Source organism: Zosterops lateralis (assembly GCF_965231275.1).
Source record: "Zosterops lateralis genome assembly, chromosome: 3".
Classification (NCBI taxonomy): Eukaryota; Metazoa; Chordata; class Aves; order Passeriformes; family Zosteropidae; genus Zosterops; species Zosterops lateralis.
In genome coordinates this window covers 65014298-65127079 of record NC_139764.1, presented here as the reverse complement: position 1 = coordinate 65127079, position 112782 = coordinate 65014298, and the positions used below count along the sequence as shown (strand labels likewise).

General features: G+C 39.2%; 8 protein-coding genes across 12 annotated transcripts; 4 read left to right on the top strand and 4 right to left on the bottom strand.

Annotated features, from left to right (window-relative positions):
- Window positions 1-2343: 2343 nt before the first annotated feature.
- On the top strand, window positions 2344-5095 carry LOC310907676 (calcium homeostasis modulator protein 6-like; the record flags this gene model as incomplete). The annotated part of the gene is made up of 2 exons (XM_083858098.1): window positions 2344-2877; window positions 4679-5095. 2 exons carry the CDS (start codon window positions 2344-2346, stop codon window positions 5093-5095), a joined length of 951 nt encoding a protein of 316 aa, XP_083714224.1.
- Window positions 5096-15321: 10226 nt separating this feature from the next.
- TRAPPC3L (trafficking protein particle complex subunit 3L) lies at window positions 15322-32194 on the bottom strand. The gene is made up of 5 exons (XM_083857367.1): window positions 31658-32194; window positions 29727-29824; window positions 26902-27001; window positions 16779-16964; window positions 15322-15729 (listed from the first exon to the last, which is right to left on the bottom strand). Exons 1-5 carry the CDS (start codon window positions 31697-31699, stop codon window positions 15610-15612), a joined length of 546 nt encoding a protein of 181 aa, XP_083713493.1. The 5' UTR covers window positions 31700-32194; the 3' UTR covers window positions 15322-15609.
- On the top strand, window positions 17628-40569 carry LOC310907277 (calcium homeostasis modulator protein 5-like). 3 transcript variants are annotated; one of them, XM_083857366.1, is made up of 3 exons: window positions 17628-18270; window positions 38412-38516; window positions 39322-40569. In XM_083857366.1, the coding sequence occupies exons 1-3, from the start codon at window positions 17731-17733 to the stop codon at window positions 39724-39726; spliced, it is 1050 nt and encodes a 349-aa protein (XP_083713492.1). In that variant the 5' UTR covers window positions 17628-17730; the 3' UTR covers window positions 39727-40569. The 3 variants fall into 3 exon arrangements, with proteins under 3 accessions (XP_083713492.1, XP_083713491.1, XP_083713490.1); XM_083857365.1 differs by lacking the exons at window positions 38412-38516; window positions 39322-40569 and adding an exon at window positions 20370-24754 and having other exon boundaries at window positions 17628-17876; window positions 18150-18270; XM_083857364.1 differs by lacking the exons at window positions 38412-38516; window positions 39322-40569 and adding an exon at window positions 20370-24754.
- A 2868-nt stretch (window positions 40570-43437) lies between these two features.
- On the top strand, window positions 43438-54161 carry RWDD1 (RWD domain containing 1). Its single transcript, XM_083856891.1, has 7 exons — window positions 43438-43554; window positions 45198-45263; window positions 46485-46615; window positions 47625-47768; window positions 48751-48883; window positions 49938-50000; window positions 51736-54161. Exons 1-7 carry the CDS (start codon window positions 43482-43484, stop codon window positions 51846-51848), a joined length of 723 nt encoding a protein of 240 aa, XP_083713017.1. The 5' UTR covers window positions 43438-43481; the 3' UTR covers window positions 51849-54161.
- Window positions 54162-55364: 1203 nt separating this feature from the next.
- On the bottom strand, window positions 55365-63395 carry ZUP1 (zinc finger containing ubiquitin peptidase 1; the record flags this gene model as incomplete). 3 transcript variants are annotated; one of them, XM_083856002.1, is made up of 8 exons in its annotated part: window positions 61684-61800; window positions 60652-60761; window positions 59732-59900; window positions 58916-59104; window positions 58435-58603; window positions 57634-57785; window positions 57073-57293; window positions 55365-56067 (listed from the first exon to the last, which is right to left on the bottom strand). In XM_083856002.1, the coding sequence occupies exons 1-8, from the start codon at window positions 61763-61765 to the stop codon at window positions 56020-56022; spliced, it is 1140 nt and encodes a 379-aa protein (XP_083712128.1). In that variant the 5' UTR covers window positions 61766-61800. The 3 variants fall into 3 exon arrangements, with proteins under 3 accessions (XP_083712128.1, XP_083712127.1, XP_083712129.1); XM_083856001.1 differs by lacking the exon at window positions 55365-56067 and adding an exon at window positions 63262-63395 and having other exon boundaries at window positions 57061-57293; XM_083856003.1 differs by lacking the exon at window positions 55365-56067 and adding an exon at window positions 63262-63395 and having other exon boundaries at window positions 57117-57293; window positions 58472-58603.
- Window positions 63268-82132, top strand: KPNA5 (karyopherin subunit alpha 5). The gene is made up of 14 exons (XM_083856000.1): window positions 63268-63735; window positions 65847-65980; window positions 68102-68203; window positions 68287-68386; window positions 69171-69265; window positions 70087-70218; window positions 70487-70575; window positions 71740-71839; window positions 72559-72722; window positions 73792-73870; window positions 74826-74951; window positions 75773-75900; window positions 77454-77632; window positions 79246-82132. The coding sequence occupies exons 1-14, from the start codon at window positions 63390-63392 to the stop codon at window positions 79431-79433; spliced, it is 1962 nt and encodes a 653-aa protein (XP_083712126.1). The 5' UTR covers window positions 63268-63389; the 3' UTR covers window positions 79434-82132.
- FAM162B (family with sequence similarity 162 member B) lies at window positions 79442-87544 on the bottom strand. The gene is made up of 4 exons (XM_083856004.1): window positions 87361-87544; window positions 86855-86966; window positions 83619-83727; window positions 79442-83426 (listed from the first exon to the last, which is right to left on the bottom strand). The coding sequence occupies exons 1-4, from the start codon at window positions 87470-87472 to the stop codon at window positions 83328-83330; spliced, it is 432 nt and encodes a 143-aa protein (XP_083712130.1). The 5' UTR covers window positions 87473-87544; the 3' UTR covers window positions 79442-83327.
- Window positions 87545-88030: 486 nt separating this feature from the next.
- On the bottom strand, window positions 88031-104250 carry GPRC6A (G protein-coupled receptor class C group 6 member A). Its single transcript, XM_083858024.1, has 6 exons — window positions 103785-104250; window positions 101839-102142; window positions 99175-100002; window positions 96618-96830; window positions 95071-95194; window positions 88031-93734 (listed from the first exon to the last, which is right to left on the bottom strand). Exons 1-6 carry the CDS (start codon window positions 103976-103978, stop codon window positions 92614-92616), a joined length of 2784 nt encoding a protein of 927 aa, XP_083714150.1. The 5' UTR covers window positions 103979-104250; the 3' UTR covers window positions 88031-92613.
- Between the last annotated feature and the right edge of the window lie 8532 nt (window positions 104251-112782).

The following is a 112782-nucleotide window of genomic DNA, read 5'->3' as shown; positions in this document are numbered from 1 at the left end:
TTCAGTCTGCTTTCAGTCATCTCATACTCCTTTGGGATGATTAGCATCTCTATTAGGTCATTCACCACCTCAACTTTTATAAGCACAACTCAAGATCTCCTGCAACTGGCCGAGTGCATTTTTTTATTTTTTTTTTTAACTCCGATATCCATTTACAATCACCTAAAAAAGCAAACAGCCCACCAAGAGCAAGACTTCCCTGACTGCAGACTTATTTGATCACACAGATCACTGCTTGCTTTCTTTCCCCCACGGGTGGGTGCTACTGCAAATGTGCAACATCTGCCCTGCCCGCGGCGGGTCCCCTGCAAGTGCCCTTCTCCAGGCAGTGACATCACAGTGCTCTCTCGGCTGGGTGTGAGCAGGCGAGGCATTGGTAGACTCTGAGCTTGCTGAGCTTTTTGCTCAAGTACTGAAGGGCATTTTATTATAATGCATATCTAGTTAAAATATTGATTCATGGATAATAAAAAATAAAATCCAGAAGTTATTTCAAGGAAATATAAAACCAATCTCAAATACATATGTCAAATGAATATAACACAAATATAAACCCAAAAGTATTCTTTTGTAGGAAACTGTGATTCAGTTTCATCTTCAATGCGCTGGAAATCTGGTATATGTCCGATTTCCTCTCATGTGAAAAATGATCACTGAATCCTAGAAAACAGTTGATGTGGCAACATGGGTAAAGAAAGTATCCAAAGGTATCCATCAGATGAGGAATGCTATATTAGAGTTTCCCCAGCCAGGGAAAGAGAGGGCTGTGGTGAAGGTGTACAAGACCATGAGTTGATGGAGATGCCAAGGGTCCACTCATTTTTCTCTTTCTCTTCCAGATCTTGGGGACATCAAATGGGATAGTGTCACATTCAAATAAATGTTAAGCACACTTGCTGAATAATATTTTGGATGTCAGTAAGTCTGCATGGGTTAAAACAAAAGGTATTAAATAAAAACTCAATCCCTGAAATCATAACTGGGTGTGAAGGCATTGCCAAACTTCCTTTCCCTGTCCCTGTTCTTCCCACTCAGCTATTGGCTGTAGCTGAGATGTGGTCAGACTAACTGTGGAAATGCACAAGATGTGGAGTAAGACAGACTTAATTAGCATGGCTAGTTTGATAACCAGGATGCCATGGCAGGAACAAACAGATACAGAAGATAGGATTAAACTGGTTTATGGGAAGAGGAGAGATTCAATCAACCCCCTGCAAGAAAGATGTTGTAAATTGCATAAGTTGTTTGTATGATTTTTTAACCTAATTACTGTAGTGGAAATTGTTACCCTTCTTTAAATGGTATATAAGCTTTTGGAAAACCTGAGTAAAATCAAATTTTGATCACTGAATCAGTGTTCCTGTCTTTCTATGAATCGATAACTAACCTTCAGTTTGACTAATTCTTCGTAGTTTTACGTCCTTTTTTGTTTGCTCTGTCATTGTATTATACTGCTGCATAATAACAAGGGCTCCTCCAGGCCAAGGCAAGCACTTCATTTAGCAGCACGTTTTCCTCTGCAGCAGCAGCAGCTCAGCTCTGAGCACAGAACATCTGCAGCCACCTGAACCAGCACTGCCTGCTCTGGAGCATCTGTGCCACCCTCTCAGCTGCCCAAAGAGCTGAAAGGGGAACTGTGGCTTTTCAAATCCCTCACTTCCATAACACTTTTTTTTTGTTTGTTTTTTATTGGCGCTTATCAGGCCTTGCCCAGCAAGACCCAAAGCCTCAGAGCTTTAAAGATTAAATAAACAACAAGGTCCAGCATTTCTTCCCCTTGGCAAAGACAAATAAATGCATGACTCAATGGACTTTAAAGCAAGAAAAAAAAAAGTAAAATTTAAATAATTTCCAACATAACCATTATAAAAAATTAGATTGATTATCTTGAAAAATTGACATGATTATAGTTGAATTTTCTCTCAGAACAAGTCATATTGTATAGACAAAAACCAAGGAAGGATAAAAACCTGTATATGGTTCTGGATGGTTTTCCCACATTTTATTCACACTTTGAATCTGGTGCCTCACTGAAGAGATGATGAGGTTTAAGCCATTGCTGATTACAATGCACGTGTGGACAAACACAAATTACTTTTATAGAGACAAATTTTATCATTGTTCTGCTGTTGATAACTGGAGTGGTTTTCTGATGTGGTCTCTGGTTGACTGTGCAGTGACTATTATTTCCTCTGTAAAGGTTTGTTTCTATGCCTCAATGCATCACCACCATCAACAGAAACTGCAAGCTCTCTAAGCTGTGGGAGCTGCAGGACACTTGTCTCCCTTCTTTCCTTTTCTGACGGAGATTTGGCTCTTCTCAAAGTAAGGGGAGGCAGAAAAATGGAAGTGTTACAAAAGGTAGTGGATTTCTGCATGCGTCACCAGATCATTCTGGGTTACAGCACTGTGTCCCTGATGACGGCTGTCAGCGAACAGATCTTCTCTTCTGCAGCATTCCAGTGTCCCTGCAATTCTAACAACATGCTGTATGGTGCTTCCTTCCTCGTAGCACCTGCCTTCGTCCTCTTTCTGCTGAGTTTCATGGTGAATCCCAGGACATGGCGTCTGTTGACAGGCATGTGCTCTCCAGATAAGCATTGTGAACACAAATCCAGAGGAATCTGTGCCCACATCTGTCAGCTGGGGGTGTCAATGATAGCCAAAGCTTCGGTGGCCCCACTCACCTGGATAGCGGTGGCCCTGCTTGGAGCCAACTACTACGAGTGTGCAGCCAGTGGGAGCAGCCTGATGGAGTACTACTACTGTAAAGGTAATGGAAGCGACTGCCAAAACCAGCTGCTCAAAGTGCCCTGTGATGAGGAATTATCAGCAAATTTTACAACTGAACGACTCAGCCTTCATGCACAGTCCCAGGTAAAGCCTCACTGCTCCTCTCCTCACACTATGAGCTTCATCCCTCTTTGCTCTACACCATATATAGTGGTGCCTGCTGGGGACTGTAAACAGTCCTTCTCTCTTCTGCTATATAATGTCATGTGCCAAAAGCGCACAGCTAGCAAAAATACATTGTCAAAAAAGTAATAACAGAAAAACAATAGATGTATTTTTGTGATACTTTCTGGGTCTGCATGTTTACATGGTAATGGTTTAGCACTGTCATTTACAAAACCTCATGAGCCGGAAACCAGTCTAAAGAACGTGACTTTCCACAGCAAATTTTCTTCTCAAGTAATGTAGAGGTGGTTATCCTTCTCCACTTTTATGTCTCTGAATACCACAAACTTCTGTAAATAGGCATTAGCTGAGGGGAAGCTGAGATCACTAACAGAGGTGAAGCTGATGTCTCCTTGCAACACAGTTGTTGCAAGGAGACATCTGGAAAGAGAAACAAATCTCAGTGGTTGAACCTCTTAATAATTTCACACTTGCATTCTACAAGAATACTTAAATATCTGTCTTGTTAAAGATGGTTCTTTTTAAGGCAAACTGCATGATCAATACAGTAACCCTTCTAGATAGTTCTTTGTTTGGTTCTTTGGCAGCCCTCCAGTTTTGTTTCTACATTTGTGGGGATTTTGTCTTAATTCCAGTAGGAAAATCAAGTTTTCCAGCTTTTTCTCAGGAAAATACTAAGAGTTGGTTAAGGGTGTTAAATTTATAACAGTTTATAATTACTTAGGTCTTTTGTAGCTTTGAGGTCAGTATAAATTTGTGTAAAAACAAAATTGTGTTTTTATTTGGTAAATACTTAGCATGCTGCTTCTACAAGGAAAACGATGAAAAGGGGTAAACTCTATACCATCAATTTTACATATGGTAAGAAAGGAGCAAAACCAAGGAAGATTGACTGTTACTGACATTGCAGTTGAATCTAAGAGATATCCAGTCAAACAAAAAGAGGAAAAGTGTGAGTGCATTTTTATTGCTGACTCCTATTTTTAATATCTAAACTACTTTTAACAAAACTAAAAAACAAAAAGAACACAAAGCATTTCTCCGAGACCACTCAATACATTTTCATTTGAAAAAAACCCATCCTGGTGTTGCAGGATCTCTGCCTGAAGCTTCCAGCTGACTACCCCTGGGTAGAGGAGGGACCAGCATCTACTGGAACACTTGGTTTTGATGGGACCTCTGAGACTTGTATAAGGATGATAAAATCTGCTGGAAAACCAAATTAAATTCCCATAGTCTATAGCCAAATCTGTGTCCTGCCTACAAAACATCCAGGACACAGTCTTTCCTCTCTGTTGTGCAAAACCCAGCTGCTTTTGCAGGCTCAGACATCAGGGAGAGTAGCTATACTCCAGGAGAACATAGGAGTTCCAGCAGGAGCTCTGTTTTGCAGCACAAAGCACACAGAGTGATTCTGCAGCCTCTGTACCGTAAATGTGACCACAACTGCAGAAACTGATCCTCAGTATCTTGCCTAAGAAATTAGGAAAGCTGGATCTAACTGAGTAAATAACTTCTGCCCATCTTCTCTTGTTTTGGTATTGATCCTCAATCTGACAAGATCAGCTGAGGGGTGCAGAAGCTCTGTGTGTCTGCCTGAATTGCATGCATGGGATCCCCTCTTTTGGCAGCAAGCAGACAGTCACATGCACTCCAGGGTGTCTTTGCTTATAGTTTTAATATTTCTTCAACCTTATGTTCTATGCTCCCACATATGGCCATGCAAAAACACCATTAACCTATATATCCTTTTTCCAAGCTGTTAGGATGGCTCGTGATAGCCAGCATCATGGCTGTGGCACTGTTTTCAACATGTGTCAATCGCTGTCGCGCCCCAGTCAGCTACCTACATCTCAGATTCTGTGAAATTTACTCAAAAATAGAAGAGGAACTCTTTCAGACCAAAGCCAAAGAGCATGCAACCAAGCTGGCAGAAAGAAATACAAGTCTCTTTTTTGATAACAAAGACCCAGGACAATTTCATATTCCCAGCCACGAAGACTGGAAGGAGATTTCAACCATATACACATATAATTCACAGGACCAGTATTACAGCATGTTACACAAGTACGTGAGCACCAACAGAGGCAACAGCACAAAATTTGAGGACGAAAGTCAGCCTCTCACTGTCTTAGCATCTCCGGATGAAGCCCCGGCAAGCGTTTCAGCATTGTAATGAAAAAAATACTGCACAATGCTGGCAATCTTTTACCCTACTGCTATAAGAAGAATCTTATTCTCTGCTTTTACAGAAATCCATGCAAAGTGAAAGCTGTTAGTTGTTACCCTCAGTAAATTTGCTTTTAAATACGTTTTAATCCTTTTGCTTAAGTACATTTAGATGGAAATTTTCTTCTGTTTTTGGCCAATAAGAAGAATCATATGTAAAATAATGAGCATCCACAAAGATGCCTACCTGTATTATGTCAAATTATTACCGAAACCTTAAAAGGACTTGGCACGTGAAGTGACAATACCAAACTTTATCTAAGAGACAAAAGAGGAAATACAAGGCTTGATCAGAAATTCAGCTTAGTTTATTAGCTCTATCTTTACAATGAAGCTTTCAGTGATGCTTAGAGCAAGCTATAGATTAAAAATTTTTGTTTGTCTTGAGGGGTTAGGCTCATGCATAACATGGTTGTGTAGGTGAAGCTTCTATAGTAACTAATATTAAAAGCACATTCAAACATTTAAGGACATTAAAAATCTGCAAACCATAGTAACAAGCAGTAATATTCTTATCAAAGAACATCTTATTATAAGAAATAAAGGTACAAGTTTTGAATGAAGGATTATAAAGTTCACTTTTCTTCTGAACATCTGTTGTTTAAGACAGCATTTGAAATATATGAGTCAGATTGTTTGGCATGGTCTGTTTGTTCACTCCTCCCAGAAATTCTCTCTTTCAGCACAATAAACTCAGAAATTATTGAGACTGATGGACAGGAATCCCAAAAAGGGAATGTGTTTTTACAGGGATAAAAATATAACACATCAAGGTAAAACAAGATCGAACTCTGCCTGTAGAAAAGAATTGTTAAAAAATATTCATCACAGTCACTGACTTGCTCACTGCTCGTTTCCTTCTGAGAAACTTGATGATTATATATAGAGAACCAGGGCAGGCTGCTGCTGACCTCTTAGAGAGCATCTCTGTAGAGAAGGGCCTGGGTGTCTCGGTGGATGGAAGCTGACTATGAGGCAGCAGAGCTCTTGTAGCCAGGAGGGCCAGTGGTGTGCTCTGGTGCACTGGGAAGAGTGTGGCCAGCAGGTCAAGGGAGGTGATCCTCCCCCTCTCCTCAGCCCTGCTGAGGTCACATCTGAAGTGCTGTGTCCAGTTCTGGGCTCCTCAGGACAAGAAAGACAAGGAGCTACTGGAGAGGGCCCAGCAGAAGGGCCACAGAGGTGATTCGGGTCTGGAGCAGCCCTCTTATGAGGAGACACTGCAGGAGCTGGGCTTGTTTAGTCCAGAGCAGAGAGGACTGAGAGAGGATCTCCTGAATAGCTCTCAAAGGTGGGTGGCAAGAGGAGGGGGCCAGACTCTTTCCAGTGGTGCCCAGCAAGAGGAGGAGGAGGAATTGCCACAATCTAAAGCACAAGAAGTTTCACTCCAACATGAGAAGAACTTCTTTTCCTTGAGGGTGGCGGAGCACTGGCTCAGGCTGCCCAGAACAGTGGTGGAGTCTCCCTCTCTGGAGACAATCCAGACCCACCTGAATGTGTTCCTGTGTCACCTGCTCCAGGTGACCCTGCCTTGTCTGGAGGGTTGGACAAGATGACATTCAGAGCTCCCTTCCAACCCTAGCAGTTCTGTAATTCTGTAATAAGACAAGGACAGTGTAGCTTATTCACTTTCAGGATAATAGTATTAATATTAGTAATGGTAATAGTAATTAATAGTAATAGTAATAGTAATAGTAATAGTAATAGTAATAATAGTAATAGTAATAAAAAAATATTTGGTTAGTCTTGCTGGAAAAAGTAAAAATGGCCATTGCCAGTAGACAACCTTTATTGTGGTCAGCCGCATGTCCACCTCAACCACCTGGCCATAACCACCAAAAAAAGGTAATAATAATAATAATAATAATAATAATAATAATAATAATGGCAGTCTTATAAGTACATACTTTGTTATTGGCCTTTTGTGAATATTAAAATGAATACTCTTTGTATAATGTTGAAAAAATCTTTACTAATATAGTTTCTTTTGCTTCTGCTATTAATGAAACTTAGAAATAAGTAGTGTGATGAATATATATATTCCTTAGGCTATAGCATGATATTAAAGACTGCTTTTGTTCATATAACATCTAAACCAGAGGATGAAGAAAATTCCCCCACATTCCTGAATTATCCAGATGAAGATGGCCTGACCAGAGCTCCAAGACAGGAATTTATTGAACCTATGCTATTTGATGGAATGGAGCAACTCACAGATGGATCTGCAAGATAAAATGGTTGTGGGGGAGTTGAAACTGAACAGAGAAATTCAAACTCAAGAGGAATTGTTTGAATCATCCATGTGAATATAGCAATATGCAACAAGCTGGTACTTTTAAGGAGCAAGCCTCTTCATTAGCAGGTTTGCTTTCTGACTGCACACCAGGCATCTGGCCATTAACTATTTTTGCTTGTCTGTCTGCTAATTGCCTCTTTTTAAATTTTTATTAAAACTTATAAATTTTACTATGAAAGTGAACCTTGTTTTTCACAATTGGCTGGCTTGTCCTGGATATACACCTTGCCTCCAAGATCCTGGGGGGATCCACAGTGGGGGGGGCGCACCCTACCAATTTTGGGGGCCTTGCTTTGCTTCTCCTGACATGGGTCAGGGGGGTTTGTAGGTCAAATACCCAGAGGAGAAGAAAGGAGACAGTAAAGTAAAAAGAAAAAAGGGAAGAAAAGACTCCCTAAGAAACCACTATTTAGCTCCATAAAAATCTTGTGTACTAAGACCCAGGAAAAGAAAAGATGGATTGTGAATATTTTTTCTGGGGAACAGATACAGGGTGGGGGAGTTTGCGAGGATGTGAGATGCCGCTAGCTGGGTATCTCCAGACTGGCAAAGTGAATGCAATAGTCTCCCAAGCTGCGTTTCCGTTCTTTCATGAGTGAAATGGTCATTAAAGTGATGACGAAAAAGATAAAAGGAGTGAGAGAGACCCTCCCCTGGATGGTTGGGACAGGGTTCCAGGAAGGGTTGGACCTCTTTTTGAAGGAAGGGAGCTGCAGGTTTTCCAGTACAATCCACTGCGAAATGGGATAAAAAGGAGGGAAAGAGGCCCCTAATATTTTGCCAGATTGAGGAAAAAAAAACACTAAAAAGCTCAGATGTGTAAGGCTCAAGAGCACCTGGGCTTTAAAAAGCTGCCAGGTTGAGAGTTAGAAACACTACAGGCTTAAAAGTGTGATGATCCAAGAACCTCTGGTATTGGCCAAATACCTATGGGTAAATATTAACAAATAATTTGAAAAATAAAAGGTACCATTTTTTTTTTGTTGTTTGGTTTGGTTGTGAGCAGGGAGAAAGTGAGAAAGGCATAATGAAGAAATAAATTGAGTAAGTGTCCTGGGTTGTAGTGTAGGATGTATACAAGTATTTATTCTATCACCATCTTCATGAACTGTTGAAACCAGGTGGGTCCGTGTTTTCCCAGGCCCCCTTCCTTTGGGCTATCTTCTGCTCATGGCCCATCAACGCCTGGCCCATGACTCACAGGTGACTCCCTCCAGGAGTTATCTCTGTTTAATGGGCCTTCAAGGACCCACTTCACGACTCATCATCCCATTGTGAGATGCTCCACCCAGAGGGAGGAGCCAAACATTCTCATTTGGATATAATCTGGGATTTGGGACAGTAGAAGCAGCCCTTACCCACTGGATTCCCAGAGGACCAGAGCTACCAGACCTTTCTACAGGATCACTGCTTCAGGAAGACCACCTCATCTGGACTGCTTCCACCATCCTGCTCAGGTTGTATTCTGACTCTGTCAGTGGTCTTTTGTATTATTGCATTTGTTTTATTTTATTTTTACCTTTTTTCCTTTCTTCTTATTAAATTGTATTTCTGACTTGGAGCCTCTCACTCGTTTTGCTTTCAAGCCATGATGGTAAGGGGGAATGAATGAATGCATATGTGATATAGATTCTTGATTTTAAATTTTTTATTTTCTGGAAGGAAGTGTATTGTATTGTATTGTATTGTATTGTATTGTATTGTATTGTGGAGAGAAATGGTTTTCTGTGCCTTGGGCGTGGGAAAGGAGGAAGGTGGTGTTCTGGTTGTTAGAGAAAGTGGGAAACAGAAGTCAGGGATAAATAGATAAAATCCTGAGAAATGGGGCAGAAAACTAGTAAGTTGGGTTCAGGGAAAAAACGGAATAAAAGGGTGCCAGCAGAGATACCCCGAGACACCTCTTTGGGAGTTATGTTAGCTAACTGGGATATTGATCTTTGTACAATGTTATAAATGCAACGGCAAAAATCGGATTAATAAAGAAACAATTTATTAGAAAAACAATCCCAATCACCGATAAAGACAGAAACCGCAAATAGGACGGGCAGCGCAGTGCTGGGTGGACAGGGGTCCGCACCCTGAGGTACAGATTTTCCCAAATCCACACAGAGCGGATCGCAGCCCGGGGTTTATAGGGTTTTTCGTGTCCTGAGGCAAAACAGGTGTGGGGAATAGTCCAGCAAATAGTCCAAATACATCTTTGAATGGGTTTCCCGGATTTGTTGAACTTTACAAATTGTATTCTGGGAAGGTTCCTTTCACATGCGGATCAGGCTCACCGGTCCATGATTACACTGATGTGTAGTCTCAGCGAGGAATTCCTCTTCGTTCGGGGAGGAATTTCTCTCTCTGGGTACGATGTCAATTCTTATCTTGGTCGGCCAGTTTCCTTGTCCATCCTGATGGCTCCTGGGGGCACCAGAAGATCAGAAAATGTCAATAGCACCTCCTGACTGGAATCAAAATAATGAGGCCTGGTGAAGAATAATCATATAAGAGATTATTGTAATTTGGTAATCAAAGGAATAAAAGAGGCAGCACCCCGAGGGCAAAATGTCAAAAAGGCCTTCAAAGAACAACAAGGAAAAGAAGAGACTCCAACAGAATGGCTAAAAAGACTTAGGGGAAATATGAAACAATATTCTGGAATAGACCCTGGGACAACAGCCGGAAAGGCTTTATTAGGAGTTAATTTTGTTACTCATGCCTGGCCAGATATTGGAAAAAGCTGGAAAAAATTAAAGACTGGCATGATAGACCACTAAATTATTTATTTAAGGAGGCTCAAAAGGTCTATGTCCAAAGAGATGAAGAAAAAGCCAAGGTGAAAGCAAAAATTATGGTAAGCCACTATGCAAGAAGGAAACTTCCGAAAAAATCTGAAGCTCCCAGGTACCACTCCTAGATATTCAGGTCTTAGAGACAGGGAAAGGAAGAAAAACAGAGCCCTGGTACAAACGAAATCTCAGGAGCACCCTAAAAATGTCTGTTTCTTTTGTGAGAAGGAGGGACATTATGAGCGTGAGTGCCCTCACCTAAAAAAGGACCTGAAAATCTTCCAAGAGATAGACCCAGAAAAAGAATAGGGAAGTCATAAGCTCTATTTTCTAGGGGACAAATATCATCTGGAGCTTGTGATAACCTTAAAAATGGGTCCCTAGGAAGAGGAATTAGAATTTGTGGTCGACACAGGGGCAGAAAGAACCTGCCTATTAAATACTCCAAAAGGCTGTAGTGTAAGTAAAGACACTGTAAAGGTAATAGGAGTAAAAGGAGAAGGTTTTACAGTTCCTGTCATTAAAGATATAGTAATTGAAGGAGAAACCAGAATTTGGATGGGGAACATCTTATTGATTCCTGGGGTAGGTAGCAACTTATTAGGGAGGGACTTACAGGTAAAGCTGGGGATAGGGGTTATACAAGAAGAAGGGAAAATGACAACTAAAGTTTTAAAACTTGGCCAAGAGGATGAAAATAAAACTAACAAAGAAGTTTGGGCTGGGGAAGGAAATAAGGGAGGACTGGACATTGACCCCGTAAGAGTCACAATTGAAAGAGAAGTGTGTCCTATATGTGTATGTCAGTACCCTATATCCTTGGAGGGACGAGAAGGCCTGAAGCCAGTACTAGAAGGACTAATAAAGGATGGGACATTAGAACCTTGTATGTCTCCTCATAACACCCCTATTCTGCCAGTAAAAAAAGCCTGATGGGAATTATGGATTAGTACAAGAGCCTTACAGGAGGTTAACAAGAGAACTCAGACCCACTATCCAGTGGTACCTGATACTTACACTCTTCTAAGTAAAGTCCCACCCCAGCATCAATGGTTTAGTGTAGTGGGTCTAAAAGATGCTTTTTGGGATTGCCCATTAACCGAGGAAAGCTGAAATACCTTTGTCTTTGAATGAGAAGGTCCTAATAGGACTGCTGGGAGAAAGCAGCAACTAAGATGGACAAAACTACCACAGGGGTTTACTGAATCTCCAAACCTATTTGGACAGGCTTTAGAAACTATATTACAAGCTTTCTTCACTCCTCCTGGAATACAAATTCCCCACTATGTTGATGATCTTTTATTATCAGGGGAAGTTGAAATTGAAGTTAGGGAGGGTACTGTAAAACTTTCGAATTTTCTCAGGAAAAAGGATTAAGAGTATCAAAAGGGAAACTGCATTTTATAGAATCAGAAATAAAATATCTTGGACACTTAATAAGCAAGGGTAGCTGAAAGCTAAACCCAGAGAGGATTGCAGGAATTTTATCTCTCCTCCCTCCCTCTTCAAAAAAACAGATAGAAAGCTACTCAGATTATTGGGGTATTATAGACTGTGGATTGAAGAATATACACAGGCAGTAAAATTTTTGTATGGAAAATTGACAAACAGAGATAATATGAAGTGGACTGAGGAAGATGTTAGTAAATTAGAAGAACTGAAGTTAAAATTTGCCTCAGTACCAGCTTTAAGATAACCCTCATTAGGAAAACCTTTTCAGTAGTATGTGAATGTGGAAAAGTGGAGTAGCTCATTGTAGTGGTTTCACGTTTGCCAAATTTAGTGTCTGCTCTTTTTTACCTTTGGGAGATAGGATTTTGGAGAAAAAGGCAGAAGAGGCCCCAACTTAAGGTAAACAGATTTTATTAACACACACTATGAAGAAAATAAGAAAAGAATTAAAACCACTAATGAAATTTCTAAACCAGCCGTTTCTCCCACCACAAACCATTCATTTTATACAAACAATGTAAAGAGGCAAAACTCAGAGCTCCAGTTCAGTACCACTTATGAAACAGTCTTTCATTCAGTCCTTGAGAGAGAGAGAAGTCTCTCCTGTTGTTTGGTAACTCTCCACAAGAGAAAGAGTCTGCTTGTGGCTTCTAACTCACACAAAAGCAGCCCACCCAGGAAACTTCTGCCATTGTGGAACCTCCCATATCCACATAGTCTTTCCTGTGGCCACATATATTGGGGTGTCACCTTTTAAAAATGAGCAACTTCAAAGGCAAAGGATTCTTCAATTCAGGGAACAGATATGCCTTCTCACTTCTTCACTGGCTGAGGGCTTCTTCTTATCTCTCTCTGTTCAACCTTTCGTGGGGTCACAAAAATCACAGCTGCTAATTCAATATTCACTGAGTCCATCACAGATACTTTTGCTCAAATCCACAAGTCATCTCCTCAATTTGTATTGTCCACAGTTTAAAGAAATATTCTAGCATATTCATACGACAGTCTGTTATCATAACTCATAGGAGATTTTCAGCCTAGAACTAAGGCAACTTGTCATCTCTTCCACCTAAGAGGTCACTCTACTGACTTTGAGATCTTTGGAAGTAATCTTATTGTGTGTACACTTCATGCAGTCCAAAATGTGTTAAACCAGAAAGCTGGAAAATGGTTAACAGATTCTAGGATGTTAAAATATGAAGCAATCCCAACAGACAGTGATGACTTGACACTAGAAGTAAACAAAAGTTTAAATCCAGCTCAAGTTTTATATGGAGAACCAAAAAGTAACCTATAATTTTTTAAAAATTAACCAATATCAAACTAAAGTTTGGGAAGATCTCGAAGAGCAAGCCCTCTCAGAGGGGGAAACTATATATATGAATGGTTCTTCCAGGTGTTTACAAGGAAAAAGAATGTCAGGGTATGCTTTGGTTGATGGGAAAAATATGCAAACCATTGAAAAAGGAAAATTACCTTCAAACTGGTTGGCTCAAACTTGTGAATTATATGCTCTAAAAAGAGCACTGGAATATTTAGCACACAAGAAAGAAGCTATATATACTGACTCAAAGTATGCCTTTGGGGTAGTACACACCTTTGGAAAAATTTGGGAAGAAAGGGGGTTACTCAATTCAAAAGGAAAGGGATTAAGACATGAGGGTCTTATTTTGGAGGTTTTAGAGGCATTAAAATTGCCTGAGGAGATAGCTCTAGTACATATCAAAGGATATCAAAAGGGAACGAGCTCGGAAATAGGGGGAAATAATTTGGCAGATCAAGAAGCTAAAGATGCAGCAGAGAACAGGATCTAAAGGGTTATGTTAATTTTAACCTCAAATAAGGAAGAATTGGAAACTCCAAAGTTCAGTGAAGCAGAAGAAAAAAGAATTAATTAAGATAGGGGGAAAGCCAGATGAATCAGGGGGATGGAAACTTCCTGATGGGAGACAGTTACTTAATAGGGCACTCACTAGGAAAATGTTAGAAAACAGGTTTTCTAAAAACTCACTGGGGTACCCAAGCTTTGCTTGATCATTTTTCAAGGAACTATGGGTGTATTGGGATTTTTGGGTTGGCAAAACAAGTAACTGAAAGATGTATAATTTGCCAAAAGGTAAATAAAAAGGTAATGAGAAAAACAACATTAGGAGATCAGGAGTTAGCTCTTCAACCATTTCAAAGTATCCACGTGAACTTTATTGAACTTCCCCAAGTACAGAGGTGGAAATTTTAATTAGTAATAACTAATAATAATAATAACCACCCCTCAGTCCCATATGGCGGGATGCTCCCAGGGGCCTGGGAAGCAGGGAGGGAAACATCTCCTCCCAGCCCTGGCTGGGGAGTGAGCAGCTACCCGGGGCAAGTTTAAAACTCGGTAGATGTTAATAATGGTGCTTTTCCCCTCCCCTCCCCTGCTGCAGCTGGTACCAGGGCTGGCCATGGCCTGGCCCACAAGCCCAAAAGGCAGCAGCACCTGGCCCGGGCACAGCTCGACGATATCTCCTGCCAGTCGGAAGAGAGAGAGCCCGGCTTCCAAAAATCTTCATGATTTAAGCCGTGTTACCCAGAGGTGTATACCTGTAATTAATTGGCTAATCTCGTTGTCAGTTTCAAAGAAGATCACTAATTGTTTTTTACCATCCGTGCTAAACCAACACACCACTTCTTACTGATGGCAGGTCAACACCGGTTGGGCTGACCCCAAGGCTGGGAAACAAAGAGTTTAGTTTTTGTTCCCTACAGAACACTTAAAGCCCCATTATGCAATGCCACCACTCTACCACACTATTAACACAAAAGGAGAGAGACAATCACGAGGACCCTACAGCTCTGGTGAGAATGAAGTCAAGGTAAGGGATGCCCCCACTTTGAATCATGAAGATGTAAACAGATTGAGGGGGAAAAAAAGGAGAAGAAGGTACAAAACACAGAGATAAAATCAGAGTTAACTCAGGCCTACAGTGAAATTAGTTGTTGGTATTTCAGTTGAAAACAAGCATTTTGGTGAGAAGAGGCTAAGATGGCTTTGTGGATAGGCTGCTCTGCTGGGACCTGGGGTTTTGTCCAACACTTTTCCACACATCTTGCATTGCACCAAACAACTCTGAAACTTTCCTATCACTTGAGTTTCTCTGAGGCTGCCCCTTCTCTATCTCCCATTTATGTTGTGGTAACAAGTCTACTGCCAAGAGGAAGATGTTCAACAGCTGGTGGTGAAGGCCAGGTAAGAGCAGAAAACACAAGCATCAAACCAGTTGTGTGGCAATCTCAGAAGTTTAATTCAAATTTCCTTAGGCAGGTACACATCCACAGTGGCTACACATTAAATACATCATGCTTTGTTCAGTTTGGTCACAAGCTCAGGGCTCTTGGAGGGAAGGCTGGCATGCAAAGGCCCACAGCTCAGAGAGACACAAGCACTGCTGCAGTTGTCAGGGTGCTGCAGCCTGGGGTGTGCACAGGACTGAACAGGAGAGCCAGCAGAACTGCATGTGGGGCTGGCAGAGCTGGAAAGAACACCACCAGCTCCTGCCATCAGTGAACACCCATCCCTCTCTGGTCTCAAGGACAGCAGGATGTCCAGTGCGGAGGACAATGAATGGCAAAGCATTACACGTCAAACCTGGTCATCACCTTTGCCTGAAAACAGTTGGTATACAGATGAATATTTAGCATACACCGAATACTGAGATTAAACTTCCATTAAGTTCAAGATCCTGGCTATGTGAGAAGGAAGGGCAGATCATTTGCATCTTTTTTACTCATATCCGTGTCACAACAATGAACATTGCTCTCCTCTTTGCTGCCCAGATCTCTTCACCTTTCAACCAGGTAACTGGTGCAGCTGACTCACCAAAGCCATTTTTACCCTGTCTTCTTCCAAAACAAAAGGCACAAAATATCACTCAGCAAGGGTTTCTGCCAATATTTCTTTTATTTGTTCCTTCTGTGCTTTCTGTCTTCAGGCTTCCTTAAAAATGTAATGCCTATTTCTGTCACAGCATCACCCTTCAGCCTGTCCTGGAGGAAGGAAACTTCTGCTGCTAAGTGAACCTAGAAAGAATCAGGTCTGATCAGTTCAGCACAGAAATGCCCAGTTTTCCACCCTCCTCCGTTATAACAGAGCTTTTTCTCTCTCTTACCACAAGAGGACCCCCTTTCTCAGGTTTCATAGGAAAGAGATATCTAGGTTCTTTTAAATTTGCTTTCCCAACTAAGCTAATACAAAGAAAGTGTGTAGAGACTGGAATTTGGATGGCACGTTACCCTTCTTCCCAGTGCTTTGCTCTCTTCTACGACCCTAAGTTGCATACTTGAGGATTTTGTAATCACAGAATTTCCTAGTCATGTACTGAGACTTATAATACTTTCATTAATTAGTCTTGTATCAGATACTATAATTCTGAGACTGATGGATATACATAATACTGCTGGATTGAGGTTTTTGTCTCTTGAAATATCAGATATATGCCGAATTGGATATTGACAGAAACATAAAGCCGCCCAAACATAGTCTTCCTGAAGAAGTTCTACAAGTCAGGAATTTTCAAATTATGCTCTTTCTTTCCCTTTTCGCAAAAATCTTAAATTTTAGAACAAAATTTGGATTGGCATCTGGCTTCTGATGCTTTTGTTTTAACATTATACTCATCCACACTTTGCTCTCTCTTTCAGCAGGAGCCACGGTAACCTGAGAAGATTATTTCACTTGACACATTTGCACAGAATCAGGGATGACTCTTAACGGCTACAGCAGGGAAGTGTGATTGGCTCCAGGAGCAGTGGAGGAACCCAACTTGCCCCTCTGTCCTTCCACTTTAAGGGTCTCCTGGCTTCCTGATCCCACCTGGCTTTTGCAGCCAAGTCAGCCACTGAACAGACTGAACAGCCAGGCAAGGGACAGTGTGGAGGTGAGCTAATCCATGTGCTGCTCCACCTCAGGATCCAGGTTCAGCCTTGTCCTCTTTCATCTAGTTATAGACATTTACCCCGAGAGGGGAAACAATACTGTACTTGCTACTCTTGTCTGAACAAGGGATTTTGTTTTCCCGGGCTTCTGTGAATTAACAGAGAAGGGAGAAAACCGGTGTGCAATTCCTTACCATTTCCAAGGCACCTCGAATCACCCCACAAAGGAGGTTACAATAGCAAAGAGATGCTCGTTCCGCTGGCAGCTCCTCCACAAAGTCCACTAGTGGGTTTTTGTCCAGGATTAAGGAGAACTCATTCCCTGTGGCACTACTGCAGCACATACTGGGGGTGATCCCAAGGTACATCTTGAAAGCAACCTGCAAAAGAATGAAACTCTGCTGCTTAAATGTGCTGTGTGAAAGCCAGAGGTGAAACTTCAGAAAGCAGCATCCCCTAGACCATTTTTAGCCCAGGAAAAAAGCAGTGACAGACAGACAGGCTAGAAAGCAAGGTACACTTGTCCCTTCTGTGATCAGCTTGAGCCAGAAATGCAAATCTAGAGCTATGTGCTGCTCCAGGAAAACACAGCAGAGAGCTGTTCTTTGATGTTGCTACATTTACAACCTCACACAAAGTGGCTTTACTGTTATCACTTGTCTGCTTTCAGTCTGCTTTCAGTCATCTCACACTCCTTTGGGATGATTAGCATCTCTATTAGGTCATTCGCCACCTCACCAGTAACTCTTATAAGCACAACTCAAGATCTCCTGCAACTCGTCGAGTACGTTTTTGTTTGTTTGTTTGTTTTACTCCGATCTCCATCTGCAGTTCCTTAAAAAACCAAACAGCCCACCAAGAGCAAGACTTCCCAGACTGCAGACTTATTTGATCACACAGATCACTGCTTGCTTTCTTTCCCCCACGGGTGGGTGCTACCGCAAATGTGCAACATCTGCCCTGCCCGCGGCGGGTCCCCTGCAAGTGCCCTTCTCCAGGCAGTGACATCACAGTGCTCTCTCGGCTGGGCGTGGGCAGGCGGGAGAGCCGCGGGCTGCTCCTCCTCTGGAGAGCTCTGCCCTGCCGCACTCCGCTACCAACGGGGAAAAGCTGCCTTGGCTTTCACCTCCTTCGTGAGTATCAGACATGGATGCTTTCCAAACGATCCTGAAGTTCTTTATGAACCGGAAAACCGCTATAGGTTACAGTTTCATGGCGCTGCTGACAATGGGAGGTGAACGCGCGTTTTCTCTTGTTGCTTTCAGATGCCCGTGCAGCAATGAAAACTTCAGGTATGGTTTGGTATTTCTCTTCTCGCCAGCTCTTGTTTTGCTAGTTATTGGATACTTCTTGAACAGCAAGACCTGGAAACTCTTTACAGGCTGCTGGGTGAATCCTAGGAAAATATTCCCCAGAGGGAACGTCTGCCGTTTCTTTTACGTCTTTGGACAAATCACTTTAAATGCTCTGGTAGCCCCAGTGATGTGGCTTTCCGTGGCTTTGCTCAACGGGACTTTTTACGAATGTGCCATGAGTGGCTTGAAAAATCCTGCCTATATAAACAGAGTTTGCCACAGCAAATCGGAGAAGTGCTTTGAAGAGCTCCACAAGATAGCCTGTGACAAGAGCTCCCTGCCCTTTGCTGAGAGTGATGAACTGAAAAGAACACTTCAAGCACAGTCCCAGGTAAAAAAAATTATCAACAAAGAGCATTATCCAGGTTGTACTGCAGCTGTGATTTATCTGTGGAAGATGCTGATGTCAGATCTTATGTTAAAACCGTTGGCTTCATGTGAACCATGTTTTGGCAGCCTTGCAGAATACAATCAATCCATCTTTTGGTTCAGTCTGAGCTGTTCCGTATTTGTTAGGGGGTCCCCACTGGTGGTGGGTCAATAAGATCAGAAAACATAAAGCTTTCTTCCTGGATGGAGATTGCTCTAAAAAAAAAGCAAACCCTGCTGGGTTGTTTAGGAGGCTGAACTAACAGATGTCGCCCCATTGAAGGGGTGTATCCTATTAAAAAAATCATGCCACACTCTGCTGTTTGAAATCATGGTGATAACTGTAGGGAAATTTTAGGTCACTAACATCAGAAAAATACCAGAAAATAAAATAAGATTTGTGAGATATCTTTTCACTGCATACGTGATGTGTTTCTATTTGTGTTCCTCATTTTCATGATGCTAAATGTGCACATGTTTTTGTCCTGCTTGGAGGAAGTGAGAAACAATAAAGCAAGCAGATCATGCAAAGCTGATATCTTACTACATTTTACAATATTTGTGCAGTACAATTTTGCTCTCTGCATTGTAATGCAAATAATCTCAGAGGCAAAAATCAAAACAATTAAAGAAAACTCCAGACAATTTAAAAAAAAAAAAAAAAGGCTGCAGAAAAGAGGAAAACACTCTGTTGAGCCAGCAAGTTTTTGTCAGGAACTTTATCCATCTGGAACAATTTCCTTTCCAAGAGCTGGTTTTATTTTCAAGTCCTCATGCAAATAGGACAAAGACTGCACTGCAGACAAAGGAATTTATTTGATCATTTTAGAAGGCAACAGCACATAGTGCTTAAGACTTTAAGTTGTATATATAGGAAATAGTGAAAGACAGGGATTCAGTTTTAGCATGAGAATATATGCTAAATATATGCATTTTCCAAGCTGCGAGAAAGTGAAAAATTGCTAAAAAGTGTGATTTCTCAAATACCCATAAAAATCGTTAGTCAGTACGAACTGATTGGGAAAATAAAGGAAAGCTCCAACTATTCTTCCATACGAGTTCCTAAGAATAGTTGTTTGTCAAGCTTCTCTGTTTCACAGACTTCCCTGAGGAAGTCTATTATTCCATCAGCATTAGTCCTATATTATTCCATCAGCATTAGTCCTATATTCCATCAGCTAAATAAAGACTTTTACTGGTGGTTATTTTTTTTAACATCAGTGCAAGAGTTCAATGAGAAAGGATGCAGCTGCCCTTATCATCATCATTAAAGCACAGGAAATCAGTTCCAGTTCATACAAGCCTCTGCACCCTAAAATATTTTTCCCACACTGGAACTTTTTCCACTATTTGAAAACAAGTATTACTTTTTTTTTTTTTTTTTTTTCTTCACATTGCAGTGTAGTAGAGGAGTAAAACTATTGTCTAGGCCAGTGGCACAAGGCAGGAAAAAATTGTGCTTGCACTGCTGCTCTCTTTAGAGGAGAACATCCCACAATAAAAATTTCAAGCACATTTGTCTACTCTCTCCCCTTGTTGAAGAAGTAATTCTGGAAGTAGCTCTTTCTTTCAAAATGTTCTTGACAGAATTTTCTCAAAATCTGAAGCTGCTACAGAGGAAAAAAGTTGAGTGATTCTGGTCAATTAATGTAGTTGTGTTGGAGGTTTTTTCCTAATAAAAAGAAAACAGAACACAAAGCATCTAACAGTGGTCACAGTTTAAAAGGTTGGTTGATCTGGGACAAAAGTTACTTGCCCTTTGTGGTTCTGTAGTTCTTCATGATTCAAAATTAGTCCTTCTTGTTGGGTAGTTTTCTGTAATGCTTTCAGGAGTTAGAAAACACTTTACCCTTTGTGCCAAGAGACCCCAAAAGGAGCACTTTTTTTGTTGAGAAGTCTCTATGCTGATGGACTTACTCTTCAGTCCCCATGTGGATGTCCCATTTACATCAATGCCAGAACCAAATGCAAAGTGTGGCCACTTTGTCAGACATTTGTGACTCAAGTTGCATTTTCACTTGGGTCTTTTTAACCTGAAACTGATTTCTTTTGCCTTCCCAGATTTTAGGCTGGTGTGTGATAGTTACCACAGCTCTCCTCTCCCTTCTAACCACTTGCTGTGCCAGCTGCCAGTCCAAAGTCAGCCACCTCCAGCTGATGTTCTGGAGAGTGTACGAGGGGACGGAGAAGGAGCAACTGGAGCAGATTTTCCAGCTGTATGCCACCAAGCTGAGCGAGAGAAACCTGAAGTGCTTTTTTGAAAACAAGGAACCAGAACCCATTTCCCTGCCAGCTTTCCAGGCATGGGAAGATGCTTCCCAGCTCTACTCTTTCAGCAGCAGCAAACAGCATTATAGCACGATTCACAGGCTAGTTGAAGAAGGCCAGAAAGGAATCAGTGAGGAAAGAGAGACAATGCTGGACCTGTCGGACAGAAGGGAAATACCATAGACCAAGTATATTTTCAGTATATTTTTTACATCTTGTTAATATGACATACTTCTAGCTGGTTTCATCTCTGTATTTTTTCACAATGGCCTCTTTCTTCTTCATCATGTTTCCTCTCAGTTAGATACTTGCTACAAAAGGATGGAATGAAATTATTTTTCTACATGAGTGAAAAAGTTGCAGTACCTCATGGCACCCAGGGTTCATGTCACTGGTTCAGCATCCAAAGAAATGAATAATGTCTTCTACAAGAGGTTTTTAACAATATGCTATGTAAAATGTACTATAGTGTGCTTCTCTTATGTAAATCAAGAGACTATCAACAAGTAAAGTAATTTAAAGTGTATGAATATAATAACAAGATATGTGTGGCTTTCTGACAGCCCATAGAAAATAAAAGGTTTTTGTCCAGATCATTCCCAGGCCAATTGCAGGTACAGCTTTGTTTTGAGGCACCAGTGATCCCTTGAGGCTTCTCTGGTTTTGGATACTTTGCCTCTGTAGAACATCTCCCTATTATCTTCTCCCAAGCTACACTTGCTCTTTGTATGGATATAAAGTTCTGATTTTGAGTGAGTTTCAGGCACTGTGTGCAGCCTGTAGTGCTATGTAATATTGTTGTTTCTGGGCCTGCAGCCAATGTACAACAGAGGGCCTGGAAGGAAATTCCACTTTTTAAGCCAAGAAAATATTTTTGCAGAAGACTGTCTTTCATTTTTTTGGAAATCGTAGTGTCTGGAGCAAGAGGAACCAGCAGATGAGGCAACTCACCTCAGTGCCTCTGACAAATGCATTTCACCCCAGAGCCCTGTGCTTTACCTCACCCACTTGGAATTCATCACATGGCTCTCAGGGTGTTCAGAGTATTCGCAAATGCTGTATAGAAGGAGAACAAAGTTACTTTCCTTGGGGTAGCTGGGCAGGCTTTTGTGCAGCATTTTATTGCCAGTCTCTTCGAGTCTGTCAAGAACCATTGTGCTTGAATCATGCCTGCCTCAACAAACCAGGATATTCTGCCCAGCTGTTCTCATACTCACTGGGCTTCTTCAGCAGGTAAAAGCATCTATATACAGACTGTTATGCTTTATGAAATAAAACACAAGAGCTAATTCAACTCTCTGTTTAAATTTTTCTCCTTATGTTTTCAAGAACTTGTGACCTTTGAGACAATGTTTTAAAGTTCTTTTATTCCAGATGATCCACCTAGCAGCACACTTACAACATGTTATATGCTTAAATGAACCTGCTGCAGCTGAAGGGACTGATGCAACACTGCCAAAATGAAAGTCACAACAGCAGATGTCTGACTCTGTGCCTGGCACATACACCAACTATTTTCTCCTCAGGATCCTCTCCTGGTATAGCATCTACCTACTTCCAGGCTATATGACCCTTCTTATTTGTCTGGTTTTATCTGTCCTTATGAGAACTGCCCTAGCATCTTCTGTCCAGCCCCATTTCACCTCCTCCCTGCATACAAGGGGAGACAACAAACCCCCTAACAGGACAGCCCCACTGTCTGGGCCAAACTTCCCTCTCCAAAACTGCCTCCCCACCTCCTTCCTCAGAAAGTCAAAGCGAGTAGGGATGCAGTGGGGAAGACAGCAAGTAGGTTAATGAGTTGATCAAAGAACTATGGGCAACAAGTGAGTTGATGTAAAGATAAGGCCTCCAGTGTGATATTATAGCTGGGACACAGAGACAAAAGCATAACTGTTGGAGGGAAGGGTAAGAGGACAGAGTGAGCCCACTTAGAGCTTCTGGTATCCTCTTTTCCCTTAGAGGAGAGCTTAAGGCTCTGTGCCTGAGTTGCCTGGGCCATCTGAAATGGCAGCACTTCCCAGCCCTATCTTCTCCTTTATTATGGAGGTGCAAGTCCAAGGGAAATTTCCCTCTCCTCTCCCTTGCCTGCTTAATGTTTGCAGGTAACTCATGTTGAGAGTGTCTCCACCCCCAAGAGCAGCTGCTGAACACTTCGTGCTGCAATGTGTGCCTGGTAGGAGCCCATCTCTCACTGTTCCTTGTTCCAAGGGCTGTGTGACTCTTTTGTTTTACCAGAATGCCTGTGACATAATGCAATTTCCATGTGGATTCTAGAATACTTTTATAAAAACAGACTGAAATAACAGCCAGTTTGACCCTAAGTTTTCAACTGGAATGTAGGTTTGCCAAATTTAACTTAGTCCTTCAAGGGGCTATTGCAAAAGCTGCTTTCTATCAACATTGTCCCTGATTTCAGCAGCTAACATGGCAGCTCAGAAAGCAACAGAGTGTTGTCAACACTGTCCAAATAAACTGGAGAGAGAGAAAAACACCAAACAAATAATGCCAAACAGTAAAATCAACATTTTCTGCTGGAAATTTTAGATTTTGCATTATTTCTGATACCCATAAAAACATGACTATACAAGAAAACAGGACACTTCTGTTTAATTCTTTGTGCTCTGTCCCTCAGCTTAGTCATTAAAATTCTCTTAGCTCTTCTTCCACTACACATCTGGTACTACACCAAACTTGAAGTCTTTGTTATAAAAATAAAGACTTTTAACCATGCTAAGCCTTCATATGCTCTCAATTTAGTTTCAGCTGTACCTTTCATTGTGGTATGATGAATATGTTCAAATTCTATTGTTAAAAATTCCTGTGTAAAAGGAACTTGTACAGAAACTACGCAAAAGAAGTAGCTGGTTTGCAGTGGAGCACCAAATTAAGGTCAAATTGCAAAGCTATAAAGTGAAAATTGTGAAAATGTCTTGGCAGGAACAATAATTTAGGTGCATAGATAAGCAATTCAATGAATATAAATGATTTTTTCTTAAAACCAGCTATAACTGGACAGCAACTACTTTAAAACTACCATTTACAGCTCCACAGAGGATAGAACAAAGACCTTTTCCGTGTTTGTAGCTCCCAAAAGACTAGAAAGTAAAATGAGTGAGGTGGTTTAAAACTTGCATCCCATAAACTTGTCTTGTTTTTATTTATGAAATGGAAGAAAAAAGAATATCTGTTTACATATGTACATAGGCATCCCTCTAAAATGATGCCCATATAAAGAAAAATCTCACTTTTGAAAATGTTATTTGCAACTCTATAATATTATATAATGCTTAATGAGAAAATGAGGTTTATGCAGTCTGAATTAAAAATGTATCACTGCCCTTTTTTCAAAGTATCAACCAGCATTCCATCCCTCTCAAGCACCAAGAATAAAAATCATTAACATTTTGACAGTGTTCAAACACAGTCTAGAATTATTGAAATATTTAGGAAGCCACTAACTTATCAGTCCCTCTACATACTACTGGGGACTTTTCACTACCAAACTTTTTATGCATAAATCATGATGCCAAGTAAGTATAGACTGTAAAAAAAAAATTAAACCCATGATTTCAGACAGCGTAATAGCAAGATTAATGAAGGACCAGAATTAATCTGCTTAAAAGGGGAACGGCAGCCAAAATAATAATTCTGCTAGCATACTTTTCATTCTTAGTATTTTTCCAGTCAGTGTTTGGAAAGAGGAAGATATAGTAAAGGTCTTGCCATCTGTTGCCAATTTCAAACTTCTCTTCTGAAGATTTCTTTACTCTCCACAGTGCAGGACTTCAATGTTCTGTTTACTGTCTACCACAGTAGACTGTATTACTTAGCACAGAAACCTACTTATGCATTTCCCTCTCCCTGCTGAGATGTGAAAACCAACATTTACCAGCTTCATAAATTCTGCCAGCTTCTATCAGACCTTCAAACTGGCCATAAGTCAATATACAGGGACCTGGTGTGGCAGCACCTTCCATGACAAGGAAAAGGATTTCTCTTGCCCTACAGCTCTGAAAAGGGGGGTGCCATGGTTGGATTACCCTATCCTTTGTTATCCCCTCCAGGGAGTTCTCTCAAAGAGCTCCAGAGATGTTAATTTCCTGCACTCACGGGGTACTGGGTGTCCACAACAAAGCCCATCTCTGCAGCCACTGCTTTTCAGGAACAGATCTATCCTTAGGCACAGCGCTGCTTAATCCAGCAGTGGAGCCAGTTTGCTGTGGACCAGAGGGTGTGGTCAGGCTGCTTCCACCTCTGGCATACACAAACACCTCCTGGTGCTAGAGAAGGTAGTTTAAATGTTAGATCTAAAACCAGAAGCAGTTTTTTTGCAACTCATTTGATCAGATCAATTGCATCAAGGTCCTTTGAGGAGAAATTGAATTAAAATTTTGATTCTGCAGGATTATAGAGAAAAATCATCAACCTAATTTCAAATGTAATTCTCGGTTATACTCAGATCGAAATTCTGAATCCCATCTAGACACTTCTTCTTCAGCTGGGCTTTGTTCTTACTATCATTCCTCAATTGGTTACAATTTTTTTTACCCCAATTTTCCAGAAAGCATGCTTTTACATGTCCTGTTTCATCTCTTTTTTAATTCAATCCCAACTGTAGCCATGCCAAGTCACAGACTCATGTGACCACCGTGGGAACACCATGGGAGCTCAGTGCAGAAGGGCTCCCTTTGGCTCCTCATCAAAACCTGTTGGCCCTTTTCCAGGCCACTATAAGGTAGCAGGAAAACCTAGGCTTTGCAATCTGAACTAGTGGTGGAAGTTCTAAGCTCCCAGTCACTGCCTTAGGTACACCTTTCCTCTGGTATTTATTTCTTAATCTGGGAAGCTGGCTTATTTTATGGGGGTTTTTTTTGGTTTTGTTTTTTCTTTTTTTTCTTTTGCTTTATCTCTTTCCATTTCCACAGGGAACACCCACAGCCTGATTTTACAGACTTCTTTGTTTTCCAAAGAACTGCAGGATAAGAGCTATGTTAACAGGAGGTTTCACTCTAACTACTTTAATTGCTTAACTTTAATTACTTTAACTTTGAACTGGTTTTACATCATCAAACAGATCTATACCTCTGAAGACTTAATGAAGTTAAGTATTTAATCACTTTCTCCTGGCTGGGAACACTCCTGCTGTAGAGTTAAGGAGGTCATGTAAGCAACTTCATGATCCTGAACTAAAGACTTTTAATACAGTATATGCAGTTACTTACTGGGTCACTTTACACGTGTTTTGTTGGTGTGTGTCTCAGACAAATGTACTTGAAGATTATTTAAAAATTGTTTTGCCAAAGAAATGTGAAAACGCTGTCCATATCACATTTTGCCTCAGAAATGTTATACTCCTACTACAGAACTCTGTTTGGTTTGCTAAAAATAGTCTTTCAAAAGGACAGTGTGTGCTTTAATGTTTGTTACAATCTTTCCAAGTAATTTTTTAGTTCTCTTTGGAAGTACAAGCTGAAGAGAAATAGTGTCTTTTTCCATTGTTAATTTCTCACTGTACTTTGCTGTACTTAATGGTACAACTGTAATAATGCATTTATAAAGAAGGGAACTATGAGGAACAAGACCCAGAAAACCAGATATCTGACATATATGTGAAAATAAAGTACCAATACCACCTGAAGAAGAATGTAAAAGCGAACAAAAAAGTGATTTTGCACCCTGGTATCATTTTTTAAAACGAGGCAGAGTATTTTAAAACAATGATTGAAATGCTGCTTGTCCCATCAGTTTCATTCAGCTGCCAATGGATTGTCTACCACAGCTCAACTGCTCACCAGGAGGAATTTTGTTATGCATCATTATTACCTACATTTCTCTTTGAAATTCCCTGGAATTCTAACTTGCCAATTGGGGCAGAAGTACACCTTTAGAAACCTGTGTCTTTCTTGTCTGACAGAAGCGTAAACAGCTACTCAATAAAAAGGAAATTTCCATAAATAGGTGAAAGTACCTGTGCTGATTTTATCTTTTTGATTTCATTATTAGATTTGTGGGTAGTCAGGAAAATGTTCCTCTCATTTTCCTTTCTTATAGTTTTTCTTTGCTACCACAGAGATTTTTCTTTCTGGAGAAAATCCTGCAGCTTATTCTTAATATTATCATTTAAAAGTAAAAAGATATCTAAGATAATTATGGTGATGATGAGAAGAGTCAAATGGCAGAAGTAAAAATATTAAAGTTTAACATCTGTCTGAGATGGTTAAGACTTATGCTCCTCAAAGAAGGAAAAAAGGAAGGGAATATATGATTCTAAGCTGAGACCACTGAATCTGATGATGCTTTAGAAAATGCAAATCTTATTTACCTGTGCAATCATGTCTGCAGTTTCAGAGTAACTGCGGCACTTTTTCACAGCTGAACGAGCCAAAAAGTCATCAATCAGCCTTATGCCAATGCTGTATCCCCTAAGGAGGAAACAAGGAAAGGCAGCATTAAAAATGAGGAACTTCTTTCTCTCTGCCATCTCCCTAATGCATCCCTAATGGACTTCCTCAGCAAAACAGCTGCATGATGCTAACTGAGTGGCCTTAATGACAACACATTTTGCTGGTTTATATTCTTCTTTCTACCACATTTTGCAGCACAAAAAAAAAAAATGCAGGGACTTCTGTTCTTGTAGTCATTTAAGGAATCATACTTCTTTAAGCATGATGCCCCTGGCAAAGATATGAATTTTGTACACAGATCGTCTGTACATTGTCTATACATATAGACACCAAATCCTGGGTACTCTTATTGCAGCATTCAGGTGCCGGGGGAATCCATAGGAAATGCACTCACACCTGATCTCTTTCACTTTCTCCCCTTACTTCTTCACCTCATTTTTCACTCTTCCTTTGGAATTACCTGTTTGTCTTTTTTTTCTAACTTGTTATCTCCCTTCCTCTAAGTAGTTGACAAAAAGAAATCCAGAAGTTGTTAACACATGTTACCGATAGGTAAGGCTTGATAAAGGGAAGGCATTGTAACATGGCTCTGGCCTGTTACTTGGGCTAAATAGAAGGGAACCATGGGGGAGTGACTCAGCTGGAATAGGGGTAGGAGAGACACGAGGGACATGAAAGATGTGAGAGAGAGGAGAGACAAGAGAGATGTGACAGACGTGCTGCATGACTGCCATGTGTCCACATCATGTCCACATCGTGGTGTGTGTCGGTTGGTTGACTTGGGCTTGTTGTGCCTTAAAACCATGTAAACTGAAAACTGGCTAACTGTGTAAAAGATCAGGTTTTTGGCAATAAGGAGCACTTCTTTACACCTGCCTGGGGTCCCACTCATTACCACAACAAATGCACAGTTTTGGTACACCACCGCCTCCATTTTGTATTTAAAATATTATTAAAAAAAAAAAAACCTAATAAAAAAGGGATGGAAGATAATGGAATTTTTATAAAACAAATATTTATTCCTAGCTCTGGCACATTAACAAAGGTCAATAACATCTTAGTGTGCAAAACAGCTGTGACTCCAAACATTTTCTGAGTAATGGAAAGAGATCGACACAGATGTTATATAAGACTGGATACTCAGCTCAGAGATGTTTTTAGGAAATTTTTCGTTCCCAGTTATGTGGATGTTGGCAGTATCTGCTTGTTTGTTGGAGGCCCTACACCCTCAGTGAAGCAGCCTGAACTCAGTGGAGTTTCTTATGGGTTTGTTTACAACATCTTTGGCTAGAAGACAAACTGTGAGCTGATGACAAGAACAGAAAGTGGGTTTGGCAGCATGAAGATTAAAATTGCAGTATGTCATGTGTCTAGAAACAATTAAATATTTATCTATTGCCTCAGTATCAATATCAATAACATTGGCAAATGTGTCATCAGCATTTAGCAAAGTATGTAGTAGTGACATATGAGACTACTTAGATACTACTTAGATTTCAACTTTAATGCCTTAGATTTGCAAAGTCAAATTAATAGCAGACTGGTATGTGGCTACTTGGCAACTGTACAGTGTAAAACACCCTTCTCACTACAGACTATATATGTACATAGAGAAGAGAGATAAGTACACCTGTCACAGGTCTGCTGAGATGTGTGGTTTCTTTGTGAAGCTGGGCTGTTTCAAAATCACAGAAGTAAAGAGTACATTGTTTTAATGAAACCTGTCATTATTATATCAAGTCTTCCTCAAAACAAAAAGATTTTATAGAAACAACTGCAATAATGAAAACATGAGGACCACAATCTGTATCCACATCTTCCAAAACTGCTCTCTAGTAATTTCTCCTACGGCATCATTGAAGACGCCTGTGCATTTTTTAAATGTATGATTTTCACCAGAGCTGAATAAGAGATGAATATAAAAAAGTATCTGAAGGACGTTATGCCTTATAAATTTGTATAATTTATATTTGAATTTATAATTGAATAAATTACTTTTCTTTCTCCCTAACAATTTTTTTATTTTTATTTTTATTTTACTTTCATGGGTAGTTATTGGACTACAGCTAGTTTGCAAACTTTCAGGTTAACAGTAAAGTGGTCAGGGTATTCTGTCCACTGTGATTGTTGTAAATACATTTTGGATGTCCACATGTCCAGAAATACAAGCCCTACTGTTCTGCCAAAGGCCTTACTATATGTTCTTGTTAACCACCTAAAAAGTTGGTTCTTGGTGATTTTCCATTATATCATTATTTTTATGATAGTAATGCCTAGGAAGCTTAGTCAGAATGACAGGGTTTGTAAACATTGGATCTTCATTTTCCAAGGAGGTTATCCATGTAAAAATCCACCTTCATTGACCTTTTGTGCTATCTCACTCATTGCTGTATGGTCTTTTAAAGGTGAGAGGCTCATTTGCCCCTAACCCAGTGAAGGATATAGGATATGAATTTAGAAGGTTATATTACTGATTAGCATACCTAAAGGATAAGCAAGGAACAAGTGTAAGTGATGAAAACAATCCTTACACTCTTCCTCAGAGAATTAAAAAGCTAATTGCTGATCTGAATTCACAAATTAGTGTTGTTTCTGTTGACAGAATATCGAACCTTTTCCCCGTCTCCTCTGTAACCACAGACAGAATGCTGGAACTTGTGAATTAACAAAAACAGCTGAAAGGTAATATACGTGTAAACAAATAGCACTATTGATAAAACCAAACATTTAAAGCAGTACTTACATTCTATCTAAACAGGCATTGACATCTTCATCTTTTTCATAGTCCTTGCACAGCTGGGCTACCAAAGCCCCATACGTGAGTACAAAAAGTTCTCTGCTCTGTCAGAAAATATGAAAATCGAAAATGAAGCGAAGTAAAACCCAACTTTTCCATGTTTCTTAGCTACTGCTCATTAAAAGCAAGCAAAAATAACATTTAAATTAATAAAGAAACTTTTGTCCATGGATGCATAATCACTGAAATCCACATTTCAAGCATGACAGAATCTATACTGATCCTCACCTGAGTTCATAAGGGATTTTGCTTCTCAGAACTACCATTTCTTGGTATATTCAGAGTTACTATCATCAGTAATTCTTGCATCTTGAGTGGTATGTATGCTGGATTGACAAATGCTGTCAAGTGTGATCCAAGAATAATAAAAAACAATGGCAGGAAAAGAGGTAATGAGCTATTAAACATTTTGCAGTAGGCACAACAGTGCACAAAGGTAGGGTTGATCTGATTCAAAGCATTTGCTGCTTTTTTCAAAAAAGTAAAATGTAGGTAAAAATTTAGCTCAGAATAATGAAAAAATACTACAATTCAGCATAAGTGTAAAGAATAACAAGATAAAGGGCATGGTGAGGATTGTGGCCCCTTGCCCAAGCAACATGGAGAGCAACTGAAGATGCCAAAGGCAGTATCTCTGCACTCATCTTGTCACAAGCACTACCATGGGGTCTTCAGCTGTGCAAAAATTCGGAGGAGTTTCTTTTTCTCCCTGCCCTGTCAGATCACACCCATGCACTGCAGAACTCTCTCTATTTAGCAGGAGTAGCAGCTGGCCTTTAAGTGAGAGATTAGCTTGACCCTTACTAAACTTCTTGGACAGGAATCAATTTAAGGAAGTGCTACAGCCCTGTGTCATGTGGTCAGACCAGAGCTTCTTTTTGTCTCTAGCCTGTGGAAAAATAATAGTGAATACCAATAAAAACAATAGAACAAATCACAGTAGCAAAGTAAGCACTGCTTGGTGGAAAGATTTCTTCTTGCTTCCTTTGCATCAGAAGTTTGGAGTTTAATCAGTGTTGCTGCTTTTAACAAGACACTGTTCAAAATCTTAAGCAGAACAACTTTCCAAACTAATTTTAGTGATAACTCCTGTTTAAAATAATATTGTACTCTTGGCCAAATTCTCAGTAACAAGTTTTCAATGGACTTAATGGATGTCATACAGGTCCTGTATTATTTTGTTATTCCTGTTCAGCAAAAAGTCTCTGTTGCAACAAGAAAATTACCTCAGAGAAACTTAAGCATAATATATCAATGTAATCAAATTTATTAGACACACTTGCAATCCATTGGAATACTTTTTGACCATAAACTTAGGTACATTAACTGTAATTATATTACACTCATCCATTTCTTTTTCAGCTGAGACCTCTGTCCTCTTTTTGGAAATTGATACAACGTTGCCTTAAAGCCTTCTGGAATTTTTCCACTGCCCAGTTCCTGTCAAAAATCACCATTCAGCATACAGAAAGCCCTAAGGCCCTAAGAAAAGTTCGTGTGGAATTAAACCATCCAAGCATAGAACAGAAATCTTCTCTCTGTGTTTCACTTAATGACTACCTAACCACGGATGTACATAAACTTACCTGGCATTTATATCTTAGACCATAAACACTTGAAGCACTTAGACTTCTGCTTCTGAACAGATTGCATTCTCAGAAACTTTGTGCCCCTCTTTCCCAAGCACATACAGAATCTCAGCATAGGAATTGTAGCCATAAATGCTGCCAGCAGCTCTGCTCTTGTACCACCAATCTTATCCATATCCTCTCAATACTTTCAAATTGTTCAGAAATAGGAGTGTATAAAATGCATCAATAAAATAATAGGTCATTCTTATTCCATAATTTTAATAACACATTACGAAAATGTCTTACTATTTTGTGGTTCTCCTGCTTTCTTCCTGGTGACCGAGACATGTTGCTTGTGTAACTCCTGATGTATTTGATTGTCAGTTTATTTATTTTCTTCTTCAAGCAGCATAGTTTCTCTCAATCTTCTTTCTCTTTTCTCCTCTCTGCTCTTCTGTCTTTTGCATGAGATGTGTTTGCTGCAGTCTGTAATGCTGCTGATGCTCCTCCTATTCTCTGCGTGCACTGAGCCCTTTGGGAGGAATTTGACTGGCAGTAGATCTGCCACTGACCACAACATAAATAATCACTCTGTCCATAGGATGGGTTCGTAATCAAATATACAGCTAACAGACATGGGTAGTCAAACAGGACAGGTCTTACATTTTTAGGGACAGTAAATGTTTGTTGTTTGTATTAGACTTTGGTGTTTGGAGAGCTAACAAAAACTTCTGCTCTGAAGAATAAAAACACAATGCAAGATACTGCTGTACAAGGGAAATAAAAATTGATTGTTTTCAATCTAAATAAGCTATAGTCTTCTGCCAGCTCTGACTGCTGTAGTCTGGTGAGTTAATGTCTGCCTAAGCTGGGGAAGTGTGGCTTTTAAGGCACTGCTACCACCATGTTTGTGTAAAGCTGCCAGGGCAGATTGAGAGAACTCATCTTCTCAGAGGAATAAATTCTGTACAGCTGCCAGTCTGCAAATGGCACTTTCACTGACAATGTTCCTAGGGGATATTCTATCATTCTTAACCTGTTATAGCCCCTATTTCTTAATATCCTTGCAATGAACATCCAGGCTTAGTTCTTCTGTTTTCCCTTGTGATAAATTTTGCCTACATGGTAGCTTTGATTTGCAATGAACTTCAACTATGGTCACTGGTGAATTTAGAAATTAATCAGGTTACAGGACTTACCTGCACATACATTCCAACTAAGTCTCCTCAGGAAAAGAAGTAAAATGGCCTCCTCTGAATGCCATGCTGTTATTAAATTTCGAATAACAGATCCAGTGCTAGAAAATGACAGATATTTACTCCTACAGATACACAGAAAGCATTCAGATGTGATTAATTTGGGATAAGAAAGATTAGGTAATTTAAAAATGGTAGTTTAAAGTTATGACACAGTTCAACAAGGAAAAAAAGACAGATAAAAGGATTTTCAGTTTTTTCTGTGTAAAGCTCAGTTATCCTAACTGCTTTTATTTTACACAGAATGAACTTATATTGACAATTTTACAATGTAATAGCCTCTTCCTTTTTTTCTTTTTTTTTTTTCAGGTCCTCTTCTCACCCTGTAAAACCCTATTCCAATTTACAAGAAAAGCTATTGTAGGTACTTCTCCTATCTAAATGTAAACAAATTTTAAAAGCCAGGCATTACAATTCTCTAGATAGTTACTTGCATTTCTAAATTGAGTCTGAGATAGGTTTGTTTCTCTGATTGTCTCCAAATGGCGACAAGCACCAAATAGGCCTCACATTACAAGAGCAATCCCATATTCCACAAAAAAGTGTTCTGCAAGACATTATTAAAAAAAAAAAAAAAAAAAAAAAAAAACAAAAAAAACACACCACCAAACCCAGAACCTGTGAAAGATTATAATTAGCATAATTTAACTTCAGTGAACCCACCACAAAGCACTTAAGACTACTCATAAGTGAGCGCAATCTTATTTTTCCGGTTCAGAATATATATGGATTAATTACTTCAGCCTGCATTATTAATACCATGATCATGAGGGAAGCCTGTGCACCAGACAGTGCAATGCATGGAAAGGATATATCAACATCCTTTGAAAAATACATACATGCCCATGTTTACACAAGTAAAATCACACATATATTGCTATGTATTGAGCAGACTGTACTACATGTCGAAAGGTTTGCACATTATTGAGAAAAAGAAACTGAAATGGTGTGTCCAAATAAACTGGGGATTCAGTGGCTCCAGTGAGGGAAACAAATCCCTAGGGGATGGTCTTGTAGACCTGTGAAAAGAGTAGAGATAGGCACAAATCTGGCACCTGTTTTAATCCTGAACATATACTTCTTAGAAGTAATCCAAGGCAATTGGAATAGTGAGAAAGTTAGAATCACCCTCCACCTCCCTTTCTGTCCTGTTTTTCAGGAGAGAAACTTAGCCTTCAGCCTCAAGGTCAGTCTTCACAGTGCTTAAGGTCAGTCTTCACAGTGCTTGAGCATTAGACTACACCAGTTCTCTTCATTCCCATCAAACTAAAAACAAAAAACCAAAAATTACAAAATATATCCTGAAGCTCAAAAGCATAAATAAAAGCATGCAACAGAACCCTCTCTCTTGCAATGGACTGGCTATTATGGGAAAGCTGATACCCATTGAGGTAAGTACATGATCTGTGCAACACAGAGGTAAATAATAAATTAGATATTGTCTAATTAGAAAGCCTAAAAAAAAAAAAAGAAAAAGAGAAAAAATTCTTTGACCAAAACAAGAATGCATTAATCACAAAAGGCAGGTGTCCAAATTAGTAAAATACAGGGTCAAGCTTTTGTTTGCTCTCCATTTTCCAGATGGATAGACCTTGTATTAAATTTTCTCTAACAGAAAATAGAATTCTTTCAAATCACAAGAAGATAGGTGTTGAGGGTTTGAAGCTATGTGAAAAAAAGAACTTGAACACAGGTTTCTCATTTCACACATGAGTGCTTCTAGTAAAAGTCCAGTGTGGCTGCTGCTCTGACCGTGTTCCCAAATAAAGCAATGTTATTGCTGTCACTTTGGTGTAGTGCCCTGCCTGGGAAGCATTCTCTGTTTGACCTGCTGAAACTTCCTTGGTTAGTTTATGTTTCTCAAGAGAGTGTTTTGAAATTTAAGTCCCTCCTTTCTGCTCTCTGCAGGAACCTAAAATCTCAAAAATTTGCTTATAAAGCACAGCTGAATTCTGAAGTGAAATATGTTTTTTAAAAAGTCATTAACAGATTTCTATTCTTCCCTTAACATAAAGCCTATTACTTTTTTCATCAATGCTTGTCCTGGTTATGGGGACAGGAACTTCTCCTAGGGCCAAAGAGACCATAGAAATGACTTGGTATCCTGCATCCAGACTGTGACCTGGCAGATCACAGGACATGGGCAGTGCTCCCTCTACTCCCACAGGAAATCCATCGTGCAGGTACTTCCATACCATGCTTTCTAACGTGTACAGGTGGGCTTGACATCCATGCAAAATAAAACTCAAAATGCAGCTAGAGGAGCCACAGAACACTGGTCTTTTGACTGCTAACTCAGTGATGCAAATGTGTGCAGGACCAGAGAGACCAGGATTCAGTCTCCTCCTCCAAACTTCAGATGGAAAATAAAAGATCACTTCCATTTTCCTCCCTACCTTTCCCTGGCCATTAGATTACAAAATCCTGTGGGGTTTTTTTTTGGGTTTGTTTTTTTTTTTTTTTTTTTTTTTTTTTTATCCAATAAATATCAAAATACTCTCTGTGGTGAAACTAAGTGCAACTGGTAGAACTATGGCAGGAAAGCTGGAGAACACAGCTTCTTTGCAGCTAGTCACATCTCATCACTAATAATAACTGAGCCTTTGGAAGAAAGATGAGTGAGTGAGTTTTTACTAGATCAGGTGGAGAAGAGAGCTGAAACCAACCTCTCTATTCTGCCATGGTTGTTTTATTTCAATAATAAGGAGAATAAAAACTGTTTGCTGTGTATGGGAAGGTGAAATTTATATTCCAATAATCATGTTTTAAAAGAAATGACAAATGATTCTCACTCCTTAAAAAAAAAAAAAAAAATCTCTCCTTCTCATAAGTGACGTTACTGGCAGTGAGTTCAGGCTGACAGAGCCCTGCAGTATGAAAATCAAAACCATGACTAAGGTTTGTTCATGGATCCTATTTGCCTCAGATGTCAGTATTAAGCACCTTTTTGCCTCACAGGCCAGCCAGCTGTCACCTCAGGTAGTGGTATTTTGGATTGCATCCAGTCCTAACTCTTCCTGGGAATTGGATAAAGAGTCTAAATGTCTACCTCAGGACCCTGGATTCCTCTGTAAAGGCAAGTACTTAAAGGTTTGATGTGCCACCCAAGCTCTTAATTGGATCCAACCCTGTAATTTGCTCCATAATAGGATGACCCAGCAGGATCATTTACAGCAGAGCATGAAAGCAAATGCCAAAGAATGAAAATGCAGAAGTACAAAGTTGTTGTATTGATTGTATAAATTGCCTCATTCAACAGCCTTAGGCTGGCTATTAATATTTCAGTGTTAGATACCACTTCAGTTTCACATCTAATGTGTTTTTTGAGTAAACAAGTGATGCTTGGGAGGGCCTTCCTCCCTTATAAACAAAATAAGACACAGGCTCCAAAAGAAATCTCAGAAGGAATCAATCAGAGATTTTAAAATGAACTGAGGAATAACAGAGACTCTTATAAAATAATTTTGTAACAGCCTGATAGGTTTATTTCACTGATATTATATTTTCAAATATAATGTCATTAGTACCAAACAAAAAAGTTACTGAAAATCCTGTGATACTGAAGGAAAATGAAGGTTTAAAATGGCAATGTTTAGACAGCTCTGGGATTTCATTGTGCTATTACTCTGTCCAAACAACTAAGAACTTAAAAAGTTCCAGAAAAGCTGTGAACAAGTGCTGCTGGATGTTTCTGTGCTGCTTCTAATTTTGTGTGCCAGCGTCACATTGTTTGAGAGGCAGGTGGTGACTGAGGATGAGACCAGCAGGTGTGCACCCTACCAGTGCACTGGAGGAACAGGGTCCTGCCTGTGAACAGGCAAGGCATGTATAACATGCCATCCCTGTGTAAATAGCTGAGACAGTGTCTCTGCCATCCAAGCAGACACCATGGGTGCTAAAACTGCTGTTTGAGATCAAATTTATTGTTAGCAACCCTCTTTGCAAGGGGAGAGAAGAGGCTGTGCAGACATTGTTATATCACACAACCCAGTCCACACATGCTGGAGATAGACGTCTGTAATGGGAAGGCAAATTTCCTCATAAACTTTCTGGCTAACTTTTTTTTTCTATTCTTGGTAAGAATGTTTATATGACAGACTCTCAGACTTTTCAGTACTCAAACATAAGTATTTGTATATTCAGATCAGCCTAGGTTATGCAATGCATTGAACTACTGGATAGCATGACCATAGCAAAAGCGTGATCCAGAGAAAATCATCAAGAGTGAAATGTTTTTCAGCCCCCTGCTTAAGGCTTGATTTGTGAGAGATGCTGAGTCCAGGTCATATATCCCAATATCCAGAAGCCAGCTGTGGAAATATTTAATTAAAAAAAAAATCTCTATCCATGGAATAGGACTGACTATACTTACAGAAAATCTTAAAACTTGTAATCATAAGCACGCTATATAAATATCAGCTGGCTTGACATTTTGTGAAGTGAATAGCAGATAATGAAAAAAAAAAAAAAAAAAACCAACAAAAAAAAAAAAAAACCCCAAAACAACAAACCCGAAAAAACAAATAACATCCCTCCCTCCCCCCAGAAAAAAAAACCCCAAACAAAACACCCCAACCAACTTCACAAAGGAAACATTCAGCACTATCAGGAAAAAGAGACATACCAGCTTCTTGCCACCTACTGGTGAAACACTAAAATCCTCATGATCAAGCAGCTAACTACTTCTCAGACTCCAGTGTTTGGGCACTGAATTGCTTCAGAACTGACATCAAATGCAAACAGCACTGGGATTCCAAACATTGTGCAACTTATGGAATATGTTCTAGGCTTATTTTAAAGTGGAAGCATCCTTTTTTTTTTTTTTTTTTTTTTTTAATCAGTCCATTTGCTAAGTATTTGTTCAGCTGATCTTTTACAGAGAATAGCTGGAAGGTTCATTTTTTTTTTCCTGGTTTCATGCCATGTTTCTGCTAATTACTGTTGATTAGCAAACAGCTTGGCAATTAGCCCTGACAGGTTATTCACCAGTTTGATAGCACTGTATGTCATCCAAAAGGTAGGGGGAATTTATTGTTAATTTCACACAATTAGCAAGGGGCTGGCAGAGCTCACAACAGCCTAAAAGCTCAATTTTCCAGAACAGCTGAGATAAATTACTGAATCAATTAAAACACATCAGTGGATGTCTGCAAGCATACTTAAAGCTAGCAAACAAGCCACTGAAAACTAGGGGGAGGAGAAAGACTGGCAGGGGTTTTTTTGCTGTTGTTTGGTGGTATTCTTGTCAAGCTGTTGGTGTTTATTCTGCTCTGCCACTAATGCTCGTTAAATATAACTAAAAGCTAGTGCTGACTTAAAACAAAAGAATCTGGTAACAAATAGGCTCTAAAATGACTTTCTTTCCAAAATGGTTAACTTTTCTAAAAGGCAAAGAGGTCATTATTGCCAATGCAGTAATAGCAATATTGACAATTGGTGGGCAGCAACTTTTCTCTTTTTTCACATTCAGCTGTCCCTGTCATGTTGGACAGAACCTTATCTATGGGTTGGCTTTCCTAGGAGTGCCTGCACTGATCCTTCTGATTGTTGGCTATGCCCTGAACAACCAGACTTGGAGGCTGGTTATGGGCAAGAGGCCTCATTTTGAGAGGGTGACTTCATCAAACAAGTTGCTGAAATACAAACTGGTCTGCTTTGTCCTGTGCAGCATCACTGGGAGGGCACTGGTTGCTCCAGTCACATGGCTTGCAGTCACCCTGATAAATGGCTCATATTATAGCTGTGCTATGAGTGAATATGTCCCTGTGTATTACTATGAAGCTGCTCCTAATGTTACTGCTAGTGAACGCAGTAGGATATTGGCTACATTTCCCTGCAGTCAGCTGGTTCCTCCAGAGCTGACCCGGGCAAGAGATGAAGTGATTCTCCTCCTCCGATACCAGTCACAAGTTAGTAATTCCTGTTGCCTGTTAACCTGATGGTGAGACATGAAGCTAATTCAGCAGGCAAAGTGTTAGGATAAAACAAGACCAGTGTCCTCTGTCTTGAGTGCTAAATCTCTGTGTTTTGAAGCTTGTTCTTTTCTTTTAAGTGGAACTGAACTTTAGGTATATAGATTACTACATCTGCTTGTCCCATTTTGTTATCTGCTACCTGAGGATACGTTCTTCCTTGTATAGTATCCTGGAAAAGTAATATCAAGTAAGACAAATGGAAGTTTAAGAGCCAGGGAAGGTATGAAGTTTCTCCACTGAAGTGGAAGAAATGTGACTAAGAGGCCCAGCCTGTGAGAGTTTCATGTGAGCCTGTGTAAAATCTTGGGGTTTATATCAGACTCAATTCTAAAAGTTTACATACTGTGTAAATAATAGGGGAAGCATTAAGTTGTCACTTCAGAGAAAACTGTTTTTAAACAGGCTGTAAGCTAATACAGTCTAGGACATGGATGGCCTATCTTATCACAATAATAGCTGAGAAAGCAATATTCTTAAAACTGCACAAAACAGAACTTTCTTGAACTTGAAAGGAAAAAGTGATTTTACTTCATGTCTGCCTCTAGTAGGCATGGACTGGGTTTGGTGGGAACAGATACTTTCCAGGCTTATACCTTGTTAATGCTATTATACAGGAAAAGCAAGTAAAGATGATCTTACGGATTTTCTGGTGCTCAAAAGTTACTATTATGAGTATTTTCAGCTCTAACAGTTTTTTTTTTTTTTTTTTTTTTTTTTTTTTTTTTTTTTTTTTGGTAAGGTGGCTGGCTGGCTTCTGATTGCTGTGGTAGTCATCACTGTGTTCCTTTCTTACTGCCTGGCAGGCTGTTTCTCCCCACTCAGCTTTCTACATTTCAGATACTGGAGCAGCTATGTCCACAATGAGCAGGAGCTCTTTGATGAGGCAACAGAGCAGCACTCCAGGCTCTATGCCATGCAGCATGTAAGGAAGTTCTTTGGCTTTGTCCCAGGAAGTGAGAATGTAAAGGAAATTCGTATCCCATCTCTCAGGGAGTGGCAGGCCATTTCTGGACTGGCCTTTCTAAAACGAGTGGATGAGGAGCACTATGATTACAGCCTCCTCCATGACTGGGCACTCAAGGAACGTGCAAGTGGAAAGTATCTGAGGATTGATGAAGACCCTGGGATCATAACACAGCTCTGAAGATCCAAGCCCCCACAATACTCTGCAGAAAAGCAGGAACCAGTCTAGCTCTATATCAGACCTGAGCTGCCCTGGAACTTTCCAATACAGTACCACATTGATGTATAAATTATGTGAGCAAGTGCATCTTCTTAATGCAGTCCTTTAGCACCTGCTTACAGATGCTTTTACTGATGGCATTTTGACTCTTGTGGGATGTTGTGATCTATGCCTAGATTAGGGTGGGCCATTTCAAGCTTCAGCTCTCTGCTTTCTAATAGTTGTGCTGAAAGGATAAGTGTGTACTGAGAAAGTTATTTACAAATGCTTTTTTTTTTCTTTCCATTAAAAGGATCTTTAAGAGGTAGACCTTGATTAGATCCTATGAATTGGTCCATTTTGTATAGAGCAAGGGCAGCTATCCAGCTTTTCTTCAGTGACACCTAGCAGAAATTACTTGTTTCTCCTCTTTCACTATTTTTTTTATTATTATATAAGTAATCTACACTGAGTTAACTAATAGTTAAGTCTGGGGCTACAGTAACATGTAGGAAACATATGGGGAAATTTTATCATCAAAGAGAACTTACAGTTCTGATAAAGAGATAAATTCCCACTGAGGCACATGGTGGAGGTGTGTAACACATGGCAGCTGTATGAACACTTGACATATGGCAAAACTGAGCTAAAATGTATTCTGGCTGAAAGCAATAGCAAGGTCAGTCTCCTACTTGGAAATACTTCAAAATCTCTCAGGTGTTTGTGTGCTTGCTAACTGTACAAATAGAAAGTGAGGATGGGAAAAATCTCAGTCTGTGCAGTAGAGTTTGCTTTGCCTCTGTCAACTTGTAATTTAAATGCATACTGGGCCCATGAATAGTACTGTGATTAAAAACTACTGAATTTTGTGAAAGAAGGCTTAATGATGTTTTTGTTTTAAGCAGTTTGGTATGATGCAATATTCATCTCCTCTCTAACCCTCTGTGCAGATGTTTCTAACTCTAAGAGGGAATTTCTAACTCTAAGAGAAATGCATGCCATAATTTTTTTACTGCTTCTTGTATATGTACACATATATATATGGACTCCAAAGCTATATGCTATGCTATAGGATGCTATCTGCTACTAATAAATGATCCCAGGGGCTTGAAGTGGGAAAATCAAATTTAGTACATTTAACTAGAAAATGCAGGAGTCAGAACTGTTTTGTCACTCCCCTCCTCATCTGGATAGGGGAGAGAGAATATAAGGAAAGGCTCATGGGTTTAGATAAGGATGAGGAGAGATCACTCAGCAACTACTCTCAAGGGCAAAACAGACTCCACTCAGAAAAATTAGTTTATTTTATTACCAATGAAATTAGAGTGGGATAATGAGAACTAAACCTAAATCTTGAAGTACCTTCCCCATCACCTTCTTCCTGGGCTCCATTCCACTCACAAATTTTCTACCTCCTCCAGTGGTGCAGAAAGTGTAAGTGAATGGGGGTTGCAGTCCATCACATTGTCCCTGCTGCTCCTTCTTCCCTGAAGGGAGGGCTCCTCACACTCTCCCCCTGTTCCAGCATGAGGTACTTCCTCCCAGGAGACAGCTTTCCACTGGCTTCTCCAGTGTTGGTCCTCTACAGAAGCTGCAGTTCTTCATGAACTGCTCCAGTGTGGGTCCCTTCCATGGGACCCTTCAGGAACCACCGGTTCCAGGGCAGGGCCCCTGCAGGGTCACAAGTCCTGCCAGCAAACCTGTTGCAGTGTGGGCTCCTCTCTCCACAGGTCTTGCCAAGAATGCTCCAGCACAGGCCCCGGTGGGGTCATAGCCTCCTGCAGGCACCCATCTGCTCTGCTGTGGGGTCCTCCAGGGGCTGCAGGTGGATCTGTTTCACCTCCCTGGGCTGCAGAGGCACAGCTGCCTCACCATGGTCTGCACCAGGGGCTGTGGGGAATCTCTGATCCAGAGCCTGCAGCACCTGCTTCTCCTCCTTCCTCACTGAGCTTGGTGTCTGCAGAGCTGCTCCTCTCACTCCTCTCTCTGGCTGCAGTTTCTGTTGCTGAGGGTCCATTTCTCCCTTATTAAATCCATTATCCCAGAGGTGCAGCCACCATTGCTGATGGTGCTCAGCCTTGCCTGGAGGGTCTGTCTTGGAGCTGACTGGCATTGGCCCTGTTGGACACGGGGAGCTTCTGGCAGCTTCTCACGGGGCACCCCTGTAGTGCCCTTGCTACCAAAATCTGGCCGTGCAAACCTAATAAAGGCAATGGAACTGCACTGTTTATGTGAACACCTTAGGAAACAAAGTGCCTCTGGTAGTAAACACAACTTCTGATTTAATTTTAAAAATATTTGTGCTTTTTTTTTTTTTAATTTAAGATGGAACACTTAGCTGGAACATATGCAACTCGTTTGTGTATCTTAAGGTTTTGATAGAAAACCCCTATGCTGATGTCTGGATCCAAATGACAAAAACCGGCTGTCCTTAGGCCATGTGAATTCTTTCCACTTCTATTGTTTTACAGTACTACTATAAAATGATGTATTATTTGCAGTTAAGAGTAAGCTGTAAAACTCTTTTTATTTCTTGCTCACCTAATTTTTGAATTAGGCTTCATGGTTTCTGATTTTGTCCTGATTACTATTTGCCCTGTATTCTTCATAATAGTATGTAATTTAAAATACTGAGTGGAAATACTATCTGTCACTGCAAAGTCAGCCTGCCAATATACTAACACTATCACCTTGCTAGAATGTATTAATCCATAGTACTACAGCTGTAGTTTTTTAACTGATTTGGTGTATTTCCCTTTACTTCTTGGCTCCTTCAAACAAGGCATGGATTGGTAGTGAAGGCACAGCTTTCAAATTAATTCATGATTACAGACAAATCTATGAGTTGCTACAGTTGAACAGTCAAACTGTACCTGCTAAAATAGTTATCTTACCCAAGAATCCACTTAGAGTTCCAGTTTGCTCACTTGAAAATTCTCTTTATGACATGATAAAAGTTTCCTGGAAAACCCTGAATTTATAAAATGTATCTGTGGGAAAACTGCCAGCTATGGGGCCAGGAACTTGATGCACCTTTAAATTACTCTGTGCACCACGTACCCATCAGGGTCTGCAGCTGTTTAACCCTGGAGAGTGTTAAATTGATCCTGTCAGGTTGGATTCATCCCAGAGCAGGGCAGCTCCCAGCCCCGTTAGCCTTGGAGACTCCTACTCCGCACACACATCACGGCGATGCCTGCAATGACGGTGAACGCTTCCCGGGAAGTTTGTAGGCGCTATTTAACTTCAAGGTGCGAATCACCAGCTGCATCAAAGAAACCTCCCATTTCTGGCAGAAATGGCATTCACGGTACCTTTACGCGATACCTGGAGCAGGGGGTCTGAATCCATTCTGAGGAGTGAACCACACCGGCCCCGGCCTGTGTCACACAGGGACCGCGGAGCCGCGCTCGGCCGAGGCCAGTGGGGTCCCTCCTGCACGCCCCGTCTTGCCCGGGGCAGCGACCGCTGGGACTGACCGAGCGCCGGGCACCGCAGGCGGGAAGGCGACGGGGGAGCAACCAGACCGACCCCCGTGCTCGGCCCTCCTCTCTCCCTCCGTCCCTCTCTCCCTCAGTGGGCGCACCCGGCCCAGCCCTGAGGCGGCATTCCCGCCCACCGCGGGCGCGAGGCACGCTGGGAAGGGCCGGGCGGGGCCGGGACAGCGCAGGCGCGGTCGGCGGGCGGGGCGGGGCGGGGCGGTGCGGGCGGCCCATGGCCGTGGGCGGCGGGCCACGATGACCGACTACAGCGAGGAGCAGCGCAACGAGCTGGAGGCGCTGGAGTCCATCTACCCGGACTCCTTCACCGGTGCGGGGCCGCGCTGGCGGGCGGCGGGCGGGGGGAGGAGCGGGAGGCCGCGCCGGGGCTGCCGCGGGTCCCGAGGGGGTTCTGAGCGGCGCGGCTCGGCCCGGCCCGGCCCGGCCCGGCCCGGCTCGGGGTGTCGGTTCGCTTTCCTGGCCGGGAAAAGCAAAACCCTTGATGACCCTCGTGGCCCGGTCCTGGCACGGCAGCCGGCCCGGCGTGGGCAGCCCGGCCCCTGCGCTGGGAGGATGCTCCGCGGAAAAGCCTTTCCAAAGATGCGGCCCTCGGTGGGAATCGCGGAGTTAGGTTGTGTCCCGACTGGTTTTTCTTTCCGGTCACAAGCTTGTCGCGGTCGTGAGGCTCGGGATGTTTTGGGTGCTCAAAGGTGCGTCTTCCTCCGTAAATGTGTCGCCACTACCTGCCTTACTCCCTTGCAGGTGAAAAAAAGGCAAGCTTTAATCCCCTGGTGCAGCATGTTATATTGCTGAAACTTTCGTGTTATGGATACATTGGTTCATCAGTTTTCCAGGATTTTCGATTTACCATCGAACAGTCAAGAGTATCTACCATGCCAGCTAATCCAACATAACTTTTGGCATTCCATATCCAAAGAATATTAACAGTGGAAAAATCGGGATATTTTCTGTTTCCTTCCTGCACACTCTGGCCAGAGCTCCACAGCATCTTACTTGGCAGTAACTTCACCACACAAGCATTTGCCCAGTAGAGTTGCCCATTGCTTCAATCTGAAAGTCTTCTCAGGTCTTCACTTTTATGTTAAAGATTACTTTAAGGTGTATGAATTGATTTCTGGTAGCTGGGGGTGCTAGATATCTGATATGGAAGTCACATTCTTTCATATAGCCTCTATACTCTGGTGCTTACTCAGAGTTATTGTTCACTCATGTAATGCTTTCCTGCCCAAGGGAAGAGAGAGGAATAAAGATCGTATAGTACATTAGCAATTAGGCAAAACTCAGCTGATACTTTGAGAGCATGTACACTAATTTGGGCATAGGTCATAACAGTGATGCACAGCAGTCCTCACATGAGGATGTGGTCTGCAACCCACAATTGTGTGATGAGGTTTTTAGCAGGTGAAACACAGGTCACAGCTCTTGCTCTGTTGTGTTGTCTTGTCTTCTGGCTGCCTGATTCACACATTTTCATTCTAGTACATTGCTTGGTTAGTAGCATTTCCTGCATTAAGCTGTTTTAAATATTGGGCAGGCATACTGTAAAAATAGTCCAGGGTCAAGAGTGCACTGGATGCTCATCAGACACATTTAGTGCAGTAGAGCAAATTAGCTTTGGTAGCTTTCTGCACACAGTCAGTGCATTACCAGAAGTTGTTTGATTTGATTTGCACTTTCTGGAACAGTGACACTTCCAGAAGAGAAAGTTTTCCAAAAGTGGAAGCCTTTGGTATTGCTTGATGATAGATGGTCTCATTCAAAGAACACTCCAGGCATCACATTATATGGAAAATAGCTGTTAATTGAAAAGTATTACATTAATAAGTTTAAAAGGCCCTTAACACTGTCTCAAGAGTTTACTTTCATAAGTCCTTGAGAAGTTCAGGTTTAGTGATGTGAAGAAGTAATTGATTTAAGGTCTCTCCCTGACTCTTGCTTTTTTCCTTTGAACAGTATTGTCAGAAAAGCCAACAACATTCACAATCACTGTGACATCTGAAGCTGGAGAAAATGATGAAAGTAAGTTGATCATGTCTTACGCAGAAACTTCTCCTATATATATTAAATTCTATCACCAGCAGCTATGTATACCTCCACTTAGATCCTTGTAGGGGCCTGATAGAGCAAACATTCCTTAGCAAATATAGTGCAAGGATTTGGGTAATCCTGGTTTAGTTTGCAGAAATGTTACGCTCTCACTGTAGAACTGCTTTCTGCTGAATCTCAAAGGCTTTGTAGCGTAGCTTCAAAAAGTATGGCTTGTCACCATCCTGTCATTGGCTTACAGACACGTTGTGAGGGGATTTCTTTTCTGGCAACTGTGTGTGTGCCAGCTACGTGGGAGAGTTGAGTCTGTGTGCTGTGAATGTGCAGCCCTTAAGGAACAGTTCCAGAGCAGGAGGCTATGGGTCCCAAGGCCCTGTGTATTTGTTAAGTACCGACAGTTGTGTGGGCATGTTGTAAGCAAGCCTTACTCCAAGCAAGTATGAAAGCTGCCATTCTGGATACTATAACAGAAGGAGAAAACTGATGCTGTCTTACTTAGCTTTGAAGGAGTAAGTCCTGTGTAGAGCAGGTGTCTGTGTTGAACAGACTGCTGTCCTGCTGAGAACTGTGAGTCTGGAGCTAAAGGAGAGCTTCTCCTTGGTGTTCTGGGAGGATGTGTAAAAGAAACTTGATTCTCTTTTGCCTCGTTTCCATGTTACCCTGGCTCTGGGCAGCTTCAGATGGAGTGCATTTTTCTCAGGCAGCTCTGCTTAATAACTGCTACTGGACAGTGTGTTTGTCCACAGTGTGGAGCCCTGGAACCCAACACAGAGGTTGATACTTCAACCAGGCACACAGAACCTGAGATGTTAATATGCTGAGATTTTCTCTAATTCTGTTATTATGACTCTTGCTGTTTCCCAGCTTTAAGTAAATATGATGGAGATTACTGCTCTAGTACCTCTCATATCGCAGAAGGTTTTTCAGTCTTCCTAAAGACTCCTCCTAAAGAGATAGACATGAATGGGTTTTAAAACTTTGTGCAAGTGTAAACTTTATCATCTTAATTTCTTAGAACTCTGAGGTTATGTTTAAGTCTGTTCATATTATTTTAACATCTATGTAAGAAGACTGTTCCTTAAAGGCAAGAATACTTAATATTCTGTAATCTTTAGGCTGTTGATGCAGTAGGAAAACATACCATTAAAGTTATACAGAGTTATCATCATAAGAATATGTTTCTTTATCTTGTAGCTGTCCAAACAACCCTTAAATTTACCTATAGAGAAAAATACCCTGATGAAACTCCACTATATGAAATTGTCTCACAGGAGAATCTTGATGATAATGATGTCATGGACATAATAAAACTGCTAGAGCAACAGGTAAGGAAAATGAAATATCTTGGTATAGCTTGATATCACTTCACACTTTAGCTGGAATTTCTCTCTCAAATCAGTTGTTTTCTGAGTTATCTGCTACTGATCTGAAACGTGTTCCATACTCTAGGGACTTACTTTAAGGTTTGAGTTTGGTGAATGACATCATTGAGGTAAGATATAGGGCTAATTTAGTGTGTGCAATAATGTAGAATAATGAAATGGAAGTGCACTAGAGCTTCCCCTCTTTTCCACATCTAGCTTAAGGTGAACTTGTTTAACTGTGCGTGTATATATATATATGTGGAGAGAGAGAGGGAGTATTTGTGAAAATAAGGCGCCTCAGTTTCATTTGGAAATATTAAAAAAATGCCACATTGATTCTAGATTCTTTTTGATAACGTAACTGTTTGGGGGTAGGGTGGATCTCATCAGCATTTGGGGTCAGTGAGAGTGAGGAAAGAAGGAAGCACCTCTTTGGTTTCAGGAATTTCTGACAAGTCCTCACTGCCTTAAAATTGCCATAATATGTTTAGTGGGCATTTTTTTCATTTTCAGTTTACTTCATATAACCTTCCTTCCATCAGCTGATGTTTTTTGGTTTTCCTGAGAAACTGTCTCACTTCAAAGGAGCATGTAATAGAATTAAGGAATAAACTGTTCCAGGAGAAGAAAGGTTCTGAGTGACTTGTCTCTTATGATTTATGATTCTCAAAATTTAAAATTGTGTTTCTACTGTAAGTTTTGTTTTATTCATGAAAAAGCCTTTCAGAAGATGTCTATAATGTGTTAATAACCTGAACACAGACATTCATCTTTGTGTTTTGCTGCACACCCATTTAGGGATAACTAACTGGATAACTGGCCAGTTGAATTTGATTTTTACAGGAGGCTTTTGAGGCTGGTGCAGAATGTGTCAGCTGTGCCCTCTGCATTTGCACAACATCCTACTTTCTATAAACATATTTATGCATTCAGGTTCTTCTGTTTGAAGTTGCCTTCTTTTGTGTTGTAGGCAGAAGAAAATTTAGGAATGGTAATGATCTTCACTCTAGTCTCAGCAGTACAGGAGAAATTAAATGAAATTGTGGATCAAATAAAAACACGAAGAGAAGAAGAGAAGAAACAGAAAGAAAGAGAAGCAGAGGAAGAAGAGAAAGTATGTGAAATAATGTTCTCAATGAAAAAGTCTTTCTGCTTCTTTAAGATGCATTGGTTTGATGCAGGAGCAGTTCTCAGTTGCAGTGGGGAAGGAACAGCTATCCTAAAGATGATTTAATTGAAACTCAAGAAGATTGTTTAATGAACTTAAGTGATCTTTTTTCCCCTTTTGCCTTAAGCAGTCTTCTTTTGGAGTCTAACTGCCTGTTCACAGTCCCTTCTAGCATTACTTCCTAAGGCAGGGATTCTTCCCAAATGAAATCAGATTTGTTGTAAAGAGTTTTTTGCTGGAAGAAAGGGAGGAAAGAAGGAATGTGGCTCAAAAAAGTCTAGAATATGTTCTTGCTGCACATGGGCTCCATGGTTTGAGGAAGGCTGTCTTCCTGGGTAGATAGGGATAGGGTGGAAGCAATGTTCAGGACTGGTTTGCCCTCCTGTAGAATAGTTTTACCATTTGTGGATTGTGCTGTGAGTCCAACTAATGGGTCTTCAGTCACTTCCTGAGAAATAGCTGGAGGGTGATGGGACTTGGACGGTTCTGTATTTCTGAAAATTGGCAAAGAAATACCTGAAAGAAAGAATATTTTTTTTTTCTGTTTCAGCAATATAAAAGGATTAATGTATTTTAAGGGCAATATTTCAGTGTAGATTGCACTTAAGAGTTGGTAAGAAGTGCTGTCTACTTATAAATAACCTATATTAGTGGGGAGTTGTGAACTATTGCACTCTAGGTCCAAAAGGAGTATGCAGCGTTCTTCCATGAGGGTTTCCACCTCAGGATAGTTGTCTGAGGGGAGTGTCCCATGATAAAAACCACAAGAATGTGTTCTTTATATATTCTCAGGATTAGGATAAATTTCTCAGAATACACCACAGCAAGCAGTGCATCTGACTGTTGTAATTTAAATAATTTAGAGAATGCTTATCTTCAGCTGTAGCTTTGCAAGCTGTGTTTGCAGCCTTGTTTTCTATTCTTCCAGCAACGTTTTCATGGCACCCCTGTTACCATTGAGAATTTCCTTAATTGGAAAGCCAAGTTTGATGCAGAGCTTCTAGAAATAAAAAGGAAAAAGATGAAAGAAGAAGAACAAGCAGGCAAAAATAAGCTAAGTGGTATGTTTCAATAATGGTTGTGAAATTTCTGAAATGGTAACAGCCTGTAATGACAAGTCTAAAAGTAATTTTTTATATGGATAATAGGTCTTGGCATCCTGCTCCATAGTCTGCATGGCTTAGCTTTGAACGAGTTCTCCTGTGATGCTGTATCTACTTTTGACCTGATTACCTGAAAAAAAACCATAACCAATGTGGTCATGCTGTATCACTGTTGTGTTTTCTCCTCACTTCTGGCTAGTTTTGATGAGATTTGGCAGAGATGGAAATTTTAATGGTATTAAGTTTCATAAAAAGCTGTACAGGACAGGGGATATGCTTGATTCCTCTCTGAAGGGTATGCATTTGGGAATCTGCAAAGATGAGATTACAGATATCAGGCTTTTATTTTTTCCGTTCTTTAAAGTTATGTGGTGTCTGTTTTCCTCTATACAAATGTAGTTTGTAGAAGCTTCCCTTTACAAAACTAAAACCAGGCTTATTCTTGGATGTCATTAGTGTAATTCTGATGTTACCATGCACACCAACCAGGCTAGTTTGTGGAAGCTTGCATGAACAATGTAGATGGAAGACAGGTGATTTATATGGAAAGAGTCCTGAGCTTTTCTTCTTGTCCCTCCCAGTGAGAAAGGTTACTTTTGTAGATGCAAGTTGCTTTTTGAATGGAAGAATATATGAAAAAAGGTGGAGGAGTCAGCTGATTTCCTTTCCAGTTCCCACAGAGGATTTCTTGTGGAATGCAAGGTGAAGACTAAAGCAGCAAGGACTGAACACAGGCTGTGGGGTGTAAAATTTTTCTTTAAGGTCTTAATAACACTACAATGACCCATTTCACATGTAAGAGGAGGAAGCTTGTTGGTGTAGATGAATCCTGGATGAATTAAAAAAAAAAAATCAGAATGGGGCACTTACAGAAATGGGCAGTTAAAAACAAAAGACTGACAGAACTGGTTGATTTGAAAAGACTAAAATACATATGCTGACTGATTTTGCCTTAGGTTGATACTTGGTTCAGAACTGTACTTGCTTATATATTGGTTTATTTTATTTCTAGGTAAACAGCTATTTGAAATGGATCACAACCTTGACACCTCTGACATCCAGTTCTTGGAGGAAGGTAAATTTCTGTTTGATTCCACAACTGAAAGGCAATGGATTAAAATAGGTCAAAATTCTTAAGCAAAATCTGTGTTATATTTCTAACTTAACATCTTACATCAGAATCACTTTTACATTGGAAAAACTTTCTGAGAAGTACTGCTTTGCAGACTGAACAGAAGAAATTTTAACTTTTCTCAAAACCAAAACCTTTCCAAGATGCTAAAGTGTATTTATTTGTGGCCTTGTGCTTGAGTTGATCTTATTTACACTGCTTAAATGATTGGACTGGGAGCAAAATTTAAAAAAAAGAAAAGCAACAACAAAATAAAAACCCACAACTCAACCCTGATTTTTATTCTTTTTTAGCCAGCCTTCTAACCCCTGATTTCAAGCACAGGTCTTGAACTTCTGTCACCTTTTCTCTGAACTTCAACACCAACAGGAAACATCTTGCAGGTTGAAATAAATGTTATTTGCTTCTGTGCAACCCAGTTCTTTTTCATGGTTTCTGCAGATGTGCCTGTTACCTTACCTAAAATAGTGACCTGATGCCAGATAAAAATTCTGTAAGCCTGTGCTAGAAAAATACCAAACTTGGAAAACCAGTTGGAGATAAAGCATATAAAAGCATATATACTCACAGTAACAAACGTATTTAATTTGCTGTAGCACTTTTTAGTATTCTAGTTTCAAATACCTGAGTTTTGAGGTAAGACAGTTCTTTAATATAGCTGCATTATGTACTGGTATTACAAAACACAGGCAGAAGAGAGTCAAGGTTCTTTTCTGCACGTAACAATTAAAAAGTTTATGAATGTCAGTGAGTATAAATTTGAAATGGTAGTAATGGGGAAGTTCAGTTACTTCTACAGGGAATAATTTAATCTTGTCTTTCTACAAAGTGCCTAAAAAGAAGATGGTTTGTTGGTGGCACATTTGGCTGCCTTAGGAGAGGAACAGGCCTCTACCTGGGCTCTGTGCCCAGATGATTTGGGATTAATGCATTAATTTGTAATCCTGTTGCTGCTGGTGATTTAAAAACTCCCATTCTTATTGCTGCTTGCATTCTGTCATAGATGCAACAGATTACTAAGTCTGTTTTAATATTACACTAGCATGTATTACTAATTTTCAGGGGATAATGGCATTATCTTGTATAGATGTCGTCAAGTCCAGGGAAGTAATAGAAACTTTATTTGGTGACCAGAAGATGTCACTGTTGATACATAAAAACAAAATAGCAGTCCTCAAGTTTTATCCTTAGATCAGCAGCATCTCTTTCAGAAGAAAATATGAAAGTAGCCAAAGTTTCATCTTGCTTGTAAAATTTAAATTTGAAAGCAAATATATGTATGTCAGTATATGGTATGTAAGGATTTTTTTATGAATCCTGTTCATTCATCTCACTAGGATAGTAGTAATTATTCCAGCTGTGAGGTCCTGAGCTCCTGCTTTGGCTGTCCTGGGGAGAATCTCTGCTTCTGGCAAATGTAAATGTTAATTTCATGTTCCAAATGCATTCTGAGGTTCTGTGTGACATTTCTTTTGACTGGGTTTTGATACAAAGAAAAAAATCTTTTAGCTGTAAAAAGATAAAATGTGGCATTTACTTTTCTGTATCTATTATAAAAAGCCAAAGAAGTTAACAGCTACCTACATTGAAGAACTAATGCAAAAAAAATCTTGTCATTTTGTTGTTGTTAAAATTTTCCTTGTTGCATGAAAATAAAGTATCTTTCTATTCCTTACAGCTGGAAACAATGTGGAGGTTGATGAATCTTTATTCCAAGAAATGGATGATTTAGAACTGGAGGATGAAGAGGATGACCCTGACTACAACCCTGTTAATTTAGATAGTGATTAGACTTATTTGAACTGATTCTGTCATCAGTATGGACATATTTAAGGAGAGAGGGGCAGGCAGGAAAGCCACAGCATCTGTGGTTTTAGTAATGTGTATTGTTTTTCTTTTTTCTTAATTTTTTTTCCAAAGAAAAAACCCAACATATTTTAAATCCAGGAGAATGGTCTTCTGATGACTTTCACTATAAATAAATTTACTTTAATATTTCAAATGAAAAAATTGAGAAATACTGATCTGTCTGAAACCGCTTTTCTATTTTCTCTAATTTGTTTTCCCTCCCTACTTCTGTAATTGTCCTTTGAAGAGATGTGGCAACATGCAAGATGGAAAGATGTTACAGCAAGCACTAAGCACGCCTGCATCTGAATGCTGAGCAGCTGTTCTGCTGTTTTCCACCTGGGATACACATGGGCAGCTTTGGTGAATAAAAGGGATCACATACTATGCAGTTATTTATTTTTTGTTTTTTCTTCTGTGGAGTTTTTTATTAATTCAAGTCAGTTTTGGTGCCCCAATTTATCAGCTGTACATAGACAGCACTAGTCACCTTTGTTGTATAGCCTTATTAAAGTCTAGTGGAAACCATTTCCATACAATTAGAGTGAAATTTTTTACCATAGTCATGAATAATGTTTTCAAAATGGTGAGTTCACGTCAGCAGGAAAAAAACCAGAATGTGAAATCCTCTTGAAGTTTGGTTGATATGTTCAGGGAGGGTTTGGGTTTTTTTGAATGTGTGCCTCAATGAACTAATACAAAAAAATCAAAACCCACCTTAGGAAGATTAGTTTGCCTTTGGCAGCAGACTGTGTGGAAACACTATGAGTGGAGTGCACATTACAGCAGCAGGGTTTATCGAGTGCTCTCTGGGTTTGAATGTAACTGGTGTAGTTCTAGAAGCATTGTGTTGGCAGCCTGTGAAGGTTAGCACAGAATGCAGTAAAGCTACACGTCAACTTGGGGATGTTGCCCATCCTTCAGAGTTGTTTCTGGAGCTAACAGCTGTCAGACTCCTCCCTTACCACCTCCAAAAAGCCCAAACACTGCAAGAACTGCAGTGTTTAAACATGCTGTGTTTGAAACTGCAGCGCTGGAAGAATGATGGTGTCAAAAGACAGCTTTCCAAACAGAGAGACAGGCACCTCAATGATTGAACACTGTGTGCTGAATTTTAAACACTGTTAGTAGACTGCCTTAACTGTGCCAGCTTCAATCTTTGAAGAGGGTTGCACTAAAGTATCACATTGCTTGGAGGAATAATGGATTTATGAATTTTAGTATTTGAAAATTCCATATTCAAGATGAGAAGTTTAATTATGGAAATAATGGTTATAAGAATCTATTCATATCACTTGAGAACATCTGTTTAGGATGATGTCCTTTAGCCTGTTTTTTTTTTTTCCTTTTTTTTATTCAAGTGAATGAATTTCTACTAGATAGAAATAAGTGTTCAAGTACTTTGTAAATACTTTTATAAATTAACCATGTGCCTTTGTTCCTACTGTTGTCCCTGTGTTGTTTTTAATTTTGGCTACTAAGAACTCTAGATAAGCATCTAGATATCAACGATAATGTTTTATGTTTCAAAGCAATAAGCAGGATCTGTGTTCCCAACAGTTACCAGATACATTAAAAAAATTGTGAGCTAATGTGGTATTAAATCTTGTCTTTTCCAAAGATACAGTTGGATTGAAAGCTTTGTAGTTACTACATCCGGCTTCCTGTGTAATGGCTAGGATGCTTTAAAATGATCATGAGCACTGAACTTAATTTATTTCTGGTATGTCTCAACTCAGCTGCATAAAACCCCATTTAACTCCTAAGGCTGCTTTCCATTTCCAGCTGTGTATGTTTAAAATGTATTTTTTCATAAAAGGAATGAATTTGAGCTCTCTACATTTGGTTCAAATCCAAGAATCCTGTGTAGTCTGTGCAAATATGGTAATCTGAAAATTTTCCAAGTGGATCACTGATAAGTCATCTACATATGAAAGGAAGTTTCTCATGAATTATATTTCTAGAATAATGAAATTTTCTAGTCTGTTTTCACACTAACATATTTATTGGCTTTCATGCAGAGAATGTATAGCATAAAAATGTTAAAATTATGTAAAACAAGCTAAAATGTGAAAACGTGTTTTTGCTGTTCTAATTCAAAGCAGAGGAAATAATAAGGGTTGAAGTGACAAAAAAAATTGCATAAAGTCTGTTCCTCCAGGTCTTTGGAAGAAGTTTTAGTGACTCAGTCTGAATGGCAGATTTTTTAGCTTTGTTAGCAATTAACATTGGTGAAATAAAAGGGAATTTGACTGAGAGTAAGTTTGGTTGTGTGTGTGTCAGTTTGCTGAAATGAACAGAGACAAGGGGTTTTTTTGCTGGAAAAAGTTTAGCTGGGATATTTAAATTTGCATATGTACTTTGGATTAGATTGAAACTAATTCTTACTATGTGAATAAAATCCCATTTATAAACTTTGACAAAGTTATAGTAATTTAAAATCCTGGTGCTGACAACCTTTCTTGTATGCAATTTTTAACTGCCTCAGCCCAAAGCATGCACTGTAATACATGGAAGCAATAGTGAGTTACAACACTGCACCTTGACCAGAGCGAATTTAGTTTTGAACAGGCTGAGTGTTTTGAATAGTTGGTGCCAGAGTTAAAATTCAGAGGATGGTGCCTACTACATTATGATGCTGTGGGTAAAATCTCAAGCGTGCTGCAAAGCCTAGGATTTTGCATCCAAATTATGATTGCATTATTGGCATTTCTCCTTTTATTTCCTTCCTTGCATCTGTTTGACACCTGCCTCACAGACCAGGGCTAATAAGGGAGCTGATTTTCTGGGAACTGGGAGACTCTCTCTTCCCCTAGTTTGAGCCCCTCTAGTGTCCCCTAAGTATTTAAACCTTTCACAGCTTATAGGCCACTTCTACATACCTACTGAAATCCCTGCATTTTCATAACTATTTTTTAATTATTATTTCATGCGTATTTCAGAAAAATCAGTGATGTATGGATTGTAGTATCTGTACATGTTCACGTTCACTGCTTCCAAAAATGACAAGTTATTGCCAGAGCTTGTGAAACATGCGAGAAAGAGGTTACTGGTAAGGCTCTTACTTACACCTGTATTTAGGTCTCAGCATAAAAGAGAGTCTAAATGAAAGGAATGTATCTAAACTCCAGTTACAATAGGTGGACGCATGATAGAGCTGGTAAAGCAGAAACACCCTGTGCTACCTGCAACACTCCACCATCCCTCCCAGTCTCCAGCTCCCCTCCTGGAGGGGCAGGGCTCTTACATTCAATCAGAGCAGCACATCCTAGGAACAGGAAAGTGCCTCAAATACCCAAGATACTGTTTCCACAGACAGCTCCAGTCGCTTAAATGAAATTAACCCTGCACAACAGAGGCGCTAGTCAAAAGGCAGTCTTTTTGAAACATACATTATAAAACACACAAAAAATTAGAAGTTTTTAAAAAACCAATGAAGTAAAGATAGAATAAACACTCTTAAAAAATATATTAATTTTATTCATTCATGGTACAAAAGGAGTATTTTCTTCCACTACCCCAAAGGACTGTCTTGCACAGCACCTAAAACACACACACTCTATTTTGGACACTGCTTTTCACCTCTTAGCCAATGCCAACACTGATCCACCTCCTAAGTGCATGTGTTCAAGTGGTACATGTAGACAAGCCAGCTAATTAAAAAGTTTACTAGTAAACTAATTCCTGGTGGAACAGACTGAATCGTGAAGAAACAGAGGACTGGTCACAGTGGCAGCATAAACACATTTACAGAGGTAAACCATGACCAGGAACTCAAATTAAGTAGTTGCATAACTATCTTTATCCACTGCTCATTAACAACAGTGCATAATTTGCTACAAGACAGTAGGTGTTGCTAATTCTAAGCAACAAAGAAAATAACATTTTCTAGTAAGACAAGGACTGCAATACTTCAGAGTTACATTTGTATCCGGATGCCAGAGTTTTGACTGAACACAAAAACTACAGGTTTACTCCAGTGTTGTGCTTCCTTAGAGCTCCCAAGAATTTATGGGGACATAGTTTAAGTCTAAAAAGTGAGTTAGGGTCCACAGTCCAGAATTTTATTGTTTTGCACCCAGCAAGTTCCAGAAGCAGGTTACAAAGGTATCCTTTAAGGAATCTTCTCTGCTGTTAAGACCTGAGAAGCACGGCAGCGAGCCTAAAAACAGGTGGGGAGAGAGGAAAAAAAAATATTTCAATGAACAAAACCAGCACTTTAAAGAGCTTCTTCCAAATTAGTAGTTTAGTAATCTTAACGAGTGTTAGGGGTTACATTTCATCTTAATTAAATGGGAGCTTCCAAGACAATGTGCTAAACAACTTCTTTTCACATTTTTGAAAAGAAGTGGCATACCAAAAACAAATGAACATCACTACCTTCACCAAATCTCAAACAACACTTTTTTTACACTGTGTTCTGAATTTCAAGGCTTTTTTCAGTAGGTGTAGAGGATGGCCATGTTTCACTGATATTTCTGATGTTCAGAGCCAGAAAACACTTAAGAAAATACCTCATTTCAACATACACATTAAATAGAATTGAGCAAGTGATTCAGTTGCCAGTTATTTCAGTTTAAGTAAAAGTGTGTCCTGAAGCTTGAACATGCTGAACAGTGCTGATAAGACACCACAGAATAGGAACATGGGTCCTCCAAATCAATTTGTTAGTGTAGGAAAGTAAAAACTTAAGAAACAATTTGACATTTGTATTTGTATAATTGTATTTGACAATCTGCTGGAAACTTCTAAGGTCTTAAAAAAGGTAAAATGCCCCAAAGTCAAACATATGCATAGGATTTATAAAGTTTACACTAGCTCAAACCTCTGAATGTAATTACAAACACTATCATGGTCAGTTATTTAGAAAGCACTGTAAGAAAATGGAAAGTTTAAAAAAGCCTAATTTACATCTGCAAGCAGCTGAAAGCTTCATACAAGACCTAGAAGTTGTCAGTTGCATCAAGGTGGCATCCATTTATACGCAAGATGGTTTTGATTTTGATATCCTGGGATTATATAAACAGAAAGCACAAGAGAAAACTATAAAGGAAAGTGAAAAGATGCAAAAAATCCACCATGCAACCATATATGCATATGCATTCAAAGAAGAGATGCAAATGGTCTTAAATTTTCACAAACAGAAACTGTTTTCTCAGATACTTACAGCTTTCTCTTCCAAAGAAAGCACCCCATCTACAGCCACTATCTGGTATTGCTTTTCTTTTAGGCTACCCACAAATTTCCGAAGTAGTTTGAGACCACTTCCATCACTGTTTTGTTTCAGCAGTTTCTGCATTTGTTGGGAAGAACATCCTGGGTCAAACAGTAGCAAACATAAGGTTTTGTTCTTCTTCTCCTCTATTCCAACAACAGTACGACTATGACCTAATATCAAAATAAGGAGTTTCAGTAGTTTAGAAAGACATAAATCACATTTACTACCTTGTAACATACAACTGATTTTCAGATTAAGGAAGGCACTACTCAAAATTTAAGAAGATAATTATAAGAGTGCATGTCAAAAAGCTGAGATCCCAATCACATTCAGCTTTTCTATCCAATAAAAATACAAACTTTAATGTTGCTCTTACTAAATAGGAAAATTAGGGGAAGTAAAACCATGCCTTCAATTCAATGAAGAAGGACTAAAAAATGCTGCTCTGAACTGCAGTACGTATAAAGAGAGATAGAGACCAGTAAGAAACCAGCATATTGTGACACTGACCTTGATGTTGCAAGTAGATAGGTGGTTTGGAAGTACACACCACTTTTGCACCACCTTCATTATCTGTAGAATAGTAATGCAAAATCCACTCAAACAAGCGAGGGTGTGTACCCATAGGACCAGTGGGTTTGTGAAAGTCAATGATTTGGCACCTACAAAACATGGAGAATGAAAACAACAATAAAATTTCAAGCAGGTTGCTTGTTAAAACAATTTTTTCACCTCTAAATCCCTGCCTCCTGCACCCAGTGGTCCTTACTACTTTCTTGTTTTTTAATACAGGAGTAGGGGACACATAATTACAAAGCAATGAGCATATGCTTTCCAAATTGGAAAATTTATTACGTAAGAAAGAAGTGCTCTACTCTGTTCAGTCTAACAAGAACTTATGAAACTTGCAAAAAATTAATGTTACATTTTTTGTATATGATGCATGTGCACTAGATAATCCAATTAAAACCCATAGAAAATAGCTGAAATTCAGATTCTTCTTGAGAAGAAACTTTCAGAGAAATGAACTTGTTAATCAATGCTTTAATTTATGTATACGTGGCATAATTCTGCATCAAGTCTCAATGATCTAAGCAGTTACTCAGTTTATGTACCTCTTATAAGTAGTTACATGTACCTCCAAGTAGTTATACAGCTTCATGCTGCCTTAAAATCAGATCTGTTCATATATGGTTAAATTTAGTCAATAAGGTGGCTTTGTCATCACACAGTTGGAAATTCTAACTTTTAAAGGTACAGCACTTAAATCAGCAGTTAAAAATAACAACCACAACAAAAATCAATATTTACTTTATCCTGAGACTGGTTAACAGTGAATAAATTTCACATGCTCCTATCCATGCTTTGGAACCATGTAATCTGTTGTTGAAGTGAGATGCCCCATGAGGATCAAAACCTTCTCTCCAGGCATCTTCAATCATGGACTGAATCTTTGGGATACTAGGAATTAGTGTAGTATCTGGAACAGAAAAGCTTTTGAATTGTTGTTACAGTGACTGAAATAGTCTATTAATTAAAAATATTCAGCTTCTTTTATAACAGGCAGTTGATGTTACAAAGATGCACCAAAAATACTAAAGGTAAAACTTCAACCACATCATTTCTTGCCAGTATTCATCTCTGGCTCTTCCACAGTAACTTCCAGTGGTATAACAACCACTTAAAAGGTATCATTGACCTTGTAAGACTTGCTGTGTAAATGAAAAGGCAAAACATCACTCAGGAGGTTGTCATCCAAGGCACGTGGAACAAACAGCATTTTGTCCAGTACCTCTCAGGCAGTCATTGAAGGAGCTGTTTTGCAGCAGTGAGGACAGGAGCATTTGGAAATTCCTGTAACCACAACCCCAGCCCCTGTCGCCCAAAGATGAGTGGAAATGATCTACTCCTGCTGAAAGCCACACACGCCTCACATCTTTGTTCTCATTCTGGTAGTACTTGCACAATGCTTCAATGACTCCTAAAGGAAGACAAAATATGAAGTTTACCTGTAAAATGAACTACTAAATTTACCAGAAGATTCCTTCTCCAACTTGGAACAGATATAGATTAATACAATTTATTTTAAAACTTCATTACATTTAGAGCCCAAATCACAGAAGCACTGGATATTGCCCCTATTTATTTTCAGTGGTCTATACTTTGATGAATTTATGTGCTATGAAGCTTTCAAAACTAAATCTATTTTTTCACTGTTGGTACACAGTAGTTATTTTAAATTAAACAGCTTGGACTAAATTATAAACTGATAATCAAAGGAACTATGATATGGAAAAAGTATATCACCAACAAAACATTTCTATGCCCCTGCCACCTCCAGTACAACATCATCTTAAAAACACAGCAATACTTATGCATACTATGTAAACCTTTTACTCCCTTTTAGCTTATTTTTCCTGGAGAAACTAAAAGGAAGGAAAAAAAAAAAAAAAAAAAAAAAAAAGAAAAACAGACTGCAAGTTAGAACACACACAGGACAGGACCAATACTAAACAGTGAATTATATCTTTTGTTAAAGACTGATTTGGTCACTACAACCTAAGGTCTAAAAAGTACAGTTTTAGTTGTATAATTTCATCATCTTTACCTGATGTCTTCGTTTTCCCATCATCAATACCAGAAGCCAAACTTTCCATCATGTCCGCTTTTCTCTTATGATATTCAAAGGGCAGCATCCTTCCTCTATCAACTTCTCTTTCCATATTCTTTAGAAATTGCTGCTTGAAGCCACCAGAATTATCCAAGCCATACTGTCTCTGTTAGGGATGGAATGTGCATGCTTTAAATCACATTTTCAAAATTCATCTTTTGTCTGTGCAGTTTCTCAAAATCCCTATCAGTAACTTTGAAAAATTGGGAGCCATAAAAGCTTCAGAATTACAATTATTTTAGAGCTGAAGATCAAGCTTCATTCCCAAACATGAATATGGGACTAGGAAAGCCACACCTGGACCAGCAGACACATCCCCCCACTCCCTTTTGGCAGAGCCATTGGCACAGAGGCAGTCTGGCAAGGAGGTAGTGAGAGTGGGAAGTGAGTTACCAGGGCTGTCAGATGGGAGACAGGGAAGCAGGACCTGGAGCAGGTGATGGTATTCCAGTAAAGGACAACCAGGATGCTCAGAGCCTTTGGCATTCTGGCAGGGAATATGCTCCAGGCTGCATTGCAAGGCAGAGCACTAGAGCTGGCTGAAGCACAGGCAGCAGGTGTGGTGGGAGAGTAGAACAGCAAGCACAGGGAGCAGCCAGCCCCATCCTGAGCCAGCACCACTCAAAGCTGTAAAGCCAAGTAGCTCAAGGCTGCCATGTCCAGAACTCTGCTAGGATCAGCATTGCCAAGACACCGAATTTGCTTCCAACCCATCCCTGCACCTTTACCTCAACACAGACTGTGTGGCTTGCACCGTCCAACCTGGTAAGGCCATTCCAGGACATTACAATTCCAAGATACTCAGCTTCTAAAGGCACAACTGGTTTTAAGTTTACCATTTAGAAACAAGAGTGTACCTGCAGCTTTTTAAATTCTTCCCTCTCTCGCTTCTCTTCTTCTGATCTCTGCCGTTCATCTTCTTCAGTCTGGAGTTGCTGAGCCAGCTCTAGATCTCTAATGTCTCCACCTACCCCAGAACAACATTCCAAAGTGAGGGGACTTGGTCAGGATGTTAGTAATGCTTTGAGGGATCATTTGTTTAATTTTTAGAGATTCCTTTCTAAGCAGACGTATGTAAACACAACTGGGCATTAATTTCAGGAGATGCACCCTGCACTGTTTTGTGCTATTAGCAATGAACACTGAACAGGAATACTGCATTCAGCCTACCAAGACTCAGACTCTTGACTTGGACAAACTTTATGTAGTTACTGGAGCAATTACTTGGGAAATAATGCACGTACCTGTACCACTGAGAAGACAGCTTTTGTTTACTGTGTTTCACTGCACTGTTAGCAAGAAGTCACAGTTCCTTTAATACCACTTAATAGCATCTAAGACCATTGCCAGCAGTCTCATAAGGAAGTGACAAAAATTTACAACTAGAGAATTGAATAAGGAATCTCTAAGATTCTGTTAGCCATGTCAGAAAATAAAATCAATTCAGATCTTTTACTTTAACACCACGTTTAATGAATCAGCAAAGTATTTACAGATATGAATTGAGAAAAAAAAATGAAGTTTTCATAAGCTATAAACTCTCAATTCATCACAGTGGAAGATGCCACTGTAAACTCCATTTATGAAAACCTTCTACAGAGCTAGAAAAGCAAATGTATTATACCACTGTCTTTTAAACATTGAAGTTTTTCTTTTGGCATTTCATTTACTTAGCAACCATGCATAGAAAAAGATTTCTTTATTAGCATGGTAATTAAATAGAGCACATAGGCAAGTGATAGGACCTTAGTTAACTTCATTATACATGTGTCCAAGTTCGCTTTAAATACAGAAATATTTATTTTAAATTTTATGTGAGATTCTACACTACAGCATGCAAATATTTGCAAATGCTTTCAATATTACCAAGCCTGTATCCTTTCACATACCTTCTGAAAAGTTATGCTCCTCTAAGTGTAACTCCACGTGTTCTTCAAGAATCTGAATGTTTGTACAGGTAAGACTACACATAGGACATTCATAGAGCTGTTCACCATTTCCTGTGTCTGAAAAAGAAATGCAGCTTTTTGATAAATGCAATAAATGCAAAGTGGATTTTTGCTAGAATCATCCCCTAACTGATAGACAATCTAAGACAAATACACAGTAAGGAAGTTTGTGTTGCCACTGAAATTTCCCAGTGAAAGGCTGCAAATTCTACACAGCTGTTACTCTCTTCATCACTTAAGAATTTGTATCTAAATACATGAAAATTTTAAGACATATTTTCCTTCTTTCGATTAAGTTCTGCCCCATTTAACTTACAGATCCCAATTTGCTGTGACAATATTTGTATCAAGAAATGCTTAGTCTGAAATATCAAACCATTCATAAGAAGATGTGTTCTGCTAACAGGAAAAATTAACATTCCTGTAATAACACAGCAGTTGTTGAGCTGAAAGACTAGAAAGTGCTGTCATTCTTATTTTGTTGATTTTCCTGCATCTCCTCAGCAGTTTTAGCATTATTATTGAGGGTACCACGTAGTACAGGTAAAGCTCAAAAGGATTTCTGGAGATCATCGAGTCCCTGGTAGAAGGTAGAATGGTCATATTAAATAGTTTAGTTACACACAGCTTTTCCCAGTCATTTTTTGGAATAATTCCAAGTATAGACTCTTCACAAACTCCCCAGAGGAACATATTCTAGTGTTTAACCACTCTCAGAGTAGAAAGACGTGTCCTTGCATTTAAACAGCATTCCTCATATTGTGACTTGTGCCCACTGCCTGTTGTTCTGTCACTGGGAACCACAGACAAGTCCTGACTCCATCTCTACTGCTCTCCTCGAATCCCTGATTTTACCTGCACCTTTCTCAGTTCACAAAACACAAGAATTGATATCCTGTGTCAGCAGTTTCTGGAAGGCATTTGTCCCAGCTAAATGTTTATGACTGGTTGGAGGAAAAATTGGTGGTATAATCATCTAAATTCACTAGAGGGATTTAATGGAACACTGCAAAATACCGTTTTCTGAAACGTGCTAAACACACAAAAACCCGAAACACCTCAATACCACTATTTTAAAGGAGAAACTGGCATGCAAACAAGTAAATTATTCAAGCTCTGCATTAATTACACGCATGGAAGCAAAACGCTGTTCAGTGCTACGACCTGGGAGGGGGGGGGTGGGTGAGTTCTTGGGGCTTTTTCTTGTTAAGAAAAACATTCTAATCACAGATTATGCAGTGTGGTTTACATCCTAACCAACATTTATCTCGTCAGCACATGTAGCCTGTTACGTCACAAATACGAGTCTTCGATGGTAGCAAAGATAACACATTTACATTTCTGAAAAAACTACCAGCATTTCGGCCAGTTAGTCAAAACAAATTTCTGGCCACGCCTAGAATAAACTCCAGTATCTAAATACCTCCTTTGCTCCAACTTTACCCCCGGGCCGGTTCTCCGATCCCCGCGGAGAAATCCCTCCCTCCCTCCCTCCCTCCCTCCGTTCCCGCCGCTCACGGGTGCCCGGGTCTCCCAGCAGGTGCCGGTGCCGCGCCCTGAGGTGCTCCTCCAGCTCCGGCCCCGCCGCCTCCCCGCACAGCGGGCACTGGGGGCTCGGCGGGCCCGGCTCCGGGCGGGCGGTGTCCATGCACTGGAGGAGCTGGTCGCGGCCCGGGGTGGCGGCGGTGCGGGGCGGGCTGCGGGGCTGGCGGCGGCAGAGGGCGGGGCGGTGCAGGTGGCGCCGGGCCGCCGCCTCGGAGGGCAGGGCCTGCCCGCACAGCCGGCACAGCACCATGGCCGCCTCCCGCCCCGCGCGGAGCCTGCTGGGAGCGCCGGCCCCGCCCCCCGGCCGGTGCGGCGCGCGGCGGGGCGGCGTCCGCCATCTTGCCTGGGTGTGTGTGCGTGTGCGTGTGCCGGCGGAGCGGAGCGGAGCCATCCCAGCACAGAGCGTGCCTCTCTCGGCCCCGGGCGCCGGGCGGGCCGCCGCCATGGGTAAGGAGGGAAGAGCGCCCAGACCCGGCGGGTACGGGCAGCAGAGGCTGCACCGCTTGTGGGGCGGCGTGCCCGGCGCGGTCGGCGTTCCCGGCGCAGGCCGGTGTGCCGCTGGTCCGGCGGGGCTTTGCCCCCACGGCAGCTCGGTCCGGACGGGGACGGGCTGTCCTCTTCCTCAGGCCGGAGGGCTCTGCCATCCTCCCCCTTCCCTGCCTCGCTGCTGGTGCAGGGGACGTTCTGCCCCTCCTGCTGGGGACGCGGGTGCAGAGCGTCGCTCCTGGCCGTGCAGCCGGGCTGGGTGAGCGGGTCGGGCTCCGGCCGCTCGAGGGTCAGGCCGGGCCGTCCTGGCGGGCTCGGGCCGGTCAGTCCCTCCGCGCTGTGAACAGCGTCCCGCCGGGGAGGGGGCGCAGGGACCGCCAGGTGCCATGTGTACTGAGCTTTATGTGGACTATAAAAAAAATAAAAAAAAAAAGTAGTATGATGTGTCTTAGACTATGCACAACAGGTTGGTGCAGTGCAGGGTGTCGTGGGTGGAGGGATTTGATGTTAAAACGGTGTAGTTTTGTAGTGCAGAAGTGCGGGCTTGCTTGGATCCAAATGCAGAAGGTGTGAAAACAGGGACTGCCAGTCTTCTTGCCCTTATGATGGCTATATTGAAAGCCTTCTGGGGGGACTGAAGCTATAAAGTTCTCAGCTTTTCTTTTTAAAAGCAGTTTTGATGAGACCTTCCTTCCAGCTGACCTTCTCTAACTCTTCAGAGAGCTGGTGACTGGATTACTTTGAATGAGCATTTTCTTGTTCAGTCCATTTCTTGGCCTGACAGTTTCATTGGCACAACTAAATTAGCAAGGCATGAACGAGTAAAAAGGAATGGTGTTCTAGGATTAGATACTCCTCTAGCATTGTTGGGAAAATAAAGTTACCTGGCTATTGCTAGAAATTTGTGTTTGACAGTGGCACACTTAGCCTTGTTATTATTCTGTTATATATATGCTGTATATATACTATTGTACATCTCTTGTGCAGAGATGTCAGTAGTTTACTTGGGTTCTTGTGAAGCAAATCCTTGGGTGAAACAGGCTGCTGAGTCCTTGTGGTGTTGTCTTCTTGTCAGCCTAAGTCTGCAGTCTGCTTTCCTCTCATAGCTTGTGTTTATTGCTTAGTGGTCCTTGGTGCTGCTGATAAAAAACAAAACAAACAACAAAACCTAAACCAAACAAAAACGCCAAAACAAATTGTCTCAGCATGGAAGTTTCCAGAGAATTGTGTACAGCTCAGGAGATGTAGTTTACATGTTTTCGCCTTGTAGAATTCCAGACCAGTGATAGTTTGTGTAGAGTCTTGGTTTTGACAGTTGTTTCTCAGATGAAGGCTTCAGTTCTGACTTTAAAAAAAGCCACCATGCTTTTAACAACCTTTTCTACTCTGTTTGATCATTCTGATGACAGAATTGTGAAGTATCACTTTTATCTTTCCACAGCTGATATACCTGAAATGACAGTCAGATTCTAATCTCCTAAATCCATTAAAAGAACTGGTAATTGGCGTGAGACAATAATTTTGTTAGTTTTAAATGAAAAAGAGTTCCTGTCTGGGTGCTACTGACCCTTAAATTATTTTCCTGCACACAGTTAAGAAGGAAAAGAGTAGCCCTTAGATTCTGTTATGTTTGTGAGATAGTGAAAGTAAAGAAATAATGCCATAAGGTATTAAATGAAGCAGTAATTACTGAAGCTTTTTTTCTTGGATTTGTCCTTATTTAATGTCATCTTTTTGAGAGGAGGAAGGAAATTTCATTGCTTGCTTGCTGAGAGAATCAAAATTTAGCAGTGTGATGCCTTTGCTTTTTGTTTTTCAGTTTGCTTGTAAGATGCAGAGCTTCTTTTTATAGTAGCTTATACCCTTTAATGCTCTATCTGATCTTTGAGATGAACTGTAGTTGAAACTGCAGTTTGGAAATGCCTTTCTAGGCATAAGTTTTCTGTGATTTCTGCATTAAAGACTTTTGTTGATGAACTGGGTATTGCAGACAGATGCAGAAATACATAGTGCTGCTATAGGTATTTTTGTAGCACAAGAGAATTTTGAGTAATTTTTTATTTTTTCAACAGACAACATGGCAAGCCCGGGTAAAGATAACTTCAGGATGAAAAGCTACAAGAATAATGCTCTTAATCCCCAAGAAATGCGCAGGAGAAGAGAGGAGGAGGGGATCCAGCTTCGGAAACAGAAAAGAGAAGAGCAGGTAAGTGTCTCGGTGAGCTGTTCACTGTTCCATGCCTCTGGAGCTGGATTCAGGAGCCTGAAAGGAGTTGAGCAGACTCATCCTCTGGAGTGGAATCCAGAAATGCCAGGTTGAATGTCTGTTTTCTTTGAAATTGTGGAAGCATCAGGCACCTCTCAATAGGATCATAAAAAAATGAACAGAAGTCCCTTTAAGTTACTGGGACACAGAGGACAGTGCTGGGCCTTTTAATTTTAATCCGTGGTCTAGGTTCAAACATGTGAAACTAGACCGAAAGAACAGTCATATTTCCAGTAAGGATTTGAAACCTTGCATTCTCTGCTAGACTTGGGGTCAAAGTTTTGCTGTGTGAAGGGAGAGGATTATTTTCATCTTTGATACTATGCTTCAAATTGCCTAAGAGCTCTTCTACAATCAGTTTATTAAAGTGGTTACCAGTTAGTGTCCCTGAACCATTATACAAACATTTGCAGTTGTTCTCATTGAATTTTTAGTGATCAGAGTACATGGAACATTGTACTATTTAATAGTTTGTCATAGTTCCTCTTCACAAAATGTTTGGTTTCTTGCCAGGAAAGGTAAGGAATGTAGTTTGTTTTTCTATTTGGTCTAAAGTGGATGAGTTTATCTCCCACAGCCTAGATAGTGTCCCAGGCTCTGATCTACAGTCTGCTCTGAGGTGGGAATTCTTACCCTTCTACTGGGAAAGCGGTGCATGGAAAAAGAATTTCAATTATTTGGGCCAGGGGGGTAAGAGTCAGAAGTGGTGTGGCACTGGAGCACTTACCTATGAATGGGTAACTGCGTTGCAATTCCTGCTGAAAGTTTTGTTTATATATTTTCTAGTAAAGGCTCCCTAGATAAATTATGAAAATAATGAGTGTTTCCTCTCCTATGCTGACTGTTGTAACAATGCGACTACTGTTACACTCTCCTTGGTCTTAGTTTGTTGGACCCTGGTGTTTTTCAGCTTTTCCTGCCCTGAGAATTAGTTTATGTAGGGGGGTGACACCACCTGTGCTCCAGAAAAAATTGTGACTGGTAGAAAGACCAAACAATTTTATAATTTTCAACCAAGAGCTCCTGTATCCTTGCTTTTTCAACCAAGAGCTCCTGTATCCTTGCTGAGTGCTAGAAAGACTGGCTGGTCTTCCAGAAGTGAAATGTTGTTTCTTCTTCCTTTGTGGGTTTAAATGGAATTAAGCCTCATTTACCTTCAGGATTCTGTAGTTGTTTTGTGTCCAGAATTATGCCCAACCCATAAGTGTGTCAAACAAGGGAGAGAATGCCTTGGTTTAGGTTTCTGTTGAAGAGCTGGATGTAAACATGGAGCTATTTGGCAATTTTGGACATGTAGAACAGCAGAAACCTAGGTCTGTAGACACCTAGAGGGACAAAACTATCAGGATTGATAGTTGGTTTCATTATTATGCATATAAGTGAAATCTTAGACAGACTGAGAGTCTGTAATTTCTTTCTAAAGGTACAAATGTAATATTCTTAAAAATGTTGGTTACACTAGTTGTAAGTGTAATACTGGAATACAGATAAAAATTTATGTTTGGTGTCTAGAAGAGAGCAGGTTGATGTGAATGTTTTGCCTGTATGCCAGAAAATGAAGAGACACTCATTGAATATAGTTTATTAATTACTACAGCGCTGGTATGTATTGTGAGCATAAGCAGTGTGTGCAGCCAATTGTAAAGCAATTTTTGGACATGGAGAATGTTCAATGTTGCATGGTTTGGAAGTTCACCTTGAAGCTACATTATTTTTTTCTCCTCTATATGAAAATTTTGTTTCTGGTTTAGTCTTTCCTCAGCTGGGTATAAAATACAGGTGTTGCTTAGAAGTCTTTTGTAGAAGGGAGGAATGCAGTGTGCTGAAACACAAACGTTGCCTGTGTGTTGATGATTTTAGCCTATAGATACAGATATGATAGTTTTTCTTTTTTTTGTTATTTAAACTTTTGTATAGAATTCCCCTTGCATTGGCGAATAGGAAGGAGAGTAGGTAAAGTTCTTTGGCTGGTATTGGTGAAAGCGTTTCTTCAAGTGTATGTCATCAGTACCCACACTTTGGTAACTTCTAACATCTCCCAAAAATTTCCCCTTTGTTCAGCTGTTTAAACGCCGGAATGTGTCTCTCCCGGGAAATGAAGAATCTATGGTAGAAAGCCCAATTCAGGATCCTGACGTCAGCTCTACTGTTCCTATTCCAGAGGTAAATACTTCAGAGTGTGTTTAGAATGTTATTTATTAGCGTGCATGGTACTGCACTGTAAGAAATCCTCCTTCAATTTTTAGGAAGAAGTTATTACGGTAGATATGGTACAGATGATTTTTTCGGATGATCCGGATCAACAGCTCACAGCAACTCAGAAATTCAGAAAATTGCTCTCTAAAGGTAGGTAAACATTGCCTGTTTTTTCTATTTTCTTCCTTCTGTGCTACTATGAATTATGCTTAGAGTCAGTTAACCTTTAGTTATGTTTTATTTTAAAATAGATCTTGCAGAAACTTGTAGTTCTGTTTATAAATAAACTGCCAAATCTCTTCTGATCTAATGGCTAAATTCAGAAATCTTCATTATTTTGACCGTAAGGCTTTCTTTCAGACAAAGTAAAAAACAAGGATGTTTTTGATTGAGGTGGCCGGGGCAGTAACTAGCTGGACATTAATGTACTTAGAGTAATTGTTGCAGTGATTCAGCTTCTTGTCCCCATTCTCTACTCAAGGGGAAAAAAATTACATGGCTGGCAAGGAAGAGTTGTAACTTGTTTTTGTTGGGCTGTAAAACATGCAATTTTAAGGTGATGCTGGTATGTGTATAGCATGATAGGTAAAGGTGTGCTTGGTCTTTTAAAATAGTATCCAGTAACCATAATTGCTCTTCCACCAACCTGAGCTATTGGTGGAAGGAACAGTGTTTTGTGATCTGTTACTAAGGTCCAAATAGATAATAGTATGTGTTGCTGGTATTATATGTAACAGGGTGTTTACTACATTGTAGCATTTCATATAGAAGATCCTGCAGTATTCTCAAGTGAAATGTTTGTAACTCCTTTTGAAAAGAAAATGATTAAATTAAATTATTGTAAGATCTACAAATCATATTCATGGCTTTTGTCATACTGAAATAGTAATTTGTTTGGTCTTTTTACACAGATATTTTTGTTTTTATTCCCTAGAGCCTAATCCTCCTATAGATGAAGTAATTCAAAAACCAGGAGTAGTACAGAGATTTGTGAAATTTCTAGAGAGGAGTGAAAATTATACTCTGCAGGTGAGTTTGGCTTGTACTGATCGGGAGTTTAGAATGGGATTAGAAACCTTCCAAAAGAGCTTTGGAAGGTACGTCGTTTTGTTTGGTGGGGGGGTTTAGTAGCCAAATATAATAATTTTTCACCAGTGAAGCCATATGTTTTCATTATTGCTGCTAAAAATGTGACTTGACTTTGTGAATTTCACAGTAGTCTTTAGGGTCATGTATTCAACTGGTCACAAACTTGGGTGTTGAAAGCAGGAGGTGTTTGAGAGGATTTACAGAGTGGTATATTAAGATCATCGCAATGATGTGTGAGCAGAATCTGTCTTGTTAAGTGTTGAATATACTGCAGAACTTTTCAGCTGAAATCTTAAGAAAGAAAAATTACAGGAAACTGAAAGGCATGTTAAATTACAGGAAACTGAAAGGCATGTTTGAAACCCTTTTAGAAGATCTTTAATGGTAGGAGTAACTAGTTCTGTCTGCTCCCCCATGGGAATAGCACTTAGGCCTCATGGACATTTGTTATAGAAGAATTAACCTAATATTGAGTAAACAAAAGGTATTTGTACTAGTTAATAGTGATTCGGAATCTTCTTCAGTTCTGTAGGCCAAAACCTAAAAATAATGTAGTTACTGAAGGTTCTTATTAAATGGAGATTTTGTCAATGCCAGGTATTTTATTGTATGGAGAGTACTATAACAGTAATTGTATTTCAGAGGAAAGGAAAAAAGAGTTGGAAAATTAACCTCTGAAACTCTTACGTCAAACTTCATCTCATGATTTTAAGTTTTACTGTTCAGTTGTTTAACATGGTTATGTTTGTATTCCTTAACAGTTTGAAGCAGCTTGGGCTTTGACAAACATAGCATCTGGAACTTTCTTACACACCAAAGTTGTAATTGAAACTGGAGCTGTTCCCATTTTTATTAAGTTGCTTAGTTCGGAGCATGAAGATGTACAGGAGCAGGTAACTGGCTTCTTGAGGGATTTTTTAACTACTTAAAAACGAGTTATGAATGTCTCTTTTGGGATGTGTGGGGTTGGAGAGACTTTGAGCCCCATTTGCCTACTATCTTGTTGATCTGCCTCCAGGAAGATAAAAATTTACTGTCACTACTTTTTCCCTCATGGATTGTTTTTTCTATTCTATAATACTTGCTATAAAAAGTATAGATTATTTGTAAAAGTTGATTTGCACTCATGTGTAAATTCACTTGGATGTTTTGCTTTTTAAGGCAGTGTGGGCTCTTGGAAACATTGCTGGTGATAATGCAGAATGCAGAGACTTTGTTTTGAACTGTGGAATATTGCCACCTCTCTTGGAGTAAGTATTGTAAACTAATACTGTAATATGTTGTACATGAATAGATAAATGAAAACATCAACTTAGAATTTACTTGAAAAGAAGTTTTGTCTAAATTGAGAATCATAATGATATAGTAAGAAGCAATTTAATGTTTTGGATTACATGAGCTTCATGCATATCTTTAATTAGTCCATGACTGGAAGCTTTTCAGTGTTTGCAAAAGGAGAGAATTTTATACTGTACTTCGTAGGTATGAAATTTCTGTATTGTGCCAACTCTGTATTGTCAGATTTCTGAATGTATGGGATGGGAGACATGAGTTAATTCCCACTTGTATTTGTATTTGCATGGTTCCATCTGCCTAGGCAATAGGCTGTTTTCTCCACCTTTGTTCAGTAGCTCCAAGCTCTAGTTTTACTATTTATCTACTTGCTTGCTGAGATGAGCTGTCAGAGTAGTTGTTACATGAGCTATGTTCCACTAGAAGATTTATCTTCACTAGGAATATCATTCCAGCGTTTACTATGTGCTTGCCATAGTATTTTCATCACAGGGAAAAATTTGCACAACACAAATGTTGCTCAGTTTATTACCTCTTAAAGTAATAAAAAAACTTACAACATTTGTAAAAGAGCTTGGAATAGCAGAAGAGAACATGATTACCTTCACTCAGGGCTTAAAGAATTAATATTTTAGACATTTCGGTATGTATCCATAAGTGAGCCTGACTTTTCAGGTGTTGAATCTTTCATGTTCTATTTGGCAAAAACAAAAATAATGTGTCGATTTTTTTACAAGAACTTCCAAGTTACAGCTTTATTGGAACTAATTTTTTTATTATTATTAATCACGTTCTCTGAATGAAAACATCAAAGTTCATTCCATGCAGGGTTGCATGCAGAAATGTTTAGTTGAGTGATTTTTTCATATAAGCAGTTGATTACTTTATGTGCATGTATGTGATTTGGGAATGAGACATCCCAAATTTATGCAAAATAATTGCTCAGATTCAGTTGATTTTAAGAAAATAGTTGCAGCATGTAAGACATGAAGATAAATTTAAACTAGTGACCAAGAATAGATTTTCTGTTCCTTATTTGATATTCTCTTGGTATCAATAGTCATAAAATTATCTAAATTTTAATAAGAAATTAATTTTTTTATTATTATTGTCTCTCACAGATTGTTAACAAATTCAAATCGTCTTACAACAACTAGAAATGCAGTCTGGGCGCTCTCAAATCTTTGTAGAGGAAAGAACCCACCTCCAGACTTCAGTAAGGTATAATAAAGTAGTAATTTTGAGAAATCAGAAAGCTAAAGCTTTCTTCTCTCTAGTATGTGACTATAAAGACTGTAGAGACTAGTAGGAGTTTCAGCTTATTTTCAGTATGAAATTAATTTCTGGTAAGGTTAATGACTTTCAAAAAGCTGAACACTGGATATTCTGGTAGAAGAGACTGAAGTTAAACAATCATTAAAGTTAATCTGGAGAGAGTTTACCTCATGAGTTAGTAATTACTAACTAGTAGTTATTGCTACTTATTATTTCTTGAAGAATTATTAACAAAAAGGGGCGATTTCTGATGTCAGTTAATTGATCACCTCACAATGACTCTGCCTGACCTTTATCCTTTACTAGAGTTTTGTTCTGGTAGTGAATAAACAAGAATTTTTTTTGCAGCTTGAATACAAAATCTCACAGGAAAAGGATGCCCTATAGGCAGCTGCTAATAAGAATAGGTCCTCTGCTTTTTGCTCTTTGCAACAGCAGCAGTTGGACACATAATAGAGACTGAATTTGCATAACCCATGTATGATAAAGAATTAAGTTCTACAAAGAATATGAATTTCTCAGGCTGCACAGCAGGCACCTCTCAGGTTCCAAGTGGTGTTAAGATGGTCTAGTTCATTTTGCACATTTATGCCTTTGCAGAGTGTTCTCTGAAACTTGAAAAGCACGGAACAACTAATTTTATGCAATGTTTTTCTTTAACCTAGGTTGCTCCTTGCTTAAATGTTTTATCAAGACTGTTGTTTAGCAGTGACCCGGATGTATTAGCAGATGCTTGCTGGGCCCTCTCTTACCTTTCAGATGGTCCCAATGATAAAATTCAAGCTGTTATTGATTCTGGAGTGTGTCGAAGATTGGTAGAGCTGCTTATGTAAGTCTTCATCTCACCAAATAACTCTCTTATAGTACTATTAATACTAAAATTGAGCTGTGTTTTCTCACCTGAAGTCTTAATTTGTTTTTGTGAAAAGTGATTAACATGAATTAAGTCTGAAATCTTTTAAGCTGCTTGCTAGTTTGCTTGGCTCCTGCAATTATTCCTGACATTGACAGTGAAAAAAGTTTTCTCCGAAGTACTCCTTTGTATTCTTTAAAATTTAATGTAGGATTTCATATACATGAAGGAATAGAAGGGCAGAGACTGAAGACCAATGTTGAACTGTAAATTAATTTACCTTATTTATTTATGTATTTTATTTCACTGTTACTTTTTACTGTATTTTATTTCACTGTTACTTTTTATTGTATTTTCCTTTCTAGGGTGTATAGTTGCTTTACATACAGTTCTTGGACTCAGTGGCTAGAGCCACTTTTAAACTGTTCCAATATATTTGGGTTATAGTTCATTATTTTCCTGGAAAGGGAGACTAAATCCTGGTGTTCACATGGGACTGCAAAGTAGGTCTGGGGTAGTAGTTCCCAGCACAGACAGCTCAGCACACTTCCCCATGAAAAGCTCATATTTATAGCTGTCAGGAGAGGGAAGGTTGCTTTCTCTTCCATAGACACTCTAGAACTACGTCATTTCCTTCCCCCGCACATCAGGCACCTGAATATGGACTTCATGTGCTGGCCTCTATGATGATTGACTCACCAAAGGGATAATTCTGCTTACAAAACATACTAAGCTTTAGTATATACCTCGTAACAGCCCCTCTGTTTCTGTGGATATTGAATGACACATGTTCCAGTATTGTATTTGATAATGGATCTGATGGGCCGATTGCCCTAAGTTGTGCTGCTCCACAGAGGTTTTTGAATCAGCAATTCAGTTGTGGGATTGTAATAGTCAAATGTAGCTAACCTGGGAAGGTCCATAAGTAATACAATGTTTTTGATTACTAAATACTTAGCACCTGAAGTGAACCATTGTTTGCTGAAAATGCAAAATTATTCTTTTAACACTTGGTAATATCAAGCAATATAATATTTGTCTCCAGGCATAATGATTACAAGGTGGTATCCCCTGCATTAAGAGCAGTTGGAAATATTGTTACTGGGGATGATATCCAAACACAGGTAAGACTAGTTGATTTAAGAAAAATTATTTGGCAAGACAGAATTTTGTGAAATCTTTGACATGTCTAGTCCAGGTACCTGCATACATCACTGAAAGAGGCTTTCTAGAAATCTTTGTCGTTGATTTGATAGTTTATGCTTCTATTTTAGGCGTTAAGTTAATGCAGCAATGAACATTTTTTTACAGCATAGTGTGTAGTGGATTGCATCATTTCTGTATGGTACTTTGACTGTCGCTGTTTTGGTTTTTTGTTTTTATTCCTTCCTTACAGGGGGTTCAGTTATTTATTATGGTGCCACTTTTTTCAGTTGTAGAGAGAGTCAAAGTTTTAACTTCTAAGCTGTGCTTATGCTTGATTTTTTCCATGAATTTGTATGTGATAGTCTTACTGATGTAATTTATTCTAAATATCTATTTTATTAATTTTAGGCAATGGCATTGATTTTGAAGCAATGCAGGAAATAGGAAGACAGGTCCTACTTTAAAAGCAATTCTCTCTAAAAGGCTGACAGTACTAGTGTAAAAAGAACATAAGGAAAAGTTCTAATTGCATAATTTGTGGGCTCTGGAGGAAAGGATTTTGCTAAGGAATTAAATGGAAAACCTTATCTCTTAAAAAATTAACAACTCTACAAATTAGATGTGCATTTGTCAATCGTTTTGACTTACTCATATTTTAGCCTTAAGCAGCTTTACTTGATTTTGCTATTGTCACTCTTTTGGTCTGAACTTAATTGAAGGCAGATTCTTTCAAATTCCTGGATTATCTGGTCACACTACAGCATTGAACACTTTAATTTTGCAGGTTATGACACTTCATATAACATGAATGTGTTGCAAAATCTTTTGAAGTCATAAGCATAAAACGCTTTTATATTTATATATATGTGTATATTGCACAAGGCTATATATATGTATAGTACAACCCAGTTTTTAATTTTTAAATTATTTTAGGTGATTCTAAACTGCTCTGCATTACCATGTCTCTTGCACTTGCTTAGTAGTCCCAAGGAATCTATCAGAAAGGAAGCATGCTGGACTGTTTCTAATATAACTGCAGGAAACAGAGCTCAGATTCAGGTAAAGCCTGGGAATTTGTTACTTGGTTGGTTTTGGGTTTTTTTTACTACTTCACTTCATTTTCCTTCACAACATGTACATAGATACTGCTCTGACTCTGTATTATTTGTTTTAGTCCTGTCTATAATTTTACCTAACCTAAATGTTTTCTTCTAAACTTTGAGATATTATTTTAAATAGAAATAGTTGTCACAATTTGTACTACAAATTTGTCCAGTGAAAAGTGAACCAGTTTGGAAATGAGAAATACTTTCCTTGGATAAAAGACTGACATGATGTCATCAACACTGTGTTGTATTCTTGTGGAAATTACTGCATCCTGACTATTGTTTCAGGTGTCTGGAACTATCTGAAAAAAAAGCTCTGATCAATAAAAATGAGAATTCTGAATTAGAATACGTATTCCAGAATTATTTTTCCCCTTCTATTTCAGTCAGAGATGAAAATGTAACTTAAAACATGTAATAAAGTCTCCAGTTACAGACATGTCTCGATGGAGACCACAGAACTCAATAAAATGGAAAATTTTGTTCAGTTCAAAAAGTCAGTATGTGTTGTATGATTTTTAAATGGGCCAATCCCATAAGCTGTGCTCTGCTTACCAGAAACAGAGAAATAAAAACCCCAAGGCATTCTGATGGCTACTGCAATGTTGGAATAGTTCTGAATTTCAGTTTAGCATTTCTGGTTTGTATGGCATCATCTAAACAAGATATTCTTTCCTTTGATATCAGCAGGCATCACTAATTCTTGTAGTTAAGGCTATAAGTTTTCTGAAATCTTTATTAATGATTGTAAAATGTTACAATTTTATCTCTTAGGCTGTTATAGATGCAAATATTTTTCCAATATTGATTGAAATTCTTCAAAAAGCTGAATTTCGCACCAGAAAAGAGGCAGCGTGGGCCATAACTAATGCAACATCAGGAGGAACCCCTGAACAGATCAGGTAAGTTTGTGTACATTATTTCAACTGCCTAAGGATCTTCTGTAGGGCATTTGGATTTCTGCAGTTGAATCTTGACCGTCATAGCAACAAAATCCTAAACATAGCCTCATTTCCTTGAAACTCTGTACAGAGGCTAAATGTAGAATTTCAGAAAAATCAAAGATGTACATGCAACAAACTTAATAAATTATTAGTGTTTTGTTTCAGGGGTGTTGCACCTAGAGTTTTCTTCCACAGCTAATATTACATTGTCAAACACAATTGAACAGTTGATGAACGGTTCAGTGTTCGAAAATGGAAAACTGTAGAGAGTTCTTTAGAAAACTTGTGCAGTGGGATTGTATATTTGGGGACAGACTTCAGTGGTTTTAGTGGTTTCTTCATGTATTTTAAACTCACTACCAGTATTATTTTAAAGCAGATATCTAAACTCCTTGCCCAGAACTGAGTTTGATTAAACTTTTACTGTCGGTAGCTATTTATATGCTGCAAAGATAGAATTGCTAGAATAAAATACTCTCTGGTTTCTCTGAATACCGTAGAATAATGATCACTTTAAATCAGTAGCTGATAATTTAATTTAAAAGTTACTGTATTATTTGGAAGCCAGAACTGAAAGTGATAACTTTTCCAGCATATTTGGGAGATTTGTTGAAAGAAGTATGTTCTCATTTATTTATAATGTACCTAATCGTGGTTTTCTTATAACCACTATCAGAGGGATAACAGGGGTAACAAAAGGAAGGGTCTTGGTTTTTAAATTCTATTTTAATTGCTTATATAATTAACATCTCAAAATTTAGCATTTTTAAAATAAATTTTCATTCAGGATCTTCAAATAGTATATGTGCGTATAATACTGTAACAATGGCTTCTCATCAAAAATACATTTGTTATTGATGTCATAAAGTTTTAGTCCTCCTAATGTCCTCAGGGTACTGCTGCCTAACTGCAGGATAGTTTTAAACCACTGAATTAAACTATATTTAGGCAAAGATTGCTGTCTTCATTTTACTTACATGCTAGAAGCAAAGACAGAGGTTATGACTTGTGAAGGTTCATACACAATTTTTTTTTGAAGTTGGGAAATGGAGTGGGATAGCCAGAATCCCAGGATTTTTGTATTTACAGTTACATCCTACTCCTTATCGTTAGCACAGAACAGTGCCCAGTGTTCTTACATGTATCTAATGTATTTACTTGATATTTTTACCACTAGAAAATTCAACTGCCTGAGAAAAGAATTTCCTATTAAATTTTTTTCTCTTGTATCAAACCCACATGAAGATCGTAGGTAAAAAGAAATTAAAAAGACTACAGCTTTCACACTTCAGTTAGGAATACGCACATTAATTTTTTTTATTGGGATAAGTTGTAATATTTATTTCATTTTGGGCTAAGTTTCTCTTTGTATTGTTGCGTGGTTTAGAAATTTTGTTGCTTCAGGCACTTCCTTCAGCAAAATTATCAACAGCAGTAGACTGGTATGTCAGAATAAATGTGCTGGATTATGAGTTCTTTCCCTCTTCCTCTGTTTTTTGTCTGTTATAAAGATATTTGGTAGCACTAGGTTGCACCAAGCCTCTTTGTGACCTCCTGACTGTGATGGATTCAAAAATAGTACAGGTGGCTTTAAATGGACTTGAAAATATTCTGCGTCTTGGAGAGCAAGAGTCAAAGCAAAATGGAATCGGCATTAATCCTTACTGTGCCCTCATAGAGGAAGCCTATGGTAAGAACACACTTCTTGTAAAACTACATACCTGAACTTCCTTAGTCTAGGCTGGAAAAACAAAAGCACTGTGAGTCATTTTGAAATTTGCAAGTAAGTTTTAATATAAGAATTACTCCAAGCGTAAGTAGGCACAAAGTATCACAAATGAAGTAATGTAATATTTAGGGGAAAATTGTTAAATGCAGAAAATGGATGTTTGTCTGTGGTCAGTTTAAGTGTCTCTCTAGAGAAGCATTCTCAGAAGGGTTTAACACAGGTGTCCCAGTCTGTTGGAACCATGATTTGCATTAATTTATCAGCCATTACTAAATACAGTTTTCAATAACTTAATACATTGTCCTATCTGCTACAGCTTCATTACCAACAGGGAGGTAAGATCATGTATCATGTAAGATCAGGGGTGTAAGATTTTTTTTGATTGATCCCAAAGTTGGACCACTTCTTAATATAGTAGATATCAGTAACAGAAAAATCAACTTCAGATCATAAAACTAAATAAGTTTTTGCTTTTACAAGTATTTTGTTAAGTTGCTTATAAAGGTTCTTGAATTAAACCACTATATAAAGGCATTCTAGAAAAACTAATTTGTGCAATTTCATGATTGGATTATTTTACTATTGGCTTATTATGAAACTAGCATTCTTTATATAGACAGTTACCTTTTTTGTAGCTCTGACAAAACAAAATTGGCAGACATTTGTATTTGTAGAAACTGCTAGTAACGAATAGAACTGTGGTTCTAATTGACCACATTACATCTGATTAGATGGTACTCACTTTTCTGTAAAGCAGTCTTTACATCTGCATTCTCTGTTAAACTCTGGTTTAATTTTTTAAATCAAGTGCATGCTTGAAGAACTTAGCAATTAAATGCATAAGAGGAATAAGTACTGAAGACTTTAATGGAATTTATTGTACTGCAAATCTTCTGTCCACTCATAGTTTTAAGTATTGACTCTAGGTTCTCTTCTTTCCTTTAGCACTTAAGTATAGGCTGCTGAAGCTGTAGAGTGTAAGTTCAAGTAAGGAAAACAGCTGATTATATCACCCTCATTGCTTTGGCCTCTGCAGTCACCAGAAGAGTTCATTTGAGCTCTCTCTATTCCAGTCTAAGTGGAAACTACATTACCTTAGAAAGCTAAACAGGAATTTTATATCAACTTAACTGTCTGCCTAGCACTTAACTCAGCCAGTGGAGCAGAGGTTATGTCCTCTACTTGCAAAATGGCAAGCTTTCCAAAAGGTAGTATCTTTAAATCTTAAAATTAAATTCAAAAAAAGATACCAGACTGTGCCCAGTGATGACTCCATGAGTGGAGATAGAATTTAGAGCTGGGGAAGACTTAAGAGTAGAAGAACAGAAATTGGGATATTAGTTTAATTGAAATTCTTCTAGCATAATTTTAAAATGAGTTTGGACAGCAGAAAATAAAGACTAGAAATACATGGGTTAGGAAATTAAGAACCAGTGATATCAAATTAATTGAGGTGACTTGTGATTGCATCTTTTTGTCATAAGAAGTACTGCTATACTATAAGCTGTTTCCATTTGAATTCATCATTCATTTAAGCAACTGTATTTTTAAAAATGTTCTATTTTTGAATTTAGGACTTGATAAAATTGAATTTCTTCAGAGGCATGAAAACCAAGAGATCTACCAAAAGGCTTTTGAACTCATAGAACATTATTTTGGTGTTGAAGAAGAGGACTCTAGTATTGCACCTCAGGTGGATGAAAGTCAGCAGCAGTTTGTGTTTCAACAGCAGGAGGCTCCAATGGAGGGGTTCCAGCTCTGAACTATGGAAGTGAATATAAGCATAAAATTTAAACACTTGTATGGTTTGGGTTTTTTTTCTCAGAGGTCTATTCTTTATGGCCAAAGTTAGAGGAAAAGCTGAATATGTTTTGCAGAACTAGATGAAGAAACAGCTCATGCACTTTTATACATTTTGTGTTAGAGACGACTGTTCTCTGTTTTGTATTTGTGTTCTTCATTATCTCTTATGTACAGGAAACAACTGTGAGTAATCATGTCTAAAAGCATTAAATGTGATTTAACAAGAACTGTTTAGCTAAGACTTGGTAGGATTTTAGGTAGTAGTTCTGAATTTTTCATGTAGTCTCAAACTTCATATCAGCAATACAGTTACTGACAGTTGAATTTTTGGCAGTAGGCTTGACTTGCCCACTCTATCAAATCTACCTCTTGTATTGAAGCAGAAACATTGCTTCAGAACTAAGGCATGAAATAAAGATGAGCTTGTAAGAAGCTGAATTGGAATGTGAAAAATATTTATTTAAATTGTGAAACTTTTATGCATTACTTACAACACACTGTTGGAATTTATTTATAAAATGTATTTAAAGACATAATAGATATACATATATAATGCTAATTACCTAATATAATATTGAATATATGAAAAAGTTTTTTTCTGAATTATGTGGGAAGAGGATTATTTCAGAGGTTTTCAAATTGGTATCAGCAGAGACCTTGCTGTCATTTGATGTTGGCTCTGTAATGAAAGCTGCTAAATGGCATTACAAGTCAGCCACAACTGCAGTACTTTGCAGTGGAAGCAGCTGCTGCAGTTACCACAGGGAAGCTGCAATTAGGAATGACAGAAGTGTGATGTACACTAATCACCAAGCTGATGTTTTACAGCTGTCTTCTGTCAAGATGTGGTAACTTTAGTTTGAGAAACATTGCAATGTTTGCCTTTTAGTACAATAGCTTCTTAAAAGATTAGACAATAGGTGTTGTTTTTTGACCAAGTATGCTACTGCCACTTGAACTGTTCCTTAGGTTAATGAATTTGGTTTGCTTTTGGTAAGACAATAGAAATACTGCAGTGAAAAATGAATAGTGCATCACTCCAATTGAAGGAAAAGTTTGTTGTACTGTAAATAGCATTAAGTATGTGGACACCAAAACTAACTAGAAGTTATTGTCATCTAAATATTTAGGCTCTACAATATACAGTGTTTGCTGTTAAACACTAAAAGAAATAGAATTCTGATATCTACGTTACAGTTTTGAGTACAGAAAAATGTATGCTCTGCTTTGACTTGCATATAAGTAGTGTTTCTGGTGTATTAGTAGAATATCTCATTTGGAGAAATTAATACTTCGGGTTAACTCTGAAGTATTGTTATTTTTTATTACCTGTAATTAATGTATTAACATCAAATTCCTGGGTTAAGTGAAATCTGTGACATATGAGAGCATTTCATGCTTCGTAAAAAGCTGCAATTCAAACTTCAAATCACTTACCCATGGCACTGTGCTTGTCACTAATATTTCAATGCACTGAAAAATACAGGTTTAAGGTGGTATCATTTACAGTACCATTTTATATTTAGAATTTTTTTCTACATGCAAGTTAAGATTCTAAGATGTTTCACTTTGATGTTACAGCAATATATTCTATATTGTAATTGAATGTGGGACTTGAAGTGAATTTTCTAAAATTAATGGTCAGTTCTGACTAAGATATAACTGGGAGGGAAGCAACCAACCTTTCAAGTCTTTTTAGTGGAAGATAGAAGTGTAAGAAGTGTATATAGGAATGCTGTTACTTTATGAACTCTGAATAATGAGATATTTTAGCAAATGACACTTTAAACCTAGATTTGTACAGCATACAACAGTTTTGAATAGTGTGATAATATTGAGTACAGCTGCCAAATTTTCATATAATGTTTAATGATTTTACTTATGCCCTTTTTACTCTCACAGTTTTAGGTTTTCATACACCAACCTTCATTCTTTGCCATGGTCTCCCCACGTCCCATCTATCAAAGAACAGGGTAACAATCATGAGAATCTACTAAGATTACAAGCAAATACTGAATTACAATGTTCTAGTGTAAGAAAATTATTCAGGTAACAGGGTATTCCTTTGTCTCTAACAACCTTGTTTTGATAACAACCAGCTGTGCCTGCTTTTTATTTGGAGAACCCTGTAAAACTACATTTATAAGCCTCTCTTATTTAAACCAAATCTGAACTATGAAAATCTTAATAGAAAGACTTGAAAAGGAAGAAAAGAGGGGACATTTAAAGTATTATATATGTTTTGAAAGTTGTGTGGATCTATTATTCTATCTTGTGGATCGTTAGTGACTGCACTTTACACATTTAGACAAACTATTTCATGCCTCTGATACCATTTAAATGGAACAGTTAGAAAGGGAGCTAAAGTTCATGGACTTAGGGTAATGAAAAATCCTTATTTAAACTCAGCATTTGGTTTACCCTGATACTGTTAAAAATAATAATGAAAGTTCAGGATGGTCTTTCCTATTTCATCACTGGGTTTATATTATGCTTTGTTAAAAGCATATAAATGAACAAAATAAAACTTGAGGTTATGATTAAGGTCAGCTCCAGTGTACTCATTTGCAGGTAGGGGTATGATTATGATGATGTTACTTAAACAGATGAAACCAGTATGGAGAGAGAAACAAAATAAAACTGTGATATGGAAATCTCTTTAAGTTTGGCTTTTATATGCAACCTGAAGTGCCCCATCAGTTACAAAATCTGTTTAAAAATACAGGGGTTTGGGTTTAATTAAAGGGTACCATTTGTTCTGCTTAAATGTGAATACTAACTAGCTAATCTATGCAACTATGCAGAGCATAAGATTTTTTCTATTAGTTCCCCACTCTGGTTACACTGAATCATATCTAATTTTTTCATCATTGCACTTTTGTCTGAGGACTGGTTCATACAGCTTTTTAATTTTCTAGTATTTGCTTTACACACTGTTGCTAGCACAAATCAAAAAATAGTAATAATGTTGGCACAGATACGTTTGCTGTAGAACAAGTTTGCAACTGGAAACTATTTATTGTTGGGCCTATCTTAAAACAAATAGTAAAGATGCACTATTGTCTTTCCTCCATGGTTAATGCTCAGTTGGTTTAAATTTATTAAATTGTACAACTGAGGATTTTTGTAATAGGTCTGCAGATTGATATGTGGACTTAAACTGTGACCTCAAGATTTCACTGAAATCTGGAATGAGAAATTCTAATTACTTATGGCACAATGTCTTCATATAACGTGTGGAAACTAAATTACCTGTATTAACTTCAGATAGTAATAGTGCATCTTTAAATCCAGGCCAAAGGCCCATTACTGTAACAGAACACATATAAGTAGTATGCAATATTATGGAATGTTAAATCTCCAAATACCATACAGAAACCAATAAAACCTATTTTACAGATATTGGCTGTATTGATTTAGTGGTTCAATAAGTGTTGCTTCTTAAAACTAAAAAATACAAATACTATTTTGAATAGAGCATTGATGCCAATGAGTTCCAAGTGGCAATTTGTGCACTGAAAAACTATGCACTGTCACCAGACAGAAAACTCCTTGGGTTTAAATATTTTGTGGTTATCTAACCAAAGGTACCTGACATTCTTAGGAAACTACCTCATCTCCTTTAAAACAAATTACTGCTTTTAATTATATGCAGTTTTAATTATATGCAACAAGTATCCTGACTATCTTCCTAATGAAAGAGACCTTCCCTTTCTTTTTGTGATGCTATAGCTGCGCTTACTGGCTCCAGGGTGTGCATAATACAGTTGTCCATTTAGGGGTGAAACTCACTAATTGCTCTCAGCAGCAGTTAATTTTGCTCTTCCGGGGACATTGAGCATTTCTGATGAAGTTACTTTGTCTTTGCCTCTGCCTCCAGCTCAGCCTCCTTCCGCCACTTGGCCTTCTTTGCCAAGTTTAGGCTCGTTAAGGATTCGTGACGTGCAGCAGCCTGAGGAAGTAACAGCGTAGGAGTAAGGATGCATCCAGGGAAAGCTATCCAACCTCAGGAATGGGCAACAGCCACCTATGGTGGCAGGTAGATTAGCTAAAGTTTGGGCAGCTTTAAGCTGCTCTTGGTTTAGATTTGTGTGCTTTTCACAGAATTCCATTATTTTAAAGTATGCTACACGGTCATACTCACCTTCTTAGCTGAAGCAATCACTGCGAAACAGGCAATAATTGAGAGCCCAATCATGATGTAACAGGCTTTCACTCGAGCTTTGTTTCTTGCTTTGTCTAGCATCTCTGGCCTGCAATTAAAGTAGTTGAATTGAGTCATTCAAAAAGGCAAAGTATCTCTTCAAAGCATTGCAGACATAACATCACAATTTAAAAATAAATATAGAATTAACTTCTGAAACAAGCATCTTCAGCTTGCTGTGGTTAGTTATGTATCAGTCATCTTCTGATCCTAATCCATTTCCCATGGCAAAGCAACATCTAATGGATTTAGACTGGGGTTTTTTTAAGCTAGGAAAAAAAATTACTCAGGCAATAAATGTTTGCATTTCAATGCTTGCGGTAAATATACCAAAAATCATACCTTAAACTCTAAACATAGTGAAAATTAAGCAGGGTTATCTGTTTAAAACATGGAGATGTATATGTGGTGTCAGATGGATGGAGTAAAAAAAGCAAGCTTTCTTTATTCAAAGTTAACTTTAGAAATCAATTACTGCTATAGCTAACCTGTACAGCTGGTGTTCTGTAGGATAAGGACTTTACATCCTTGGATTGTTGATTAAAGCAGTTTGTACTACACTACTACAAGTTAAATGTTTTAGTTCTTTATTAAAGCAGCAGCCTGACAGAAAGTGGGCAGCTGATGTCAGCCACCTCCCTGTTTCAGGAATGAACACCTAACCAAGAACAATCTACAGGACTGTTTTTGCTGGTCATCAAAGGTGAAAGTAGTGAAAACTGCTGTCCTCTCTTTGGCAGTAGTAGGTGCAAAGGAGGCGTTTGACAGCCCAACAATCTGCTTTGGTACAGCTCCCATTTCCACCCTCCTGGGAACCGGCAGTACAGGAAATTATGAAAGTTGTCCAAAGTGTTCAGCTAAGTTTTTCCAGGTCTAACATGGAAAGTTTGGGAGTGCAGTTTTTAAGATGTTAATAATACTGGCTGTGCACAATTTTCCTTTCATAATTTATCATGGGAATGCTTTATAGATAAATAGATACTTGTAAAATATAAGTACATTTTATATGAATGTATAAATCCACAACTATATGTATAAAAAGTATAGCTGCATAAAGAATTGATTTTGTGTTCTAAATAAATGTGGTGTAATGCTCTCTTTCCTTCAAAAAATCTTTAGATTTACTTTAAAGAGTAACATGGTGGGATGGGGCAGAGCTGGGGATTTGACAGTGCCCAGGAAAGCTTACACCAAGGCCGAGGGCTGCAGTGCCTCACTCTGAGGTTCAATGTGGTGGAAGAGGACAGGTCCCAGGAGTGGCAGTGCTGTACCATCCATCCCTTCCTTGCCAGCACACACAGGAGGAGTACGTTGTGCTCACTCTGTTTCTTGCAGGTGACTAACAATGCCTGCAGTTCTCTAGGAACTGCTTCTGGTTTGTACAATGATAAAAATCATCTTCAAAACAAACTGCACATCAGACTGGCACGTAGGATCATTAATCCAATAATCCATTTGTGGCAACAAAAGCAAAACCATAAATGTTATTAGTCTGATGTATTAGCCTAATTATATTTCACAGAGCACTAATTGAAACTCCTCTGAGGCAGATTTTCACTTTGTCCCTGCTGTCTTCATCTGCTTTCAGGAAAACAGACCTTACAATGTTCTTCTCTAATTGCATATTAGGGCCTTTGCTATTTGGTCCTTAATCAAGACTCCAGGTAAACCTCTGCTGAAGTCAGCAACAGCTGGGGCCTTTTTTAAAACTCCAAAGAAACCACAACAAGCTTGAATAAAGCCTGCAGATTTGTTTCATAGTACAAATTATCTTCAGCAGTTAGCTTGTGTTCACAGGTAGCAGCAACACCTTGCAATTCTTTCTTTGACAAGAGTTAAAAACAATGCCACAGTTCCGCCTCGACGTCTAAAAATTAACTACTTCTAGTATATTGATAGGGATAGGGATAGGGATAGGGATAGGGATAGGGATAGGGATAGGGATAGGGATAGGGATAGGGATAGGGATAGGGATAGGGATAGGGATAGGATAGGATAGGATAGGAAAGGATAGGATAGGATAGGATAGGATAGGATAGGATAGGATAGGATAGGATAGGATAGGATAGGATAGGATAGGATAGGATAGGATAGGATAGGATAGGATAGGATAGGATAGGATAGGATAGGATAGGATAGGATAGGATAGGATAGGATAGTCTTACAATTCTAAAAATACTTTGCTCACCCAGAAAGCACAGTGGTGACACCTGCCCAGCCAGGAGTGAATTTTGTGCATGTGTCTGTATGACTGGCAAATGCCATGCCTTTATAAACATCTGATGACTTGAATAGCATTTACAGCTCTGTCTGAACCTTCCTCTAGAGGAAGATGGTCAAACTAGCAGCACAAGAGAGGTTAGACTTTCCAGAAAGCCACTGTCCAGCTCAGCACACTCCAGTAGAATGTCAGGAACCAGCAAGAATAGGCAGAGGATGTACCTGTTGCTTTACGCAGCTCTGCACACTGTTTATTCTCAACGTGTCACCCAAGGCAGGGACATACTGTGATGATAAAAAGAAGTGTCCTGGAGAGATGTCTAACATGCCATCTAACATCCTGGGAAAATGGAGCCTGATTCCCTTAGGGGTTGCTAGTTTTCAGCAAGTCAGAGAACTGCAGAGTGTGTGTTTGGGTGGGAAGGGACCTTCGAAGACCATCTAGTTCAGTGGGTCAGCAAGAATAGGAGACTAAGGCTATGTCAAGTACTCAGTTTTCCTTGAGGGATTCTCCTCATTACTTCCTTCCCTATGTTTCCTCAAATTCTATGATAAAAAATAATTTGATGTAAGTAATCGTTCAGTGACGGCTCCCTTAGAACAGTTTATGTGAGCTATAAACAGAAGATACTGCTGACCAGTAACATCCTTCTCTGCACGTTCAGAATAAGGAAAACAAACAAGCCAGGACATAAATGTAACCACGGCTGTCTACTCAGATGGATCCAGTTCTTAATCCCAGGCTCTAGGGACTGCAGCAAGGAACATTTTCTCATCTTAACCTCTAACCAGGACAGGAAATTCTCTTGCCCTCTAATATGTTTCCAAGTCTCAGTGTTGTAAAACTGACCGTTTCAAGCTCTGTGGAAAAGCTCTAAATTTTCCACAGGATCAGGATCACACCCCTGCTTTCCCTTCAGCTCCATGTTACCCCTGGTCAATGCCAGCGCACTTACGGGATCCTCAGAGGAATCTCTTCTTCTGTCTTGAAACGTCCAGTCCAGAGAAGGATTTTTTTGTCAAAATTCGAAGGTTTGTAACTTGCAACCACGCGGTGAGCCTGTTCAGCTTAAAGAGAAGGAAAAAAACACCCCACTTTGTAAACTGTGCACTAAGAGAGAACTATGACTGATAGTAACGTGTGGAAGGGAAAAACCCATTTTGGTCGTTGGAGGAGTAATTTAGGGTTTAGACCTCCAGATCTCGGCTAGGCAGAGTCTCTGGAGCATCCCCGCACTCAGCTAGTGTTTCTGTGGCTCTGATTCCACCTCCCCGCGGGTGCGGGTACCCAAGTGAGCAGGAGAACGCTGGGGACCACTCGAGCTGTGGCGGCCGCCCCCGGGCAGCCCAAGCCTCGCTCCATCCCGGTCCCGACCCGCCCGCGCATCTCCCCGTCAGCCCCGGGACGCCGCCGCGGGGCCGATCCCGGCGCCTCCGCTGCCCCTGTCAGGCAGCTCCTTACCGCGGGTGGTGCCCGGGCTCCGGGCGGGATCCCCGGCGGCTCCCCGGGGCGCGGGCAGGCGGAGCGGCGCGGCGGACAGCAGCCGCCACGGGCGGAGGCGCGCCGGCAGCATGGCCAGGGTGGCGGGGAGCGGTGACACCCTCTGCCCCGCCTGGACCCTCTGCCCCGGCTGGACCCTCTGCCCCGGCCGGACCCTCTGCCGCAGCGGGACCCTCTGCCTCGCCCGGAGCGACTCCGACTCCACCCGGCCCCGCCCCGCCCCGCGAATCCTTCCAGCAGATCCCGAAGGAGAGGCGAGGCGGGGCAGGGTGGGATGGGGTGGGGTGGGGCGGCTGCCGACACCCGTCAGGGATCGGTCGGTCCTCTGGAGAGGGCATCATGCACTCAAGGATTGCAGCTATGGTGTGAGAAGGTCAGCGTCCGAGACAAAACTCGGCTAAAGAAACAGACGTGACAGTTCAGCTTCATGTTAGGACGTGTCCCTGCTGGAGCGAGTCCTGAGGAGGGCCAAAAAGACGACCAGAGGCCAGGAACACTTTTCCCGTGAAGACAGGCCGGGAGCTGGGGTTGTTCAGCCTGGAGAAGATTCCAGGGAGACTTTATGTGTTGGTGCTTCAGGCACGAATAGGGCGGGACTACTGCTGGGCATTCATCGAGCTTTTATTGCGGCATCAGTCTCATGTAACACGGTTTTACACAACTGAAGGATGGCAGCAGGTCACGTCTGCCAGTAGCAGCCAAAGATTTCTTTGTCACAGGGCGTTTTAAAAGTTTTCCAGCCAATAGCACATTGCTAAAGCTTGCAGACAATTGCTAAAGCTTCTAGCCAATCACTGAAAGCACACGTACACCTGGTTTCAAACAATGCTTGCTTGTATGCTTTCTATTAACAATAGACAATACTCCATTATTAAGCTTAAAACTTTCTACTATCTTGCTAAGCATATTTTTCTGTGGCCTTAAGATCTATCCTAGCCAAACCTAAGGTTCAGACTATTGTTTTATGTCCTTGGTTGCTGTACTATTGTATCCTCTCCTACTTTCACACTTTGCAGTTACAGCTAATTCTAAGTTCTTCAGTTCTTTCTGTTCCTGGGGCCTGCATCCACAGCTTTCTGAAAACCTCCTTACCTTTAATATTTCCCATAACCTTACAGCACCTTCCATGCCTAAAAGGGGCTCACAAGAAAGATGGAGAAGGGCTTTTTACAAGGCCATATAGTGATTCCTATACCCCAAATTTACAAGGAGTAATGGCTTTAAACTGTATCAGAATAGGTTTAGATTAGGAAGAGATTCTTTCCTGTGAGGTTGGTGAGACACTGGCACAGTTGTTCAGAGAAGTTGTGGATGCCCCATTCCTGGAGGGTTGGATGGGACTTTGAGCAACCTGCTCTAGTGGAAGGTGCTTCTGCCCATGGCAACTAGATGACCTTTAGGGTCCCTTACAACCCAAACCATTTTATGATTCTATGAAGAACATAAATTCTGTGACACAAACCTGCCCATGTCTGCGTTTCTGTCATTTTACTGCTTTCAGAATGCTCAAATATGCTAATTCTCATCACATGCTTTTCCATCCACTTCAACTGAAAACCTTTTTGTTTGTTTGTTTGTTTGTTTGTTTTTCCTTTCGTGTCCTGGACAGAGTTTTAATTTAAAAAAAAAAATCAAACAAAAAACAAATCCTGAAAAAAATATTCAGAGAAGTCAGCACAGAATAGACATTTACTAAGTAACAGCCTGTGTCAGGACTATTCATGACAGTGTAAGACTATCTCAACAGAACCGTGTCTGATGCACCAAGCAGTGGAAGATTTTACATGCATTAGCCAAATGCAGATTGGCTGTAGATGAACAGAGGAAGTCCCACTCCCCAGGGATGGATCTGTCTGGCAACAGCTGAAGTCCTGTGCTCAGTGTGACAGCACAAAAGAGGAGTTTTGAACTATTTGTAGCCAAAACCTCTAGCTATCTTTTCTTTAGGAGCAGAGCATATCACAAAAAGGAAGAGATGGACCTCTTTGCATGCACACACACTCCTTGAGCATCTGTGCTCTCTTTCAGAATGTTGTCACAGAGATGAAGGCACATCAACAGAAATGACCTAGAGGATGATACTTTACCTTTGCTCAAAGAGAGCGCCGTAGTGTCAAGCAGTGCTCCTTATCCCTGAAGACACAGCAGGGAAGGATAGGAAGAATCAGCACATCTGGGCTGGGCTCAGTGTCATTCACTATGAGCAGCATACCAGACACTGCTGTTAGTTGCCCCTCCTGATGGTCACCCACACATCTGGAGTCACTGCAGTTCCAATGGCCATCAGCAGAGCTGCTGGGAGGAAGCCTGGAACTCACATAGTTTCCAGCACTTACCAAATAACACCTCTAAAGGTTGTGAGCAGCTGGAAGACATCTACACAGCTAGAGCTACTGAAATCTTGAGGGAATTATACTCTGGAGAAGATGACGTCAAATATTTGGTGGCCTTTGTGGCCCTCATTCTCCCTGAAGATATTCTACATTGTATGATAGTGGCTTCAGAATGCATCATCCAGCATTATTAACAATGGATGACATAAGCCCAAAAAAGGTTAAATAATGTTTACATCCAGAGCAGCCTCCTGCTGGCCTTAACAGACAGCATTTTCCCATTTGATTTCTCTGTGAACAACACTGTAGTTGGAGACATTTGTTCTCCCTATTGCTCTCAAAGAGGGAGAACGTGCCTGTGGGATGTTAGTTTTTTGAGAAGTGGTTTCAGGATCTTTCCAAAGGAAGCGTGCAGAGTGTGCTCTGGGCCAGGAAAAAGAGCTGGTCCTTTTGGCCTTACGTGGCCTGACCTATGGCCATGGCTCCGGGAGCAGAGGGATAAGACTTTGCTATGACTCTGGAAAGTGATTCCTGTTCTGTGCTCTGGGGATGAAAATCTGTCTCAGGCTTATTTAATGTCCTGATGACTGGCAAGAGGAATAGATTGCTGGAATACTTACTGCCCTGGGCAGGAGAATGTGCACAAATGCTCCTTTAGCATAAAAAACTCCTATTTTAAGCTTTTACATATCCTCTGTGCAGGGTAGTACAATCCCTTTATGTTCTACCTACATTTGATCACTTGCTTCTTGCAGACAAGGCATTTAAAACCATGTAACACATCTTGGTATAATGTCTCTTTTTTGCTGCCAAGTCAAGTTCCCAAACCTGTTATATCCTCTCTGCTCCACTGTGGACTGTGCTTTGCACAGAAGACCTGAATAGCTAGGGAATTAGATGGAGGATGGGGCTCCTTTGAAATCCTGCCACATGTGTTGTCTTTCCTCAGAGATACCTCAGTAGAGACCTCCACACTGCTGTCATCAGGCCCTGTTCATCAAGGAATTCTCCTCATTGACCTGCAGGATGATTCCCCTACCACAGACAGCTTTCCATCCAGAGGATGTTTCTAAGCAGGCTGAGGTCCACAGTGGAAACACCTTACATGTATTGCTGCTGTTCAAGGCCAAATAGAAGCTCTTGGGTAAGGAAATTAAGTAAGCAAACTCAATTTTAAATATCAATATGGCTTTAATAATTCCCTTTCACATAGCTTCGAGGCATGCTACACTCAACACTTTCGAAAATAATAAATACAGGTACAACATTCCAGCCAAATGAACTCTTCTCACAAGCTGATTGCTGACAGTGCAATGTAAGCTTTGCTTTTCTCTTTTAGGGGAAGATTTCTTGCTGAATTGTCAGTCAAATGGCAGGCATTTTCGCCTTATTATGCATAACCTCATATGCAGAAAAATATTTGCAACAACTGAAGTAGAAACAGCATTTAACATGTAAATATATACACATAACCATTCATTCCTACAACCAGCAACAGAGCATATGTATTTACAGAAATCTGTATGTGAATTGCACTCTTGCCTTTCAAATGACTTTAAAATACCTTCACAGATACACAATATCAAGGATTTTAGTATTATTTTAAAGTCACATGACACAGAACTTAAAACAGCAAAGTTTCTATGTTCTGGGCTTTATGAATATGGAGAAGTATTTTCCTTTTCCTGTATTGACAATGTGGCTCTGCTGTTTAAGCTCTGTCTGAAAAAGCTCTGTGGTACCATTAGCCTGACAGAAAAATTCTTCCTGCTCTGAATGTGCCCTTTGCCTCTCTAGAGAAGGCACAGCACAGCCTGTGCTCATGGAGCTACAGAGCAGAGACTCATTCAGTGCAGATCATGCCAAGTCATCCTTGTGCTCTTTCTGTGTATCATAATGATGCATTGTTATGTTTTTATTGAATATCACATTTTTTAAATATATCAACCCCCTTAAATTTTCCAGGATGCACTCACGCTGATACTGGTCATTACATTATTTATGCTAATGAGAGGAATCAATTAGTCGTTTTAAGTTTTGACATTACACATTGACTTTACACTCCCAAATAAAAGCACACCTGGAGCTCACTCTCCTCGTGCATCAGAGGATGTGCATGAGGTGAATCAGTGTGTTTATTCTGACTATGAAGAAAAAAAGGCAGATGAACCCATGTATAACTACAGAGCTCTAGAAGAATTCTCTGATTTCTTTATAGATCTGTCTCTAGTTCATTACCATGATGGTAAACACAAGGAAACTTAAATGTCACTACAGCACTCATCTGGAATAAGGTGTGCAATTTTGGATAGAAAAAAAAAAAAGATTCACTGATACCAGATGAAAAGAGTTACTTTTGGAAGTTCAGAAGAATGGAAAGCCTATCTTAAAAGTGGAGACTGAAGAGCTGGACTTGTTTATCTTGGCAAACAAAGGCAGGGACAAGGTTCTCTTTGATCTGTATAATGGGGCCAGATGAGAAGAAGAGCTCCTTAAACAACTGAGCATCAAAGAGGCAAAAGAAGTGGGGAAATTCATGCGGTCCCACTTACATGACTGTGAGAAATAATGATTTTGTGATGCTTCTGCCTCACTTGAGGAAGGGAGGTTGCAGAATAGGTTCCCACAGGTCTATGTGGGCTGGATGGGGAAAGAGGGGAGCTGCTGAAGGGGACTGCACATCAGGGAGTTTTCAGGAGCAAGGGATGGACTCTGTGAGTCAGGAAAGCCTTTCAGATCTGATGATGGGTAACTGCCTAAGTACAGGGAAAGGTGTTTCACATGGCCTGCCCTCCTTGGGAATACCAAAAGAAAAGAGATCTGAAAGAGAAATTGCTCCCTAAAATGGCTTTTGAACTTCTAGTACTCTAACACTGGCCAGTCATATGCTGGCAACTCTTTTCCTGACCATAGTCCTTGCAGCATTTATAGGAAGAACTTTGCCTTTTATTAGTGGCTGCCCAGGCACTTGGAAATGGCAGATTCCATTCACAGAGTCATTCTCAGTTTTACATGAGTCTGTGATAGTAGCTTGGAGGCTGGAAGATTTTGAATCTAAAGAAACCTGACTAACAGCAACACTGCCTGCACTCTTGGAGGAATACGTGTAAACCATTTTGAGAAAGGCAGATTTTGTGTTTGATTCTTGCTTGTAAATGATGATATAGCATTTTGGAAGAAAAGTACAGCAGAGGATTCCGTAATTGGATATTAAAACAACAATAATTTCCACTGCTGGCAAGTATTTGCCAAATGTGGTTGCGTAGACAGGGATAAATACGATCCACGCTATAAAGTAAATTAGCATGCCGAAAGTGATGAATTTAGCTTCATTGTAATTCTCTGGCAACTTCCTACCCTTAAAGGCAAATATGAAGCAAACAAATGCTAGGGCAGAGATGTAGCCCAACATAATCCCAAAAGCTACAATAGACCCCTCATTGCACTCCAGAATTATTGCTCTTGGCATTGAGAAATTTTGATTCACAAAAGGTGTCCTAAATATTAGCCAGGAGGTGCAAATGATAACTTGAATTCCAGTGCAGGTGACCACAGTGGGAATAGGTTTATACATGCATTTCAGGAAATTTTGAAGCTTGGGATCAAAGCTGAAAGCTAGTAAAATTTTTAGTGACTTTATTAAAATACATGAAATGCAGAGTGTAAAACTTATGCCAAAGAGTGCTTGCCTAGTTTTACATTTGAATTCTGTGGGTACATCTATGAAGAAGACAGTGCTCAAAAAAATTAAGAAGTGGCTGAAGAGGATAATATAGCAGACAGTCAGACCACCAGATGCCTTTACTACTGGTGTGTCCAAGTTTTTGGTAAATATTACACAAATGGACAAAACCAACACAATCCCAAAAGCAGAGAGGAAGAGGAGGAAGATAGCAAACCAGTCAGTCCAGGCAAGGAAATAGATGGTCTTTCTGTAGCATGTGGTGCTGTTGATTGGAGCCCAGTAGGTTTTGTTGTTACATCGGTGGCAGAAATCCATATCTGGAAGCAGAAAAAAAGGAAAATCTCTTAGAACCCCAAAGTTAATGAACGGCAAAGTGGATTGTAGGGACTTGAGATACAGGAGCCATGTGGGAAAGGATGCTAAAGGGAAAAGATGGGTCTGACTGCTCCTGACTCCGGCTGTCGCTGTCCAGGGGGAGGAGCTGCAGGGCTGCGGTGGCAGTGGCACAACGAGCTAAGGACAAATGCCTGGAGCTCCTGCCAGCTGGGAGCAAGCCTTGCCTGCAGCCAGAAGCAAGGAGGGAAAACGACCAGGGTTCAAAAACTGTCTTGCCAAACCAGTGAAATGTGGCCAGAGCTCTGGACCGACAAACTTAATTGAAACCTGAACAATGACTCTAGAGTAATTAATTCACTTGCAAAAATTTGAACTATTTTTCTTTAATTTGACTATTTTAACAAGAAAACACCCAATATTCTCTTTACAGATAGTTTTAAAAATACAACGGCAAGATGAAACATTGCTTTAGATTATGATTTGAAATGTACTTTTGCTTTGCAATTCTTATTTTCTGATATAGAGAAAATTCACAATTAAATGAATAAGAAGATGAAATTCGCTTTTCTTCTGCTCTCCAGATATTAAAAGTACATGCTACCTTAATTTTCTTAATTCCATCTCTCTTCCCCATATTTAGTTTTCCCCTGAAAAAGATTTTGCTTAAACCAATGGTAAATCAGATTTGATACTAGAAAATATTGCTGTACAGTTGTATCAAATGACACAGTACCCCATGCTAAGACACAAAATGTGCTGCTAAGCAAAATACATAACCCTTGAACTTCATAGATTCATAGGCTTGTAGTTGGTTTGGGTTGGAAGGGACTTTCAAAGACCATCTAGTTCCAATTCCTGTGCCAGGGGCAGGGACACCTTTCACTACACCAGGTTGCTCAGAGCTCCTTCCAGCCTGGCCTTGAACACTTCTAAGAATGGGGCAACCACAACAACTTCTCTGGAAAACCAATTCCAGTGCCTCACCAACCTCAAAGTCAGGAAATTGCTCCTTACTGGAATGAATGTACTGCAGAAAGACAGGGAGGAAAGGCTCTATTTAATCAGAGTAAATTTCACTGATAAATCAGCCAGAATTTCCATCCTGGCAAAGGGTAATGCTAGTCAGCTGAACAATCTAATTACTTTAAACTTGGCCTTTTAAGAAGTATTTGTACCAAGTTTTACGGGAAACTGATCATAAACAAATATTTAAATCCGATTCCAAAATTTAACCCAAGGTTCTCAAGGCACATTATATCCAAGCAAAACAATTGCATTAAAGTATGCAAACCTTTATTTGGATACAATTTTTTTTACCTGTTTGGTTGCTGTAATGGTTTTCTGGACAGTAAACACACTCATAGCAGCATGTGTGTGGACTTTCTGTAACTTTTTTCACCTGGCCTGGCCTGCAGTGCTGGGAGCAGGTTGACTGAACCTTCTGCAGTGTGCAGAGGGAAAAAAAAAGAGACCATCATCTCAGGTACAGCTAATTACAAGAGAACATTAATATAAACCTCCAGGATTTTTGCAATTTGTTTTGGAGCTTTTTTTGTATAATTCGTATTTTAAGGAAATCTGAAAATGGTGCTGAAAAAGAGACATTGTAGGATCTATATTTCTTGTATTTTCTCCACACAGTCAATGAGTAATAGAATGGGGGGTTCTTTATCTGATAATTTTATTTTTGGGCCCTAAATACTAACCCCTGGATTTGTGTGTACCTTTAAAATCTAGATCGAAGTCTTTTATTCAGCTTTGAGCCTGTATTTAGACTACAGAACTACAGAGGATCATCTTCAAAGAATTCACAGAAGCATCTGATGAGGAATTTGAGTGAACTGCTTCACAAATGAGATCCTGATACCCAGCTCTGCTGCTCAGAGCCCAGGAGGGATGCCTTGGCTTGAAGGAGCCACTTTGGAGGGTGCTCTGTACTGCAGCTCTGACACTCTTGACCCTTGCCAGCTAATCCCTGGATCATGAAGTTCCACTCCTGGGTGTGTGATCAGGACCTTCTCTTGAGGTCCTCGCTTCAGGTCCTCCTTCCAAAGCCAATTTTTTGTCAGATGATCTGTCCTGAAGCACACTGCAATCTCCTCTCTTCCAAGATGGTGTTTACAAGGAGGTGGAGACATTTCCTTGCACCACAAAGGAGAACAAGGTTTGAGGTTTCCTTCTGTCCTCAGCTAAGGTCACATGTGGAGACTAGAATTCAGCCCACTTAGTAAGCAGCCTCTCCCTGTCCCATTAATGGGGAATGCCTTGCAGCTCAGACCTCCACCCATGCACAGAGGACAGATTGTCCAGCTGGAACTGGCCAGAACTACCCACTAGTCCTGTCTACACCAGTGCTGGGGCTCCAGGTGGCACCACCTACTCATGTCCCTGACCCCAGCTCTAACAGAGGCAAATAAAAAACAACTTATTTTTAAAACAATAAAGTCAACACACCTGAATATTCATGTTAAAAAAAAAAAAAAAAAAAAAAAAAAAAAAAAAAAAAAAAAAAAAAGGGAGGTGGTACATAAGTGACAGCTTTTTTATACACTATCACTTTTTATTTTAAAATCCCTTTGTAAGATTCTGGAATAGCATCCTTAGGAATCCTTAGGACAGACAGAAACTTCTAGGGGCATTCTGGAGAAGTAAATAAATTTTGTATCGCTGAGCCTGCTCACATGCATCTCAGGTTCCATGAAAGAGGTTGAATAAACTCAGAAAGGATTCTTTGCTCTAACAGGAGAACATTAAACCACACAAGAGATTTCTAGCTGACACATGCTTCAGTTGCAAGTGCTGCAGGGAGAAAAAAAATCATCTGAAACAAATTTCACACATTACGTCAACAAATGAAAAGTTACCTTTAAAGCCAGAAAATCTTTTTTTTTCTCTTCATTCTCAAAGATAAAGCCACCTTTCTCTGCGTCATACTCTGCCATAGTGGTGATTTCCATGTGGCCATCAATTTCTTTCCAGAGAAGGACATCATAACTGGTGCTCATATCTCCATTGGAGTCAAAGTTGACTTCCTTATCAGCATCAATGACTGTAACATGTTTAAGTTCTTCAAGGAGCTGCACATAAGCGTAAGGAATGAAAACATTCACCAGTATCATGTTTGATACACATGATATGCACACTCAGTGTGATAAACTGAGTTGTTTAACATACATATGATAATACCAAGTTAAAAAGAAATGCTTTTAGAACTAAAAGAAGCATTAAAATTAAAATTAATTGTGTTTACAGAATTACATTATACAGATAACTTAATTTGCCTTAAAAATCTATTATTAAAAAGAATCATAATTTCATAAAATTATGATCATAGTTTGTTTTCCAGCCTTGAAAATTTTGGTGTGATGTCCAGAGAGAAAATATTTTTGCATGCAAAACCTAAGAATCCTTTTGGCACTCTCCTTCTTGCAAAGAACAGTAGTGGGCAGTGCTCTGTTGTTACTTTAGTGCCAGCAGAGTCAATCTGGGCAACATTTGCTTCCAGAGTAAATTCCTCTAGCATGTCTGGAAGTATCTAGCACTGTTCCCAGCTGTGACTCTGACTGAAATTGTGTATGGCAAGGTGAGACTCAGAACTGTTAATAATCAATGAACAATATATGCCAATTTGCTCACATGGGCAGATCAATGGCACAATGGCAATAAACACCAAGGCCGTATTTGAGAGGTCACAGGAAATTCCAGACCAAGGATGCTTTGTTAGGGCAACTGTCCAGCTTCATATTGCAATCCATTCTGCTCAACAGGAAAAGATTTCTGCCTCCCTCGTCACAGACAGATCAAACAAGGTCAGTGTGAATCTAGAAAAGGACAGGTTAAGGCACATTATATATCCCCACTCTCATTTCATGGGGAGATCAGAGAAGTATTCCCATTAGCTGTCATAGTTCTTAATTGAAACAAAAGCTTTATTATTTTGCAGGCTCTGTGATTTTTGGCAACAGTAATTAACTGACAAGAAAAAAATTCAATGTTTGGTGAAAGGTTGAGTTCAACTGCATTTGAAAAGCATTCTCTTACATGAGTCCATTTGTGATACTGGTAGCATTTAACAAATGTGCTAACAGGTATACCACCTTAATAGGCTTTGTCAAATATATGTAATACATCTGGTGTATATAATACGCCATTTTTTCATGTTTAATGTAATTTTTTCAGCGCTTACATAATTTGTGAAAGACTAGTGTGTTTCTAACCAATTTAAATGGCACATTTTATTTGGATGATGCATAGTTGTGTGGAACTGAATAGGATTTTTTTTTAATTGTATATACTCAGACTAGTCATGTAATTCTTCTCTACTTTTTCAATTTGTCTAACAGTATGAGAACACCAGAGCTTTTTGAATACATCTTGAGCTTCAGACAGAAGGAGCTAATATTTACAGAAGGAGCTAATATTTAGCAACATTTTGGTGCAACTCATTATTATTTTTGCAAAGTCTATAACAACAATCACTCTATTGTTTCCCTGTATATGAAGATGTATGATATGGATCATTTGTATCCAAATATTTTTCTCTACATATATATCTCCCTTCTTAGAGGGTTGAATTTTCATGTAGATATAACACATTATGAAAACATTATGGGGGAAATAATTATCTCTTTCAATTCTCTTCATGAGTGCTTAACAACTTTAAAGGAGTTTTAATTTAGTTCAGTTATGATATAAATGTAGCTCCATAAAACTGCATTCTACAAAGTAGTCCTGAATTTGTCCCATTAGAGTTTACTAATTCATGTAAGAGTGTGATTGTTACTGAGTTATTGGTTGGTTTTATTTTCAAATCCCATATCTTGGTTTGACCTGCCCTGACCTAGGATAAGAGGTCAGAGCAAATCAGAATAGCAAATCAGAGTGCTTCAGAAGTTGTTTGACTTTTAAATGAACATTTGTTTAATCCTCTGAGTAAAAGTGTGTAAAAGTGAATAGTCCTGAGCAGGTTCTTGGGTAAAAGGTCAGGTCAGGTTTACTTGTGTGATTTTTCCCCTTTTCCCACCGAGTAGTGTGATAACAAGTACCTCACCCATCTTAAAGATTATGTCTTTATATGTAAGTCAAGATCAGACAGAGGTATAATGTGTTGCATTTTCAAGTAGAGACTCATTGTAGAGGAAAATACTTGAATTAAGACAAAACAGATACAATGGTGAGAGAAAGAGAGAGAGGAAAATTGAAGCTCTTTGGCGATTGCTCCTATCCTGCAGTATCCCCATCTCTTAAGAGCACTCAGTGTATCACAGTGGTTTGTAGCAATGGGAACAACCACTAGTAGTCAAATGGCTGATAAAACGTCATTTAGTAAAAGGATCAAGTGTTTATCTCCAGGAATACGGGAGCAAAAATGTGCTGAAAGTTAGGCAGAGAGAATGACACTTGAAAGAATTAGCATCATACCTCCCATGGAGTAAAGGCAGATGGATCCTTGCAGTTTCTGTCTTTGCATTGCCTTTTAATGGCGTGAGCTATAGCATAGACTGCAAGCATAGTTCTGTGGATAAATCCTGGTTCGACGTTAGCATTCAAAAAATCATCTCTCCAGAACTGAGGTTTACTCCCATCATTTTCCAATAGATCATCCTGGGACTGGTTTGCAATGCATGTTTGAAAATCATGATATTCCAGGTGTGCACAGACTGACAAAAGCATAATATATTCACGTAAAAACTTGTTGTTTTCAGTGGGCTTTTCATGAAGGTTTCTCAAAAACTCTTGGAAAGAGGAGATGTCTCCACTTTTAAATCCAAATCCCACAACTGTTCCCAGCTGTCTGATATTGGGAATTGTACTGATTTTGACTGCAGCTGACCAGTTATCACTTGCAATCCAGATTTTATTAACATTCCTCTCAATTGCTTTCTTGAATAGTTTGAGCACATGGAATTGTCTCATAAAGACAACAATAACATTTACTCCTGTTTCCTTGACAATCTTCTCAATTGCTTGATCAACTTTGGTATGAAAGGTGCTGTCAGAGAGATAGGCTGGCAGCATCTCTTTAAAAGCTATGCAAACATTGTTCACCATAGCCTGAACCCCAAAACTCTCCAGAGCGAACCGCCCATTGTCATCATCAGTGGCTATCACTCCAATCCAGTTCCACCCAGATTCATAGATCAAGTGAGTCATTGCTCTTGTCTGGTGAAAGTCACTGGGGATAGTCCTGAAGAAAGAAGGAAACCTGATTTTGTCACTGAGGATTTCAGCTGATGATGCAGGACTGACCTAGGAAGAGCGAACAATTCAGTTATGGGTGTGGTCTCTTCCAAAGGATGCCAAGAGATCCAAACCTGCCGTGATTGCTCTTTCTTCCCACCTGACCTGGGCTCCCAGCTCCTGAGAGTGAGCATCAACAAATTACATCCAAAGGGGGCAGGTTCTTTCTCCTTGCTCTTAGGGTGCAGACTTGTGCCCAGTACCAGTTACACTTTTTGTTTTCACTCTCTTCCACAGAATTTAGTAAAGGCTGAGAAAAAAATCTTTCAAAATGGATATGACAGTCATGATGGTATCAAGATTTTGACTTACTCTGTTCAGATACTGTTAACATGCTCTTCAAAACAATATTTAAAATTTGGCTATTTTTTTAGATTCTATTCAAACTGCTAGTACTATTCTATTTTGTATTTTCCTATCACTGAGTGCATTAGAATGGTTCACACAGATATGTATTTGTTTTTCTTGCCAATCTTTAATTATTATATTTTAAAAGAATCACTAGATCTGTTGGAAGAACCTCACAGACAAACAAACAGTAACCAATAATACAAAATGCTATCATTCTTTCATATAAAAGATTTATTATCTTTTTCTTGTGATTGTAGCTAGAAAAACATTAAAAGAACCTGGCTATTTAAATCTTTTCAGGTTTCATCCTTTTTTCTTTTTTTCTTGTTTGGAACTTTTCCCCCCTATATTGCTTGACAGTTCTTAAAAAATAAGTTTAAGCTTTCTAAAATGAGAGTCACCTGTCTGGAGGGGATACAAATATAGATAAAATCTTATTGTGCCAGAACACTGCAGATGCTATTGATAAGAAAAATCTGGGTCCCATTTTCCATCTATGCCCTACTGCACATTTTTTTAGTCACTTGCCTTTTGATTATGTTCAAGTGTGGCATTTTAGTTTTCATCCTTACTACAGTTCCTGTGGTGGCGTTGGAGGTCAGAATTACTTCCTACCATTGCAGAGGAGAAGATTCAGTTAGAAGTTATCTTTAGTTCAGATTTTATGTTTTTTCCACTCATTTGGTTAATTTATATCTATTGCCAAAACCAAAGTGCAAGACTGGATGGTGTGGAAGTGGATTTTCCTTGTTAGTCCTGGCCTTGGCCCCAATTCTTTTACAAAGGTGACAGTAGGAAGGTAAGCAGGGACCTAAACAGAAATGTGGGACTATACTAGTCCTAGAGAGGTCAGAAATAGAAAATGGTATTTTGGGAAGGACTAGAGTGGTTCTAAACTGTTGTATTCTTTCACTTCTACAACTATTTGAAGAGTATCAGGAGTAAACCTTTGTTTTAGCGCAATCTTCCTCACTTCCCTGTCCATAGTTTTAACTGACTCCAACATTTAATTTCTCTTGGACTGGAGAGAATTCCTGAATTTCTGGCCAGATTTGATCTGGTCTGTCTTTTTTTTTTCTTTCTCTTTTTTTTTTTTTAGCTTGAATTGAGTATTGTCATATTCACCACCAGGCAAACTGGACATGGCAACTGTGAATTTGCTGCCTGAACAAAATCCTTCAGTGTCATCCAAGGTACAATGGAGTAACCAGGACTGACTAAAGGCACTGCCAGGCTGACAAGAGCCCAGCATGACCCTGAAAAAACCACTTGGATAAATGTGCCTTTGATATATAAAATATCCCTTCCTGCCTTAGTCTGGGCAAGTGAATCAAGGCCTCCCCTTACTTAGAGCGAAAGCCCACCCATCCTGATGTCCTTAGGATAAACCTGTAGTTAAATGTGTGGCTTTTGCAATTCCTGTGATCAGAAACTTATTCTTAGCATGGTAAATCTGAACCACTGTCCAAAATAAAATAATTGCCTCAAACCTACCTGTGGGATTAATTGCAAAGCCAACAGCCTTGACACTGCCATCGACACCTCTGAGTAGCTGGCTCCAGTGACTGCCTTGACTCTCGGGATGTAGTCTGAGTAGTTACACTTGAACTCCACAGCATTCTCAGAAGAATTGAATTTAGACAGAAATCTCAGAGCAGATGCCATGGCTTTTGTAACTTCTGCACATGTGTCGTAGATTTCATAGCCTAGAGTAACTCCAGATAACAGTGTTGAGTTGTTGATGGTTTCAATAGCGTGTATCATTGCAAGTGTCTGAAGAAAAACCTGAATTTCAAAGCTGTCAGAGAAACATAGGCAGCATGCTTTAGAAAAATTTTGTTGGAATCAAGGGTGAAGCAAAGTCTGTTTTGAGCATATCCATGAGAATAGCTGAGAAGAACTGATGGGTAGTAAGTTTTGTGTGATTTGCTTGGGTTTAGTGTACAAAAGATTAAAAAACACACATACTTTTCTCATTTAATGTTTCAGTAAGTAAAATAAACACAAAACTTAAAATATACCTTAATAAAAATATACCTGAATAAAAATATACCTCAATAAAAATATACCTGAATAAAAGCTTTTTTCTGGAAAAGGAAAAGGTAATAAAAGTTTATTTTCATGATACATGAAAATTTGAAATTATGAAAATTTTCAAGTGATATTTTCAGGAAGCATCTGTCAGAGTCAGTGAAAATATTCCAGTTTACTATACCTGCCCAGTAAGTTTTTAAAAAATGTATTTATTTTCACCAAAAGCATGAAGCAAAGAAAAGGAAGTATTAAATATTTCAGAATAGAAGAAAATATTTCAGAGGTCAAGGTCTCTAGTGGTTGCATTGGTGTACTAAAATACTTCCAGACCTGATGAAGTTAGCCTAGATATTTCCCCTCATCTCCAGCGGATGTTACAACAGGTGATTAATCAGAATTGAGCTAGTGCAAAATGTCTACAATACAACCAATTCTCTCAGGCATGCTTCTCTGAAGATTACAAATCTTGTGATCTAAATTAAATTTCAGATGCAGTTGAGATAATTTATGTCTCCATAGAAAAATAATGGAAGACAGACAAAATTATCAACCTAATCAACATTTTGACATAAATCCAGATGGATAACTGCATGCCTAGCTGATTATTAGATTCAGATCTGGGATTAAGTTGTAAAAGTCAAATAAAATTTCTGGATTTGCACCTGTATTTCAATTTTTAAAAATGCACGTTTGGAATTCCTGATCTTAGGAAAGGTTTATTATGTACTTAAAATAAAATTCTTCACCAGGTCTCCTTTTTATGCATTCCAGGAAAATGGATGTTTCAAGCACAGTAGGATCTGGACCCAACAGAATAATTATTCTGATGCACAGAATACATGCATGACAAGGTGTTTATATGTAGGCTATCCTATAATATAGAGCCATAATTATATGTAATAATTATGGTAACTAAAAAAAAAACCTATAGTGTCACCATCAAGGTGCTGTCATAGATTATAACTGAGCTGCCCAAGAGATGGGAGGCAGACTTTACTATGGGGTTGGGTAAAATGAAATAGTCTGCCTGTGTTCAAATCATGTAGGTTCAGCTTCATAACAAATAATGAATAGATGCCCAGCTGAGTCCTTCAGACCTAAAGCAAATTAGCATTTCCATGGAAATTAGATAAAATGAACATCCAAGGTTATTTGATTATCTGCAAAGATTGAAATAGGATCAAATGCTCATTCCCTTCCTCAGTAAGCTGCAGTATTTTTTATTGTAACTTGGCCATATTCTGTCATCCTGTATTAATTTATTTGAAATTTATGTGATGCCCAAGGAATTTTTAGAGACTAGGCAAAGCAAGAGAAGCAGAATTTGTTGACCTTAACATGAGAGCTACAGGTCCAGTGTCAGTGGTCTCTTCTTTGCTATATGTATAATTTTCAGTATTACTCACCCAGCACAATTCTGAATTACTGGCTTGATGGGCTCTTCATCTGGGTGCAGCATTTCGCTGTGAACTGCAAACAAGCCTCCAATAATGATGTCCCCTGGAGAACTGGCTCCCACGAAGTCATCAGCATCCTGGCAGGAGAAAGCCATGTCCATGCCGACCACAAAGCAGGGGACCAAAAAGATAACCAATGCCATGTGTCTGTTTTGTTCACTCACTCCCAGCTTTGAGTCAGTCAAGCTGCAGCGCCAAGAAGGGCTCCTGTGTCATCTGTGAAGAGCAGCAAAGGACAAAGGCTGCACCAACAAAAGTTGGTCACACCTCATTAAGGTGCTTGTATTTGCCTCACTGGACAAGGCTGTTTTATTGAAGGCACTAAAGCAGTGCTGTCACATAAAATGTAAAGGTGCAGGGGTGTGAGGCTGGAGAGAGAGGGAGAAATATAAATGAGTTTAAAAGGAAATGCTGGATATTAAATCTCTTATGTTGTGTTCAAAGTTTCTGATACCTTATCTGAAACACGTGGCCAATATTTTGGTATAAATTTGGGCTTGTTTTGAATTCCTTCCAACTGAGTGCAGCATGCAAAGTAATTATGTAATATGGTAATAGTGATACTGTTGTGACAATGTTTTAAGAGTCTGGTCCAAAAAATATAAAATATAAAAGACCCCCCTGTAACAGTGTGCTTTATATCAGATTCTGGTTCAAAAATCCCAATCCCAAACTACCAAAAGACTGCTTTTCTCTCAAACCCTTATATGTTTTTCAATCCTTGTATAAAAATTATTTGGATAAGTTAATATTCATGGTTCTGAGACACATATTCTAGGCACTTCAGTGGGCTTTGGATCACATTCTGTATTTACAAACCAGTCTGCTGGTGGTTAATGTGATAAACACAGAACAGTGGGAAACAGTAACATTAGTCCTAATTTTTGCTTTCTTCTCTGTTTGACTGAGGACACCAGTGCATGAACAGCAGCCCCTGTGCTGTGGGAGGAATGGGAAGAGGCTGTTCTCACCACCACTGCTCCCCTCAGATTCACAGGAATCAGATGCGGTGCCAGAAGGCAACTCGGGGAAAAGAGAAGCAGAAGCTGGACTATCAGCTTTCATAAACCCCAACCTTAAACATCAAAGTGAACCTTCTTAGGACAGAAACACAACTTAGGCTAATAAACAATGCCAATTTGTGTGAGGGACACAGATCTGACAACAATCCCTCTCTGTTTCTGACATCGGTTTATTTCCTGTTCTCTTAATGACTTATTCAGATTTTGCTTCTTTTGGCAGTATGCCAAAACACTCCCAAAAGAATGGGTTCAGTCATAGTATTTATTGTCTGTGATTGTAAAAAATCTAGGTTTACATAGAAAATTTCAAACAAGGTTTATTTACTGGAAAAGAAAATTAGAAATTGAATGTCTGTTATGCATTCTTTCTGATAAGCATAATACATACTGTATAAATTATTCAAATTACTATATCTTGCTTGTATTCTCAATAGTCTCTTTGTAGTAAAATATCTATTTACAACCAAGAAATTTCTTGTAAATGCAAATGCAACATACAAAATACTTGCAAGGGCAAATGTTAATCCCTAGTTAACATTTGGGCTCTTTATTTTAATATAACAGTTTGTGTTTCTTTCATCTGCCTTCTTTCTTTCCATATGGCATTCTCACTGCTGGGTCAGCGCAGAGAGCTTTTTCTTGAATGTATCTGACCACATATATTTATGGGCAGATGTTGATACCAGTTTATTCTGCTTCTGCACTGACTCACAAAATTTTCATCTATTTCAAAGGTTGTCCTCTTGACTTATAACAGCATTAAATATAGTCAGATGCTCTCCCTGAGTTATGAGATATTCACTTGCAAATATTCATGTACTTGTTCCTTGCCAGCCATGTAATGCACCTAAAGACACACACTCTAGTGTTTCCTTTACCTTGCATATAATTCTGTATATAAAACTTGTGTGTACTCGGATGTAACTAAAGCATAAGACTAGAGTTAGCCATTTCCTTAAGCAAGTCACAAGAAATATTAGTATAAAATGTATCTTTCAAAGGCTTAATACTAAGTATTGTAATAAGGACTCAATGGAAATACAGTACTGATAGTTTTAAGCTTCCTATTTGTTATGGTTTATGATTAGAAGCAGAAAAGAAACTTTACTCTGGTCAGTGACTAAAAACCTAATAATTTCCATAGAAGAGGATTTTACCTACAAATACAAAATCCTAACTTGATCACTTTGGAAAGTGGAAGTTGACAAAATAAACATCACATATAATTGGTGCATAATTTCATGTTATTTATAAAAAGGCCATAAAAAGAAGTGAGCTTTCAAGTCAATTACATGGATTTTATGTCACCATGTTATTTTCAAAAGAAAGAGGGTTTATTGTTTTCATTTGTTTTCCAGACCTATATGTCAGCAATACTACTAATGAGAAGTATGTAATAGTCTTACTGAAATACTTCAGCCTAATCTAGTATTACAGAATTGACTTGAACCATTTGCAAATATCCTTTTTCTTCAGCACTTAGATGCAGTAAAAATAATTGTATAGTACAAAGAGTTCCTTGTTTCAAATGTATGACATATCATGGACACAACACTAGACTTTCACAGTCGTCAGCATAGGAATATTTCCTGGCAGATAAATTCAAGAGTAAGAGTCAGGGTAATTTCATGAAGTACCATCATCTCTTGAAAGCTGCCTCTAATGGACAGTGCAAAGCTGGTAAACAGGACCTAACAATCCCAAAGCTATTGTGAGAGCCGTAGGTGAATTCTGAGAGGCTTTAGAGGATCTTGTGGGAGACAAAGAGGTCCTGTTAGTACCTCTGTGTGCCCCAAAGTTACCTGTTGCCATGACAAAATTGTTACTTCTTCCACTCAGACTTTGAGAAGGACCAGAATTGGTGGGGTTTGGAGGATGGATGGTCCTGCCAAGCCCTCAGCACTAATCCTTCAGGTGACCTCTTAGCTTTTGACAAAGTGTTGAAAGGACCCACAATTAAAAATGTACAAGAGAAGCTGGGTATGACTTGAGTGTGAGACCAACAGAGTGTACCCTCACAGCAGTGGGCACCAGGAAATGGCCACCTGCTCCTCCTGCCTTTGCAGCCTCTACTCTTGGACAGGTCTTTCTGCTTTTGTGCAGAAGGAAGTTTTGCAACTCTCAGTTGCTTTGTCCAGCAAAGAGAGACTACACTGTACATGAATAAAACAAACAACATTTTGGCTGAACTTCTCTGTCCTAGTTGTTGTTTCTCACGGAGATGATAACGGCTTAGATTGCAACTGGAGTATCTTTTCTCTGAAGCCTGTCCAGTCTGGTACTGTTAAAGGAGAAAGACATTTTTCATTACTTTCTATTTTAAACTGGTTTTAATTGTGCTGTTTCCAAACATACAACAGATAGCAAAATCCTCTGCCAGAAATGCACAATAGCTAAAGGAAGAAAGAAAAAATTTGGATATTCTCCAAAGGAATAGGGTAGCCCTCCCTCACTCATACAGGACTTACACTGATGCAATGGCAGTTGTCCTTTTTGAAGAAGCCAAATCAAATAAAATCCCATCATTTGCATTAGAGAAGATTAAATATTGGTTAGGATTGCCAGCTTTCTTAAACAATAGAACCATAGCGTTTTTGAACTGTGATTTTGATTTACTATATTTCTTTTAAGAAAGTTTAAATAAGGGAAAAAAAATAAGGAGGAATTTCATTATTTAATTTCAAGTACCTTTTAAAAATTCTTCTATTTATTGGGACCTACATAGATTAAATATGAAAATTAAAGAATGGGAAGACAAGTACCCATTATTTTGATTTGTGGTCTGTTATAAAAAACAAAGATAAAAATTAAAAATACATCAGCAGTGAAATGGAATTTGGATGGAAGCCAGCAGCTCACATTAATTCCTGGGAAACAAACTAACTCAATTTTCAAGTTCATTGAGTTTGTCCTCTAGAGGGTGTCAGCTGAGCTGCATGGTGGGAAGGACAAATCCTGTTTTTCTTTATCAGGTCACAATGTTGTAACGTGTCTCCTGATTTTCCTTGAAAGTTGAATTTCCTCTGATGCAAATTACCTTGTTGGAGTACTTCTGGTGGAAAACTGAGATGCTGGGGCATGACAGAGCCTTCAACCTCCCCCCTGGACTCTCAGGAACATCCCAGGCAGTCTCATGGCAATTTCTTTTACAGAAAGTGTTTTAGACTATTGACTAAAATGTCTGTTATGCATTCAATAGTTCATGTTGTACATATTCAGTGCACCTCTGCGGTTTATGCTAGAAAAGGATTTAAGAAATTAAAACAGAATTGTGAAAGGGCCTACATTTGAACTAATGCCTACGTTTTGCTTTTTGGGGATTTTTTTTTTATATCAGATCAGATATGTTTGTTTCACCTAGCTTTTGTCTGATATTTTAATATACTTAGATTAAATTTCAAGTCAAGTACAATTTTAACATGAAAAAATCAAGGAGATTTCAATTTTCTGATGTTGACAGGAAATACTTTTAGCCATTTCAAACTTGAATTTACTTGTAAGTACCTGGCTGTTTTATTTAAATAATCCAGCAAGACTAATCCTATCCCATCCAACCAAGATAGTAAGTTGGATGTAAGACAATTTTTTCATAAAAGCCAGCATGGTAAGCATGACACAACTTACTGAGATTACATTTTCAGAATTTTTCACCAGGTTTTATTTCTCTCCTCTGTTCCATCTCTTCCTCTTTTAATTGAAAAACAAGAGAGCAAAAATTTCATTCATGTGTTGATGCATGACCAAATGCAAATATTTGGCCCCAGCCTGTAGTGAAAGGGTCACCCAGAGGGAAAGAAAACCTCTGACTTAGGTATTTGGGCTTTCTCCTGAGAGGCTGAAGGCAGGGGTCCTTCTGCCACTGACTGCTCTCAATCCTAGAGTGAGGTCTTTGCTGCATAAAAGGAGGTGACTCAAACCTTCCTTCTTCCAGTGTCCCATACTTACTGGAATGTCACTGACAATTTGTTAGAGAAAGCCCTTCTTGCCTGAGCAGTAAGAACCCTCCTAAGAGACTCAGCATATTCAGAATTTCCTGGGGTTGTATTGCCTAGTATATCTGGCATATTTTGGGAAAGCCTATCAGGAAGAAAGTTGGGCTGGAGATCATCTCACACAAAAATGCCAGTGGCAAGCAAGTATAAAGTTCATGCCAAGAAACTCTCAGTGTTATTAAGAAAGAAGGCAGTTCAAAATCAAAATAGGTTTATAAGAATTTAAAAATGTAAGTGGTTACACTTTTTAGACATCTCCAAGGGTATTGATTGTGGAGGATCTGAGAGTGTTAGTTCTGAATACAGGCTGTCAAAGGGACAGATAACCACATAAACTAAGATAGCCATCTTGGTGACCTTGTGCTTATTCTCATTAAATCACTTTTGCAAATAGTGATTTTTTAACTCTTGCAGTGCTTGTCCCCCATAAGTTCCTTTAAAAATACTAGAATTTTTCTTCAGTCATTTTTGAGGATAAAACAGAACTGCTAATATTAAACAGTTATTTGAATAAGAGAAATGAAAATAGGTCTTGGAGGCAGGGGCTGAAAGTCAGGTGGACCCTAATTTTAAGGGAATGCCTTAATTAGTAAAATGTATCATGAAAATACTCACCCAAATGTTCAAGTCCATTCAAATATCAGCATAAGGAGAAGAGAGTATGCTTTCCTCCCTTGGCATACTCTAACAAGAACACATTTGGAAAACAGATTTAAAACTCTTCAGATAGAGAAGACAATCAAATCCATGTCTCCCAAATGTGCTGGCTGACAGGACCTGGAATGACAGGAAAAAAGCAGGTCTTCACTTTCAAAATTCATAAAGCTTTATCTTGTCACTGTCTTGAAACCATGTATCTGAGCATGTACAAAGTCTTTCCCTTAATACTTAGTTATGTGACACAGAGAAAGACATCTTGGGATTGGACTGGAGAATTTCCAGATGTCCATTCCAACATCATCTGTTGTGTAGTTCTGTGATAATGCCACACTCAATAATGTCTGGAAATCGGTGTCCATAGATGCCAAACTACAGAAAACCCAGTGGGATTTGAGGCTCCTCTCAGGACAAGCTACTGTAGACAGTCCTGAGCTCAACCACCAGATCCTGGGGAACTGTGCTTCTGAGAATCTAAATCTCCTTTTGTTTGTACAGGAGATAAGCTGTTAGGAGCTCCTTACCCAGCTGTGAGGAGCTCTGCAGGCAAGGAACAAGATTCCTGAAGGTAGATAGGTTTTATGCCTTAGCTAGCTCAGTCCAGGTTTGATGTTTATTGATTCAAGGTTGTCATTGTCACCCTTATTCTGGACTTTTTAATTTACTTTGGTTAAGATATTTTGAGATCTTAAAAGATTTCAGTTCACCTTACCAGATTTAACTGATTGTGTTATAAAAGTAAACATACATCTGCAAAGAGAGTACAGGCAGAACAGGTGACACTCATAAAAATTCCTTCCAGATAAGGAAAAGAACCCAAAATAGCAAATCCATGAGTCACTCTGGAGACTGACTTCAACCTTCAGATTGAAAGACTGAGGAAAAAAGAAAAAAAGTTTCACACATTAAAACCATTGGGAATGTTTACTATTAAAAAGTTCACCGTTATAATATTGTAGAGTAACATAACATTCTACACACTTCCTTCAGAATACTGTGCACTATTGTTTAAGGACAACTTACATGTACAAAGATACTGCATTACTGACTTGGACTACCAATAAAATAGGAAAGAGAATTTTGTTTTAAGTCATTTATGTCCCCTGACAAGAAATTGTCTTTGAAGAAATACCTCAAGGATGGATAAAACCATTAATCTGCAGTTACTTTCACAAGAATTCTGCTTATACACATTTTTTAGAAATACAGTAGGAAATGGCTACCAGCACATAAACAAATTTGATCTTAAGTTTGGTATGAAATCTCTTTGCAATCACCCAGCCTTTAGAGCTAAGGGTGATAGAACAACTATCATGACCTCCATCAATCAGAAGAAGAAACAAGTTATGTCAGCAGCTATCCAAAAGACAGCAAAAATTTACTAGGATGAACCAAGGACAGAGCAAAAAATCATTAGCTACGCGTGAATTTTTCTTTTGCTTGTTGCCAGAGATTTGTAGATATTTTCTCCAGTAGATTTTCAGGCATTTCAGTTTTCTGCAAATTTCAGGGACTTATATTATAACCTACATAGATTAAATGGTTATTGCCACACTGCCAGACAGAATTTTCATGATTTCATAGAAAAGCAATTAAATTTCATCTTTAAAAAGTTAATATTTTCCTAGAGGGATATTTAAATATTTCTATGTTTAAAAGATAGAAATATGTACCAGTCTTTTCTGTTAAATGGGGCCACTTTAAAGTCTGAAAGGATAAGTATACAACCTTGTACTACAGATTCTCCTTCTTTCAACAGAAAAAGGGGTTTCTATAATTTTTAAGTAATCCAGAGGGGCAGCAAGAAAAAAGAACTTAAGGAGGTGAGACCAATTCATATAGTGTTTTTCCATCTGTTGTTTTGGTGGGGCTTTTTTTTTTTGGTTGGTTGTTTTGGTTTGGTTTTGTTTGGGTTTTTCTTTGTTTCAGTTTGGTTTGGTTTGGTTTTGGTTTTGGTTTGGTTTTAAATTAGAATAGTTTCCTTCTTTTCACACATCAATCCCTTTATGTAAATTTCCATCAACCACTGGGGAGCTCTGTTTTAATGTCACTCCTAGTGATAAAAAAATATATTTCTGTGGCATCTAATATCCAAATTGTTAAAATATTTCCTCTACCTCTAATACATTGAAATGCAGATACTTATTCTTCTACATCTGTAGAAGAAATGCTCTTATATGGATACAGAATTCTTTGACATTCATTTGTCTAAGCAGTTGAATAAGGGCAGCAGATTAAGACATATAGAATGGTTTGAGCTGAAAAAGACCATTAAAAATCATCTAGTTCCAAACCTCCTGCAATGGGCAGGGATACTTTGCACTAGACCAGATTGCTGAAAGCTCCATCCAACCTGGCCTTGAACACTTTAAGATATGGAGCATCCATAACTTCTCTGGGCAACCTGCTCCAGTGCTTCACCACTCTCATCGTAAAAATGTCTTCCTTGTATACAATGTAAATCCACCCTCTCTCACTTTTAAGTCTTTGCCTCTTGTCCTGTCACTATAGGGCTTGCTTAAAAGTCTTTCTTCATCTTTCTGGTAAATCACTTTTATGTACAGAAAGACTGTAAATATTTTCTTGTTGTTCCTGAGACAATATCTTGGTTAAAAAAGGTAATGTCATTATTTCCACATGAATGCATTCACGAATCATCAACAAGGCACAATGAAAACCTGATGATGATAATAATAATGATGATGATGGTAGTTCCCATCAGAGTCTGTGAACATATCTGTAGGTTAATGAAAGGTGATTCATAATATCACGATTACAAGAAGTGAGGCATTAAAAAAGGTCTCTGCACAGGTGCCCCATCTAGTCCTATCTCATTAATGAGAAATTAGGAAACAGAAAACTAAATTATTTTCTGCATTACACCAGAGTAATTTACAGCCTCATTCTGCAGCTATGTTTAGGCTGAAAACACCCCAGGACTGAAACATGACAGATCTCCAGATAAGGTGTGAGACACCTAAACATGATAGTTCATGTTTAGAAATGCCCCGATATGCCTTCCAATTCAAAGCACAAAGTGATCTATTAAGTAACAAGGTCTTTGAAGACAGAAGTTTTAATATGTGGCAATGTAGTATATGCATTGCATTATTAGGAAATAAATGTTCATGGAAACATTAAAGAAAATAAATGGAAGTGATTTTTAGGGTCAGAATTGTTTAATCTCATAGATCTAACACAAATATTTTGAAAAAAACCCCATAGTCACCAGAGTTTCTCATCAGGAATTTAATTCCTATGATAGCTTTCTCTTTC

Excerpts from the sequence above, each read along its gene's own strand:
- TRAPPC3L (XM_083857367.1), bottom strand. The coding sequence starts at position 31,699 with ATGTCTCGGTCACCAGGAAGAAAGCAGGAGAACCACAAAATA. Across the intron at positions 29,825-31,657 it reads AGCAGGAGAACCACAAAATA|AGCAGAGAACTTTTTGTACT; the intron begins GTAAGACATTTT and ends ATTTTCTGACAG. Across the intron at positions 16,965-26,901 it reads CTGCAGACATGATTGCACAG|GTTGCTTTCAAGATGTACCT; the intron begins GTAAATAAGATT and ends ATTCTTTTGCAG.
- FAM162B (XM_083856004.1), bottom strand. The coding sequence starts at position 87,472 with ATGCTGCCGGCGCGCCTCCGCCCGTGGCGGCTGCTGTCCGCCGCGCCG. Across the intron at positions 83,728-86,854 it reads GAGATTCCTCTGAGGATCCC|GCCAGAGATGCTAGACAAAG; the intron begins GTAAGTGCGCTG and ends CTTTAATTGCAG. Across the intron at positions 83,427-83,618 it reads TGATTGCTTCAGCTAAGAAG|GCTGCTGCACGTCACGAATC; the intron begins GTGAGTATGACC and ends TTACTTCCTCAG.
- LOC310907277 (XM_083857366.1), top strand. The coding sequence starts at position 17,731 with ATGGATGCTTTCCAAACGATCCTGAAGTTCTTTATGAACCGGAAAACC. Across the intron at positions 18,271-38,411 it reads CACTTCAAGCACAGTCCCAG|GAACGCAGTAGGATATTGGC; the intron begins GTAAAAAAAATT and ends GTTACTGCTAGT. Across the intron at positions 38,517-39,321 it reads TCCTCCGATACCAGTCACAA|GTGGCTGGCTGGCTTCTGAT; the intron begins GTTAGTAATTCC and ends TTTTTTGGTAAG.
- RWDD1 (XM_083856891.1), top strand. The coding sequence starts at position 43,482 with ATGACCGACTACAGCGAGGAGCAGCGCAACGAGCTGGAGGCGCTGGAG. Across the intron at positions 45,264-46,484 it reads AGCTGGAGAAAATGATGAAA|CTGTCCAAACAACCCTTAAA; the intron begins GTAAGTTGATCA and ends TTTATCTTGTAG. Across the intron at positions 47,769-48,750 it reads AAGCAGAGGAAGAAGAGAAA|CAACGTTTTCATGGCACCCC; the intron begins GTATGTGAAATA and ends CTATTCTTCCAG.
- GPRC6A (XM_083858024.1), bottom strand. The coding sequence starts at position 103,978 with ATGGCATTGGTTATCTTTTTGGTCCCCTGCTTTGTGGTCGGCATGGAC. Across the intron at positions 102,143-103,784 it reads GTAATTCAGAATTGTGCTGG|CTTTGAAATTCAGGTTTTTC; the intron begins GTGAGTAATACT and ends TTTCTCTGACAG. Across the intron at positions 93,735-95,070 it reads CCATTACAGCAACCAAACAG|ATATGGATTTCTGCCACCGA; the intron begins GTAAAAAAAATT and ends TTCTGCTTCCAG.
- KPNA5 (XM_083856000.1), top strand. The coding sequence starts at position 63,390 with ATGCACTGGAGGAGCTGGTCGCGGCCCGGGGTGGCGGCGGTGCGGGGC. Across the intron at positions 65,981-68,101 it reads AACAGAAAAGAGAAGAGCAG|CTGTTTAAACGCCGGAATGT; the intron begins GTAAGTGTCTCG and ends CCCTTTGTTCAG. Across the intron at positions 70,219-70,486 it reads ATGAAGATGTACAGGAGCAG|GCAGTGTGGGCTCTTGGAAA; the intron begins GTAACTGGCTTC and ends TTGCTTTTTAAG.